Genomic DNA, 121,791 nt, shown 5'->3' with positions numbered 1-121,791 from the left:
AGATAATGGCCAGTCTCCTAGGTAAGGGCTCATTATAATAATCAAGTTAGAATTTCAGGGGAGAAGAAAAGAGCTCTAGTTTTACTTGTTAAAATTGCATTTATGAAAAACAAATGCAGAATTTTAACATGTCAGGGTGACTTTGGATTTTACACCAACAATAATTGTTTCTGCGTTGTTCTTACTGTGTTCACATTAGTCACCACTAGAGGGACTTCTAGGAATGGAAAAAATGCAGAAAAATGTCATGAGTCCAGACAAAAAAATAACTGCCCCAAACATTGTTCCTCAGCTCACTACAAATAATCAAGCATCAGAGTCTGAGTGGGAAATGCTTTAAAAATCTAACGCTGTGTTCAGGCAATGCATGCTTTTCTTTTCTTCATCTCTAGGCTATGTATAACGTGTGACCAAAAGATGACATTTTCAATGCTTGTTTCAAGAGTAAGCACAATTACTTTTTTAATATGGCTTTTGTATCTCAAAACTCAAATGTTTATTTATAGTCCTTGAAAATGTTGATTTGATCAAGGAGTATTCAAGAAAGACAATGCACTAGTTCTATAAATTCTTTTGGCAAGGTTGCAGAACTATTTCCCCATTTTATGCTTCAGATGTAGTTAATAATACAAAATGGAAGAAAAACAATCTATTCCAGCTGCAAACTCTACCCACGATGCTACATCATACATTTGGGGTACTTTTAGCTTTTTTATTTTACAATTCCTTCTGTACAATCCTATTGTGAATCGGATTATAACCGCAAAATTTAATTTAGCTAGAAATGATTAAAATTTTAAAAAATGTGTGTGTTATTGTTTGTTTAGAGCTAGACGATGTAGAGCTTTTGGCTAAATATTGCATAAAAATGGTCGACCATCCTAGATTTGAAATTAGGGCAAACTTCAAAGAAATAAGATTGAGGGTTTAAGTAAAATAGAAATCCAAATTTTTACTTTGCTTATTTGATACTTTCTTCAGAGCCACTACTATTATAGCATTTAAAAATAAGTAGGGGGATGATAAAATTTTTGCAGAAATAATATTATATTAATATTTACCTGGAATGTGAATTCCTGACTCACAGTCATTATAGAGGTTTTGGATTTCACACTTGTGGCATGATTTAATTGGTGTGATTTAACCTATATTCTAATGTAAGACTTACATCATTCATTCAATAAATGAATGCATATTAAGCATCTACCATATGCCTGAAATTATGTAAGGCATTGGCTATCAAGAGGAATACTTTAGTACTTATAATACAGTACCTGTGAAAAAAGTAAAATAAGTAGTCACCAATTTTTTATGCATAAAATATGTATATGAAATATTTTCTACTACCTTTTTCTGTCATATTTTAATAATGTAATCTATAATGTTCTCTACTGACTTTTATCTGCATTCACTGAATAGAAAGAATATTAAAAAGCTTGAAACTAAAAAAAAAAACCTTGAAACTAAAGCTCACATTTAGGAATTCCCTGGCAGTTCAGCGATTAGGACTCTTGTGTGTCTGCTGCAGAGGGCACAGTTCAATCCCTGGTCAGGGAACTAAGATCCTGTATGCCACACAGTGTGGCCCAAAACAAAAAACCCTCATATTTAATGATCATTTAACAATATCTTTTTAGTTATTGCAGAAAGAAGACTAGCATTAAAGAGCATGAAAGATGCAATCTTTTCATTCAAAATAAAAATCTCTAAATAACTGCAAAATACTTCTTCCATACTATTCATAATTGCCACAAGAACCTCATAAGAGGGCATTTCCAACACAAACAACACACCACATTTAGACCACGATATGACTGATTAATGCAAGGAGCCACGGCACTGAAGTCAAGCCTTCAACAATGGCCAACTGCATATCTGCCACTGTCGAGGGGCTGTGCTTTCTGGTCTCGAAGGAGAGAAAATAAAAACTGAGGGAGGATCTTACACTAAACTATAAAAGCATTTGGGAGAAATTATGAAACAATCCGTATAACATTTTTTTTAAAGGGGAGGGTGATGGGGGAAGAATTGTCAGCTGTAAAAGAGGAAGGCTGGCACGTATGTAATTGAACACTCATGGTGTTGTTTGTTATGGGGTCCTCTTCTGACACATGAGCAGACATCAGAGAAAATAAAACTGGGCTGAGCTCTGCTTGAACACAATATGTTTTCTAATTACAGAAATCTCAACTGTATGATAGTCACCGAGTAAACCAGAGTTGTTACTCAGGGTAGAAAGAATAGTCTGAGATTTGCACCGAAATGGAAAGTTTTCTTTACTTACTGGAAGACCAAGGGGTCCTCTGTCACCCTTTTGACCTGGTTCACCCTTCAATCCTTTAACACCATTTAACCCTGGTTCACCCTAAATGCAAAAGCAAATGCCAATTTTGGTTGCTATCATGGGTGTTTCAACTGTGAGAGAAGAGAGCCAGTCTCTGACACGGTTGCAGATTCCAGTTTTAGGTAACAGCAGAGTCAGGCTAGATTTGTCTTGCACCAGTTCGAAACTAATTTTTAAAATGCAAAAAATGGACAAGCTGGAATTAAATAATTTTCTAGGAAGCAAAACTCCTTAGAAAATGTGCTCCTTATGACCAATAAAGTATATGGCTGAGCTCCAATATTTTCAGTTTTAGTTCAAGGAAATTAGTGTTATGCTACATTGTTCTGACCAAGCAAATCAAAACAGTCAGAGTAGAGGATGTGCAAGGATGTTCAGCAGGAAAGAGCCACTCTGCTGGAATAGAAAACGGGAATATGCAGGACAGTGTTACAAACGAATATTTTAAGCCTTTAAGCATTTTGTCCAGGGGAATGTGATAAATGTAGCGGCTGATGTTTGAAGTAATGCCATTTGGTGACTCCTCATTCATGGATATTGCCAAGTCAGGTCCCTATGTGGATTAATCGATAGGACAGACAACAAATAGCCAACCCTGGAAGAGAATGTGAAGGTCACAGAACTTTGATGGGTTTTACTAACCATGCATCTGCCCAATGTTAGAATAAAGGAGGTTTGAAGTTAATGTAATGTGACATTATAAAAGTCATGAAAAGTGATACATTCTCAACTCTGTTTTTAAAAATCTAAAAATGCAATACACTATTTTCCATCAGCAGCAGCATGTGACCTGTTCACTTTTCACCTTCTAAGTATAGATACTAATTTCATCATAAGATCTTGAAAGACTTGAGGAAGAAAGATAGTTTCGTTTTCAAATGCCTTATACAATCTTGAGTGGTGGGGGTGGGAGAGGGGAGAGATTATGCCTGCGTGGCAAGATTATTAACCTGGGCAGTATTTCTCCCCATTTGCCTAAAAATAAAAGTCAATGGAGTGCTTGGTAAAGAGTCGAGGACCCCACCTAGGCCACAGTAGCACAGGACGATATTGTTAATGTCCCCCAGGTGACTCTCCTCATCAGGAAATTCTAGGGAACAGTGAGCCAGACTCATCCATGGAACTGTGCTCTATATTTGAACTTTCAAAGGGGTCACAAAATAATATACACATTGGCATGACCTAGTGGACTTAGGCAGTTCTGAGGTAGGAAGTCTGCAATACTGCCAGTATAGGAAATCCAAACGTGCTATGGCCAGTGAAGTATGATCCTGTGACTGGCACAGAGCTAGAGTCAATGTGAGATTAAAGCCAAGGCTCAGCAATCAACGTCAGTTAACTGATTTAAACTCGAGATTCATGGCTTTGCATGTGTGTGGACTTTGATTTAGCAAGTGATCTTGAGATGATGAATAGACAGGGCAGCCTTGGTAAGCTATGAATTTCTTTGGTGAGGAATCACGCATTGTTAGCAGTGAGCATTAATTGAGAAGGTAGCTTATTGTACAGTTGCTCAGTCATGTTTGACTCTATGCGACCCCACGGACTGCAGCATGCCAGGCTTCCCTGTCCTTCACTATCCTCCAGAGTTTGCTCAGATTCATGTCTGTTGAGTTGGTGATGCCATCCAACCATCTCATCCTCTGTCAACCCCTTCTTCCTTTTGCCTTCAATCTTTCCCAGCATCAGGGTCTTTTCCAGCGAGTCAACTCTTTGCATCAGGTGGCCAAACTATTGGTGCTTCAGCTTCAGCATCAGTCCTTTCAATGAATATTCAGGGATGATTTCCTTTTAGATTGACTGGTTTGATCTCCTTGCAGTACAAGGGACACTCAAGAGTCTTCTCCAGCACCACAATTTGAAAGCATCAATTCTTTGGTGTTCAGCCTTCTTTATGGTCCAACACTCACATCTGTATATGACTACTGGAAAAAACCATAGCTTTGACTATTTGGACCTTTGTCAGCAAAGTGATGTCTCTCCTTTTTAATACACTGTCTAGGTTTGTCATAGTTTTCCTTTCAAGGAGCAAAAGTCTTTGAATGTCATGGCTGTAGTCACTGTCTGCGGTGATTTTGGAGCCCAAGAAAATAAAATCTGTCACTGCTTCCACTTTCTCCACTTCTTTTTGCCATGAAGTGATGAGACCGGATGCCATGATTTTAGTTTTCTGAATGTTGAGTTTCAAGTCAGCTTTTTCACTCTCCTCTAAACCTCATCAAGAGGCTCTTTAGTTCCTCTTCACTTTCTGCCATTAGAATTGTATCATCTGCATATCTGAGGTTCTTGATATTTCTCCTGGCAATCTTGATTCCAGCTTGTGATTCATCTAGCCTGGCATTTTGCATAATATACTCTGCAAATAAGTTAAGTATTATATAGCTTTGTCATACTCCTTTCCCAATTTGGGGGCAAAAATTTCAAATTTCAACTCTGAACCTAAATTTTAGTCCCAGATCTTTCATTTACTTAGCAGTGTAATTTAGGGAAAACAACCTAAATCTCCTGAGCCTATAGTTTAATATTTATAAAATCAAGAGGCTAGCACAGGTAATCTATGTGGGGCTTTCAACTTTTTAATTCTCTGAAATCTATGATTTAAGTAACAATTGAAGTTAAGTGTAAGCAAAGTAAATCACTACATTGTAGATATCAAAAGGATCTTGGGCATCTATTAATTTAATGGTGATGGGGTAACTGAATCACTCACAGAATTAAAAATGATCTTGGTGGCTTTGGCCTGAGTCATTACAATTGATCTGGTCCTTAGCAGTACCTTAAAATCCAAAGAGAGGCCAAGAGAAGGAAATAGTATTTAGTCCAATGTGGGAAGGGAGATCCAAGGAGGTTAGATAAGTACTAAGACCACAAAGCTGATAGATAAGCTCTCTCTTTGACCCCTACAACAGTGCCCTTATCTTAAACTATAATCCATGCCACTGAGACACTGTCACTCATTGGCCTTACCAGAAGGTAAAGTATTCTAAGAAGAATAAAGAGGCATGGACTTTTCTTTCTTGGCTGAGTCATCTGCTTTACCTCAAAGAGGAAACTCAGGTTTCTGGAGTCAGAGCAATCCCTGTACTACCCCTAAAGCTGGATGGGCCAGAGGAAGTCTTCAGAAGACAGAGTGGGCTGCCTGTGGGCTTTTCGACTCTTAGTGCCAACGTTGCATTTATGTGTCCCCCCAACCCATCTCCACTAAATGCATCAACTCACTACTGAGGAGCTGTCAAGAGTCGTGACTCTTCTCTCAAGCAGCCTCGCATGCATGCATGCATGCTAAATCGCTTCAGTCATGTCCAACTCTTTGTGGCCCTATGGACTACAGCCTGCCAGGCTCCTCTGTCCACAGGATTCTCCAGGCAAGAATACTGGAGTGGGTTGCCATTCTCTTCTCCAGGGGATCTTCTCGACCCAGGGATTGAACCCAGGTCTCCTGCATCACAGGCAGATTCTTTACTGTTGGAGCCATGAGCAAAGCCCCCAAGCAGCCTTGAGGACTAGCTAAATTTTTCTGTTCAGAACAAAGCATCAAAACAGAAGAGTGCTACAACAGCTGACATTTAGTGGGTGTTTATCAACAGCTGCACAGACCTTCTGCTAAGTGTTCTACAATCACACCTCATCCAGTCATCACAACACTCTGAGGCAAGTTAACTCCTCGAGTAAAGGAAGGATTAGAGAGGGCAAATAATCTGCCCAAGGTGACACACGGCCTGTCAGTGACAAAGCTGAGATCAGAAGATGGGTCCTTATCACAGACCCTCGCTGGAAGAAGTCTGTCTCATATTAATCCTCCAAGGTGTCTTCTGGGTCTACACGGAGGCAAAGAACACATCTTTATCCATCTTCACAATCTGAACTGCACAAATTCTGACAAGGAAGGGCTATCCTCCGTTGTTCTCTTGTTAGTTCAAACAATGTATTCTCTTGTTAGTAGAATACATGTATGTGACGTAATCTTCTTCTCAGTATAGCACACGTGATATGCCCTACCTCATTCTACACTAATGACTTACAGGGAAATGCAAAATTAAGAGGCTGGACAATCAAAGCATTTAGATGCAGTACTGCTATATGACAAATAAGAAGTATCAACCAATAACATCTGAATATATAACTAGAGACACCATACTAAGAAAGAGCATCTGGACTAGTCTCAGAACCTCATCAGATTCACTTTTTTTTTTTTCCTTTTGGAATGTTGATTTTGAGGATAATATTGTGATTAGTAACTTAGGAAACTGACACAGTGACAAGGAAAAAGGCAAAATGAGGACTAACTAATCACTTAAATTTGTGGTAAGTCATTCCTTGTGAAATTTAAACATCTGGATACTTAAAGGCTTAAAGATTATCAACATTACTTGACAAATAAATAAGACAGGACAGGCATGCGTCTGTCATGCTTCTCCATGATTAACAATGAAATAGAAATCAAACAAACAAAGGGATTTGTTGGATTACCTTTGGTCCAGGAAGTCCATGGGGTCCCTGAAAATGGAAAACACAGCTTTTAATTGAGAATTGAATCACTGTTTCTCAGCAGAAGTGTCTATTATATGAAGTAACAAAAGAGATGTAAAACAAGAATCTTGTTTGATCTACAGCTAGAGGCAGGCCAGTGGGTATTAACACTCAGTGAAAGTTCCTTCCAGCTCGTGGACGGCTCTGTAATAGGAAATTCATTAATAGCAATTCTTTCTGCTGAGTATCTCTGACAGGGAGAGGGGACTCTGCCAGGGTTACCAGGGAGGGAAAAAAACACACAGAAAAAAAGTGTTTGTGAACCCATACTACTTCTATTTCTCATATTCCTATTTTAAAAAAAATCTAGGTGGACTATGTGAGATACATTATGAATTTATATGAAATAGAGGTCAGCCTTAAAAGACAGAAATTTGCTAAAAATACATTTAGAACTCTTAAGTACCAGTAGAGGAGATCTTTTCAATTATTAACTCCTCAAACCCCAAGGTTTTGAAAAATCTAGAGGAGGAAGAAAGTGAGGAGACTGACAGTCAAGTTTGGAACTCTGTTGGATCATTTCTTTAATGTAAGGCTAAGAAAAAGATTCGAGGAGAGGAATGCTAAACATTGTTATCTAGAATGTATTTATTTTTACAAAGATGAATTATTCAAGGCTCAAATGTAATAACTCTTTACCAGTGGAAGGAGGTCATAACACATCCATGAGTCAGGGCTTTTCCCATGTATTTTGTGGAAAATCTAAATATAGAGACTAATTAGCTAAGCTAAATTAACTAAATAAAGGTTACTGTGGATTGCTTTAAATTTCAAGTCATTTAAATAAACTATTTGGAGACAGGAGTATTTAAATACTTGTCAGCAAAATCATACAAGAGGAAAAAGTTTTTGTTTTTAATCAAGCAATAGACAGATTTGTTATACATGTCTACTTTGGAATAACATTTTCCCTTTGAGTAAGTTGAGGATAAACATTTTCAGGAAGTGGTCATCTTATCAAGTATTATTTCATTTCAGAAGTGGTTTTAAATTTCTTTAAACAATTAATTTTGTAATATGAACGGATATAGCATTTTAAATTTAATTTTCTAACAAAGTGGTAGGAGTACAGAAAAGCCGAAGGTATGCCATTTTCTTGATTCTTAAGGATCTGTTTCGTTTTATAAAAATATGGTTAATTATAACTGTTTTGTGGTATGAAATGGAAACCCAGTAGATGATTGGGATCTGGTGCTACGCTCTGTGGTTTAGACCATTCCAATGATGCTCTTTCTTGGAGCACAACCGGAGGAAAGAGCGACTGACACACTGTTTGATCTCTGGGATTGAAGACATATGGTTTATCGAGACACCTTCGAGATGAATGTGACCTAAGAAGCTGCCTGACTTGTTCCCAACCTGTCCCAGTCAAAAGCATTTGGAGCATTCTGCCTTCAAGTTCCAGCCTTAATACAACAGTCATTAGGTAGGTATTTGGAGAATTATGCTGCTTTAATGGCTACCTTCTTCACCGAACATGAATTCTATGAGGACATAGTCATTTCTCCACTGGTCACTGAAAGATATCTGCAGTGAACATTGTATTTGCCAAAGCACGGAAAAAGGGAAAAGAAAAGCTCCAACAATATGTTAACATATCATGTGTAGAAGTGAGCGTCTGTTATCATATTGTTTTATAAATGTTCCTATTGAATATTTCATTAAAGGGTCACAACCCTCAAAGTTGGCTAGAAACGTGGAATTCCCTGGTGGTCCAGTGGTCGGGACTCTGAGCTCTCACTACCAAGGACCCAGGTTCAGTCCTTGGTCAGGGAATGAAAATCGTGAAAGTCACGCAGGGCTCAGATCCCTCTCTCCCACCAAAGTTTGTTAAAAACATTCATTAATAGCTATAATTATTAAACTTGTTATGGTATTAATGGCCTAGAACAGTGACTGGTTAAAATGATTTTTCTGTGTTCATACGAGGTGAAAGTGAAGTGTTAGTTGGTCTGTTGTGTCCAACTCTTTGCGACCCTATAGACTATAGCTGCCAGGATCTTCTGTCCATGTAATTCTCTAGGCAAGAATACTGGAGTGGGTTGCCATTCCCTTCTCCAGGGGATCTTCCTGATCCAGGGATCGAATGGGGGTCTCCCACATTGCAGATTCTTTATGGTGTCAGTCACCACAGAGGGTACAGTAAAACTTGCCGAACCTGTTTCTTCAAATTTCCTATCACAAAACTACCCTATTGCTTTGTGACAGATATGTGTGGGAGAGTGAAAGACAACACTGTAAAATCAGAACAGCACCTCCTATTTTCTGCATGGGAAGTAGCAGATACAAGCTGGCTGTTTTGAGGAATGAATTCATGCTTTCTCTGGAGGTATGCTCTTAAACAAATGATTCCATTTTGGAGAGAAGGGAAACTTACCATGGGGCCTGGTGGGCCGTGGGGACCTGGTGGGCCTGGTGGGCCTATGACCTGTATGTCAGGAAAATAAACATGGATTTGGTCACTTCATTTAGATAAGGCAGTTAGGCTTGAGTCTCAAGCTAGGGTTCTGCTAAGGCCATTAATGGTTGCAAAGGAAGGATACTGGAAGAAGTAATGTGCTTGATTCTGTACATTTGGAAATTCCTTTGTGAGGAAAAAAAAAACAAACTTAAAAAAAAAATACAGTTGTTCTACAAAAGCCAGAATAAATCAAAAGCACATTAAAAGAAAAGGAAGCAACTGATTACCAAGAAATGCTATAATGCTACAACCACAATCAAACTCTCAAATATTTCACTAAGCTCTGGAGAAAAAAAACAAGAAAAAACGTAGGTTCTACATGCACAGAACTCGACCCACAAACATCGTGGGAAAACTACTGATTTTCTCCTCAGGTTAGATAGTCCTCTGAAAAATTGCTTCAGACTCAGACCCCTGAGACACTTTTGTCTCTCCCTGTACAAGGCTGACAGATATTTCTTGTATGGCTTGACAGACGAAGAGGATCATGGTCTTTCTACTGTTGATAAGCCATCTGCAATGGGCTGAAGTTGGTGAATAACTGGCCCATTTCAGGGTTTTCGGGAACCGTGAATGCTGAGCCACCACGGACTTACGGAAGGGCCCTGTGGGCCTGGCAATCCCGAGTCTCCTTTTTCTCCCTTCATTCCATTGGCGCCCTACAAATAAACATTAAGAGCAGAGCCGGTTAAGTTACTTGCAAAGTACAAGGAACAGCTGAATTTTCTCCCCAAATCCACCATCCTCTTGAAATTTTTATAATATCAAGCACATGATATATGACAAGGATTTATCTGCTTGCATTTTAGTTTCAAGCTCAACAGCAAGCTTCTTCAAATCCCTAGGATTGTGGATGATTTGTGAAATAAACTATAAGGTAAATAAAAACTAAGTTATGCCTGATGGGTTAAATTATACATTGCTAAATATGTCCTATTATAACTATTATATTTTAATGGTGGTGCTGACTTTAAATAGCAGCCTTTTAGTTTTCACTGACATTTATGCATTTCCTTGTTTTAAAAAATGACCTAGGGCCAGTGAGGTTTTCTACATTTTTTCCCTATATTTTTCTACATTTACCTCTCCAAATTCTCAGCAAAAATTATGGGGAAAACCATAAAAACATCACCCCATAATACTGCACACCTAAAGAGAACACTTTCTATTGTAATTTGTTCTTAATTATTCTGTATTTTTTGGTTTTTAAATTATGATTTATTTTAAAATGATTGGTTATACCTTATGTTAATGACCAACTCTATTTATTTTACTATCTTCTAGTGAAATAATTCAAGAAAACATAAAGGTTTATTTTGTAATTCATTTGGTTAGATGCTTTAAAACTTCGTCCAGTGCCTTAGTTGTAGTTATTAACCGAAAATACATCAAATATTTAAAAATAAAAACATTATATAAATCATTGGATGAGACCGCAGCTAATAATACAACTATTTTCTGATTAATTTATCTCAATATGAACACATCTTTAAAAGTATAAACATACCGGTAGTCCAGGAAGTCCAATTCCTCCTTTTTCACCTGGCATACCTGGGTCCCCCATGTCTCCCTTTGAGCCTTTGAGTCCCTACAAATGACATGATTTGCACTTAAGAATCATACTGACCATTGATGGTTACATACTAGGGAAAATGGAATTCCAGATCAATTTTGTCAACAAATGGATCCTATGCTGAGATGATTCTGATTTTCATTTTCAGGTAGTTATCTCTTACAGCAACCTTCTACATTAATCACTATAATTTCCCCTTATAATGGAAGAGATTAAATTCTACTATTTAGGCCATTTAAGTATGAAAAGCATAAGCAGAAGTGTTGACGTCATTTCTTCTGATTCCACATTTTTACCTGGTAGCTACTTCTATGTCATCAGTCCTGAAAACAACTTAATGGACTTAACGTATAACAGAACAGTACACATTTTGAACCAGGACTAGTGTTATAGTAACAAAGGTACAAATAAGTTTCTCCCATCTCCATTCATTATACACCCTCTATCGTTCCTTAATTGTAGGTAGAAATTCTGGTCACCAGCTTTCAAGGGTTCAATCTACAGACTGGGAGATCACTCATTACACACTCATGTTCAATTAATGCTTAGAAATACTTCCACTTTGTATTCTTATTTTGTTCTCATGACATCTCTCTCAGGTGATCCAGGATGTGATTTTTATTCTTGTTTTACAGTGAGGAAATAGATATATGTGGATTCTGAAGGCAAACATAGGAATTTTGCAATACTAATACTGAAATTAATGTACATCATTAAGCATTTTCATCCAAGGAGGCTTACTGCACTATGACCAGATGGCCCACTCTTCAGCAGAGATGATCATAGCTATTTTAGTTATGATTATAGGGCTTCCTGGTTGCAATAACCTGTCCAACTTTTCTGTACTAAAAACTACTTAAGGATAGGAAGGTTATTGTTACTTAAAATCTATTTCATAGCACCTACTTCAGAGTCATCTATTCGGAGGATGGGTGGGTACCTAAAAAGATAGATGGATCTTAAAGCTAATCAGATCCCGGTTGGTTTTAGGAATCTAGTAATAGCAGCAGGATAGCCAACCCAATGGACCCAGTATAGAAGATTTTGTAAAGCCTATAGAAAAAAATTCAGCTATTGTATGTGTAGGGATGTCTGTGTAGTATATCATGATATATATCAAATTATTTATAATGATTAACTGGGGAAATACCACGGCGTTTTTAAATGCTAATGTGATCTCTGATGGATACATTGGATCATCTAAAGTCTTTTTTTAGCTACTATATGTTAACTTAGTGTGACATTATATGACTTCAATATACAACTCTGATATTAAAATAGCCCTTCCCTTAATTTACTTATCTAATACAATCTTCTGAGGAGTTTATTCCACAAGGTGTATAAATAATGTCCTTGATTTCTTATGATTTTCTTGATTTTAGTCATTTCTTGGGTAAATTATAGGCTTCCTTGGTAGTTCAGAAGGTAAAGTATCTGCCTACAACGCGGGAGACCTGGGTTTGATCCCTGGGTCGGGAAGATCCTCTGGAGAAGGGAATGGCACCCCACTCCAGTACTCTTGCCTGGAAAATCCAATGGACGGAGGAGCGTGGTAGGCTACAGTCCATGGGGTCACAAAGAGTTGGACACGACTGAGCTATCTGGGTAAATTATGGAAGCCCAGAAAACAGATATCTTATCTTGAAACTAATTCTTGTGATTAGACTCTCTGAATATTGAATATTGTCCACATTTGCCTGGTCAGATTCATTTCTTTCAGGGGTGAGCAAACCATGCCATAGGGCCAACTTCAGCTCAGGAATTTTGTACAGGCTGAATGTTTAAAATAAATTTTAAAAATCTGATAGAGAATGTATATGGTCTGTAAAGCCTAAAACATTTACTCCCTGGTCCTTCATAGAAAATATTTGCCAGTCTCTGTATTAGGGGGAAACCCACAAAGATATCATATTCTACAAAACTACAAGTGTCCTGCTTGTTTCTGTCTTTTCTAATGATCCAGAAAATGAGGGTGTAATCTTTATTTGGGAAAATAAAACAATATCAAAATAACACGTGTAAGCAATATCTAATTTTGTAGAAACTATGGGCACAGATTTAAATCTTAAATTAATTGGTATTCACTAATAAGAATTAGATAAGTCTTACTAAACTGGTAATGATCTTACAAGTCTAATAAAAATTCATGGATATGTCATTGGTAGATTGATCAGAGTTATTAAAACAAATCTAAGGTATCATATAACTTGTATGTTTCTACAAAGAAAAGCAATGTCCAGTTAAAACTAATTGCTTTTTAAAGTTAATGTAGTCTCTAGAACAGAAGGTAAAAAAAGAGAATATTATATATCAACAATGTCTTCAAACCTATAATAAAAGGTGATTAATAATGATGCTTTAAATGACAGTGTATAGCTTTGAAAATTACCTGCTCTCCGTCAGCTCCTGGGACTCCTGGAGATCCTGGCTCTCCCTGTCAAGATAAAAATTAATGGCTAGCTTATTTATTATTGGTAGCATACGACACTAAAAATGATGCAAAAAATGATGCTAGCTGGTAACAGTACAATTCAACTTTTCAGCAAATGCATCCTAACTTGAACATGTTATTACATCATACCACATCATTACACAAAGTGAAATAACACTTTTGAATATTATATACAATAATATTTATCCATAGCTAACTAAGATCCAGCATTTTTTAAAATTTTATCCCCTCATATGAGATTCAGGCTGAAAAAATTGCTACCATTTAATGGCAGAGCATATCCTATAGCGACAACTTATATGCCTCAATTAATCTTTTTCTCCTTAAAAAATCTGTATGATGTCTCTTATTTTCAAATTTGAGAAAAGAGCAAAAACATAGCAGTTAACTTAAGAAAAAATAACATGCAAAGCCACATACATTTATAATATTTTACCTGGCATTATTTGAACAGTGGATACAAATTCATAATGATTGTGAATGTGCTATTTCCAGATAAGCCTCATTGAAGGATATAATAAATCAGATAATATCTTAATCCACAGAAAATTATTTTGGGATCAATTCAATTTCCTATACTATGCTAGGAATGAACTAAAGTTACTATTCATATTATGATTTATTAGAACCTTTGATAAACCTCAAATATATGGGTTTATTTTTCTTAACTGAAGATGTTTCATTAAAAACAAATTTAAACAACATACTGGAGATTTATTCAAACAACAAATGTCCAGTCACCCTTCAGTCAGAAACATACTGAACAAGCAAATTCTTTGAAAGATAGGATATTATATCAATGGGTCATTTAGGTAGATCCCATTATAAATATCTCTGATTTCCACATCACGGAAACTTTGTAAAACCAGTTCTTTGGAGTGAGTGAATGGTTTGCCTTACAGACAGATTTCCAAGGGAGCTGACTTGAGGCTGTTTTTCTAGAAAGCCTTGTTTGGTGATGTTATAAACCACAATATTGAAATGGTTGGAGCTTCTTTCCCTGTTAAAAACTTTAAGAGCTGTTTGGTCGTAGTGTGAAATTTGATCCTTCCAAATGTTAAAGGAAGGCATGACAAACAAATGAAAAAAAGAAAAAAACTTTTTTCCTTTAAATTCTAGATTTCCTGCTCTTTGTGGTAGTGGCAATGTTTATTTTGCCACAAACAAGTCTGCTGAGGTTGGATGCAATTGGTTAAGCCCTAGTTTCATGCAATCTGAATATCTGTCAGCACTCTGGGTTGGATAATGGTTGCTATGTTTTTCCTTCCAAACTGTGACTCACAAATGTTTAAAACAAAAATACAATTCATGAATTATTTATCCTTCACCCACCAAATGTAGTCTGTATAGCGTTATTTGATGTATAGGGCTTCCTAGGTGGCGCTAGTGGCAAAGAACCCACCTGCCGATGCAGGAAACAGACGACATGGGGGTTCAACCCCTGGGTTGGGAAGATCCCCTGGAGGAGAGTTTTTTCTTTTTTTTTTTTTATTTCTTCTTTTTCTTTTTCTTATTTTATTTTTATTTATTTATTTATTTTGTATTATTTTCTTCAACTCCAGTACTCTTGCCTGGAGAATCCCATGAACAGAGGAACCTGGTGGGCCACAGTCCACAGGGTTGCAAAGAGTCAGACACTACTGAAGCAACTTAGCTTGCACATTTGATATACAAGAAGTCAAACAGTCCTTGTTTGATAAAGAAAGGAGAAATACTAATTGACTTGGTTCACATTCAGTCTGAGGCTCTGAGTCCTGAGCCGAAATGAGTTTTATATTTGACTCACAACTCACACTGCACAGGGCTTCCCTGGTGGTGCAGAGGTTAAAGCGTCTGTCTGCAATGTAGGAGACCTGGGTTTGATCCCTTGGAGAAGGAAATGGCAACCCACTCCAGTATTCTTGCCTGGAGAATCCCATGGACAGAGGAGCTTGGTGGGCTACAGTCCATGGGTTGCAAAGAGTCGGATACGACTGAGCAACATCACCTTCACACTGCATTTGCTGACTCCAGTTCATAGGCACATCTCACTCCAATTATCCCAACTTTCTCAAGGGGCGCTCATGGAAAGCATCAAAGACTGTATCAGCTAACCCAGGATCTCAATTACAAGATCACTGTCAGGGTTATGAGGTGGGCCAGTGTGCCAGCAAGGTGGGAAGGGTAGCAGGGAAGAGGTAAAGGAGGATGACTAACCCCGTCCCCACCCTACTTATCTAGACATTCATTTGGCCAATTTCTGTTGCCTTTCACTTTCAGTTCAAAGTCATTCTTGACCCCAAGGCAGAGAGCACACTTCCTATATGTTTCTTACCCAATGCACTTACTCTATTTACTACTAACTGTGCCTTTGCTTTCCTTTCTCCTTCCTTGAACTGAAAGCTCCTTGTTGAAACCCTTTACTATATCCTATCTTTACTAGGTAGTAGTACTTATCATATTGATTGATATGATTACTAAATGAATAGCAGTTGAATTATAAAGCACAGGGGTTGTAGGTTTTAACAACATAGATTTCTTGGCTAGGTAGTCCTTCTTGCCTCTTTTGGGTCAAGTCCTTTTGGGCTTCTGCAGGCCTCTGAGCTACAAAGAAGAGTCAAGTCTCAAGTTTTTTGAAGTTTGTACAGAATAAGGCACACATTTAGCATTGAGGACAATTTTGCTTCTGGAGACTTAGTCAAGTGAGGGGATAAAGCAAGGAACTCAGACCTTGGTTGACTCTACACAGAGAAAAAAAGAAATCTGCAGATTTTCATTTTCTAGTCTAGCTCACCAAGATTTTAAGCAACAGGGATCCAATGACTTTTGCATACCATATCAAATACTGCAATGGGATTGCAGATCATGAATTTATTTTATCAAAGAAGAGATAGACTATTTTAATTTAATGACATAAACCACTCTGTATGTCAAGATTATCACCATCTCTTTAAGGAACCTCTAGATGCACATACTATTTAAGTTCTATTTCTTTAAAAAATGTTTCTTGTCTCTAAAATAACTGAAATAACCTATATTACAAAAATCATAAACTATCTATACTATCAATATTTTAAATAAATTATGTAATTAAATCTGAATTAAATCTGAAATTTTATTTTTATAAATTTAGTGAATTATATTAAATGTTCAAATCTAGGAAAAAAAAAAAAAAAGAATAGGGATCCAGGCCAACTTGTTTACCAGGAATATAGGCTGTATATTATTGGAGCATTTTTTGTGTGTTATATCTCTTATGGACCAGAATGTTGTGGAGAAATAAAAAGTAAAAAAATCCCCAAACTTACAATAATGTTATACATGAAATCTGTTTGAAATTAGAGTCTATGTTTTAAATATATCTCACATAGCCAAGGATCTTTGTAATATTTTACTCTGTATTCCTTTTTCTAATAGAAAAATAATTGTTTCTATGTGCTAGCTTTCTGTTTTTAAGTATCTTGAAAGAGAAAAGTACAAAAACTGATGTGTGCATTTGCATGTGTGTGTGATAGATTTTGCAAATAAACTGCCTTAAGAGGCATAAATAAAAGATGTATTTTGACACCACTTGAATCACCTACAAAGAACCCAATGACAAAAGTCATATTTCAACATATGTAGTTCAGTCCTGAAAAGACAGAATTGCTGGCCATGTGTTAACTGATTGAGCATGGTTGAATAAGTTTTAGTTTGGAGAGGAAAAGTTAATGCTACCAACAATTTTTGATATAATCAAGTAATTTTGTTCCTTCTGTTTATAGTTGGTATGTTTTATTAGATGAAGTTTAAATGGCAGAACAATTGAATATATATACAGTATATGTTGTAAACATGACTGCAAATTGTTTCTAAAGTTATCATTTGTGAATGTGTCATGCTGAAGCTTTTCTTGTTCTTTTTATTACAAAAGAATTGAAGATAAGGATCTTTTTTAATGTTGGAGCAAATCTTCCTTTAACCCTTCTCTATTTAAACATTTGCCTTTTTTCCATATACCACATTAGGTGTTTCTTTACCCTTACCATTTCTGTAAAACTTATTTCTCCTTTGCTTAATACTCTGTTTTTCTGAGTGTTTTCTCTCTAAATTTAATGCCATTTCTATTTCTTTCACTTCTTTCCTAATTTTTATTTTTTTCTGATTCCTCTTCCTTCAGTCTAGAACTGTTTCTATTTTCAGCTCTCTTAAGCAATATTGCTGATCTCAGCTCTTCCAGTATTTCGTAAGACTGATTTTTAAAGACACATGCATTTAACATGGATTCTCTGCACCATATGTAGTAAATGGAAACAAATAAAACACAGAATAACCTTTGGCCCTTGTAGTCCTTGAGGTCCAGGTGGTCCAGGGGGACCCTAAATCCAGAAAAGACAAAAGTTTTAAAAGATAGCAACTATCCGTATTAAAATGTTAGCTTTAAATAATAAGCACACTATACACTTCCCTAATTTCTATCATAATCAGATATCCTCCAGTATTGATTTGCAAAGAGGAAACATTTCACTGGTTACAGAATTATATGCAAAAAAAAAAAAAAACCCACCATATTTGGGTTAAAATAATGCTCTCAAGTTGATTTGTAAGACAATGTAAAATCATTGCTGCCCTGTTCCACATTCATCTTTCAGGGTTGAATTGTCTTCCTAATATTTCCACTTCTCCCACCCGCCACAAACACTTTAATTTCCCAAACACTAAAGAACAAAGCTGTATTATTGAGATAAGGCCAAAGACTTTTAAGAAAAATAGCAATAAATTTTTTCTTGACTTTTTTTTTTAACTAAGCAGACAATGTGATTCAACTGGGGCAAATGTTGTAAAAGGTTATTGACATAAGAAAATATATTAACTATCAGATAAAAACAATGGCTACATTAGTACCATTATGACCAGCATGCATTAACACTGAATACAAAGTCACAGACCACAGAAATCATGCAATAGGAGTTACCGTGACTGTTAAGGTGGTAATCCTCTGTTGAGAAAATGTATTGATAAAGACAGTTACCTAGTTGTGTGCCAAAGTACAGTAACACATTTCTGAAATAATCAACTTCTGGATTATGTTTTGGTAAGAACGGACAAGAAACTGAGAACATATCATCCTATTTTTGAACAAATACCAGAGATTGTAAAGATTCTCTTTACAAATTATTTTTAGAATTTTATTTAAAACCCTATGGATAAAGGAGAAAGAAAATGTCAAAATTTGAATTAACTTGACTTAAATTATGAAGTAAAATAGTATGCACCTGTGGTTTGTCCGCATAACTAAGAAACTAAGAAACTCTGCTACTCATAAGAGCTCTATTTCTAGAGTACCTTGATTAGAGAAAATGAAATATCTAACTGTATAAGTTATGCTTTTGTCTTTTAGTTTGTATCTTGTTTGTTGTATTATAATTAGCTTAAGTGTGTGTGTGTGTGTGTGTGTTTGTGACATGACTAAGATAGGAACTGACATGGGATTCACCCTGTTTCTTAAAGTAAAGGGCTTGAATACTGTATCAAAATATATTCTCTCAAAGTGTGAATCTCTAAAACAGCCAATCCCTAATCCATGAAACGTTTTTGAATTAAGATTTTCTAGTCCAAGTGTTATACAAAAACTTCTGTAAGGCACTTTTTTCTTTTCTTTTCTGCACCACTTTTCTTTTTTGCTGATTTAAAAAAGCTTTTTTCCTTAAAAATTATTTATTTTTGACTGAGCTTGGTCTTCATTGCGGTGCACAGGCTGTCTCTAGTTGCAGCAATCAGGGGCTACTCGCAAGTTGTGGCTTCTTGTTGCGGTGGCTTCTCTTGTTGTGGAGCACGGACAGTGCTCGGGCTTATTGCCCCATGAAGGTCTGTGCCACTTTACGGGATTTTAGAGGGGAGAACATTTTCTATTAGGAGTTCCGGTCCTAGAAAAAAACACTGTCCAGTTACATGTGAACTTGCGAATATCAGTTTAACCCCATCCCTTTGTCTCCCACTAATCCATCAGTTCATTCAGTTCAGTCGCTCAGTCGCTCAGTCGTGTCTGACTCTTTGCGACCCCATGGACTGCAGCATGCCAGGCCTCCCTGTCCATCACCAAGTACTACTGCATTCCATTATCTAATTCAAGATGCTGTTTTTATTGTGTTGTAAAAAATAATTTTAACATTATCCATCTATCTCAGTTCAGACACTTGAGTTTTTAGTGATATAGTGTCATCAATTCTTAGAAACAATGTACTTATGCACACGTAGAGATGGTGCAAGTTTGCATTCTATGGTAAAATCAGTCATAGTCATTACAGCTTCAGAGAGAACAGGGTAGGAAAAAACAACCCAGCGCTTCTAAGGTAAAAGGCAAAATGGCCACCAACTGGGGGCAAGGTTATAAAAAAATCAAGGTCCAGATTTTTATACCATCATATATATATATGGAACATAAGATACCACTTATTTTATACTTAAAGGATTCACCTAGACCAAGAGTTGAATTTATGGTTATGAGAAAGCTACTTCTCAGCTCCTGTATATAGATGAGTCATTTTTAAAAGGCTATTAGAAAATTACTGAGCAGAAATAATTTCCTTGCCATAGCCTTCCAACTAAAAATTCTTTTTATAACTAGAAAGCAAATCCAGAAAAACTGAGAAAGGAGAGTAGTTTAAAATGTGAACTCTCAGAAGTTTTCCAATGTGTGCCATACATGCTTCATTTTCCACCTAAACGCAAAACTTTTTTAGTTTGTCTTTTTTTAAAATTTAAGGATAACAACATAGTTTATAATGAATTGCATAAATAAAAGAATATTATTATTGGAAACTGAACTATTGAACAGATGGGGCTTAAATGACTTTGTTAAATAACTATATTTGTGAGACCTAAAAATTATACAGGGTAGTTTCCAGCCAGTTAACAGAAGAACAAATGACAGAAAACTAAGGTAACTTCTCAAAAACATAATGTTTACTGCCATCCCGAAGAACCAGTGTGTAGACACTCAGGGACTTCGTAAATATGTTGGCTCACTTTGGATTTCTTGTATGTGGTTCCTCTAAGCTAACACGACATAAACTCAGCAGGGTTCTCTGCTGAACTTCAGTAATGATTTGAAAACCAGAATTTTGGATAGTGATGAAGAAAGCCATGTCATTCTCTACTGAGCTGCGATGTGAAATGGAAGGCATGAGATAGAAAAGCTGTAAATTGGTTGAAGGCTAGCAAGATGCGAGGTGATTTATTCTCTGAGATGCTAATGTGAATCTCTTTAGGATTAAAGGTTATTTTCTTTCATGTCTTATAATGAAGCAAGCTTAAAATCACCTCTGATTTACCCTAGAGAACAGGTTTAGTTTATATGGTGTTGAGAAATTTTAAAAGCTTGAGTCAGAGCTTTTAAGAGCTTTTAAATGAAAAGGTTTTGCTGCTAATTGTGGAAACATAATCACCTTAAAAAAAATAAATGACTTATGACAAATGTCCGTGTAAATACAGGCATACCTTGGAGATGTTGTGGGTTAGGGTTTCACACCACTGAAATAAAGTGAGTATTGCAATAAAGCAAGTCATACAAATTTTCGACTTTCCCAGTGTAAGTAAAGTTACGTTTAAACTATAATGTGGCCTATTAAGTGTGCAATAGCATTATGTCTAAAGAACAATGTACATACCCTGATTGAAAAATACCTTATAGCTCAAGGATATATTGTACAACAGCCAATATTTTATAATGACCATAACCTTTAAAAATGACAAATCAGTGTATTGTTCACCTGTCACATATGTAATATTGTACATTAATTATAATTCAATAAAAATACTTTACCACTAAAAAATGCTAACTATCATCTGAACTTTCAGAGAGTCGTAATCTTTTTGCAACCGTAACATCAAAGATCACGGATCACAGGAATTCCCTGGTGGTCCAGTGGGCTAGGGTTTGATCCTTGGTCAGGGAACTAAGATCCTGCAAGCCATGTGGCAGGGCCAGGAAAAAAAAAAAAAATCACAGATCACCATAACAAATATAATCAAAATCAACAAATTTGCAATATTGTGAGAATTAGCTAAATGTGGCAGAAAAACATGTAGTGAGTAAATGCCGTTGGAAAAATTGAGCCAATAGACTTGCTGGGCACAGGGTTGCCATAAACTTTCAATTTGTAAAAAAAAAAAAAAAAAGCAGTATCTTCATAGTGCAATAAAGTGAAGCACAATAAAAGGAGGTATGCCTGTAACAATTTTCAATAGAGGCAACAGTAAAATTTTATATTTCTAGGGTGATATTTTATAACTATAATATGCTCTTATTTATCTAATTACTCTAGTTTTTTTTTTTGTTTGTTTTGCTGGCCTTTCTTTTAGAGGAGGCAATAGTGACATAGAATTTGCAAAACTGTGACTATCCATCACTGGTTAGAGAACTAGAAGAACAAGTGTCTATTACTTCCTCTCAATCTAATGGCTATTTAGTTTATTTATAAGTACTCAATCTGCTAGAGTACTATATTGGGAAAACAAAGAAATATTTTTGAAGTAAAAAAATAACCATAAGCTTACAAGCACAATGCTTACTTGCCTAAACAACTCCATAAGAATAATAAATCTTAAGGTTGAGACCAACCTAGACAGCATATTAAAAAGCAGAGACATTAATTTGCCAACAAAGGTCCATATAGTCAAAGCTACGGTTTTTCCAGTAGTTATGTATGGATGAGAAAGTTGGACCATAAAGAAGGCTGAGTGATGAAGAATTGATGCTTTTGAACTGTGGTGTTGGAGAAGACTCTTGAGAGTCCCTTGCACTGCAAGGATATCGAACTAGTTAAAATTAAATGAAATCAGTCCTGAAAATTCATTAGAAAGACTGATGCTGAAGCTGAAGCTCCAATACTTTGCCACCTGATGTGAAGAACTGACTCATTGGAAAAGACCCTGATGCTGGGAAAGATTGAAGGCAAGAGGAGAATGGGGCAACAGAGGATGAGAGGGTTGGATGGCATCACCGACTTGAGGATCATGAGTTTGAGAAAGCTCCAGGAATTGGTGATGGACAGGAAAGCCTGGTGTGCTGCAGTCCATGGGGTCACAAAGAGTCGGACACGACTGAGAGACTGAACTGACTGACTGAAGATTGAGATATAAACAGGAACTAGTTGGTTGTGATGGATAGTGACTGGTTTACAGTCATATAGAACTGAAGGTGAAAAAAGAAAGTGAGTGCACATCTCTTCTTTCATATCAAGATGTAGGTGTTAGATTTTTTTTTTAAAGTACAGTGTATTCAGGAACATCAACAAAGAATATTTGGCTCCTTAAAAAAAAAAAACTCTAAGCATAATATTAGATTTTACAGATCTTAGAAAAGATCCATTTAGAAACATTCTCATTTTACAGATCAGATCAATGAAATATAGACATTTTGTGATTTCCCCAAAGGGACACACCTAGTTAATAATAGAGGGGAAATCAAAGCAGATTTTGGTTTTAGACTAAGGGTAGTTTGCTTCATGCCAAGCTCTGTTCATGTAAAGGTTTTAAAACTCTTCCACAATTTTTCCATAAAATGGCCATGGCCAAAAATATTGGAGCATATCTTGGAAGATAAGAGAATGTATACCTCTTAAAGGTAGTTAAAAGAATCACGGTGCCACTGGAAGCAGTTCAAGGGAAATTGACAATATTGTTCAGAAAGTTGAAAATGTGTCCCTACATTTTATAAGTAAGAACTCTGACAACATAGTAGGTAACCAAAACTTCCTGTTCTTTTCTTTCTTTATACATGCAGACAGCAACTTCTGGGGAACAGGGGGCCATTTAGAAAGCATGTTCTAGAATTTGACAGGAGCCCAGAATCTACTGCTTGAGTCTAATCCACTTGTGCTGAGGAAAACTCATGCAAGCTGTTGACTGAACACACTGCCCAAGGGATGCTTCTCCAAGCAGTAAGCACGCTTTTCTTTGTGCTTTACCAGAAGAAGAAAAAGAATGAAAAACAGGCTAAGCTGAAGATAGATTCTGTAAAAACTATGTAATAAATGCTTTATTAGTTAAAAATGACAGTTGTAACAAAGGACCCATAGAAGTGTGGTAGATCTACCATAATTTGGTAATGCTAGTGAAATCATATAGATGGAAAAAAATTCAAGCAAGTACAAAACGGAAAAATATTTAAAACAACTAATTTGACTTTTGAGCAGAGAAATGGATTGTACGTATGAACTAAGTATAATCACTAATTCAACCAATAACTTTATTTAATATCTACATTCCCAGACCTGGGTTGAACACATTGTGGGAGTCAAAATAATCATACAACAAGTTTTCTGTCAACAAGTAATTTACAATTTGGTAAGAGGCAAGACTAAAGTAAATCAGGGGATTTGGAAGAATAATTAAATGTTAAACTACTGGGTCCTGACTGCTAATATTTAAAAGGATTCAGAGGAGGAACTCGTCTGGGTGGCAGCAGTGAACTATTGAAGAGGATTTAGAGATGAATGAAAGGAAAAAGATGAACCAGGAAAAAAAGGAGTGATTTTTATAGATATGATAACTATGTTGTGGAGAAATAAAAAATTCCATATAGGAAAGACATGGTTATAGGGTCTTAAACATCAGATGGAGATGCTTAGACTTAATAGAGTAGGCAAGGGGGTCACTGAGGGTTCTGAACAGATTGGGATCATCAAAACAGTCATAATTTAGGAAAATCAGAAGAGTAATCCTCTTGACTATCCTCTATGTGTTTTTACTTGATGAAAGAAAAAGAACTGAACAGTAGCAATATTAAGAAGCAACTATAGAGGACTCGTGTGCCAGGCACGTTTCCAAGTATTTAGCCATGTACTTCTCACAACAACACTATTTATGTTTTGAGGCAGATGCTATTATTGTCCTCATTTCACGGAGAACTAAATAGCTTGCTCTAGTTCATGCACTTGGTAAGCAAGAGATCTGAACCCAGGCAGCTCCAACTCCAGAGCCACAGGGCACTTAATGGTTTTGCTAAGTTCACTTTTCAAGAAAGGAGACAAAGATTGGCAAAACCAATATAAGTTAAACCAGATAAAGCTAAATATATCTGGAGGCAGAAGGAAAATAAAAGGAAGGATTGAAAAACACTAGGAAATAAAGAGGGTAAACTGGGCCAGGGAGAAGAAGCTGGGTTCAAGAGATGAGGGAGAAGGTGTGCTTTGAGAGGTAGAGCCCTCTGAGAGCTGAGGCGGGTGGAAGGTGCTATTTCCACACATTCCAGGTCTCAGCGGTGTCCCTCTCTGTGTCAGGATGGGGAGCAGTCACTTGCCTGCAAGGCTTCGTGGAGGTTGCCATTGTAGTCTATGATTTCGGTGGCTCCTGGATCTCCCTTTTGACCAGGTGGACCCTATGAGGAAAGAAACCAAGAGAACATTAGGCTAGGATGGAGAAGGGACTATGGCAGAAACAGAAATAGCAACACGCACGCTCTCTGTGACCATCAATTCTCGATTGAGGCCCAAATACATGTTAAAATAAATAAACCATGTTCAAAGTTTGTCCTTATTTCAAAGCAGGCAAACTGCTTCCAACTTCCTGCCTGTGGAATGTTAAAGATATTAAGTCAGATAAAAAAGAAAAAAGATTCAATATCAAAAACTGCTCCCTGAAAATTATTATATGTAGGCTAATCTGATTTGACTGACAAAATCTTGCTGGCTTTATTTATATTTATTAAAGCAACCCCTGACATCTTTCTCCTCATCCACACCACAAAGACTGCTTCCTCATTCTTTAAGAAGATAGGACATTATACTATAGGAAATGCTTGCTTTTCCAACAGGAATAGAACTCCATTAAAACTGAATCAAACAGGATAAATATTTATGCATATATATATTTGACTATATATATATATGGAGGGAATGAATATTTTTAAGATGTCTACCCTATTCAGTAGCTCTGCCACTGAATTTCCATTAGGTATGTCCTAATTCTCTGTATTTTAAAAAGGTTCTGAAAATTTGGACTATTTGGACTGTTTCTTTATAACTGAGTTAATTGAAAAGTGGAAAGTTCTACTGTTAGATGGCTGTGGGTTTGTGACTGCTCATTTAGCAGAGGGAAAGCAGACAGAGTTCTTCACTTCTTCTTGTGGAGCTTAATGTGTCCAAATTTACAGACTCTGTGCTCCCAGTGATTACACTAAAAAATACGAAGAAAGGGAGCGGTAGCAGGAATAATCACAGTAGTCTATCTCCTGTGCTATTATTGGGTATGATTAATCCAAGTGCCTCGTGAAAAGCCACATAGACACATACTTCAAGTCTAGGCTTGTTGGAGGCCAAAGCTGTAGACGAGACACACTCACCCTTGGTCCCAGGGCTCCAGAGTCCCCCTTGTCTCCACGATCGCCCTTTCCCCGGTGAAAAGAGAAAAAGAACCTAGTTAGTTAGTAGTGAGGCCAACAGTCCCCAAATATCTCAAATCCAAGGATTTGATATCCAAGTATTTAATCCAAGGATTTAAATCCAAGTATTTACTATCATTCAGTGGCACCTTTAATAGGAACTTTTGAAATGTAAAATAGCAACTTGAAATACAATAACCCCTGACATGGCAAACGCTTCTTTAAGATGCCCCTTGAAGTGAGTTAAATTTCCCCCGTCACATGACGGAGTATCTTGAAACGACAATACATACAGTAACTTGTTTACTAGGGATCTTAAAAGGCAAAGCAAGTGGCTTCTCTGACACCCAAAGTTAAGCTTCTATCTCTCAGATTGAGCCATGTTCTTGCCTTTATATGAAGAGATTTGGTGCAAGGGAGGAAAAAGCCATCCAATTAATAGGTTGTCTGTTCTCTAAGAAGAAAAGTGTAGATAATCAGGACAAGGAAGGAAGAGAGATCAACGGGGAGCTCAGTGTTGGGAGACAGGAGGGAAAGGTCCCCAGCTGGGTCTCCTTCTGATGATAAGGATCTAAGGAAAACTTTTCTACTCAGGAAGTGCTGAAGAGGACAGCAGCCTGTTAGACCAGGGTGGCCAGGGTGAAGGTCAAGAGCTGGGCAAACCTGGCTCTCTCTCTTTTTTCCAGGGTAATAAGAAAAGTCTTTAAATGTCCATTTATAGTGTTATTGCCACCTCACTCCCCCTCCCTGGACAGACACTAGGAATCACCTAAGCCTCAAACTCCAAAATATATCACTAAGAATACTTCAGAAAGTCTCGGAAATCTCAACAGAAAATTTGGAGGAGAGATTTGAACCTGTGTAGAACTGAGAGTTCTTTCAAATAGCCTAAAATTTATAGAGCCCTTTTCCTAAACAGAATTCAAAGCATTTTTCTGTATCTTTCTACATATCTTTATAAACTGGATAAGGACCAGTGAAGATAAGCAGTAAAAAGGATTATGATTATTTATATCCACAATATGCTAGTAACATAGACCATAATAATTAAATTTGCTTGAATGGAGAATTACTAATATCTGTTTTCTGTTTTCCCCATTTCCCATGCTATTCATTAATAGAATCTCAAATAACATGATTCGGCTAATAGTATACAGATTATTGCAGGTTCTATAAGAACATGATAAAGGAGAGAATTTCCATTGATGGTGAAATTTTAATGCAATGGAGGGAGTCAACTGACTTAAAAGCAAACTATAGTTGAACATTTATCACAAAGACAGCCAGGAAATAAAAAATAATATTATGTTGCACATAATATAAACTAAGTAAAGTACTTAATTTTTTCCAAATAAGCTATATTTATGAAACAGGAAGTACATTTCCTCTTAAAGAATGGTCTGAAACACAAGAACACAAAAACAAGATGAAACAAACCAAGATATCATAAGGGTGAAATTACTGCAATACCAGTATGTGAAAGAGTCTAATCTGAAACATGACTTTCCTGTGGAAAAGGCAAGAAGCACAGCTCTTGATGGCCTCATGTTATGTTAAAACGGTTACCCGGGTACTGACCTTTGACCCTTTTGGGCCTCTAGTTCCTGATTCACCTTGTTTCCCCTATTATAGAAGAATATAAAGATGGAAAAGAGAAAATAATAGAGGGAGATAACAATAGAAAAAAGAAATTAGCAGTGACTCGGAATAATGGAGAAAAGTGGAAACACTTTATTTTACCTGCTTTGATATATGGCTCTGTATAATGTGAACTGTTACCACACTGGACATAAGCATTACCGCCACATCATTGGTTCACTCCCTGGTCTCTCCACCAACCTTCACGCCATAATAATTCTAAAGACTGACCGCCCATTGGCGGATGGGAAGAGTGCTGTAGATAATTCTCAGTAGTCTCAAAAGTGTTTGCTTATAAATTTCCTTTTCATCAAAGAGGAAGTCATTTCCCATGTCTCTAGGATGGGTTATTAAAATAAAGTGTTACCATATCACTTGTAGGAAGTTTAGAGGAATAGAGGGAACAGTCAAATAAATCCTTAGTTCTCATATTTTCAAGGTGTTACATACCATCAAGTTACCATGGAAACTAACGGTCTGGATCCACATATTCCTCAGTAGGTTTTTGCTTGCTTGTTTGTTTTTGTTTTATATATATTTTTTTAAATGCAGGGATTTTTTTGTTTTTGGCTATGCTGCTCAGCTTGTGGGATCTTAGTTCCCTGACTAGGGGTTGAACCTGTGCCCTCTGCAGTGAATGTGCAGAGTACTAATCTGGACTCAGTAGGTTTTAATATGCCTTGAGTGGTAATGTGTTAATGTGACAGTCCCTCCCCACTGACATTTGGATGTGTTATTAAATTTGTTGACTGAATAGAATGCAGTAAACTGGAAAAGTTGAATTGTAAAACCCTTTTTAGAAAATAACAAATTGGTATGCACTTCAATGAATTATTTGTGATTTGGGGTTGTTTTTATACCCCTTGAATAATTTTATTTTAGTTGCATGTTCTAAAAGTAAGTGGTATACATTTCCAAACTGAGAATGTTGTTTTCCAGTGTGAAAATAACTGACCTTTGGTCCCGGGGCTCCGGGCTCCCCTCGATCCCCTCGTCCAGGAGGCCCTGCCTCCCCACGTTCGCCCTGTCACAAATAACAAAATAAGTAAATGGTGACCCATCTTCCCCCTAACTGGTCCCTGTAGATTAATGAGTGAAGTGAATAAAATCAAAGAAAGTAGAAGTTCAGTTCAGTTCAGTTCCGTTCAGTCGCTCAGTCGCGTCCGACTTTTCGTAACCCCATGAACACAGCACGCTTCCCCCTAACCAGTCCCTGTAGATTAATGAGTGAAGTGAATAAAATCAAAGAAAGTAGAAAATGACTATTTATTTACTGCATACTCAGCATTGTATTAACCTCAACATGGATTATCTCATTTAATAATCAACTATACAGTGTTTGCATTTTCATCCCCATTTTTATAGACGAGGAAATGGTTTGGTAAATGCCTGTCAGACTCCTAAGTTGGTAAATAGAAAGACCTTTAAAGTGAATTGATAAGGGCCATCATTAAGCCTCACCACAGGCACTAACATAGTCTTCACTCCGCAGTGACTTTTTAAGATCTACTAGGAAGAAGCATGGCAAAATGACTAAGCATCAGGTTCTGTAATTTGACATTCTCTACTTTAATCCTGGCCCTGTTACTTACCAGGTCTGTGTTTTGGGGAAAATTAGTTAAGTTCTAAAAGCCTCAGTTTCCTCTATAAAATGGAGAAAATTATAGTACTGGTTTCATAACTTAAAAAGTCCTCGTCACAGTACAAGACATGTAGGTATTACAGTTTTTGCTATATTTATAGATCTGGGAACGAGGATCGTGGCCACTGCCCTCAGGGGGCCAGTGCTCTAGTAAGATAAGATCCACATGAACAAAATAGCTTAGAGTTAAGGAATAATGTAAAGTCTAATGTGAGAGAAGAAGAAACTCCACAGGGTTTTCAACAGTCTGGACTGACTTCTTTTTGCTGAGACCTGGGTCAAGTCCTGAAGGATGGGTGGGGTGTATTTTACAATTATTATTGCTTATGATTGTGCTTTTGATGAGTGCACACAACACTTTACATGCATTATCCTATTGAGTTCTCAAGACAAATGAGAAAGGTGTCAGTATCCATAGTCTACAGATGAGGAAACTGAAGCTCAGAAAGGCTAAGTAATTTTCCCAAAGCCTTTAACATGGGAGAGCTGTAATTTAGAATGGATTGTACTCAGTCTTCAATTTTTGCATAGATGTTTTGGTATGTAAATATTTTGCACGTCTCTGGTCATTTTCTCAGAGTAAATTCCTAGTGGGGAAATGTCTGTGTCAAAAATAAAAACATTTTAAAATCTTGCCAAATCACCCTCTAGGAAGATGGTTCTGTTTTTCCCTGAACACAGAAGTGAGAGTGTTCAGCTTCCTGTGTGATGGATAGAATTTCAATAATCAAACAAGTTTTGACTTCTGGTGATGGCATGTTTATGGATGAAGGAGGCATTTTCCTCCATAAAGGATGGATTCATCTTGGAAAGGAAAAGAAAGTAGGGTTGGATTAGTTATGGGTGATGGAGAGCTTTGAATCCCAAGATTTTTATCTGTATCATGCCCACTTTGGAAGGACTCTGTGGTTTTGCAGGGGAGGTGGGATAGATTAGGGCCAGGATTATGGAAGACTCAGTAAATTTCTCAGTATGAATCGAAAGGGAGTAGGAGAATGGAGAGGCTGAACTTGACTGGAGGCAGGAGATGGAAAAGATGCTCTAGAAGGGATTTTTCAGGGATTAGAGCCTGAAGTGCTTCTACTGGTATATGGAATTTACATATATATATGTTTGGTTATTTGCTTAATGTTTTACAGATGAATTCTAAAATGGTAACTATAATCTTATTTTAGGGAAAAGCAAAAATCTTAGGAAATCATTTCTCTATAGTGTATCTCTCATAGGTGTGAAGTCTATATATGTTTACCTAGAATCACTTATTAACATCATGCCCCTAATTAACTGCTTATTATTCTCTGAAATTACATTTTTTTTCTTTCCTTCCATCCTTTTCTCACACATATTGCAGTGTAAGCTTCAGTAGAAACTATTTTTGTTGCATTTAATCTCCATTCTAAATAGTAGGAAAATGTCTGGCAAAAAATGTGTTGAATTAATGAATAAACAATATTATTCAAAGTTTTCTAAATTATTCATGATAAAGTCCTATTTCTTTAGACTGATGCAGATTTCTTGCAGGCACTGATACAGATGCTGAGAATACAGCAGCACATAAAACCGGTTTTTAGATACCATTATATATCTTCTTCATTATGCTCTCTCTTCATTGTGTTGGGGATAAAATATGCAGTGTTAGTTTTTTTAAAATATGAATTTATTGGTACAAATCCAGACTGTCTACACAAGTGGAAAAAGACTAGTATGTGGCTGAAAGAGATTTTTAAATAACCATGATTTTTCCATTATGATACCAATTTCATGTTAGGCAATTTAGCCAAAAATTAACTTCAAAATATTCTTAAATGAATTTCTTATTCACATCCTTTCTTGTGGAACTACAAAGCAGTTACAGTACAGTCTTTACTTTTATTGGGAGTGCAAAGTAATATTTGTTTAAAAGTATGGAATCTGTAAAATCAGCCCAGGTTCTTCATGAACAGTAATTAATGTTGATTTTATAGCTCTACCTCTGGAATTTTTTGACTATGGAACAGTTTAAAATTAATGAACAAAAGAAAAGATATTTAGGGATGAACTCTACTCTCCAGGGGTCTGTCTGTGTTTCTTCTATTTTTCCTTGTTTCGCAAACAAAATGCCAAAAACACTTAGAAATCACATTCATGCCTGGTCCTCTCTGGCACTGAGCAGGCTTCCCGCTTCTTTGCACTCATCCACAAAGCCACCTCTTTCTCTGCCTGACTCTGAGGCTGCAAGCCGTACAACAGTTCTGACGTGGACACAGGATACCTATTATCCTCTTGATCTAGCTCTCTAGATTCTAGAAAGTGCATTTTGTGTGTAAATCTGTTCAGGCTAAAGCAGGCATTCCTCATATTTTGTTAATAAGCTTGTCAGCTCATTATGTGAAAAAGAACTTGCTGAGAAAAGAGCAACTTTGTGTAAATTTGACCGAGCTTCAGTCCCCCCTTAGGCCACACGTAGTTTCCCATTTACTAGGATTAGAGTTATTTTCTCTTGACCAGCGGAAAGGAGGACTCCTCTGTCAGAACAGACCAGGAACATATTTCTCGAGCTCTTGGAAATCATCCTGGCTTATTTCTGGTGAGTGCAATACACATTGAGGCAAAGACTGCTATGGTTTAAAAATAAAAGAATGCAGTTTGATCTAATTTTGCTCTTTGATTCATGAATCTGTCATGAATAAAGTTCCATCCTCGGAACGGTACCTTTTTATGTCTTTCCGGGTAGATAAAAAGGGAACCATGGCTCTGACTGTATCCACAGAAACATAATTTTTTATATGGCGGCATATAGATTTTGCTTTCAGGGCCCTCTCTCGGGTTGCCAAGTGGAAGATCACGAGATGGTTTTCATTACAGCATTTTTCTGCAGACGTTTTTCAGGATGGATCCTTTCAGGATGAGGCACTGGGAATCTATATGACATGAGTACTTGCCTTTGAAATCTATGGAGTGATGGGGGAATAGTAATCATGTTTGATTTACAAGTATGTCTTAAAATGGGTAAGGAGGAGCTGGAGTTAATGAGTTCTACCTCTCCTTCTCAGAATTGCCTCACTTTTCCATATGGCCAGAAGACTAAGAGCATCACATCAGTTTAGGTGCAACTGGGGGTCAACTGGAACAACGAATGTATTCCACCATCCTGTTGCCTTGCCTAAGGCTTTTTGGAATTAACTTCCTATTACTGTAATCATAATAATATGCTATTCCTACTAGAAGGGTTGGGAATGGGTGCTAAGCTGTTTAGTTCTCTATTAGGCAAAACTATCTGGTCACCTGAGGAACAAAATGGACTAAAAATATGTCACAAAAATTTTTCAGAAAGAAAGGAAGGGGAAAACACTCTACTTACCTTTGTTCCTGGTAACCCTGGTAAGCCTGGTTCTCCCTGAGGACCAATGAAACCTGGTTCTCCCTTAAAAAAAAATGGACAGAGGAGATCACCACATGTTTGACAGTAAATATGTGAACTACTGTTTGTCCCCAGTGGCTCAGCTGATAAAGAATCCATCCGCAATGTGGGAGACCTGGGTTCGATCCCTGGGTTGGGAAGATCCCCTGGAGAAAGGAATGGCTACCCACTTCACTATTCTGGTCTGGAAAATTTCATGCACTACATAGTCCATGGGGTCGCAAAAAGTTGGACAAGACTGAGTGACTTTCACTTCACTGGGATTTTACTTCTTTGATTGTATACAGCTTTTGCTGAGATTCAGATACTAACTATAAAATTAATTAGAATTGGTAGAATTGGTTTTGATCAGTGACAACACTTTGAGCAAAACTTTGGAGAAGCTCTGAAAAGTACAAGTGACAAAGAAACCAGATAAATGTCTTTATAATTTTCTTTCTCATCTATTGTCTCATGCTTCTTATCATTTACCAAATCAGGTCCATGATGTTGGGGTGGGTGTGGTAGGCAGCCTCTAAGATGGGCCTCGATGATACCACTTGCTGGTATTCAATTCCCTTGCAAAACCCCTCTGCTTGAGTGGGCATGAGATTTCCTGACTCATCTCTAATGAGCAGAATATGAAAGAAGTAACAGGATATCATTTCTGAGACTAAGTTATTAAAAGACTGTAGCTTCCATCTTGAGGGCTCTTTCTTGTCCTCTCTCACTTGAGTCAATTTACTTTGGAGAAAACAAGCTGCCATGCTGTGAGTAGCCCTATGGACAGGTCCTCAAGGTGAGGAACAAGGTCGGCCAATAGCCATATGGGTCAACTTGGGAGCAGGTGCTCCATCCCATTAGAGTCTTCAGATGAGATCACAGCCCTGGCTGACAGCTGGATCGCATCCTCCTGGGAGACAGTGAGCTAGAGGCACCCAGTTGAGCTACACTCAGATGCTCATTCCTCCCAAAATGTGAGCTGACTGTAGTTTTAAGTCACTGTAGTTTGGGATGCTTATATGGTAGGCAGCAGTGCATGACTGATTCAGTGGGTGTGGCTAGGGAAGAGATTCAAGAATGTTCAGCATAAAAAGCAAAAAAAACCTCTCCTTGCCACCCCTCCAAAATCTCTTCTCTATTACCTGGAGGAAACCCAATTGTGGTATAATAGAAAAATATATTTGCTCTTGTTCCTAGTTTCTAAAATCTATGGAATTTCCTGAGTAGTAAGAGTAATAGTCCCTTGGACTGCAGGTAGATCAAATCAATCAATCCTAAAGGAAATCAGTCCTGAATATTTATTGGAAGAATTGATGCTGAAGCTGAAGTTCCAATACTTTGGCCACCTGATGCGAAGAACTGACTCATTGGAAAAGACCCTGATGCTGGGAAAGATTGAGGGCAGGAGGAGAAGGCAGACAGAGGATGAGATGGTTGGATGGCATCACCAACTTGATGGACTGAGTCTGAGCAAGCTCCGGGAGATGGTGATGGACAGGGAAGCCTGGCATGCAGCAGTCCATGGGGTCGAAAAGAGTCAGACACAACTGAGTGACTGAACTGAACTGAAGAGTAAATAGGAGCATCTTTTGTTACTCACAACAAGCTCCTTTTAAAAATACCTGTTGCTAATGGGGTGACTGTGGTAGGCCCCTAGAGAGCTTCAGGATCCAGCTGTGATAAGAGGGTTGGAACTCTCAACTTTTCCCCTCCTCTTACCATCTCCAGAGAGGGGAGAGGGCTGGCGACTGAGTTAACTCAGCAGTGGGCAAGGTTTTAAGCAATCATGCCAGCATAACACAGCCTCCATAAGATGACCTAGGCAATGCGGACTGGAGAGCCTCTGAGCTGATGAACATCTCCATGTGCTAGCAGGATGGCACCCCAACTCCACAGGGACACAGGCTCCTGCACTCAGGATGCTTCTGACTTCACCCTCTGTATCTCTTCACGTGGCTGTTCACTTTCCCCTTTTGCACTACACTGTAATGGTAAGTATGCATTTTCCTGAGTTCTGTAAGTCATTGTAGTGGATTATTGAGCTTGGATAGGGGTAGGAGTGGCTGGCTGTGAGTACCCTGGAATTTGTACCCAAGTCAGATGGGAGTGCAGGTAAGGAGGGGTCGGAGCTTGGACTGGGGTCTGAAGTGAGGGCTGTCTTGTGGGACAGAACCCTTAAACCTGTGGAATCTGATGCTAACTCTGAGCAGTGAGTGTCACAGGAGGACATGAGTTGGTGTCAGAGAATCAGAGTTGGAGAACCAGTGTTGGAAAAACACCATATATTTGGCACCAGTGAACACCCAAGACCAGTGTTCACATATAAACTGAAAGTTTTATTTTCTTCTTAACAACATGAGCTCAAATGTAAAATTCTAACTTCTTGAAATCTGTAATGATGTTTTGAAGCAAAACAAAACAAAAAGATAAAGACTCTGATCCCATCTTTCCTGGGATTTGTTTGCTTGTTTGTTTTTCCCCATTGGATTATTTCTGCTAATGTTGTTTGATAAATTTGATTTTCTTTTAAAGTGGCTATATTTTAACATTTGTTTTTTTAGCACTGAGAAGAAAGATGCAGAGAGGATGTTTTATATGAAGTGTTAGAATGCCATCAAATCTTTTTGAAATACTGAGTTTTTAAAAAATATATGCCATATAAAACCTTGGTATTGGGTAGGGAACAAAAGGATGTCAGTACTACAAAATGTATCACATTGATGAATAACTCAAATGGATTTATTTCTAGCTCTGATGCTCATGGTCCTGGTTTAAGAAAAAAACAGGTAGGGGAACTAATGCTGTAGGTTTATTGTTTGTGAAATTTCTATAGCTCTATTCTACCTGTCTCCATACCCTTACACATAGTGGAGAGGAAAAGCTGAACAAATAATCTTGGATAGATCTCGTAATAGCCTAAAATGAAAATCAACTATATTCAGAAAAATCAATGATGACCATTCTACTTCTTGTAAACAAAAGTTTAACTTATTTGAAACAACAGCAAAAAAAAAGTTAAGAAACATTTATTTACATGTAAGATATTTCTCTCAATAAAATGATATATACAAGCACAAAAATTTTCCCTTTCCACCCTCAAGAAAAAAGGCTGTATTGTATTAAAGTCAATGTATATTATTAGTAACCACTTTCTGTCATGAAAATATAATGCAAGTTAACAGGTGGAAAGTTTAAAGGTAAACAAGATTCATATATCTTCAGGTGGAAATAAAGATTTCACTGCTAGCAAAGCAAATGGAAGCACCATTAAAGCATACTAAGAAACGAGAAGAAAAAAGAGTAAATGCTGCAAAAATGTTTTTCTTATTCAGGCAAGTGTTTAGTTTATAAAAAGACAAAGCATGCAATTTCATAATTCACAAATAAATAAGGCTTTGTGATCTCAGTGGCTGAAGTGTTTTTTCTTCCTTTTTAAAAACAGAATCTATTTAAGTTCTCCTGAGTAAAATGGATAGAAATTTCCTTCAAGCAGAATGTTCAGGGTAAAAATTTTTATTTCAAGATATAAAATTAGCAAAGGACTGGACTCTCAACAACTTTAGCACTATTAATACTGGCTAGTATTAAAGACTTTGAATATGATTAGTTATACTTTTTCATGCCACTCTAAGAAAGCATCCGCCATCTCAATACATTCATTTCTTCCTTCAATTTACTCAAGGGAAACAATAGCATACTTAACATTAGGACCACAGTTTTATGATTATTTAACTCCAGAGCTCTCAATCACTTTAGAGACATTGTGTCCATCTAGTCTATGTCTTGGCAGGATGGGGAGGAAATAATCATAGGTCCCTTTCCTGTCTTAGGCTTGAAAGAATTATTGAAGTAAATAAGGCATAAATATGTCTACTCATGGTCTTAAGCAGGTTGGGCTGCTTCTTACTTTCCTAGACTTATACCAGAGGTCTCAGAGTGCCTATTCACTTACCCTTATTATTGTACAGAGTAGGAAAGTTTCATTGGCATGGTTTCAGATTTCACATTGTACCTAACCTTTAAGTTGAAACTACCACTTGTAGAGTTTGGGGTAGTCTTAAAAAAGAACATCCACACTTTTATAGAAAGGCTATTAAAATAATCTTCCTTTGTCCAATTACATATCTATATGAGGCTGGTTTTCTTTCATGTGCTTCAACCAAGACAAATTGCAACAGAATGAAAGCCGAAGCAGGTAAGAGAATCAAGCTGCCTTTGATTAAGCCAGATGTTGAAGAGATTTGAAAAAAAAAAACAACATAAAAAGATAATAATGTCACTATTCCTGCTAATTTTTTGTTTGTTTTATAAAACTCAGCTATATTTCATAAAATATTATTTAATTAACATATAATGACCTGTTTAAATTTCTCTATTTTAATTTCTAACACAGATATATCAATAGGTATAAACAAATAAAAACTCTTTAAATCTTAATTTTTGGGTGTATAAAAGCGTTTTGAAATTAAATCTTTGAGAACTGTTGGTACAAATGTACAGAATTGAGTCAAAGCCTGACTTTGCGAGCTGGAATCCTGAGGTGCCAAATAATGTAAGATTCTGGTGTTATTTGGGGGTGGCTTAGTCAAGACTCATTAGATAATGCGAGCAAAGCAATCAGCACCAACTCTAGAACAAAGTAAGTGAATGATAAATGTTATTGTTGCTCTTATCTTACAGGCTCAAAAATGCCAGCTACCACTATTATTATTAGTAGTAGTATTATTAACATTAGTAGTATTATTACAACATCTCAATAGCTAGTTAGTAATATACATGGTGACTTCTTGACTCTTTTTGTTTTGACTTCTTGATGCTTGACTTCTTGATGCTTTACAACCTGTATGGGGTTATGTTCAGTACTTCTTCAACTCCTTTCAAGAAGTAACCCTAAATTTTCTCATGTGACTATGTAATCATTTTATGAGTCAATATCCATCTGCCAGAACATTTAGGATTGAAAAGCCACAGACATGTAAGGTAGACAAATGACAGGTTTACTAAGAATGAATTTTCTTCCTGTAAGAAAAGAAAAGGAGAAAATGGTCATACCTGTTAAATTTCCCTAAATAATGTAATCCTTAAAAAAAAATCTTGCCTCTTTGCAAGGATTGATAGAGAGTTTAAAGGTCCTAGAATCTCCTAAAATGTCCACTAGAAAGGTTATGACAACCTATGGTTCTATAAATATTTAGATGTGATTAAAAAAATAAGCAACTGGTTATTCTACTCTAGCCATAATTCTAGTTATCCAGGATAAAGGAAGGAGACTGAGTCAAAGGAAGGTAGGGGAAAGCAGCTACAATATGACTCAAACACAAAATGCTCTTGGAAAATCATCTTTGAAGTAAAGCAGACTACACAAAAATGAGTTTTCATAACTTCTCAGGACAATATGCAGGAGAAATAACTATTTCTATTGAACTGTATGATGATTCACAGAGCTGTTTTTACATATCTAATCTCATATAATCAACAGGAAATAGAATCTTGCTAAATTAGAAGTGATCCACACAGATTGCCTGAATAGACAAAGTGTGGGAGAGATGCAATAGAGGAAATTGGCACCATAATGGAATTAAGCTCCTATCATACTTTTAATTAAGAAACAATTAAATCCAGAGTTTTTTTCCTTTACTTTTCTACAAGGCAATTACCTGAACTAGAAAACCCAATTATAATTTCAGTGGGCCACTGTTGGAATAACATGAGAACATGAGGCAGTGATCCTTTGAAAAGGGCAGACTTTGGCTGTTATTATCAGAGAAATGTAGATTTATACAGGGAAACAGGCAGTAAAATAGCTCTACCATTCAAGCGAAAATAATAAAATATGACCTTTTCTGAAACAATATTAATTTTTTCAGTTTATGATGTGTCAGTGCTTTTTTAAAAAAATGACAACCAAAAAATATCTAAGAAAATGAGGGAAAGTCAGAGGCATCAAACGTTGGTTTGTTATGAACACCAGGACATCAATGAATAGTATAGGAATAAGTTAAGAGCATAATTACTTCAGAGCCACTTTAATCTGCTTTACTCATATATATATATATATATATATATATATATATATATATATACATATATATTTTATTTATATATATATATATATATATATATTAAATTTTCCTTCATCTCTCTACCTATTCACTCATTGTCTCAAGTGTGATAACATTTTAGGTTTTTACTTTTGTTATTATTGAGAATAAGATTACAAAGTAAAACAGAGTTCCATTCATACTGGAGTTGTTGATCTCATTGGAAATGAATCAAAAGAGTGAAGGCAACCAACTAGTGGGGAGAAAGATGGAGGAAGAGAAGAGGGGAACAATGGAGAGGAACAAGCAGCCTAAAATGTTCTATTCCTCTACCATGATCATAACGATTAAACCCAGGATAATCCACTGTTTTTCTTATTCTTTTGTCTTCATTGGTCCTGGCAATGTCCAATAAGATCTACCCTCTTGGCAAACGAAAATATAAACAATGGCTAACTCTTAAAATAAATACAGAGCTGTGATTTAACCAAAGCCAGGAAATTTATATTAAAAAAAAAATACAACACTATTTATCAGAACCCTTAATACAATCCAATCTTTTAATTGCTAAAACACAAGTAATGGCTGGCCATCAAATTCTGCTACCCAAACCACATGCCTGTCAGTGATCAAATGGTTGTCAGAGAAACAGAAATCGCAGCTCTGTACATGCTATTGGAAATGGCATTAATGCAGGATCAAGTTTCAGATTAAAAAAAAATGGTTTAACGTTCCTGTCTTATCTTAGATATTGATCTTTAGTTGTTTCATGAGTTTTGTCCTTTGTTTCCCCTTAACATCAATTAATTAGCTCACCACCAATGAGTTTGAAAACCAGGTCTCAATACCCAGATGGTAACACATCTTCCTGTGTTGAGCTGGTAGAAAAGGTGAATAATGGGGTAGATATGGTTTTGGCAAGTAAACTGGGATTTGGGCTGGGCAGAATAAATGCTATTAATTTAGGATAAAGCACAATTGGTAGATCTAGAAATAAACTGGGAGCAGCAGTAGCAGCAAACAGATCTGTCTGAAAATCTGACAAAGGGTTGCTAATTTGAATGGGAACTTTAAACAGTGGGGGGTACTTAAAGATGCAGAATCAAATCTATAAAGGATAGCTATAGCTGAAATCAAAGGTGTATTTATACATGACCACATTTGGAGGGCCTAAGGATCTCACACTGAGCTTTCTAATTGTAGCTAAACCTTTCAGCAGCCACAGCACTGATCTTGTAATATAAAGCTTAATGAGCATAAGTCATAGTAACTAATATGGGCTATATGCGAAAAATTATCTTCTATTCATACCCAACAAAACTTTCCCCTGTTGATCAGTGGCAATATTAGAGTTCCTCTCCCTGTTTTCTTCTATAAATTGGCAGTATGTACACAGAGAAATAAAGTAAACCAAAAGATAATTAAGTTATGGGAAGGTGGGATCTATTCACTCTGCAAGATAAAAGAAGATGTTGCAAAGATAAGATTTTTGACTGAAGCCACTTTTCATTCACCATCACTTTAAAAAAATTTAAACAGTCTATTGAGATACCTTAAGTTCCATGTATTCTGGCCAAAAAGCCCTGAAAAACAAAACAAAAACCCCCCAAACAAAGCAAACAAAGATCGTTACCAACTAATAAGGCAACAAAATCTGGCTTTATTACAAAAAGGTAAAAAAAAAAGCTAGGAAGTCCCTTAAAAACATGATCTTTCTGAAATCTAACAATTTACCATTAAGTCATTAAGTCCTGGAATTCCATAATAAAATCCTGACTTATTTTTCTTCAAACTCACATTTAATACAGGGCAAGAAAGTAGGGTCAGTGGGTAAAGAATCTGCCTTCAGTGTAGGAGACACAGGAGACACGAGTTTTATTCTGGGTCGGGAAGATGCCCTAGAGGAGGGCATGGCAACCTACTACAGTATTCTTGCCTGGAAAATCCCATGGACAGAGAAGACTTGTGGGCTGCAGTCCAAAGGGTCGTAAAGAGTCAGACACGACTGATGATTAAGCACAGCATGTGTACATACATACATGTACAAGAAAGTATTTTTACCCTTCAAATGGCTATTGGGACAGTTCATTTAATATCTCTTTTAGGTCATATACAAAAAGGGTGTCCTTCATATAGGTGAGAAGAGTCAAAAAATACGTTGATGGAATTACTGCTGTGGCTAAGTCACTTCAGTCGTGTCTGACTCTGTGCGACCCCATAGACTGCAGCCCACCAGCTCCTCTGTCCCTGGGATTCTCCAGGCAAGAATACTGGAGTGGGTTGCCATTTCCTGCTCCAATGCATGAAAGTGAAAAGTGAAAGCGAAGTGACACAGTTGTGTCTGACTCTTAACGACCCGGTGGACTGTAACCCACCAAGCTCCTCCGTCCATGCGATTTTCTAGGCAAGAGTACTGGAGTGGGTTGCTGTGTCCTTCTCCAGATGGAATTACTAGTCAAGGTAAGAATGTAGAGACAGCTTCATTCATACAGAAATGGTTCAGCGGTTGTTTGCCTATAAACTCCTAGAACCTATCATCTGTTAAATGGAATGGTGGCCAGAAAGTCCTGACTGATTAGTTCTTGCCCATAGAAAATTCTCTGGTTTTTCATTTATTACTATTTGTTTTATTTTTATGTCATTATCAATTAAGGAATAAAAGACATTATTATTTTAACCTGTCTAATATACCAGCTTAAACCAAGTCATGCTTTCCATGATATTTATTACCCTGAACACATCCAATTTTCATTGCCCCAAAAATAGTACAACAGGGTTTGGAAAATATGTGCTGATTTGCCTGGGTGCTAAAGACATCACCAATAATTTTGATTAATTTGTCTTGACACTGAATGCATTAACCATACAATATTCTTCTAGCTTAAGGGCTAATTAGAATTCAAGTCAGCATGATACCCACTTTTGAGGATAACAGCAAGAACATTTGTTGTAATAAGAACCTCCAGGCAGTCAGTTTTGGTAATGATTGATTTGTAAAACTATTGAGGGGGGAAAAAAGAATGAGAAAGTAGAATCTGTCCCCAAAATACTTACTTCCCTGAAGGATCACATTTGAGTACAAATTAAACATTTTGGTGGCTATGATGAAAATGAAATACAACAGCAAGTTTATTTAAAACTCAGAAAACATAACTTTCTCTTTTTTTTTGAAAACATAACTTTCTGATTTTTTTTTCTTAATGGGATTGCATCATGAAAGCATACTTGTATCTATTTGAGGTTTCATTATGGCTGTGAAAAACTCTCTGATTTCTGGTTGTATGCCTTTTCTAATTGAATTCTTAAACTACTTAACTGCTCAGACACACTTTGTGCAAGCAGGAAATAATTATAAGTAACAATAACACAATGTTATCCTTTCAATCAGTATTTCTTCCTTTTCTTTTAGGAATTCACTACATATCCCATGTTACTTCCAAGAACTTTGTTCTTTTATTTTTAAAATGTGATTTGGTATTTCTGAGGAAGGAACCTCATCTCCAGTGGATTTAGAAGATAAGTTTCCATAGGTTAGTGAGCACTGCTTAAATCCTAAGAATGACAAAGCAACATTTCTGCACCTGTAAAAGTTAGCCCTTATATGATTTAGTGTCAAGGATGATTTTATATAATGAGTTAGTTATTGTCTCCTAATCCTCAAGTTCTTGATCTGAATGTCAAATTTTCACTAATGTGGAAGCCAGAACAAAAATATCAAGCTTTGAGGGAAAACCCTGTAAAAATTTCTTTGCCACCTAAATGATTTGTTTTTCTGATTTGTTGTAATTTTTACTGTATTATGTCTCCCTACTGCATTCATTTTATTGTACCAGCTACATTTTTTTCCTGAATTTACTTCCTGAATATGATGAGATAAACTGGTAGTCAGTGTTGAAAGGAGAAAAGCCAGCATTGAAAATCCATATCTGTAAAAAATGTCTGGGGTTAGGCAACGCTATGAATGGGGCCTAGAGTATTTCATTATTAGATGTCAGGTTTTGCTTTTGCTTTTCCTGTGAACAGTGTCGGGAAGGAGAACTTAGCACCATGTCTTATGCCCAGAATGCTGTGCTCCTTTATCCTTTGTTCTTGGAATGTACTGGGTTAGAGGAAAAGATGAATGGTGTGATGTAAGAAAGTAGGTTATTTTACTGCTCTTAAAGGTAACATTCAACCATCACTACAGAGTTTTCAGTTACATCTATGAAGCTGCAGGGTATAAATGGCCTTATGATCTCTAGGTTGAAATGACTCACAGGAGGTAAGACTCTATAGAATAGGTGCATAATCAATGCTTCCAATATTCTGAGCTGCTCCAAGAGAAAGAATTAACAATGGCTAAAATTTATATCTCATTTACTATATGTTTGGCACTATTTTAGGAGCTGTGCATATATTAATTCATTTAATCCTCACAACAACCCCTTGAGTTCTGTACAATAATAATTTCCATTTTATAAGGAAACCCAGCACACAGAGATTAGGTAACTTGCCCAGTATCATGCCACAGCTTCACAACTGGTGAGGGGTAGAACCAGGATCTACACACTGGCAGTCTGGTTTTAAAGTCAAGGCTCTTGATCACTGTCCATCGTGACTTAATGACTAGGGTAACATAACCATGAAAAGGGCAAATAATGTTTCAAAATGTATGGAAAGGAAAAAAAATGTTTAAAAACAGGAACTTTGAAATCTTCCCCTTTTAAGTGATATTGGAAAAGCTAGTCACAATAAGCTTTACCCATGAAAAATGTATTTAAAGGCTTATTTATAAAAATAATTTTCTAAGCTCAATTCTTATTCCAGAAGACCGATGTTTGCATGGTACATTGTGCATAATTTAATTTTCCCAGTTGAACATCTTAACACTATATGAACCATGAATGCATGAAATAGGAATTCCAAATGTCTTCCACATGGTGAGCGCACTTTCCAATACTTATGCCGGAAGCTTGAGAGTAGTTTGAAATTAAGCGATGCCTGTTCTTAGTGACTTTTATGTATGCCAAAGGTATTAGCACTTTTCTCTGAGTGGGACTCTGAGGCGATAGATAGATGAGTCTGCTGTCTGTACTTAGGCACTTTGCTCATTTCCTGAGAGCCGTGTGCAAGGGCATGTGCATGCTCATTAAGTTTCCAACCATTCCCGGAGAGCAACAGGTGGCAATCAAAGCTTCCCTGGTATGTCATGGCTGGTTTCCTCAATGTCTTGGAAATAATGGATGGCATTTGCATGCTCTCTGGAGTACCAGCAGATAAGGAGATGAATAGCAACAGGAAGTATTTCCAAAGGGTAAACAAAAACATGGGTCTAGGAAGGTTATGACTAATGCTCTTGCTACCACGCATTCTAAATCCATACATGATGGTTTCATCTTCTAAATATTATTACTCATTCAAACTGTGAAATCAAGGTTAACTGTCCTATGGTTAGCTACCTAGTAGAAGCAAGACACATGAAAGGAATAAAGAATATCCCAAGTTAATGAAGCTATATCCTAAATTTATAAACTTTTAACTCTACATTTAAAAATATCCGATGACTACTACTATGATGTGTTTTTAAATTGTCTCCTTTACAGAATTACTCATTTATATTGAGCATGTACTACATTCTAAGGCAAGCATATCGCGTACATTCTGAACTAGAGAAGACAGAGCTATTAATCCAAAATCGAACTGGTGATTTAAATTGAATACGGACAAGTTACCCAACAGCACTTGATGATTACCTAGAAAAGTATCTCTAGTGAATGATAGAAAGGCTTTTGTCAATCAATAGCTTCTTTTCACCATAGTCACCAGTCAGCTTAGAAAAACAATGGAAAATGTCAGCTATAATATTTCAACAAAATTTGTCTGGCAACTTCCCATGACCCTAGGAATAAAAACATTAGCTAGAGGTGGCAAATCACCATCTTTCCCAATTTGAAAACGCTCAAAACCTTTGGACTGGTCCACTGATGACCAGAGAAATGCACTGGTATATTTTTCATGGCGGAGGACAGAAATCAAAGGTAATGAGAAAAAACAGTAGCTTTGTTTGTTTGTTTTGGAGGGAAAAACCCAATACCTTAACCCTTATGTACTCTCTCTCAACAAGAAAGCTCATGCTCAGGAGAAAGGACAACCGGATTTCCACACAGCACTGAGATTCCTGGCATGTGACTGATGTTGGTGGCAGAGCCCAGCTGACCTACAAGCAAGTACTGCAGGAAATCCTGCCCTAGACTTTCCAAAACACTCTCCCCTTTAAATGCACCGCTCCCCCTCTTATTTAAAATGCTATCAGGTTCTTTTAAATTAGTGCTGAATATAATTTTCTTAAATTTCTTTAAAAAAATCTATGATTTTCCAAATATTAGTAAAAAGTTTTGTTTTTTTTTTAATGTGTGGGACTCCTAAAGATGTGTAATGTGGGATTACTAATCCCATATTTACAGTATGAGATCACATACAATTTATTAAGTTATTTTTGCTAAATATCAAAAGATAAGGAAATTATATCAATTCTTTAGTAAACTGTTGTCATAGAGTGTACTTTTCAATGGAGAAGACAAAAGATTATATATTAAAAGGACCTATCCAAACATCTATAATACTAACCTGAAACATCAAACAAAAAGCAGAACCAACATTTCTGAGTGCCAACCTGGAATTCATAGCTTTCATATCTGTTAATTATAACAAATATCCTCATAAAATACTATATATTATACCATATGATGTCTGGGAACTCAGTAATTTAATATATTTATTCTAAAATAATATTATGCATGTAAGACATTTCAAATACAATCTTCATAAAGCAGTATGTACAACTCTCTTACACAAACTAGGAATGCTAATTTTAGAATCATCTAAAGCACTCTTGAGATTAATTTAAAATCCTATAAGATAAGAATGATATAAAGAAAAATCTACTTGTATTCTGTTATCATATCAAACAGTTCTAGAATTAAAAAAGAACCTTAAAATAAGAAGCTGGTTTTAAGGGAGTGACTACAGCCAAGCAACAGAACTTTTAAGCCTTGTCAGTTGCCACATGAAAAATTTTAAACAAAAAACCCATTTCTTAACATCTTTAGATGATTTAAAAATGTGTAAAACAATGTTTTCAAACTAAGCTTTAAGCAGTTATTTAAAAAGACACATACAAATTTTATGGGAATAGTACGTGGGTCAATAAAGCTTAGTAATATGATTTGTAGATTGCAGTGAGAATTATTGACAGGAAGTGGAAGCACAAAACACTTTGGAGGGATTATTATAATGGGTGAATCACAAAAACAGCTGCCTGGATGTTAGATTTATGGGGATGTTAAGACTCTAATTCTGGTCAAAATCTGATAGGATTTTAAGAGTAAAATTTAAATGTGAAGGGAGACATTCTAGACTTGAAAGAATTCCTATGACTTCAAGTGAAATGATTTTTACGGGGCATAGTAGGTTATATAGTGGAATATATATACAAATAGCCATGACAAACTCAGAAATACCTGTGCTTCATTTTCTTTTTTAATTGAAATATAGTTGATTTACAATGTTGTGTTAGTTTCAGGTATACAGCAAAGTGATTCAGTTAACATATATATATGATAAAATATTGAGTATAGTTTCCTGTGTTATATAGTAGGATTTGTTGGTTATCTATTTTACATGTAGTAGTGTGTGTCTAGTAATCCCACACTCCTAATCTATCCCCCTCCTCGTGTTCCCTTTTGGTAACTATAAGTTCGTTTTCTGTTTGTAATTCTATTTCTGCTACCTGTGCTTTGTTTTTAATTTTAAAATCTAATTGGTTGAAATGGCTGGTGAGTATTTAAAGAACAGCTGTATATTTTTAGCTTTCACTTTTTTTTTTTTTCATTTTTGTGACTCCCGCAATTACATTTCTACGAAGCCAAGACTGTCAGTGCGTATTTACCTTTATCCCCGGAAGTCCAGGAAGCCCAGGAAGCCCTGGTTCACCCTACATAGATAGGAAAATCACACAGCATTATAGAACAGTATTCACTCAGGCACAGTATCTGAAACAAACACGGCAAATGCTCCCAGCTGAAGTCTTGCTGTAGGTACACACACACATATATATATAATATACTGTCTAGTTTCAAGACATCTGGTGAGATTACACAGTTCAGTCAACTCTTGATTCAGGGATGGCTTGACCCTTATGCAGGTTTTTCAGGAGGTTCCCTTTCCCTGTCAGTTCCTTGCTCATTTTCATTACTACCAGAAGGTGAGAGAGAGAAAAGGAGAAGGAACCCGTACGTCTTATCACTGTCTGGTAAATGATTTGCTGCGGAAGCTGAAGCTATCAGCTGAAACGAGGATTACTTGCATTTGAACAATGCACCCTACTCCAGAGTCTCTTACCTCAGATAATCAAGAGTTGGCTGTATGAACAGATGGTCACATCAAAACAATACACATGAAAAGTCTTCCTCACTTAAAAGTATAACAGTATTTCTTTTCCATTCCTGAATGATGAGAAGATAAATGCATGGTTAAGATTATACTGAACTCCAGCTCATGTAGCTGACAATTGTTGAGTCGGGGCAGCCCTGCTTAGCCACTGAGAGCTAAGCATGCAGCTGTTTCTGAATACAGGTTTGAGATTAAGTGGTACATTTTAGGTGAGCACACTGGAGTCAGGCTAAATCTTCTCATTTTCACAGGATTGTCTACATTATTTTAAGCACAAAGTATACTGACAGGAAGTTCTGTTGCTTAGAAAATCTCCTGAATTCCACTAAAAAAAGCATAAAAAAATTGCTAGAGAAAATGAAAGCCCATCCTGTGTTGGGTTGAGGTGACCAAATATTGTGGAAATAACATTTGACGGTAAAAGGGTTGCACCGTTTCAGGATTGCAAGCCAGTGCCCTGACAACCATACCTAAAGAGACAGAAGCATCAGACTCCTTCTACTCTAAACGCTTGAACAATCCTTATTTCAAGGAAAGTCTGCTAACAGCAATCAGACATTTAATCTTTAATATTATTACTTTCAAACAACGGAGAACTATTATTTGCTCTGGTATGATCACAAAATGACTTCAGATGCTGTTTATATGAAGCTGTATGATTAGACATAGAAAGAACAATGACTATCCTAATGGTTGAGGTCAAAGGTGCTTCAGGAATGCAAAAGAAAAGCTATTCTTTTTGAAACTGCATGAATAAAAGTTTGCCTTGTGAACAAGACTAAGATGAGATTAAGCCAGAGAAGAAAGAATAATTATTAAGAATTTGATATTCCATTCAAAGAATACTTATCCAAGTAGATTAAACTTTACACAGATACAACATTATACCTTTGATTTTCTTTTTTCTTTCCCTCTTCCCCTTCATAAATAACTTAAGCAAGATCTAGTAAAATGATCTTATCCATATTTCACTGAAGATTCTCTTTTACAAAGGAAAAAGTATAAGACCCTTGAAAATACAGTAAGCTGCAGTATAATAAGCAAATAATAAAAGTAAGCATATTGCTGACAAGTTCATAGTTTTGTTTTGTCTTAGAAAAGCCCCGCCCCCAAACTCAAGACATCCTATTTAAGACATGTGGAAACATATGGGTTGTAACACTGTTTTTCCAAAAGCTTTCTCACTAAACTCTTCCCTCCCCCCAAAATAAAAAGATCAATGACTAAAGTAAGATATTTACATACACATGCATACATAGACACACACCCATGTTTCTCACAATGAGAAAGACTTATAAGACATTATGGAATATTTTATAATATAGATTGAATACTTACAGAGTTTGAGCATTTAGCTGATCCCTATATCATATGCATATATATGTAGGTAATAAGGTAATAAATGTACTATTTGATGAACAAATATTTCAGTAATTAATATTTCATAATCTTGGATTTTTATAAATTTGACCTTTCCAAATTTATGTTTACTTAAAAGTTCACATAATAAAAGACCCTTTGAGAAACATCTCAACACTTTTAGGAAGATGTTTCTTCTTATATAAATTCTCTATCTTTACACCATCAAGGCTTATCTTTTAATTAAGAGACAGTTTTTCAGTTAATGTCTCCATTCTTGCCTATTTCTTAACTCAGAGCTTCTCTGAGCTGAGTTCTTGGGCATGTACAGCCCAAGGTCAGGTCTGGGTCATAACTAAGAAGTGCTTTGTTATTCCACTCAAAGACTACTTATCCAAGTAGATTATACTTTATACTGGTACATTATACTTCTGGTTTTCTTTTTTTCTCTCCCTTTCATTCTTTATTCTCCATTATTGGAGACCTAGTCTACTGTTAAAGTCAATTCTCTGCTTTCACCCCATGTCCCCGTGACAATGCCTGGTGTTTCTAGATATACTTCTACTGTGCTGGTCCCTTTCAATGGAGAAACAAGCATTTTCACTCCTTTAAAACTAAAAAATATATATATTTCAAAAAGATGTGGAGGAGTTAGGTAGGCAGTAGGCTCACCATGTTACCACCAATGCCACTGGACGTGGAAAAGTTAGGAAGGAAAAATTCATGTGATGAAACACAATGCCTATTTCATAAATCTATACACTCACCTTATAATACATATACCCTAACTCACATATCAATCACAGACTCTCCTGTTGAGTTTATAAAAGAAAAAAAAAACTGAAATGAAATCATTCCTACATTATGAACGTTACTAAAAAACAAATTTCATACTGCAAAATACCAGAAAGGGGAGAACTAATCGATGCACTTCAATTCTGTCAGGATATCCTCTACTTTCTGAGAACATCCCCAGTGCAGGAGCTTAAATATCAAAGAACCCACAACACAGTTCTACAGTGGTGAGACAAATGTTGTTGAAGAGTCCTTGAATGGCTTTTGTACTCAGTTCTGTTTGTCATTTTCCAATCTAAGCAACCAGCAAGCATGGGAACACTCTACTTTTAAATCAGTGTTGGAGTAAGTATTGCCAAATCCAGATATTAAACAAAGGAAGTCATAAATATTTGTGGGAAACTGATATTGCATCAAAGCGTAGAATCTGGCCTAAATATTGATGAAAAAGATATTGCTCATTTCAGGGCACATTTTCATTCAGATGAGTTGTAATATTCATACACATACTCATTCACACACACATTCATTCAGATATAATCTAATTCTCTCAATATAATTTAAAACAGGTTTTAAATAAAATGCAAAGAAAAGCCAATGTTTCCATAAGTAAACCTACAAAGTGGATCTAAAATATATTTTTAAGTAATCATGATAAGGCACTGTTTTATTAACCAATTGAAAATCAATTTGGATCTTCCACCCTGAAAATAGTGAAACCTATATGAAATTATAGCAAGTTTGTTTTGTGTTTCAAAAAGACATACCAGTTTTGCAGACATTTCTTTTACTTTATCATAGATTTGGAGAGCAGTTTAAATTTAGCCTTCAATTTTTAAAGACTAAGGAACTTAAAATTAGTTCATTAGAGAAAGTCAGATGCTCTTTCACACCAAAACAGATCATGGATCTCTGTGACATCACTACTTTCAAATTTATTACATAAAGAATCAGTAGGAAATTTTAGGCATTGGACAGAAAAATTTGCAGTGTTCTGCTGGGCTCTTCAGAAAAGTCTCATCTTTATCTAAAACGAGGCTTAATGAATCATTTCTCTCAGATTCTTAATTTCAAGAAAAAAACCTATCTTAAATTAGGGACATATTAAAAGATGGGAAAGACCTTCTCAAAAAATACTTTAATCCTAAGTGTTTAAACAAAGCAATGATCCTCTCAATAACTTCAAGAATGTGGGAATAGTTTTGAATATTATGTTTTAAGATTCCAAACTACTACAATGGGATTTATTCTCTCTTTCTCTTTATACTAATGAGGTATATTCTATGTCTCTATTCATGTTTTTTCTCTATAACATCAGTTACTGCTAGACAAAGGCAGAGTCATGATCTTAGGAGATTTAACCTAGTGTGGAATTCACATTTACTTGTTAGCTACATCTGTTATCTAAAATCTGCATTGGGCATTGATATCCAGATGCTTAGATGATAAACTACTAACAGTTGTTTCCAGCTTCAGACTCAAATGAGAATAAACATATTCACTGCATGTCCCCTAATTTATCACTAAAGTGAGGCACAAACGATTAAAAAAAAAAATAATGTGTGTGACTACAGATTGGTTAAAGTGGTTTGGCTAGTGTCTATAACTAAAATTTAGTTCATGAACAAATCTCTTTGTACAACATAACATTCATTGCTTAGGTAGATATTATTCACATAAAAAACTATCAGCTGGGAAGTATTTGAAATGAGAGGAAAGGAATATAATCTTAAAAGAACTGTCCATCATCCCCTACTGACACAGTTTAGTAAATATTCATTTCTTCTCGTGAAAGATAGAAACATGCAGAGTATCTTTAAACATGCAAGATAAGTTGTTGGCATTCCAACCCAGATGATCCTTGTTAGTATTAAACAGCTCAGTACATGCAGACTTTAGTTCATAAAGCTTCCTTTCACATATACAGAATGTGTTTGTACTTTTGCTATGGTCAGCATCAACCCTTTTAAAATGAAAAATAATAACATTGCATACAAAGCATGAAAACAGCATCATTTTCAATACTTGTTCTCATATTACACAGTGGATAGCAGACATGGTAAAGTGGTGAATATAAAATAGTACTAAAACCACACTAGAATAGGGATATTACCTTTTGCCCTGGACGACCAGATTCTCCGGGTTCTCCCTGGGCAAAGAAAACCAAAGATGGAAAAGGCAGTCTTAAAAGAACTCTCCAGAACCCTTAGACCCCTGGACACTTTCAGCCTCCCTGACGACACATGCATTTCATTCACTCTGTTACTCTCTATATCACTAGACATAGGAACCTTTTTTTTTTTCCTGCTTTGACTATGTCTAAAGCTTACATACAAATCCACATTTCCATTAAAACCAATCAGGACGGGATTGTTTAAGCCTTTATTAGACTTCCAGCAGATACTCCCTGTTGTGTTTGGAAGCCAATTATTGCAGGATAATAGAAACAGTTAGAACTATCCAAATTGGTAAAAGAGAAGAGAAACAAGAGACATACAAAAGTCAAAACTGTAACTCTCGGGGTACCAACGCTTGCAAGCATATAGTTACCTTAATTCCTGCAGCAGACGATCCCGGGTCACCCTAAAATGAAACCCAGGAGAGATTATTCTACAAGTTAAGAGAAGAGGAAAGACACAAACACACAGAGAGCCATTATTGACAGGAGCGCCCAAGGGAAATGCCATGACTAATGGGTCAAACTATGCTTCCTAAGAATTTGTATCCATATGGCTGTGAAGATGTCAATAATTTCCAAGATCAACAATATACCTTCTAAAACTACTTTGAATGCAAAATACATGAGGACTACATTCCTTGAAATAAATAGAAATATATGAATATGAATCTCTTCCCCTCATAGAGTGCTACAGTTGTATTCTAAAGCAATACATTAACAGATCTGGAATTTTAGTTTTCTCCATTTCTGGAATTTATTAATGTCACTGGCTATCATTTGCTAGAAGATTCCTAACTCTTTTGGTCTTTAGAAAGTCAGAGTTCAGTAGATGAAGTCAAAGGGTTAATGATGTTGAGCTGGAAAAAGCCACGGAGCTGGTCAGTTTGCTTTCCTAGTGAAGCACAGCAGTTATGACTGGCACATTTTTTCTAGCCCTACACTTATTTCACTGTGACACGGTCACCAGAAAGTTACAGGATGATGGATGACTTGTGGGTGGACACACAGAAGATCTGAGAGGAAATCTTGAGATAGAATCTGGTTTTCTAAAAGGCATTGTATTCCATCTGGATGGAGGGTGACTACATTCCTAAGGCAAATCTGCTCTCCATGGGCAGATAGACGCTGCTGGGAGAGAATTCAGGAGTGCTTGGGATGTTGCTTATTTCTGAGGTGATGCCAGACAAAGGCTTAAGATTTCCAAGCTCCTTCTGGTCCTCTCTTTCATGAACACGCTACAAGGAAAACAAAAGGGAGCGAATGTAGACAGTGACTGTTAAGAAAACAGAAACAGCCACAAGGAGAGAGACACCTCCTGGGGTCTCCTCGGCTGTTCTCTCTGCGCAAGTGCTCACAGAGTCCCAGGGCCTACGTCCTCGTTCTAGAGCTGCGCATCAGTCTCTTCTAGAGAAGAGGCAAACCCCAGGCCTCTGCACATGGGGTACTTGCTCCCTCCCTCAGTTGCTGTCTTCTTTTCCCATGGCTGGCAGCTTGTCTGTTCAAGTCCTGAGTGGCTTCACCTCAACTCCTCACCGACCAACCTTGACACTCGCCCCTCATATCCACATCTCTCGCCACAGCATCTCTGCGTGTCCTGCACGCTCACTGCCTATGGATTATGTGCGTGTTTTCTGCCGAGTCTTTCTTTGTCCCTCCATTAGAAGATCAGCCACATGTGGGCAGGCTCAGTACCTATTTTTATGCAGTGTCTAAATAAAATATGCTGGATACATATGTAGGGAATGAATGAACATATCTCAGAAAGAATGTTTTCCAGCAGGTCAATAGTCAAGAATCAAAATGAAAAACACAAAAACCTTGAGGAAGAAAAAGAAGAGCTTAGGAAGGGGAAGGAAATAATACATTAGCTTATTTGTGGAAACATATGAGTTTCTTTGACATTTGTAGTTCCTATTACTCAAGGAAAAATTAAAACATGACGAAACATATAGAAGAGGACCCCAAATACTGTCTTATTGTAAAATGATGCTGGTTTCTTTCCCCCAACATTAACACTGAATTGAGCTCTGAATGGGAAGTGAAATACATGTGGTTAATAAAATAGCACTTATTTCTATTTCTACTAAATCAAATCTGAGAGCCATCAACACCAGTGAGTCAGGGCTGCAATAGTTTGCACAATAAGACCTTTGTATTCATAAAAGCAAGTTTGACTTTGCTAAGTCCCTTTTTTTCTCATTTTTACCTCACAACACTCCTAAGAAATAGGACAGGTATTACTGCTCTCAATAGATGAGGATATTGAAGCAACTTGAGGCTAAGTGAATTTTGGACTCCTTAAATGCTATTGCCATGTGCCTTTTTTTTTAAATTAAAATAAGAGAAGAATTACTGGTATATCTCATTTTGACAACAAGGCATAATGGTTGTAGTAAACTTGTAAATAAAAGGAAGTTGCTTGTATTAACTGTAGATAAAAACTTTTTCATTCCAGTGTTTTAACAGAAAGTGAAAGTGAAAGTCGCTCAGCTGTGTCGGACTCTTTGCGACTCCATGGACTAAACAGTCCATAGAATTCTCCAGGCCAGAATACTGGTGTGGGTAGCGCTTCCCTTCTCCAGGGGATCTTCCCAACCCAGGGATCGAACCCAGGTCTCCAGCATTGAAGGCAGAAAGTGACTGGATAATCCATTAATGAGAATAAGGGCTAGATTTAATTCTCAGAGGAAGGGAATATGAAGAAAAGGTTAGTTTCCTGAAAGGCTGATTTATTTGTGGACATTGGAGTAGTTTCATTTTACGGACAACTATAAGTGATATTTCAATTTTCTTTTCAAAAATTAGAACTGTGAAATCTCAAGGAATTTTTATAACTTTTAGAAAGTGGCAAGGCAACTGCTGGAAGACATTTCTAAGTTAAACATTTTAAAGGATGCTGCTGCTGCTGCTGCTGCTAAGTCGCTTCAGTCGTGTCCGACTCTGCGCGACCCCACAGATGGCAGCCCACCAGGCTCCCTCATCCCTGGGATTCTCCAGGCAAGAACATTGGAGTGGGCTGCCATTTGTAGTGAAAATAAAACAGTGTTTATAATCCTCTTTCCTCTAAAAGTAAAAATGAATATGGGATTAAAGTAGGAAAAACACCCAACTGTGTCTCTCTAAGTATACTCTTAGCTTCATAAATCCGTTGGTTTTGAAATGAAAGGGTAAATCATAAAATGAAAAATACTTTTAGAAGATAAACTTGAGGTAAATGAATTTGATTTTGCTATTGATCATTACAAGGTCCTGATGGAAAAGAACTTGACGCTGGGAAAGATTGAAGGCAAAAGGAGAAGGGGGTGGCAGAGGATGAGATGGTTAGACAGTATCACTGACTCAATGGACATGAATCTGAGCAAACTCGGGGAGACAGGGAAACCTGGCGTGTTGCAGTCCATGGAGTCACAGTCGGACACGACTTAGGGACTGAACAACAACAACAAATCAATCATTCAAGTACAGAAAGTTTCTGTTTTGGGCTGTGATTGTTTTTAAACACACCATTGATATGTAGATAAATGAAGTGAATGTGGGGATATTTCTATCACTCATTAATTCATTCAATAAGTATTTATTGAGCATCGGTTTTTATGCCAGCCATGTTCTGGATGCAGGGATACTAGGAGAGAGGGAGACAAAGTTTCAAACCCTGTCCTTGTTCTGTGCTTACAATACAGTCACCCCTCCATATCCCTGGGTTCTGCATATGTGGATTCATCCAACTTCAGATCAAAAATATTAGGGGGAAAAAAATTACAGGAAATTCCAAAAAGCAAAACTTAAATTCCTGGATCCCTGGCAACTGTTTACATAGTATTAGGTATAATAATGGAGCAGGAAATGGCAACCCACTCCAGGATTCTTGCCTGGAGAATCCCATGGACCGAGGAGCCTGGTGGGCTACTGTCCACGGGGTCGCAAAGAGTCGGACAAGACTGAGCGACTTCACTTTCTTCCTTTCTTTTCTTATAGACAATGGTGTGGAGAAGGGAATGGCAATCCACTCCAGTATTCTTGCCTGGAGAATTCCATGGACAGAGCCTGGCAGGCTGTAGTCCATGGGGTTGCAAAAGAGTTGGACATGACTGAGCAACTAACACACAGGTATAATAAGTGATCTAGAGATGCTTTTTAAAGTACAGTTGACTTTTGAACAGCATGAGTTTAAACTGCAAAAGTCCATTTGTATGCGGATTTTTTTTTCAAAAACATCTACAGTAAATATTGTAGTACCACATGATCTGCAGTTATGGAGGAAATGGGGATATGGAGGAAGCATGTAGAAGTTGGGCCTTTTGTAAATTATATCCTAATTTTCAAACGTGGCAGAGTCTCAGTACCCCTAAGGCCCACATTGTTAAAGGGTCAACTGAATATGGGAGAAAGTTCATGGGTTATAGGAAAATTCTGCTGCTGCTGCTGCTGCTAAGTCACTTCAGTCATGTCCGACTCTGTGAGACCCCATAGACGGCAGCCCATGAGGCTCCCCCGTCCCTGGGATTCTCCAGGCAAGAACACTGGAGTGGGTTGCCATTTCCTTCTCCAATGCATGAAGGTGAAAAGTGAAAGTGAAGTCGCTCAGTCGTGTCCAACTCTTATCGACCCCATGGCCTGCAGCCTACCAGGCTCCTCCGTCCATGGGATTTTCCAGGCAAGAGTACTGGAGTGGGGTGCCATTGCCTTCCCCAGGAAAATTCTACTCCACTTTAAATAAAGGACATCCTAGGATTTTGATATCCTCGAGGATCCTGGAATCAATCCCCTAAGGATACTGATGGACTACGGTAATCAATGGTATATACGTATAGAACCTGCCTACCAATGCAGGAGACCTAAGAGATGCAGGTTTGATCCCTGTTGGGAAGATCCCCTGGCAGAGGGCATGCCAACCCACTCTAGTATTCTTGCCTGGAGAATCCCATGGACAGAAGAATCTGGTGGGCTACAGTCCACAGGGTTGCAAAGAGTCAGAGATGACTGAAGTGACTTAAATGCACCAACATTTACTTTCAAGTGTGGGAATAAAAGGTAAGAAATCCATTTCTACGTTAGTTGGTGAGGTTAACACTCCAAGAGCAGAACCTAACCTTCCCTTAGTAACTCCATGTATGATTAAAATCAGTCTTCAGCAGGTCACTCTTAAGTCCAGAGTGCATTGTAGCTGCTGGCCACAGAGAAAACCCAGTCCAGAGGTTTTTAACAGTCCCACAGCATTTCCAGATGACCAGTCTGGAAAGGTTTAGATTGCTTTACCATCCAAAGGCAGAGTTGGATCAAAGGGAAAAAAATTCTATTAAAGTGAATCAGCCGATGATGTAATTTACTACATCAATGGCAGAAAAGAAGCATTTTTTGATTTTACATCTCAAACTTGGTAAATCATGAATGAGTTTCACATACTGAACCCAAAGGCCATGAGAAGAGTGTTTCTAACATGCTGGAAACAAATTATATGACAGAAGCAGGAAATGTTTAAAAAACACATCAAAAATTATATTCCAATTACAGCATTCTTGGGAATGAATGCTACAGCTCAGATTACATATTATATGTTACATATTCTTATTTACAACCCTCTGTTTAGACTCATTGAAAGTTTATAGAAATGATTTCCGTTTTAACTGAAGCCTTTCTTGTACCTAATTTCAGTTGACTAATAAAACTTTTTGATAAAAAAGAAAAATAACCAATCTAGTTGATTTCCATTTCCATGTGGTAAGAAAGCTAACATTTACTGAGAGTTTACTATGTGTGAGTCGGTATGGTAAATGATTTGCATTAATATAAAAAATAAAAACAGTATTCCTTTGAGATGAATTTAGCCTTTACAAATAAAAAAGTTGCTTTAGTATTACAATGTTAAATTTTAAAAATGTGTGATTAAAGAAATAATTATTGGCCTACATTCAAAATATGAAGCTCTAAAAATACATCTTCTAAAGCTTAAACCTCTCTACATAAATCCACATAGGCATAGCTCAGACTTGGCATAGATTGTTTTCACTTGAAGAAACTGCTCTCCATTTAGAAGATTTCCTTTCTTTAAGCAGAGGTTGGCAACTATGGCCTGGGAGGGCCAAATGCAGCTAGCCACCTGTTTTTGTGTAGCCCAAGAGCTAAGAATGGTTTTTGTATTTTAAATGGTTAAAAAAAGTCAAAAGAATAATATTTCGTGACATGTGAAAAGCACATGAAATTAAAATTTCAGTGTCCAGAAATAAAGTTTTATTGGAATAGAGCCACTCTCATCAGTATACATATTGTCTACGGTTGCTCTCATGCTCTGATGACAGAGCTGAGTAGTTGTGACAGACACCACATGGCCCACAAAAACTAAAGGATTCGTCTTCTGGTCCTTTACGGGGAAAGTTTGCTGACCTCTGCTTTTAAGCAAAACAAGAAAGTTAAACCTAATATCCATGTTTATATATCTGCGGTTTGAAATTTTTACTTCAAAAAGTCATAGAGGTATATCATTGATCTCATTAATATTAAAACATACTCAGGTTGTGGTGGATTGCAGTGATACTTGAATCTAACAGATAATAAAATGGGTTGCAGCACTGGTTCTCAGCGCAGGATAATTTTGTTCTGCAGGGGACAACTGGCAAGCTCTGGAGACAAGGTTGGTTGTCGCAACTTGGGAATGCTATCGGCATCTAGCGGGAGAGGCCAGGAACGATGCTAGACATCCGACATTTACCCCATGGAGGATTATCCAGCCCTGAATGTCAGGGGTGCTGAGGTTAAGAAACCCTGGTCTGCAAGAAACTGACAGTCTAGCCTAACATCTAGACTGTGTGTGTGCTCAGTTGTGTCTGACTCTTTGCAACCCCATGGACTGTAGCCCACCAGATTCTTCTGCCCATGGAATTTCCCAGGCAAGAATGCTGGAGCAGGTTGCCATTTCCTACTCAAGAGGATCTTCCCAACCCAGGGATCGAACCCCTGTCTCCTGTGTCTCCTGCCTTGGCGGGCGGGTTCTTCACCACTGAGGCATCTGGTGCCAGGGAACTTCTAGACGACCCCTTGAATACAAACACAATTGCTACTCAGGGACACTGTCATTAACCTATCCCTACCACCACGCCATATTTATATTAATATTTATAAGAATAAGAAAGACAAATTTCTCTTTATTTTATGGGTACAGTTTTATGACTAACAATTATCCATCTGTACAGTAATAATTTTCAAATTAGACCATTCCTATTCTCAACTACAAGCCTAAATGAATCGTTCTTTGTCTCATCAATTAGCCTGATTTAAATTAAATCTGACTATTCCATTTTCATCTGGGCTTTCCAGGTGGTGTCAGTGGTAAAGAACCTGCCTGCCAATGCAGGAGATGGAAGAGATTTGCGTTTGATCCCTGGGTTGGGAAGATGCCTGGAGCAGGAAATGGCAACCCGCTCTAGTATTTTTGCCTGGGAAATCCCATGGAGAGAGAAGCCTGGTCAGCCACAGTTCTTGAGGTCAGAGTCAGACACAACTGCAGGACTGAGTACATACGTTCCACAATTCTAAACATATACCACAAATGAAGTAAAAATTTCCTTTCTACGTCAGAGACGCCCATGAAGTAAGAAACCAAGCAAAGGCTGTGATAGCCTGGGGAAAAAAAACATGAGGTAGGAAGATGAAACACAGATCACTGCAATGTAAATGCTAGTAATGGTTTAAAATTTTTTAAAAAGTACAGTGTGAAAGCTGACAAAATATTCGGGTTTGGTACATTTTAAGTCGAGGCAAATTTTCAAGACTGCATTAGAGGTTCTAACCAAGGGACACTAACTTTTATCAAACTCTTACATCTCATCCCAGTCCTGCAACCTGTCCTAAAACTGGGACAAATGGAATCACTTTAGGAACTCTACTTATACATCCCTGTATATAAAGGGAGTGCTCCATTTACACATAAAGAGTGGGGTGTTTTTGTCTTGAGTCATATTACTAGAAACCAAGCTACGCCTTTTCTAGAATTTTTGAAGTACCATTTTACTTTTAAAATATTTAAATTTGTAGCTAGGAACTTGTAGAATAATCACTTCTTATCAATTAAATATTTAAATGCTTTCTAATCTTGTAAAATTATCTCTGATCTTGTCATATTAAGCTATGATTTCTCAACTTTCTCAAAATCTCCCATTTCATGTAAATGAAATAATATTCTTGCTCATAAGCATGCTCTCCTATTTTTGAAAAACACTGTACCTTTTCGCCTGTGTCACCTTTGGGACCATTCTCTCCAGCATCTCCCTAAGGGGGGAGAAAAGAAATATATGAAAACATAGTGGTGATGCTCAGCAATGAGTATCCTTATTTTGAGTTTTCCTTATTTTAAGTTTCCTTTCAGAGGCACTATATATTAATAGCTGTTGTGAACGTTCAACAGAGTTAATGTACCTTACTTGACCAACTGCCTGATATCAACCCATCCAAATAAACTTTATTACAATGAAGATGACTGCATAGTTTTAAACTACTCCATGATATTAACAGAAAGTAATTTCTCTGACTTTTAATAGCTTATTCTGGCACTAAGAGCTGCTTTAACTCTTTCTGTTTTCTCTGCTTAAAGAGTCACTCTAACAAAGACTTTCTCTTGATTCCCTCCATATGCTTTCTGCTTTATCCCTTCTGTCTCCTTCTTTGTCCCATTCCTGATTCCTGGACTCCTGCCCTCTCCTTTCCCTTCCATCTGTGTAAATTCTACTCTGTCTTCGAGCCCATCTCAAATCTCTAGGCTCTCAAAGTGCATGACACAGCCCTCAAAACTGTGCAGTGAATATTGATTTATCTAGGCATACAGGTTTTGCATTGAGAAATAAATGTTTTAATAAAGTCAATAAATAAAAATTTTACCTTATTAGAAAATCTTCAAAAATCACAGCAAAATAATCTGAGGAGTTTATGCTTCCTTTGTTAGTTTTGAGAGCTCCTATGCCTATTTTGTCACTGATATCTCCTTTCTAACCACAAAGCAATGTAGTAGAAAACAAGTCATTTGTGTATTATCCATGTTTTGTGTCCTATTCTGAATTCTTTAAGTCATACAGCATGTTCTAGTGGAAACATCATAGACTTTGGAGCCAGAGACCTAGCCCAGCTCTAGTACCTACTGAGCAAGTGAAAATCTATTTGCATCAAATTTCTCATGTGCAACATAAGGACAAGAATACTTTACAGGGTTATAAGAAATAATTCCTGTGTCTAAAGCAATGAGGACCATATCTGACACAACATAAGCTGTTAATGGTGGCCATTAGCAATAACAATGCATTATTGTTCTTGTATTCCATGAGAATACCCTTCTGTCTCCCATAGGAGGTCCCCTTTCTATCATTTAACATTTTCCATAAAATAAGAGAGAAGCTATTGATAATGATTTCCCTGAGAGAAGGAGGGGTGTTGAGAGAGGGAGATTTTAACTTTTTTTCTTCGGTTTCTTTTCTTGTTTCAAATAAGCATGAGGCTAACCTGCTCGGGAATTCTTTTATGGAGACGGGTACACCAGAGCACCCGGGAGTCTGAGTCACTTTATCCCATGAGACCCTGGAACCATGCTGGCACTGCTGCTTTCCCCTCCTTACTTTCTACACAAAAGAGTCATCTGATGACTAATTAATTTCACATTAATTACCATGAACTGGTTGGATGCCAAATAAATATACCGATCATCAGTTAGGAGGGACTTTTGATAGGCAGCCCATTAGCATGCTTTAAAAAATTGCTTGGAAATCCCTTTGTTAAAAAACAAAACAAATAAAACAAACTTTCTTATTAGGAAAACTGGTTCAGAGTGGTCAGGAGGCAAAGGGTTTGACAGAAAAGTGACCCTTCTGCTTTGCTCACCTTCTGTTTAAATCAATCTCTTTTACTCTTGTTTTACAATGGTCAAAAATACAGTTAAATTCACAAAGCTTGCTGGACCTGTAGATGTATTTCTTTTGGGATTAGTGGTGATGATACTGATTTGTCAGAGAGATCGTATCACTTACGAAGAGCATTATGTGGTATCTTGGTGATTGCCAACACAGACAACACACGTTTAAACACTGGTCAAGTACATAGCAAGAGAACATTCCCCAAAGCAGGAAGAAGGGTGTCTGTCTGAGAGAATTTTAACATACGCACTCTGCTTCTCCTTTTGTTTCTCTTTTTAGGTTTTTATGGGAATTCTTTGTGGGATAACGTTCAGTATGTTTGCTGCAGGTAAACATCTGTATCCCTTTGACCTAGTGACCTAAGAAGCAATAGAGGTATGGATGCTTAGAACAGTGCTGGAAAGGCTTCGGCAAGCAGGCAGAACAGAAATTTTGCAGGCCTAGAGGTTTTTGAAAGCAATTTTAAAGCCTGACACAGAATGTTTAAATTTGCTTTCTCCTTTCGTTAAATCTTCTTACCCAAACTTCTGAACATATATAAGAATTACCCTACTTTCTCCTTCCATTAATTAGCAGTTTGAAAGAAACAGTGGCCAGTATATCTATCTACATCTATATCTAGGATAGCTTGTTTATTGTGCTTTGCTTTATTGCCCCTCAAAGACACCGCATTTTTTTACAAATTGAAGATTTGTGGCAACCATGTGTCAAGCAAGACAAAAGGCACCATTTTTCTAACAGCATCATTTTTCAATTAAGATATACATACTGTCTTTGAGTTATAATGCTATTGAACTCTTAGAGGATTATAGTATAGCATAACTTTTACATGCTCCGAGAAACCAAAAATTCATATGATTCATTTTATTGCAATATACACTTTATCGCAGTGATGTGGAATGGAACCTGAAATATCTACAAGATATACTTGTATACCTGTACCTATCTATCCATCCACATATAAACTCAGTTTAGTTTGGTGCCTCTTGGGGGGAGGAGATTAAAGACAGGCAGAATCATCTCACCTTTACTCCTTGTTCTCCAGGTTCTCCCTGCACAAAAGAACAAAGTGAGTGACAGTATAAAACACCTAATTAAGCAACATTAAACAAAATCAAATATTGAGCATACTAGTTAAATGATATGTGATATTTTCTATTTTGCCAATACCAATACATAGTTGCTTTCTAAAAGCAAATGATGAATTTCATCTTTTTATCAGCAAATGATGAAAATTGAATATGGATATCAACAGCAAATGTCACTTTAATTCTTTTCTTTTGAGGACTAAAGATGATCAGCAAAGCCTGGCTTTTAGGGCACTAAGGAGAGCAATGTTGAGGCAATTCTGAGATTATGACATCTTATTCTGATCAGACTCTGACTCAGTAAGGTGAGCTAGCACATCCCTCTGTGAAATCTTTCATTCCAAGTACTCCCTGGGGCATGGATTATTTCTGGGGTCTGGAGTACCAGTGTAGTTCACCAGAATCCCTGACATGACTAAGGCCTGAACTTGGACCCTTTCACAATGTCATGAATGTTCTTCAATCTGTTGTTAACCACTGTGTTCTAAATCAGGTGTACTTTAGGAGTCATTAGTTTTTTCAGAAAAGATACTAGATTGAGGCAGCATCTAAGTGAGTTTAGGAGAGATGTCTTTATGCAAAAATGATGATCATGACAGTCTAAAGACTAAAACGCAAAATTGTGTTCTGAAGAGTCTCATTTTCATTTTACCCAGGAAGAGACAGGGAACAGAATCAGAGAGTAAATCTACAGCAAATCACACACATTACGATAATATCCTTCTTAAGAAAAGCTTGAGGAAGTATTGCAATAAGGTCACACTGCTTCAAAAATTATTTTTAAGGCAGTGATTGCATTTTTAAAAAATCCTAATGCACTCTTAAAGTCAATTTGAAGGCAACACTCTGTTCACTCCCTGAAACTTGGCTGGACCCTTTGGCTTTTTGAATTTCTGGTTACCTTTCACTGCTTAACAGCCATCCTGATGGTTGCTAGGCAACAGAGGAACAGTACTCAGAACAAGCATTAAGCATTAACTCCTATCATTTGACTTTTTAGCATGGAGGTAGAGAGGGAAGAAGATAGGAAAATGGCTGTAGTCCCAGAAGGAATATTTTCTTTCCTCTCCTGAAGGACAAAGGACAGGTCTATACATTTTAGGTCTGTTCTAGGCGCCTGTCAATAGCAATGTGATCTGTAAAATCAGCTGACAGGCATCTGTGGCTATGGATACACAGCAGCACAGCTGATGGGATTAGCCATTAGTTCTGTCCTTCAAGGGATGGTCACTCATCAGAGGATTTGGGGTTTGTCTGCCTATCTGGTTTAAACTAAACTGTCACCAATCTTTTTATGTTTACCAGATTCATTTGTTCTTCAGAAACAAAGGAAATTTGGAATCTCCCCCCAAATCTCCATTACATTTTTTCCCTATTTAGTAATGCAGACTACATCCATTTTTAAATTTCAAACATGCTACATTTTTATTACGCTTTCCATTTGATTTAAATGAATTAATTCATTTTAATTGATCAATAAATTGATTAATATTATGCTTTTCATTTGATTAACTTGTTGGGTTTTAGAGGTGGCCAGATCTTGAGGAAAAGTCACAGTGGCACGGTCAACATTTTCTTTAGTATGTCTTGTAAAAATTATATGAGCCTTGGTAGTGTGGATGTGACCTGTGTTTTAATACGTTCATCAAGTGGTAAAATGACGAAAGTCATATTTGAAATACAGGCTTTCTCATGTTAAGTATCCCAGAAGTCAAAGTTTAGACAATCATGTCCTACACTCTCTCTGTGTTTAAAATGAAAATCATGAACATCATTTATTCTTTAGTCACAAAGTTTTATACTATAACATATTTTACTATTGACAAAAGATTCCATCCAAGAAAAACCAGTGGGATATAAAAAATTGTAACAGCTTAAAATTTCATGAAAAATCGTGCCTCAAATGATTCTGCTTGGTTTTCTTTGTACCAACCTTTAGCCCTGGTATGCCATTCTGTCCCACTGCTCCAGGCAACCCAGGTTCACCCTCAAAATAAAAAAAAAAAGATACTACTAAGTAAAACACAGAAAATCAACACGTTATACAGATTGTTAGAGGATATAACCAACCATCCAATAATACTCAAGAAGTACATAGTATGTTAAACTAGTTATACAAGTTAGCTTGTTTGGGCCAAAATTCTATGTGCTATGGACCAGGGATACAAGAGGGCTAATTTTCTTGTGTTCAGTCTTTTCTTCACTAAGAAAGCAAAAACAAATTATCAGTGGAAAATGAATATCTAGCATGGTGCTAGGTACACCAAGTAAATATTTGATGAATGAGTAAAAGACATCTGAAAATTTAAGACTTGATGGAGAATTTTCAAGCGATTCCTCAGCTCAGGAAAACAGAGACTAAGTCATTGTATTTATTAGAATTAAGGAAAATGAGCATCTCCAAACCTAAATCCTGAAGCATACACACAACTTCTTAATTCCTTTAGACACATCTGACACAAAAATAAAGATGGCTTTGACTTCTCTTCCCAGTTTCACTGTAAAGATGATTAAAATAAACATTCAGGGTTGCGGTTTTCATTGTCATATTGAGTGACAGGTATTTGAGAAAATGATGATGACTATTAGCTAGAAAGATTACACATTTCAGAAAGATAATGAGGTATATCAGTCTTTCTAGACTCTGAACCAACAATTGTTTTCCAAAGAGGAAGAGGAAAAATATTTTCAAGTGCTCAGAAGCAAAGGAAAAATATTCTGCATGATGACTGCAGTTAACAATACTCAATGGTATATTTCAAAGCTGTTAAGAGAGTAGGTCTTGAAAGTTCTCATCACAAGGAAAAAGAATGTAACTATGTGAGAAGATGGATGCTAACCAAAGTTATTGTAATCATTTCACAACATATACACGTATCAAATCATTATGGTATACACTTAAAACTAACTCAACGTCATATGTCAATTGTAACAATAAAACTGGGAGAAGACAGAAAGCAGTGTGGCTTTTGTTATTTCCATGAACTTAAACTTACAGCAACTAGAATTTCATTTAAAAACATTCCCAAGTCATTTATTACGTGCTTCAACTACTGGGCAGGTTTCTTTCCAATGAGGGTTAAAAAGCTGCTCCTTAGTTGATTTTTTAAGTTGACTATTTTTTAGAGCAGTTTTAGGTTCATAGCAAATTTAGTTGATTTTTTAAGAATGTTCTCTAAGCTGCCTGACTTAGGACTTCCCTGATAGCTCAGTTGGTAAAGAATCCACCTGCAATGCAGGAGACCCTGGCTCAATACCTGGGTCAGGAAGATCCACTGGAGAAGGAATAGGCTACCCACTCCAGTATTCTGGCCTGGAGAATTCCATGGACTGTATAGTCCATGGGGTAGTAAGACATGACTGAATGACTTTCACTTTCACTTCTAAGCTGCCTGAAGGGCAGAAATTGTGACATTTTCATATCTGTGCTGTTACCTTCAAAAACATAACCCCTAGTAAAATGGTAACATTTTTTAAGTGCCAAGAATTTTACATTCATTAACTCACTTAATTCTCACAAATTTCTATGAGATAAGTACTATCTTTATTCCTCTTTAATAGATGAAGAAACTAAGGCACAGAAAGATAAAGTAATTTTTCCAGATTTACACAACTCTGCCTTAAGAGGTTGTGCTCTTAATATAATTATGCATTGGTGAATGAATGCATCTAGAAATCGGGAGGGCTGGTGATGAATATTTCTATCCTCATTATCATTTGGCTTATACTCCTCATTAATAAATGACCTCCAGAATGTATACAAACCTGGACTAAATGTAACTTATTTAAAGATGATTTTGTACACCTACCAGATAAACTAGGCAATGTGAAGTATAGTGTCTTTCTAAAAGGGCAAAAAATGTTTTACGATTATACTGGGTTATTGTACCATAATTGCTAAAGTCTTAACTCATGGAAGAAATTCTTCTTCCTCTATAAAGTTACACTGCAATCATTTGCATTTTCCTTGAGAAAATGGCAAAAATGTTGACTTAGAATAACGATGGCCATTATAAGAAAATTTTGATATGTCCTTTGTACATAACCAAGGGTAAGAATGTCAATAACCTCAGATAGGCAGATGATACCAGCCTTATGGGAGAAAGTGAAGAGGAACTAAAAAGCCTCTTGATGAAAGTGAAAGAGGAGTGAAAAAGTTGGCTTAAAGCTCAACATTCAGAAAACGAACATCATGGCATCTGCTCCCATCACTTCATGGGAAATAGATGGGGAAACAGTGGAAACAGTGTCAGAATTTATTTTGGGGGGCTCCAAAATCACTGCAGATGGTGACTGCAGCCATGAAATTAAAAGATGCTTACTCCTTGGAAGAAAAGTTATGACCAACCTAGATAGCATATTCAAAAGCAGAGACATTACTTTGCCGACTAAGGTCCATCTAGTCAAGGCTATGGTTTTTCCTGTGGTCATGTATGGATGTGAGAGTTGGGCTGTGAAGAAGGCTGAGCACCAAAGAATTGATGCTTTTGAACTGTGGTGTTGGAGAAGACTCTTGAGAGTCCCTTGGACTGCAAGGAGATCCAACCAGTCCATTCTGAAAGAGATCAGCCCTGGGATTTCTTTGGAAGGAATGATGCTAAAGCTGAAACTCCAGTACTTTGGCCACCTCATGCGAAGAGTTGATTCATTGGAAAAGACTCTGACGCTGGGAGGGATTGGGGGCAGGAGGAGAAGGGGACGACCGAGGATGAGATGGCTGGATGGCATCACGGACTCGATGGACGTGAGTCTGAGTGAACTCTGAGAGTTGGTGATGAACAGGGAAGCCTGGCGTGCTGCGATTCATGGGGTTGCAAAGAGTCGGACACGACTGAGCGACTGAACTGAAGTGAACTGAACTGAAGGGTAAGAGAGGATCCAGGAGGAGGAGATGGCAACTTGCTTCAGTATTCTTGCCTGGAAAATTCCATGGACAGAGGAGTCTGGTGGATCACACAGTCCATGGGGTCGCAAAGCGTCAGACACAACTGAGCGACTGAGCACACACAAGGGTAAGCGCTCCACAGGAAATCGAATACACCCCTAAAGAGGACGCTCATTTACCACGTGACCATGAAAAGAGCTACGGAGTCTGCTTCTTCAAAGAACCTGCAGCAGGATGCACTAATATCATAACTCATGGTTTAATGCAAACAAGAAATGCTGCCAGGGAACAATACAAACTTTGTTTAGACTTTCAAAGAATAACTATGGTAGCCAGAATTATTTTTTTTTTTAATGGTTAAGCCCCTGGAACCAGACAAAATACATGCTGAGATTTTGAAGCAAGGGAGACAAATGCTGCTTAGGTATCTGCATAACATCCTTCTTAAAATATGAACATCAAGGGACTAAAACTTGATCCTTTTTTCCCTTTGATTTTATGTTTTGTTAAAATAATCTTTTAAAGTAAAAGGAAATAAAACATTGCATCCATAATCCCATCATTCTATAACTGTTTTCATTTTGTCCTGTTTCCTTCTAGTCTCTTAAATTTATGCTTACATATTTCAAGCAATTGTAAACTTATTACATAGTTTGACATACTGATTTTTTATTATTTTATACTGCATGTTTGGTTTTACACAGTATTTGTGTCTTATAAATAGTTTATCATCTATCAAAGTCACATCTGATCATTTGTTTAATCTGCCCCAAACTGTTGAATACTTAGATTGTTTCCAATTTTTGCTATTAAAGATAAATTAAACATCTATGTAAATATTTCAAAGTTGCTTTCCAAACAGGATCTGAGCTTTATCTGCTTTTCCAGGCACCCACTCTGTTACTTTTTCCCAACTTCATCAGCATTGTATATCATAATTTTAATTACTTTTGTGGCTATTTTAATGAGTACAAATAAGAACTTCCTGAAGTTCAGGTCTACATTTATCCTTTGTAAGGTTAAATAGGTATCCAGCAAGATTTTAAAGCTAAAAAGTGAATAAGGCTGTTTCCTGAATGAAGCAAGGCAAGATAAAAAAGAAGGCAAAGTGACTCATAGCATTTCACCTTTCTAAAAAGTTATAATAAGAAAAATACACTCAAATTCAGATTAGGAGATTAAGAAACACTCTATTATTGTTCAAATTTAGTTTCCCAGGTTGTGGTAAAGTAATGTTACAGATGAAACATTGTACAACTTTGAGTACCAAGGCCAAGCGGTGGGATTCTGGAAGTCATTAATTCTTTCAATTAACATTTAGTGAAGATTTACTACATGTTTTACTCTGAGCAGAGTGTTTCCTGGGATATAAGGATGAAATAGACATGACAGGTGCCTGTGCCCAGAGAGCTTATTTTTGAGTGAGAAAAGAGATATCTAGGTAAATAACTTAAAAGGATATCTAATTAAGATGGAACTTTTTTCTTTGAGCAAAATTTTCTTCATAAAGAGGCATAATAAATAGAAATCAAAGGAAAGTCTTAATGAAGAATAAAGCATACATCATATAGTATATTAGTATTTTCTAGCATATGAGGACAGAATATTATTAATCTCATGAGGTATCCTCAAATAATTACAGTTATGTTACTTTATTGTTGTACATAATACAGTATAAAAAGTACATACACAGAGAAATATATCAGAAAAGTATAGACCAAAAAAAGAGGAATTAGGTTTTATGTGTATGTGTGTGTGTGCATGTGGAGAAATAGTCTTGTGTTTATTGGATAATCTATTCATCTGTTTCTGAATGCATCTCATATTCACAAGTACTAAGGACATTACAAAGATAGTAATAAACAAAAATAGCAGCTAACATCTTAACTACAGGTAGATTGATGGATTTTTCTTTATTATACTTTAAATTCCCAGTGCATTACTCCCAAATGACAATTTGTGCATTTAAGCTAAAAATAAGTTGAACTGACTTTTGAGAAGGATGACACTACTTTCTTTTAAAACCAGATGCTCTAACATCACTCAAGGCTTTTACAATTATTTCAGGTACAGCTATTCAGGGGCAATTTGAAAGAATACTTGAAGATAGAAAGGAATATAGTTTCCTTACAAAACTGAGTGCTAAAGAGAAACAGGTCATTTAGTAGTAATACTGCTCCCTGTCACTTCAATCACAGTGGGAATTTAAAATGAGTTATTGCTTAAAATTTTTAGCATAGTATAATTTTACATCCACCTTGTCAATATATATTTGTTTCCTTTAAGTACTACATTTTCAGAAAGAACTCATCTAAACAGAAGATGAAAATAATTGCAATCGCCCCGCTTATCCTTAGGTTCATTTTCTTTAGTTTCAATTGTTTAGTCACTAAGTCGTGTCCAACTCTTTGTGACCCCATGGACCGCAGCCTTCCAGGCTCCTCTGCCCATGGGATTTTCCAGGCAGGAATACTGGAGTGGATCGTCATTTCCTTCTTCAGGGGATCTTCCTGACCCAGAGATTGAACCAACGTTTCTTATGTCTCCTGCATTGGCAGGCAGGTTCTTTACCACTGAGCTACCCAAGGTTTCAGTTATCCACGGTCAACTAAGGTCTGAAAATATCAAAAGGAAAATTCTAGAAACAAACAGTTCTAAACTGGGTGCTGTTTTGAGTAGCATGCTAAAATCTGATGTCATCCTGCTCCATCCCACCCAGGACATCAATTATCCCTTTGTCCAGCATATCCTGCTGGGTAGTCACTTCGTAGCCAGGCTAGGTTATCAGATCGACTGTCAGAGCGTCACAGTGCTTGTGCTCGAGTAATCCTTACTTTACTTAATATTCACTCAGTCATGCCCAACTCTTTGCAACCCCATGGACTGTAGCCTGCCAGGCTCCTCTGTCCATAGAATTTTCTAGGCAAGAATTCTGGAGTGGGTAGCCATCCCCTTCTCCAGGGGATCTTCCCAACCCAGGGATTGATTCTCAGTTTCCCACATTGCAGGCAGATTCTTACCATCTGAGCCACCAGGGAAGCCCATTCTACTTAATAATGGCCACAAATGTGAGCAGTTCGGTCTCTTATTGTACCTAATTTCTACATTAAACTTAATCATAGGCATGCACATATAGGAAAAACAACTACTATACATAGCGTTTAGTACTCTCCTCCGTTTCAGGCATCCACTATGGGTCTTGAAACATACTCCTTGCAGATAGGGAGGCGGGGCTGCTGCACAGAACGTGCACCAGCAGCAAATAAAATGAGTGATATTGAGCAAAACACGGTGTCAGTCTTAAAGCTGTTCTCCTGCCTCTGGAGTTGGTGTGGTTGGTGCATATGTGTAATAAAGACTAAAAATGGGCTGCATGGGTCACTGATACCTCTTTAAAACACTGGCTGGATTTCCTCCTGACAGTGACAGTTCACAGAAGGATCTCAGTGGCCACTGGTGTTTCCTGTCCTGCAGGCAGTCATGGTGGGCAGGGGGCAACCTTTTGTGAGGTTTCAGGGCTTGAGAAGCTTTGGCAGCTATTGGGTAGATAACCCTTGGTAGAGGAGGATTCTCTGAAGGCAGTGAAGTGCCCACGGGGACTTCCAGCTAGAACTATCCAAGAAAGAGTCAGGAAAACGGGGTTTATATTCTCCATTCCTCTTTATTCTCTTTCTCTAGAGGCTTCCCTGATGGTTCAGTGGTAAAGAATCCGCCTCCAATGCAAAAGATGCAGGAGATGTGGGTTGGTCCTTGGGTTGGAAAGAGTCCCTGGGGGAGGAAATGGCAACCCACTTCAGTATTCTTGCCTGGAAAAAATCCCATGGATAGGGGAGCTGGGCAGGCATGGAGTTGCAAAGAGTTGGGCATGACTAAGCAGGCAAGCAATTCAGTGTAGTTTAGTCTTCTACACTAGTCCCTAACGCAAGTGAGGATGAACACAAACGGGTGAACACAGGAGGCAGAAAATGACCAACATATTTGACCTTGAAATTTCTAGAATGTATCATTTTACCACACAAAAATAAAAAATAAGACTCCTACCCCTAACTTTAAAGTGTCATTCATGCTCTAAATAAATTCTTTTCAGACACTTTAAAAATGTGGCTACTAGAAAATTCATATTTACATTTATGGCTTGTTTTTGGAGCTCATTTTATGATTCTATCAAACAGCATTGGTTTAAACTATAAAATTCTGTAATTATTATAAGGCGTGATAAACAAAATGCCTTTAAAAGCAGAGAATGAGCACACCAGTATTCAAGCAAGTCAATGTACAGTGAGACTTCAGAATGGAGATGTCCACCGTGGTGTTAAAATCGATCACTGGACTCTGCCAAGGTCTGCCAAGACTCTGCCAAGGTGGAAAGCAGAGGGCAGATGAAGCAGAGGCTGCCGAAGGGCTGGGGGAGCCACAGCCAGGGTGGGGCTAGAGGCTGACTCTAGCAATCTCCTAACCCATTTCCTTGTCACTCACCCACCTCCAACAGTCTCCGAAAAACAAGGCAAGCTTATAAATTCCTTCCCTTCGTTCTCACCAAGGCTGTCCCATCGCATTCAGAGTAAGGGTCCCAGCCAAGGTCTGGCTCTGCTGTTTCTCTGACCTCCCCTTCTACCACTCCAGCCACACTGAACTCTTTGTTCCAAGATACTAAGCAGGAGCTGCCCAGGGTCTTTGCATTTGGGCTTCTCTCCTGTGGACCATCTTCCCTCTGATATCCAGGGATTGAGTCTCACCTTCTTATCCTTGGCACAACTGCCCCTTATTACAGAGGCTGTCCAGAATTCCACCCTCCCTGCTACCACTCCCGATGTCCACCTATATCTGACTTTGCTTCCTCTACTGCACTAATTACCACCCAAGATAAATTTTTTTCTTTTCTGTTTCCCCCACTAGGATTGCCAGATTTGGGAAATAAAAATATAAGACTCAGTTAAATGTTAATTCTGGATAAACAATAAAGAGAAGAGTTTTTAATTAAATGTATCCTAAATATCAAATAGACATAGCACATGAAAAATGATGGGCTGTTTATCTGAAATTCAAATTTTATCGGGCATTTTATATTTTATCTGGTGCCCCGATTTCCCACCCCATCTCCACCACCAGAATATAAACTTAGTTTCTCTTGTTTGCTCCTCTTTCCACATTGCCCAGGAACTATACCTTACGCAATTGTTCAGTACATCTACACCGGAGTAATGAATGAATACAGGAGACGCAAATAATATATATTAGTTGATATGGAAATGTGAAGCCCATACAGGCCTGGTGAGAGCTAGACAGCAAGTCTTCTCTGCTGGGAAACTGGGAAAGACCAACAACTCTGGTGCAAGAGACAGCTCTTTGTCTCAGCTTTGGCAAAAGGCAGTGGTGGGAAAAGAAACGGGGACCCAGGAAGAAGATGGGAGAGACACTGACCCAGCAGTTACACATCCACATTCTGCTGCTGCTGCTGCTGCTGCTAAGTCGCTTCAGTCGTGTCCAACTCTGTGCGACCCCATAGATGGCAGCCCACCAGGCTCCCTGATCCCTGGGATTCTCTCGGCAAGAATCCTGGAGTGGGTTGCCATTTCCTTCTCCAATGCATGAAAGTGAAAAGTGAAAGTGAAGTCGCTCAGTCCTGTCCTACTCTTAGCGACCCCCTGGACTGCAGCCTACCAGGCTCCTCCGTCCATGGGATTTTCCAGGCAAGAGCACTGGAGTGGGGTGCCATTGCCTTCTCCACAGGCCAGCCTAAAATAAAATTGAAAAATAGAGGGACAGCCTGGGGTCAGTGAAGGGTGGGAGGAGTCCCCTGAGAGGCAGGATGCTGAGAATGAGCAGAACGTCCACGGCTGCCAAGGAGAAGCACTGAGCCAGGACTCTGTCGGGGGAGAGTGGTTGCCTGGGGGACGGGAGGCTCCAACAGTTGTGCCTGTGAGTACGGGGACCCAGTCATTATAAACGTTTGCACCTATTTCGTTATCACCTCTCTTCCGTCTGCTCCTCCCCTCACCCTGTGTGCCTCAGTGAAGGGTGAGTAGCAGCTGGGACAATGCCAGTTGTATAATTTATCATGTCATCTCAAGTTCCTCCAAGACCCTTTCAGAACCTACATGTGTCATCATTTCCCTTACAGACTCACTCTAACATCTGCTTTTCCCTAAGCAGAAGCACTCACAGAATAGGCAACATATACATATATGGTGGTGGTTTAGTTGCTCAGTCATGTCTGACTCTCTGCAACCCCATGGACTTATAGCCCACCAGGCTCCTCTGTCCGTGGGATTCTCCAGGCAAGAATACTGGAGCGGGTTGCCATTTCCTTCTCCAGGGGATCTGCCTGATCCAGGAATTGAACCTGGTCTCCTGGATTGCAGGCTGCTTCTTTACCAACTGAGCCACCAGGGAAGCACATTCTGTCAAATGTTTTTTATGCATAAATTGATATGATCATATGGTTTTTCTTTTTTAATCTGCTGATGTGGAAAATTGCATTGATTGATTCTCAAATACTAAACCAACCCTGAATTCCTAGTATAAATGCCATGTAGTCATGATAAGCTACTGTTTTTACATAAAACTGTTGCTAGATATCCACAGGGGATTGATTCCAGGACTCCCAGGGATACAAAAATCCAGAGTTGCTCAAGTTCCATGTAGTCAGTCCTCTGTATTTGAGGGTTCCACACTGGCAGAGTTAACCAACTGCATATAAAAAACTATTATTAGATTTGATTTGCTAGCATTTTGCTTAGAAATTTTGCATCCATGATCATGAAAGATATAGATTCATAGCATTTTTGGGCGGAGGGGCGGGTAATGTCTTGTCTACTTTTGAAATAATAACAATGCTGACCTCACATAGAAATGCTGACAAAAAACATTTTGCCTGTAAGATGATTATCACTAGTTGAGTTTATGCTAAATTGTTTTATTCTTGTCTGACTCTTTGCAACCCTATGAACTGTAGCCCTCCAGGCTCCTCTGTCCATAGGATTCTCCAGGCACAAATGCTGGATTGGGTTGCCATGTCTTCCTCCAAGGGATCTTCCTGACCTGGGGATTGAACCCACATCTCTTATGTGTCCTGCATTGGCAGCTGGGTTCTTTTTCAGTAGCACCACCTATTAATTTCAGACAAAGTAGATTTCAAAGCAAAGATCATTACCAGGAATATGGAACTTCACTGCATAATGATAATGGGGTCAATTTATCAAGAGGACATAGAAATCCTAAATTTTGATGTACCTAATAATACAGCTTCAAAATATGTAAACAAAAACTGATAAAGCTGCAAACAGAAACAGACAAATCCACGATTATGGTTGGAGATTTCAATACCCCTCACTCAGTAATTAATAGAGCGACTTAAATATAAAATCAATAGGACTTAGTCAACTTGAACAATATTATCATTGATAATATGGGGGGTCTTATTTCTTATTATCTTATATGGGGGATCTTATTTCTCTGACCATGGGTCAAACCCGTGCCTCCTGCAGAGGAAGCACAGAGTCTTAACCACTGGACTGCCGCGGAAGTCCCAAGGGCAATGTTTTAGTGGAAAGCAGCTGAGCGAGCCATTCCTGATAGATGGAGAAACACACTCAGAGAGGGAAAGTACCTTTTTCAGAAACAAAATGCTGCAAAGAGGCAGATGTGAGATTAGAACCCAGGTCTTCCAATTCCCTATCTTGTGTTCCTTCTATTTGAATAACTTGTGTCTAAAGAATTTATTCGTATTTATTGAGTTTCTTTTGTCTTTCATTTTTGCATAAAATAAGAAAGCGGCTTATTAGGAAGCCTCCAATCTAATCTTAAGTTTTCTACTTCTGGTCCTGGAACACAGAGCAAATTGCTTGAGCTTCCATGGGGTTTAGCTTTTATTCTATGCAGTGTTTAGGGGCAGATTAAATGCTTACCCTCTCTCAGGTTTAAAGGATTAAGATTTAGTTGTTCTTTTATTAGTAGTAGTTGTTATTTTGTTGGACTAAAGATGTCAGTGGTGGCTCCGTGTTCCTCCGACATCTGATTAAACTTGCTTCAAGTACCAGTTTTACCCACTATGGAAGCCTCGGGCCCCATGCTCAAGTTCTCCCATCTGAATGTCTTCTCTGGTTTGCTTACCATCTGCCTCAGGAAATTCACTCTTCTCAGGCCTTCTGTGGAGAAGGAGATGGCACCCCACTCCAGTACACTTGTCTGGAAAATCCCATGGACGAAGGAGCCTGGTAGGCTGCAGTCCATGGGGTCGCTAAGAGTCGGACACGACTGAGCGACTTCACTTTCACTTTTCACTTTCCTGCACTGGAGAAGGAAATGGCAACCCACTCCAGTGTTCTTGCCTGGAGAATTCCAGGGACGGGGGAGCCTGGTGGGCTGCCATCTATGGGGTCGCACAGAGTCGGACATGACTGAAGCAACTCAGTAGCAGCAGCAGCAGCAGGCCTTCTGTAAGCGCAGGGTTGAACACCTGGTGTTCCTGAAAGGTGTGTCATTGCAGAGCACTCAGACTTTGCTCGTCTTGCTGCCTTCCCCTCTCTTCCGCTTCCACCTCTCCTTCCTCCTTCCTTCCTTCCCACCTTCCTCAGCCACCCTGGGAATTCAGCTTCACGCCCTCTAATGTGGAGCAGTTCAGTAGTTTGTAGCTCCTGCTGGCATGCTCAGCGCTTAATGCTTCTTTTGTTTGTTTCCTGGAGGCAGAGGCTTTGCTACTCATGGAAGAGAAACAGAAAACTCTGACCAGTTGGGTTTGGTCATACATCAGAGAACTGACATCCCTGTAGGGGAGTGCTGTCTCATTTATCCAATCAGCAAACTCCCTCCCTAAAATGAAAATCTCTTTGTCCTCCTTGGTAACATGAATAACAGTAGAAAAGTAGATGGTTCTATCAGTCAGAAACAATGAAAATATCTTATTTCAGATAATCTACTGAAATGGGTTTAACTGCTTAACCTAATACTTAAGCTAAACCTAATAACCAAACATTCATTAGACTTTTAAAAAAGTACAAATATCTAAAAATATAAATAAGAAAACTTGCTAGTTGTCTTATTGTCAATAATACTACAGTATGGACTATTTCAGAAGTAAGTTTGTGGTTAACACTTTTTATTTGAGTTTTTGTACTGCTAATGCAGACAGAAATGTACAAAATATAATTTGAACAAAGAAATTCAAATGCAAAGATATAGCTAAGAATTTAGGGGTCACAGAAAACAGTTAAATTGAGTTTATTTGGGTGAAATTTACACAAACGAGAAGAATGATCTGCCCTGAGCACACCCTTATAAGGTCTAGGGAGAAGTACACATGGATGACACCCCCCCCCCATCCCAGTCCTGCCTGCTAATATCTCCCTCCCGTCTCTTCCAGTTCTCTTATTCTTCAGGAAGGGCCTTGGGAGTCGCGTGTGGACACTACAGCCTGCAAGCTCTGCCCACAGCTCCCCACCCTTAGCTGCTCCAGGCCACTCACAAGTATATGGGTGCACACGCCAGCTGGTGGTTCACCCTTGGAAAAGTGGACCCGAGGAAGAGACCACTACAGACAATGGAAGCAGACTCAGCACAGCGAAGGCAGGAATTCTTGGGTCCTGGGTCCCTGGGCCGTGATCTACAAGTGGGGAGCTGAGCTCTGAGATGGCTTGTCTCCTAGGCCCTGTGGACTCCCCACCCTGTGGTGGGGGACACACCATTAGAGGGACAAAGAGGAGCAAAGAGGAACACTGCCTGGGTCTAAGGAAAACACTGTCCAGTATTCCCTCTTAAACAACTTATGAAAGGTGTGAAAGTTGCCAAAACCCAGCCAGGGAGCATGATGTCACAGTGTGGGGTGGGGTTCTCTTTCCTGTGTATCAGAGAAATTGTTCTCTGTGAGCACTCTTATGGAGAAAAACAGATTAAGAACAAAGGCTTATGTTTCAGGAAGACAAAATATCAAAATGGATGAAGGGGTACGTGAGACAGAGAAGTTTGTTAGGACTGGGATAAGTCAGAAACAACACACTTGCTCAGCTCCGGTGTCTGACACGAATCTCTCCTAAATTAGATAATTAGTATTTACTGCAACTTTCCACATGACTGGGGTTGCTAGAAAAGGAACCACAGTGGTAATAGCTAATTAGCATCTGGCATTCCCCTAGCTGGGCAATGAGGAGGAGGAGGGGACCTATGTGTATTCAATAACAAGGAAACTCAAAAGCGATGTTGGATGTTTGGGGAAAGGCACTCACTCTGGATGTAGATAGGAAAGAATGAAGCCCCAGGCATGATTAGCAGCTACCTTAGAACCAGGAGGAGAGAGGGAATTAGGGGGACCTCAGCAACATGAAAGGCAGACTGATGAAATGGAAGAAATGGGTTCTTAGTGATGAAGCTTAGGTGTCAAGGCTTCAGGCTGCACTAGTGCTGGACTTCCACGTTGTGAATTGAACGTCGCTCAGTCGTGTCCGACTCTTTGCGACCCCATGGACTATACAATCCATAGAATTCTCCAGGCCAGAATACTGGAGTGGGTAGCCTTTCCCTTCTGCAGGGGATCTTCCCAACCCAGGGATCGAATCCAGGTCTCCCTCGTTGCAGGCGGATTCTATACCAGCTGAGCCACAGGGAAGCCCAAGAAAACTGGAGTGGGCAGCCTGTCCCTCCTCCAGGGGATCTTCCTGACACAGGAATTGAACCGGGGTCTCCTGCATTGCAGGCAGATTCGTTACCAATTGAGCTATAAGGGAAGCCCTGGAATTTCACGTTACAGACCAATAAATACCTTTATTTTAAAAATTGGCTCTGTTAAGTATTCTATGACTTGCAGTATAACATGCCTTTGATAATATACCCACTTTTAAAGTTCCTGGAGAAGGAAATGGCAACCCACTCCAGTACTCTTGCCTGGAGAATCCCATGGAGGGAGGAGCCTGGTAGGCTACAGTCCACGGGGTTGCAAAGAGTCGGACACAACTGAGCGACTTCACTTCACTTCACTTTACTTTAAAGATCAAAATCCCAGCTAATTTCTTCTTTCCTAAGTATAATTCCTAGTAGTAAGTTGATGTATTATTCTTTTCACTTGGGAAAAGATGTGCCTAATTATTCACTTTATGGGAAATAGATGGGGAAACAGTGGAAACAGTGTCAGACATTATTTTTGGGGGCTCCCAAATCACTGCAGATGGTGACTGCAGCCATGAAATTAAAAGACGTTTACTGCTTGGAAGAAAAGTTATGACCAACCTAGATAGCATATTGAAAAGCAGAGACATTACTTTGCCAACAAAGGTCCGTCTAGTCAAGGCTATGGTTTTTCCTGTGGTCATGTATGGATGTGAGAGTTGGACTGTGAAGAAAGCTGAGTGCCAAAGAATTGATGCTTTTGAACTGTGTTGTTGGAGAAGACTCTTGAGAGTCCCTTGGACTGCAAGGAGATCCAACCAGTCCGTTCTGAAGGAAATTAGCCCTGGGATTTCTTTGGAGGGAATGATGCTGAAGCTGAAACTCCAGTATTTTGGCCACCTCATATGAAGAGTTGACTCCTTGGAAAGACTCTGATGCTGGGAGGGATTGGGGGCAGGAGGAGAAGGGGACGACAGAGGATGAGATGGCTGGATGGCATCACTGACTCAATGGACGTGAGTCTGAGTGAACTCCGGGAGTTGGTGTTGGACAGGGAGGCCTGGCGTGCTGCAGTTCATGGGGTCGCAAAGAGTCGGACACGACTGAACTGAACTGAACTGAACTGAATTATTCATGGAAATGGTAAATGCTTATGTCTAATGGGAAAATTAGACATAATTTTCAAAATGATCAGTGAAGTATAGTAGAAAGAGACAATACCTCTTACAAACATTCACTTACGTACTCAGGAGGTTTCTGAGTCGTGGAGTTCCTAATGCTCCCAATTCAAAGTGGAAAATAGTCTTTTCTTATTTAATAGTGTTTTAAATTAAACAGTTACATTCATTACTTCCTTTATTTTGTCCAATTAAGCTTTGCAATAAACATGACAATCCTCATTTGACAAATGAGGAAACTAAATTCAGAGAAGGAAAGTAACTTGTCTAAGACCATACAAATACTGAACCACAGACGCGGGATTCCCTGAATTTAAAATCCATATTCTTGACAGTTGTAGCAGACTGACTGACTTTGAAGTTGGAATCTACTACAAACACCTTGGTGACCATAGGCAAAATATCCTTTCTGTGCCTTGGTTTCCTCATTAATGCACTGGAGTTAATAATAGTTTCCATGTCACAGCACTGCTGTGAGGAATACGTGGGGTAAACTTAGGAAGAGCTTGACAGTCAGTGCTGAATACATGTTAGTAAATATTACACACTGCCCTCTCCTATTGTCTGTGTTAGGCAGAGAAGACACAGAAGGTCTAGAAGGAAATTTGATCTCTCCTAAATTAACCCCACTGATGCTGTTTCATGGTTCCTCTGTGGCTCAGATGGCAAAGAATCTGCCTGCAACGTGGGAGACCCAGATTCGAACCCTAGATCAGAAGACTGCCTGGATAAGGGATAAGCAACCCACTCCAGTATTCTTGTCTGGAGAATCCCATGGACAAAGAAGCCTGGTGGGCTACACTCCACAGGGTTGCAAAGAGTCAGACACAGCTGAGCTACTAACACACACATATACACATGCCGTTTCACAGCTGGATAATGGTTCCTATCCCCTTGGCAATGTCACCTGGTATGGAACAGCTGTGCTCTGTGTGTGTGTGTGTGTGTTTGTGTGTGTGTGTGTATGTGCACATGCACGTGTGCGCTTGTTTGTGCTCAGTCATGTCTGACTCTTTGCAACCCTATGGACTGTACCCCACCAGGCTCTGTCCATGGGATTCTCCAGGCAAGAATACTGGAGTGGGTTGCCACTTCCTCCTCCAGGGATCCTCCCCACCCAGGGAACAAACTCACATCTCAGTGTCTCCTGCACTAGCAGGCAGATTTTTTTTTACCACTGAGCCACCTGGGAGCTGGGTAAAAATTAAGCTTATAATTGTCAAAATAAGTTACTTCATTGAAGCCTTATTTTTAATGCAAATCTCAAAATCAAGAGTGTCATTCAGAGATCAGATCTAATGATAAAAGAACAGGCTTTGTGATTTATATCAACTAACTATTTTAGCGGTAAGAAATCTGCAAAAAAAAAAAAAAAGTAGTCTAGGTCCTATAGTGGTTAATAATATGGTGTTTTAGAAACAAAATTCTAAGACCAAGGTTGTCTAACTTGATCTGGAAGTACTACAATGTGGTGATATTTTCCCTTCTCTTTGCCAACTGCTGTTCACTATTTAAGCTGCACCTGAAGTTGCCTATTCAGGGAAGCATTCCTTGCCTTTTTGCACCAGGACAGGCTGCCCTGTGCTTCTCTGCAGTAGTACTTAACATACTGTCATTTAACAGATTTTTAGTGTACCTATTTATATCATGTCCTTATCTCCCTATTGGCTGAAATTCCATGAGGGCAGAGACCGCTTTAATGTCAGTGCTCAGATGTGCCTTGCACCTACTAGTAAGGACTGAAAAAAGATCTGTTGGATGAAAGATTGAAGAAACCGGCAAATAATCAACGAATACATTTAATGTAAGTATTTTCCCCCTCAAATCATCAGGTTATATATGTAGTTTAATTTGATTTAGTAAATAATATTTTGCTGATCCTATCTATAAAATATAGTGCCTTTTCAATTAAAATGGAATATAAGTGGACTTGAAGTCATAATTCAGTTAAAGATATTTGGCTTCTTGTTTTGTTTTGCAACATCCTGTGATCAACTTTCTTTCCTCTCATATCCAATCCTATTTGATTTCCGCACTTATCCCATTTCCTCAACTATTTACTCTTACCTCTCCCAGTATCTTCATTTAGTAGGATCGTAACGAGTATTAAAATTTATAGCAACATGCCTAAATGAGGTCAAAGGAAAGTGTATATGCTTTTTTAATTACCATCATTTTTTAAATTTCAAGTCAGGAAGCATTACATTACTTCCTTCAACCAACTTTTTATTCCCTTCTAAAGGAATTTAAATTTAATTATATAAAGGATAGAAATATCTTTTGTTTCACTCAATCGGTAAAATTAAGTGAAAAGTTTCTTTAAGAGTAAACATATATAAAATTGTCTCTGAGTATATGCATAGAACTCAGAGATGATGTGATTTTACTATATGAAATATTCTGTAGATGAATGGCCAATAGGCAGATGAAAAAATGCTCAACATCACTAATCATCAGGAAAATACAAATCAAAACCACAAGGAGATATCTCATGGTGCCTGTCAGAAGACCTATCATCAAAAAGACACAAAATAACAAACGCTGGTGAGGATGTGGAGAAAAGGGAATCTTGTACTCTGCTGGGGAGATTGTAAATTGGTATAGCCACTATGGAAAACAGGATGGAGGATCCTCAGAAATTTAAAAATAGAACTACCACAGGATCTAGGAAGTCCACTTCAGGGACTATATCCAAAGGAAATGAACACGCTAACTTAAAAAGACACCTACATCCCATTTTCACAGCAAGATTATTTACAACAGCCAAAACATGGAGACAGCCTAGGGTCCATCAGCAATGAGTGGATAAAGAAGTGATACTGTTTAGCCATAATCAGCGAGGAAATCCTGCCATCTGTGACAACACGGGTGAGCCTTGAGGGCATTCTGCTAAGTAAAATAAGCCAGACAGAGAAAGATAAATACTTTATGGTCCACCTTTATGTGGAATCTAAACAAAAACAAAAACAACAAAAAAACCAAACTCATAGAAAGAAATAAGATTCGTAGTTCTCAAAGGTTGGGGTTGGAGGTTTTTCGGAAGGAGGAATTGAAGGAAGGTGGGGAAGGTGACCTTCACCAAAGGCACAAACTTCCAGTTTATAAGACAATGGAGATGTAAGGCACAAGACAATGAGTATAGTTACCACTGTTGTATGATGTGTATGAAAGTTCTTAAGAGAGTAATCCTCAGTTCTCGTTATAAGGAGAAACATTTTTTTCCATTTCTTTTTATTGTATCTACATGAGATGATGAATGTTAACTAAATTTATTGTGGTAATCATTTCATTATATGTGGAAGTCCAACCTTTATGCTGTATACCTTATCTCAATAAAACTAGAAAAAAGAGAAATATCCTGTAATAGGAAAGCAATGATGCTGCTTCAAGAAGAAAGAAAGCATCCTATTTTCATATTTATCAGAGAAAACACAATCATGTATTACTAGAACTATAATATACACAGTCACCAACTTCCAAAGATAGAAAAATTAATAAAAATAATTTAACCAGCAAAGTATTAAATTGCTATAACACACTTTCCCCAAGCTATTAATTAATCTGGAATAAAAAACCAGTCACTTTATTTACACTATATATCTTTTCTTAAAGTGTAAAATTGGAAAGTTATAAATACATTTGGTAATAGATCACTTGGTAAATTTAAGCTAACTAGACAGGAAATAAACAGAACTACAATATATTCAAATCCTTCAGGAATTTAACTCAGACATTTTAATGATAAAGTCAAGGTTGCAAAAGAGAAGAGTTTTATTTAGTGGTTCCAGAAAATGAATCAGGAATAAAAAAGTATTGAGTTCATTGTATACAGCTCACTGTATAGACTTGAATAAACAGCTTGACCTTTGAAAGTCTGAGGGCTTCCATTTATCTGCTCTCTAAATATACTTACAATAAAAATGCCATTAGAAGTATGCTGTGAGGATTAATGTCAGTGAAAAACTGTGAGACTCATGGATAAGAGATGAAAAGGAACTCTAAATACCACAGCCATAAACTAATTAAATTTTAATGTTACTTAAAAAAATCACATAGTTATCTGGGATAGATTCATGGATGATACATTAATATCAACATTTTATTTATACTGTATTTCAAGTTTTAGATATAATAAACCCTAGCAAGCATTTGAAAAATACATGAAACAAGATCATCCGATACTTATCTTCTGCTTTGGAAACAATCCCTATGATTCTGGGTCCTCAGAAAAATTCTAGCCTGCTTAGACAAAACTCTATGGGGAGAGAGCCTGGTTGGGTTACAGTCTGTGGGGTCACACAGAGCTGAGCACGACTGATCATGTACACATGCAGATATGTATCTCTTCATGTATGTATTGCATGCCTGAGTGTGTGTGAGAGAGAGAGGAGGGATGAATCAAATAGCATGAATAAAATGTTTATAATATCTCTGAACCAACAAGATCTATTTGTGAGAATTACAAAAGTTTCTGTGCTGAATAAATTAGCCAGAGGCAAAGAAGGCAACATTTATTTCTTTTTAGCTAAGACCTAGCATTAAATTTCGGAGAAGGCAATGGCACCCCACTCCAGTACTCTTGCCTGGAAAATCCCATGGACGGAGGAGCCTGGTGGGCTGCAGTCCATGGGGTCGCTAGAGTCGGACACGACTGAGTGACTTCACTTTCAATTTTCACTTTCATGCATTGGAGAAGGAAATGCAACCCACTCCTGTGTTCTTGCCTGGAGAATCTCAGGGACGGGGGAGCCTGGTGGGCTGCCGTCTGTGGGGTCGCACAGAGTCGGACACGACTGAAGCGACTTAGCAGCAGCAGTAAATTTTCCCTAACTGCTTTGGCTATTGGAAACAAGTTCAAATTATGGAAACAACTGCTTTTAGATTTGGGAACAGAGAGGGGAAAAGAGACACCTGTGACTTTTTGTGGATGCACACTATCTCTTAAAGACTTAGATATAAATTAGAACAGCCCCTTCTCTCACTCTACAATGAAGCCACCTTGAGCCCATACAGGAAGAAGTTTCAAAGGCTACACATGAGCTCTAAGAGCACAGAGAGTCTGACTCCAGACAGCACTCCTCCAAGACCCCACACCGGTGAGTGAGCTTTCAAAGTAGTGTGAGAAATGTCTTTCTCTTTTCTGTGGTACTTGTATTCCTACTATTGGGAATGGGGTGCATTGCGACTGGAGACAGCAGGTAGCACAGAAATATTTTACCTTCTTGTGTGAGTTTACACCTTCATTTTCTTCCTGGCTTCTTGTCCTGTTAGAGGGTAAGCCTAGGGCTCCTTTGTTGCAATTCTTGAAGTGCTATACTATTAATACTACAGATAGTTGATAATATTTATTGAGCACCTATTATATTATGTTCACTTTAGACATATTATCTCGTTAATATTGCAAAGTCTATATTAATATTTTATACAGGAGCCTTAGAAACATTAAGTAACTCACACAAAGGAGGACAAAGACTTGAGGCTTCCTTTCTCAGACTGCAGAGACCACATATCACACTGTCTCCCACTTTTCACAGAAGGGTGTTTAGTAGCCCTTGATAGATTATAAAGCTGCTGCTGCTAGAAGGGGCTAGATTGGAGTTTAATGCCATGTTACTGCTTCTGTAAGTCTGTTTTCCTAATACAATCTGAAGAATTGGAGGACCATTATAAAAATAAGAAGTATTCAGATTAACAATCAAGTTGACCAAAACTGAAAGGAAAATAATGTTAAAAAAAAAAAATCACCATCAAGTTATTGGCCAAAGTCAGTCACCTCATCTGAATGGATAGAAAATATTTTAGTGGAAGACAAGTTAAATATTTGCTTAATACAGTCATTTTCTTTCTCTCTTATAGTAGAGAAGTTTCTAAAAATGTTCTAGTTATTTGCCATGTTTCTGATAGCTTAGAAATAATATCCTTCCTTAACCAATACTTGAAAATGATCTAAGCATCAAAAGTTCTCTGGAAAAAAATGAAATTGTATCATGCAAAGAAGATATTTTCTCTAGACAGTTTAAGAACATCAAGGTGCTTAAAAATTTATTAATGTGATTCTAGCCTCTCTTTCTAGAGAAATAAATTTTAGAGAACCAAGGCAAAGTTCATTGCTCTAAGTGTAAATTATCAATATTACTCTATTTCCAGCTTTGTTTTTACTGTCTAAATGACCTGCTACTTAAGTGACTAGCTACTTAGATTTTTTTGTCCTTTATTGTCCTAAAGATGATATAGCAAATATTACAGATGTTAGATAATGGCTATCATTAAAAGAAATTCTATAAACAAAGTTTTAGTTAAGTTATATGAATGAAAAACAAATCTTGAACTACATTTTGCTGATACCTTCATAAAAGTATGAAATCATTTAGCGTCCCTAGATTTTACAGAAAACCCTTAAAAATGCCACAAAGATGTATAACAAGACATAAAGCTGCAAATATTAACTATTTCCTTTAAATATAATTTAAACTTGGTGACTAGGACAAGAAAATGTCACATTCCTTTCTCTTGCTAAGGAAATTGCATACTTCCTTTGGAAAAGGAAAGAATACGCAGTCTTCACAAGCATATATGTGACAGTTTTAAACTTGTGGACCTGTTTTGTTTCAGGGTAAAGTTTTCAATGAATTTCCATGATTATTTCAAAGTTGAAAAAGAAACAAAGTAAAAGCAAAACATTAACTTTACGTGTACAAATATTAAAATAACATTTACGTTTTATCTATATTTTGTCCTTTCCAAATATTATCCTGTTGTATAATTTTCAAATTCATCATAGAATGAATATGCTCTCAAATTTTTACTTATGTTTCCCTCCATGATCTACAATATTCTAAATGGAGTATTGATCCTCTGTCTTTATCAGGATCTGTGAAGCAAACAGGTATGCATTTTACTAAGTGGGAAACAGCAGTGACAGGGGCCCTGAACTACTGATGAGCGCCCAGTGTTTGCTTTATGGACCACAGGCTGCCGTAAGATTCGGTTAAGAACACTAATTTTACTTGGGAATCAAGGAATTCTGGAAATAGAGAGTCTCTTACAACAGAGGTCAATCAAATATCCAGGATTTCACTAAAATGAGCTGAAGAAAAAGTTTAATAGCAATATCAGACATGGATGTAAGGGCTTTATGCCTATTTCCTCATTTAATCCTCATAGTAACCTTATGAGGTAGGAATTGCTTGTCTCCTTTTTAAAGATGAAGAAATTGAGGCCAGAGAATTCAAGGACTTTGTCAAGATTTACATTCTCTGAGCTGCAGATCCATGCTCTTGGTCACTTCGTAGGTTTTAAATTGTCATTGTCTATGTCTCATGGAGAAAAAAGAGGGATGAGCCAGAAGAGGTCAAAAGGAGGTCTATTCTGTCCATAAGGGCTGGGCCCTTTTTGATTTCGATTCAGAATGCCTGGATTTCAAGTCCTCTGGGAACACAAGCTGGGTCACAGGATCTCAAAGGGCCAGCCCAGAAGCTCTGAGGGAGACAGGAAAGTCCCTGGCTCAGCTCCCCGGCCCCTGGCAGACTGGCCTGCAGTGACTTTGGTAATTGCTTTGTCCCACTGGCAAGTATGTTGCAGGAAAAAATGCACACAGGCACACAGATATATCTATGTAGAGCTGTGGGTTGTTTTTTTTTTTCAAGTTTTTTTTCCCCTTCATTATTAATAGTACAATAAAAGCATGCTATCAGAGTTTAGCAAATCTATTTAATTCTTAATATTGCTTAGCTGTAAAAAAAAGCTTGCATCTGAATTCACGATCCCAACAGCATCTGTCTGTAGGGATAACTTTCGTTAATGCAAGAAATAATACATATTAGTCTGCTATAACAAGAATAAACCAGAGTATACTTTATCACAATCAATGTTAAATACTATATTTCTCCTACTCCAAATATATTTATGAGAAAGATACCAATGTATCTCATATATATCAAATAAAATGAAAAATTGTCTAAGAGTTTTTGGCTATTTAATGCATTCATTTAAAAATTAAACTAATTTGATCATTTGCAACATAGTTTTCCTATATTTCAAAAGTATATATAATATTTTAATAAGGATATAAACTTATTACCAACATTACTGATTAGAACAACTTTGTGATTTTAATCCTCCTCAAATGATCAAAAGTAGTATATTCTATGGAACTCACCTTTTGTCCATTCATCCCTGGAATTCCAGGTACTCCAACAGAACCCTAAGGAGACATATGATTAAAATAAATTGATATCATAAGCACAAAATAGTTCAATTCTAAATTTATGTCATATTAATTATGTCAGCTATCACTTTATCTTACTAAAACATACTTGAGAGGCTATGTTTTTCAGATCTTATCTACTGTGTTCTAACACACAATAATGTAAACAGAATCATCAAGCTTTTCCAAAAGCCATGAAGTTAAATCTCATCATGTTTGTAAATATCTACTTAACCCTAATATGACTTTAAAGAATTTCACATCATAAATTGAGATCCAAAGCTATCAGAAGGCCTCATGGCTCCAAATTTGGGTGGTTTTGAGAATTAAATAGGCTTAGTTTCATCTCAAAAAAGCTTAGCTGTACCAGTAACTCTTGAATTTCATGAAATTAAATACCATAAAATAAAAGGTAATGAAAACAACAACCACTATAAGGGACCCGTGTTGTAAAAAGTGAAATTTGTTGTATTTGAAGCATTTCCCCCAGACTCAGGGAGTATGTTTAAACCATGTGAGGGTGACTATATCTTCCAAAGTAGACTAAGCAGGATGCCGCAAATGGTGAGCATAGACTCGGAACAATACTAGTCCTATACATCGAATATTATAATATTATGTTGTCCGCGTGTATGCACACACACTTGCATGTGTGCACACATGAGCACTGGGGTGATTAGGATAGAAAAGAAAAGTAGTTACTACCTGAGAAAATCTTACATTTAACTAGATACAGAAACATTAACAAAATTTTTCAAATAGTGATGTCATTTTCCTCCACACATCTTCCTTTGAGGCTCTGGAGAAATCATTTTTTAAATAGAATGTGCTTATTTTTTGTTTAGCACTATAAAACAGATTTTTCTTAGTAGGTGTGTGATATTAAATTTTTTTAAGAATAATGGAAAAGATTAAAATAGTAATTAGAAGTCCAAAACTTCTCTAAAACATAGTCTATTAAAAATATAGTCATTTCATGCAAAAAAAAAAAAATTGAAATGGCAAGCTCCTTAGTGCTTTCTTGGTGATTATATTGAGTGGGTCATTAAAGGACTTCCCAAAGCCTGAGGAAGTAATTTTATCCTGGTAGCATGTGGATTAGGGTAGCTTTACAATTTCACACCATACTTAATAGAGACATTATTGCGAAGGACAAAGTGTTCCTATACACAAGTTGTCTCACTACACACTGGCTTGTACTTGGTTTGCGGGATCATGTTTCAACAGATGCCACATGCCCAAGCTTGGGGGATAAACGTCTCTATCTTTGACGGATTCCAAAGATAAAGAATAATCACTTTTCCACCTGTTGTAATATAATAATAATAATTATTATTATTTTGGTTATCTGCAGGTTAAATATCCTTTTATGTCCTCCTTGTAGGGTGGGAGGTGGATGGGGAGTGGGGGTTTAGTGATGTTTTGTTCGCAAAGGGCCATCTACCTGCTACTGATGCATTAACCACTGCAGAATTGATGTAATTTTAGAAGTGTTAGACTCTCTTCTCCAGAATGAAAAGGGTCAAGTCTGATGGCTCTGGATAATGTTGAAATAACAATTGGGAAGCCATTTTTTTGGGTTGCTTCAGCAAAGGGAGATACTAGTGGGCCACTTGAATATAGCCAGCAAGCAACAAATACATTCTTTGTTCTAGTCTGTTTAATGGTCCTTTGACAATCATATATTTGTGCAAGACCATGCATTTAATTTGCTATGTCTAATGACCCTTCAGATTTCTAAGTTTTGTCACAATGTTTTACTAGTATTGGAATTAAAAACTCAATAACCTACACATTTGGCAGACAGCTTAAAAAGAGTCTGCTCTGGATTTATTGGACTTTCTATAATGGAGTCAATTAGAAATCTAATGGCTCACATTATATGACTGTATTTTTAGAAAGCAGAACAAACCAGACTGCTTTGGTATGGCTCACAGTAGCTAATTCCGTTCCCTTCTCAGGCCAGTCATTAGGCGATGGGGATATAATTACTTTCACAGTATTGTTTATACTCTACCTTTTGTCCTGGAGGTCCTAGAGGACCCTAAAAAAGAAAAACAATTCAATTAACATAATATTGTAACCATTTTAAACTTAAATGACAGATTAAAGTTGTCCTATTCTGTAAGGTTCTCTTTGCTGAAATATGCTGATGTTGTGTACATCAAGGAAAATGAGAATTTTCGCTTGGAAGTACACAATGGGTCTTTTCTTCTCTCTTGTTCTCTTTTGAAGAACGTTATGCAGTAGGATCCCGATTTTTGCTTTTAAAAAAAGAATCACAACATTGTAAATCAACTATAAATTAATTTTAAAAATCACCTTTGCCCTATCTATCACTTCAGTCTCATTTAAAAGGCTGGAGATTTGCTTCTAGAAGCACTTAAAACGCAATGCAGTTCCCAGCCCACTGACTTGTTCTATGACTTCTGCATCTGCAAAACTTCAGGAAGCAGATCTGCAAAGGAAATCATTGAATGGCATTATGAAGAAACATGTTTTGTTCTATTCTTCCTCTTATGAAATGTGGCCAATCGACCTGCACAAAAACTTGTTTCCAAACTAGGGGATGCCAAAGTCAATTGTGGCAACTAGTGTGCACCAAAAAAGGGAACAAAAGATGCTGTCAGCTGTTGCATAAACTATGACACTGGGGTGGGAGGAAGGGGGGAGAAGAAATATAATATTTAGCAAGATGAATGGGAATATTTACATTTAAAATGGAAATGCGGCAGTTCTGAGATTTAGAGTTCTTTGAGCGCCAAGTCAATGTTGGGGATCTGTGGGCTTTATTTAGAGCAAAGCAGTCTTTGAGATGGTAGAAAAGAGCACAATGAGAGCTATAATTCTGACTACTGAGGTCTATTTTAAAATAAAAATATCAAGCACTTTTCTTCCAATTCTTTCAAAAATGCTTCTAACTTCAGTGTATTTTAACAAAGTTATAGATCCTCCATCACTCCATGTGTTAATAAAAAGCTCTTAAATTCCATTACACTTAATGGTTAACTTATTTTCAGTGTGTGACATTTCAGTTAATCAGCATCTTACATTGGACTCTAACATAAAATAAAGCAAGAGAATGGTAATTAGAGGAAGAATTGGTCATGTATAATTTTTTAATTAAAAATACACAATGTTTAAGAACATTCAGAGAATCTGTTCCTCATAAATTATTTTGCAATCCTCAGGAAAACTAACAATTTCCTCATATAATCAGCATTAGGGTTTTGAAAGTGCACTGTGCAATATCACCTTTATATATTCCTTTTTAAAAAAAAAAATGTAGCATGTAGCTTTATTGACTCGTGACAATAGAGGTAAGGAGATGTAATGTTCAGACATATGAAAAAATACTGGCCTATAAGCCTAGGAACTGAAAGAAAGTGAAAATTTTTTCTTTTTCCTTTTTATTACAATAAGTTAAAAGCACGATAAAAGGTAGGAAGAGTAATATAATCTACACCTATGTATCTATCATTTATATGTTACACTTATATGTAACAATTAAAGTTTTGCCATATATATTCCTTTTTTATTTACTCAACCAACCATTTTCTTAATGAACTTGTTATCTCATATATCTGCATGGTCTGTCTGTCTCTTCGCTTATCTTACTCCTTCAACTTAAAATTCTCTGTTTTAGATTTTGCAGAGAAAGCAGAGTCTCTAGGAATAAATTTCCCAACATCATGTCTCTCGTCAACTCAAACCCACGTGGCTCTCCTTCCTATATCAGAGGGGGAAGATGTCCTCCTCCCACAGGACAGAGGCATCCATAGACTCTGGGATCCATCCTTGCCTCCATCCTCAGGGATCTTTCTCAATCAATTATCTCTCTAACCATATCAGAGCCTCCTGCTCTGCACGGGTTCCTTCCGCTTAGCACATAAACATGTGTAATCATTTCCTCACTTGGGTAAATTGTTTGGGAAGTGAATGTTAATGCTAAGTAAAGGCAGAATCTCGAAGCTGCAGTGATAGGAGATCTGAGAGTGAAGAAAAGACGTGGGTTTCATCATTGTCTAGGATTCCATTTTTCCAAGTGTCTCCAGAGTATTTAACTTTTTAAAATGTTGATGTTGAAAAGGAAATCATATAACAAAAAGTACATTAATTCAATGTTTAGATGAAGAATGTATATGTTCTATTCAAAAAAGGTTTGTTTCCCATTTTAAACCTAACTGCCACTTGAAAGAATACTGTTCATTAAACTGGACATTTTGTACATTGACATATAACCGTGGAAGGGAAATTTTCAGATGAAAATAAGAGCAAATTTTAAATCAGATGTTTTAACTAGAGATGAACATATCTGGTATTTTCTAATTTTGTCTTTGTTGCATGATCACAGTAAGTCAGATTTAGAAAAACTGCTCACAGCTCTGAAATCTGTGAAATCTTATTAGTTGCATATTTTAATACAATACTTAATAAAAGTCAAAGGAGGTTATAAAAATCATATTTTCTCACTGTTAGAAAACTACTGCCATTTTTGCTAAACTCCAAAAGTAAAAGCAGTTTTAAGACATAGCATTAATTTTGAATTGTGAATACATATCTTGTGTTTTCATGACTATGTTGCCAAGGATATATCCTCAGCTACCAAAAGTATGCATATACTCCTGTGATCGTGCTGGCAGGAAAAATGATTGCAAGCCAAAGATAGTATCATTTATTATTAGAAGGGAACTAGGAAAAAGCAGTGTTGAATATAAGATGCAGACATGTGTTCAAGTGAGTACAGACACACACACACAGATAGCTATTTTGATGAGTATTTTTCTTATGTATATATTTTTTGACTATGCACTGATTAATAATCCCATTACATATCTGTGGCATTGTGGTTATTAAATTTAAGCTTCAGTTCAGTTCAGTTCAGTCGCTCAGTCGTGTCCGACTCTTTGCGACCCCATGAACTGCAGCACGCCAGGCCTCCCTGTCCATCACCAACTCCCGGAGTTCACTCAGACTCGGTTCCATCGAGTCGGTGATGTCATCCAGCCATCTCATCCTCTGTTGTCCCCTTCTCCTCCTGCCCCCAATCCCTCCCAGCATCAGAGTCTTTTCCAATGAGTCAACTCTTCACATGAGGTGGCCAAAGTACTGGAGTTTCAGCTTTAGCATCAGTCCTTCCAAAGAACACCCAGGACTGATCTCCTTTAGGATGGACTGAGTGGATCTCCTTGCAGTCCAAGGGACTCTCAAGAATATTCTCCAACACCACAGTTCAAAAGCATCAATTCTTCGGCGCTCAGCTGTCTTCACAGTCCAACTCTCACATCCATACATGACCACTGGAAAAACCATAGCCTTGACTAGACAGACCTTTGTTGGCAAAGTAATGTCTCTGCTTTTTAATATGCTATCTAGGTTGGTCATAACTTTCCTTCCAAGGACCAATCAATGAAAGCTTCACTGATCAAAAATTGATTTTGAAGTTAGGGTATGTTGCTACCAGTTGGTTAAGATGTCCACATCTGAGTAGTTTTGTGGCCTCTAGTATAAATACAAATTTATAAAACAGTGAGCAAATGCCATAGAACCACTGACTGACTTATCTAATCTTTGGTAAACTTACTTATATTCTCAGCCTGAATAATGACTTGTATGAAGACTCATAAATTCATTATTCACCAGTCAAGCTAGTATTTCCTATTATTCCTAATTAAAATTAAAACTGTTCTCATGTTCTAAGGTTTCTAAAACCATTATTGTTATCCCATGTCTTAAAAGTTTGAATCAAATAGTTTTCAAAACTGAGTCAATCTTTTTAGTTCATTCTTATCAATCAATGACTTGGTCCTTTCGTAAGTATTTTCTTGGCAGGCACTTTAATGTTTGTATTTACTCTGTAGACTTTTTTTTCTGTTATCTAGTCTCTTTTATTTTCTGTTATCATTTCTTCATCCTTATCTACAGACTGAAAATTGTGTAACATTCAGAATCTCAATATGATAAATTATATTTAAGTTCAATTCTAGAAGTGTTAAACTATATCTTAAAATATACTCACTTTGACATAAGCTCTTGGTCCGAATGTATGAGCTTTTTTCATTAAAGGATCTTGCATAGTGAACATAACTGTTCATAACATAGGAATCAAACGAGCCACTGAAAACTTCTAAGTGTGGAGTAATAGCATCACTCATCTGCATATAAATGTTGGCACCTGAGTTTTCATGTTCTTTCAGAAAAGACTATAGAGAGTGATGACAAGTTAAGTGAGAAGTTATAAACAAGCAAGAAATTGTATAGTGCACTGATTCTCGTTCCTGTTCCTGCCCCATTAGATTCCATTTTTAAAGATTTTATAAAATATTATGTATAAAAGTGGCAGCCAAGTAAGTTAAAGGAATACCGTAGTTCCCATTTAGTGATTGCCTTTACCAAATGGTGGATTAGTCGGGCTTGAGGGTGATCTTTTACTCCTCCAGATACTTCACTCGAGAACAATCTCCAGTTCACCCTCTTCTTCAGCAGCACTGCTCTGTTCTCCTTCAAGCCTCATCTCTCCCACCTAAGCGAATGTCACACCCCGTTAAAAGCCACCGTGTTTTCAGTCTTCTTCAACCCTTTCTGCATAGTGATGCCTGAGGGAACTTTCTTAAAAGGCTTTCAGGTTCATACCTTTCCTCAGTTGAAAAAGCCATGCTTTCTCATCTCTACACCTCTGCATCTCTGGCTGTCTGCTCTCTTAATGGCCTGTTTCTCTCTGGTCTTCCCTCCTCCACCCATTATATAATTCAGAGCTCAGGGCCGCTCCTCTCAGGGCTAGGTCCCCTTCTTTTGTTTTCCAAAATACCCTTATGACTGCACTTCTTCCCAGAATTTACCAACAGAGCTGTGATTGTTGGGTTACTTCTTTCTTCACTCCAAACGTCTCTTATGCACAACAGTTGGCATGGTAAATGCTCAGTTCTTTGGGGTTCATTCATGAATTCATCCACTTAGCAGTTTTTAAAATACCCATTAAGTGTCAGGCAATGTTCTAGGCACTGGGGATACAGTAGTGAACAAAATAAATGAAAATGCAAGCCTTCCTGGACTTCATAGTCTAGTTAATGGAGAAAGATAGCAAAATAATAATAATAAAATAAACAAGTAAAATATAAAGTTGGGAAAGGTGGTAAGTGTTAAAGCAAATAGGGGGTTTGGAACTGGGAGAAGTGTATGTGGTGGCATTTTAAATTGGGGATTTGGTGAGGGCCTAGGGATAAAGCGACACTTGGATAGAACTCTAGAAGAGGCCAGCAAGACAGTCATGCATGTAGAAAGAGCAAGAATATTCCAGGCAAGGGAAGAGGAAGTACAAAGGTCAAGAGGTGGGTACATGCTCAGAGTGTTCAAAGAACACCAAGGAGGCATTAGGTGGGCGGTAGAAGGCAGGGCTGTGGAGAGGGAAGGGAGCTCACATGTGTACGGCCTACAGATGGTCAGCAAAATGGTGCTTACTCATCACTTCTTGGCAAATAGATGGAGAAATAATGGAAACAGTGAAGACTTTATTTTCTTGGGCTCCTAAATATCTGCAAATGGTGACTGCAGCCATGAAATTAAAAAATGCTTGCTCCTTGGAAGAAAAGTTATGATCAACCTAGACAGCATATTAGAAAGCAGAGACATTATTTGCCAACAAAGGTCCATCTGGTCAATGCTATGTTTTTTTCAGTAGTCATGTATGTGTGAGAGTTGGACCATAAAGAAAGCTGAGTGCCAAAGAATTGATACTTTTGAACTGTGGTGTTGGAGAAGACTTGAGAGTCCCTTGGACTGCAAGGAGATCCAACCAGTCAACCCTAAAGGAAATTAGTCCTGAATATTCATTGGAAGGATGGATGCTGAAGCTGAAGCTCCACTACTTTGGCCACCTGATGCAAAGAATTGACTCATTGGAAAAGACCCTGATGCTGGAAAAGATTGAAGGCAAGAGGAGAAGCGGGTAACAGAGGATGAGATGGTTTGATGGCATCACCAACTCGATGGACACGAGTTTGAGCAAGCTCTGGGAGTTGGTGATGGACAGGGAAGCCTGGAGTGCTGCAGTCCATGGGGTTGCAAAGAATCAGACACAACTGAGCAGCAGAAGTGAACTGAGTTTCATAAAAATTATAGGAATGAATAATGAATACATGGAGTAAACCAAGTTTCCCCTTATATCTTAGACAATAGTGTCTCAAGAATGACAACACAACTTAGAGAATGAATTTATGGTTGCCAGGGTAAAGGGACAGTTAGAGAGTTTGGGATGGACTTGTACACACTGCTATGTCTAACATGACAACTAACAAGGGTTTACTGTATAGTATATGGAACTGTGCTCAGTGTTATGTGGCAGCCTGGATAGGAGGGGTGTTTGGAGGAGAATGGATACATTGTATATGTATGGCTGAGTCTCCTCACTATTCACCTGAAACTATCACAACATTGTTAATTGGCTATACTCCAATACAAAATCAAAAGTTTAAAGTAAAAAGAATATAAAAACAACAGAAAAAAATTACAATGACAAGATTTTTCATTCCTGTTCACCCAAGTCATTCTAATGCTACAAGCCTAATTTCATAGCCTCTAGATTACCTCTAAGTGCAACAGTGAGTAGAGTAATTCAATTCATAGTTTCTACATTAAAACTGCAAAGCAAAGATCATTTTGGCTACGTGGTCTCATTCGTTCAGAGGCTGTCATGGATGTGAAGGTAGGTCTAAGGTCTCCAATGCACTTTAGAAAGCCATCACGCAAAGAGTAGGTAGAATTATCAACCCATGGTAATCTTCAAAGCAGGCAGTTAAGAAACGGATATTTCTATAGCTATTATGCATTGGCTTCACTTTCCAGCTTATAAAAATATCATTTTTTTAAATTAAAAAGTCTTTTCTTTGAAAGATCATGGAATAGAAAAAAATTAATGAATTTTTCTGACACTACCGATGCTAGCACAAATTTGTTTGAGGTATTAATTACTTAAACAGGATGCAGAGTTTCTAAATGATGTGCTTTAGGACGCCTTTTGGGAGGTGTTTTAAGGCAACTTCTGGTTGCCTGCTATTAGGAAATGATGTTCCCTGTGAGCAGGGGGCGGACATAGTTCCTGCTCTGTCCCTGATGGCTAACAGTAAAACTGAAGCTCTGAAAGCTGCTGGTCATTCCTGGATGCAAGAATATACAACCAGCTTCTGTAATAAAAAACAAAGGGAACGAAAGGAGAGAATAAAAGCCCCAATCTATTAAGCCACTTAAAATTATTTCCTTTTTGAGTTAAGAATTGTTCCATGATTTAATAAAAGTTAGGCAAAATGAAGAAAATGCTTTTAAAAGTCTGTTTCTACGGGAAAAATGATAACATATAATCTAACTTATTGGAGTCATAAAATGTTAATATCAGACTTTCTCAAGAGTTTGCTGCAACAGACTTTAATTATAACTTTGTGAAAGCTATTAACCTGGTCACAAGATCAGAAGATACAAAAAACTGGTTATAAAGAGTAAGGGGAAATGTGAAGTAAATAATAGAAGCTTGTCTTACTTAAGAGGGATTCATGTAAGATGTACTTTTATAACATTCCGTGTTCCGCTTGGATGTCTGATGAGAGAGGGTCAAGAAACATAAACTCTAGCCACTATTATATGGGAGTCTGGAGTATAATTCAAGTGATGTTTTACAAGATTCAGATTTCATGGCTTAAGTGTGTGGAAATGCCAAACTAGAAACTTTGGGGAAATGTTTAGAATATAACGTGTGCTGATATGTTTTCAGTACAAAAGCCAATGATTCAGACGAACTGGGTAAGAAGGAACACAGAATAAACAAAAAAAGAGTGGGACAGAGCTGAGCTGAGAAAGCCTCATTTTTGTTTTGAGTCCTCCATGGATTCTCTCTTCAGTCACACCAAGCCATCCATACATGAAGCCTTCATGTAAAGGTCTTCATCATTCTTTGAGGCTCAGCAACCTACACTCACTTCCTCTGTGAACCTTCTCCAGTTCACCCAGATAGAGCCTGTTTTTGTCCTCCATGTTTCTCAAGCACATTTTAACTGGCTGAATTTTAATATATTTACATATTTATAGAATCTACTTGAATGGGAAGCAAATTCTTCAGGTCATATATTGTACATGCTCAGCACCGAGGTCAGTTCCTAGCAAATAAATTATTGACTGCATTGAAGCAATGAATTAGTAAATATGAAAATTACTAAGGTCCATTTACCAAACTTCCACCATTGTTTTACAAGTCTAACTATCTTCCTTCTTATCACTGGAAAGAGCTTGGTGTTGTTGTTGTTGTTTTAATAGATGGCTGTCTAAAACTTTTAATCAAACTAAAAAAGCAAAAATCTCCCAGTATATATAAACAATATTTTGAAATAAAAATGGTTGCCTCACAGTAGTACTTAATAGAATCAAAACACTATGGTGATTCATCCATCATTATCTATTTAGAAAATACATGGACAAGCTCTAATACTTTGGCCAGCTGATGTGAAGAACTGACTCATTAGAAGAGAAAAGACCCTGATGCTAGGAAAGATTAAAGGCAGGAATGGAAGGGGATGACAGAGGATGAGATGGCTGGATGGCATCACCGACTCAATGGACATGAGTTTGAGCCAGCTCTGGGAGTTGGTGATGGACAGGGAAGCCTGGTGTGCTGCAGTCCATGGGGTCAAAAAGAGTTGGACACGACTGAGCAACTGAACTGAACTGAAGCTCTTCTTATGGGAAGTTAGACATCATTCTATTTCTCTCCTTAAAGTCCTCAGTTTTGAGGCAGTTGTTTTTGTTCAAGTATCTGGGATTTTTTCATTTCAATAATATCACTCCATAATTTCTATTGTTTGAAGACGTTTCTCTAAAACAGGTCTCCTTTAGAGCCTATCTATAAGATGACATGTTACTATATTTTAATTTATGAATATTTGATGAAAAAAGTTTTAAATGCAGTAATTAATCTTTTAAAAGAATAAATTCTTTTTGACTTCTCTATCTCATGTGCTGACTTTTGGGGAAAAATATTAAACCCAGATGATTCATTTGTTGGTTTTTCTCAAAATCTTGAAGTTCCAACCTCTTTAAGAGAGGTCTCTTAACACTCAGGAAATTAAAGAAGCTATACATTTTTCTTACCACTTGACGAAACAAGGACCCAAGACTGAACGTTAACTACTGCCAACAGATTTAAGACAGATCTAGGTATTTGAGAATCTATGCTCTGATTAGATCCCCAAACAGAGACTCTATCACCTCCTACCAGATATCCAGGGCCGAAATTAGCTCATTTTATCCTTTCTAAATATTTAATAAATTGTTTCTCGGTGCTACATCCAAAATGGAAATGATCCGGAAAGAAAGAAAAATTAACAGGCTTCCTCTGCCCTCTGTGATTAAGCATACTTCCCCAGTGTACCATAAAGGCAGCAAATTTATGGTTTATGAAGGCCTATCACCCGATACTGTGCTCAGGAAAAAATATTTCTAAGAAGTAACATGTAAGTGCTTTTCCCATGTTAAATCAACAATGCTAAAAAGCACTAACTGCTAAAATTTAAATATGCTACAACCAGCAGAAGGAAGACTTAAATTTAGGACTCTAATATATACTCATCTACAGTTCAGATCTGTTTTCTGTCTAGACCAGTCCTGTCCAACAGAACTTTCTGGAATAATGGAAATAGTCTCTATTGCTCAACCCAGTAACCACATGAAACTCCAGTACTTTGGCCACCTCATGCGAAGAGTTGACCCACTGGAAAAGACTCTGATGCTGGGAGGGATCGGGAGCAGGAGGAGAAGGGGACGACAGAGGATGAGATGGCTGGATGGCATCGCCGACTCGATGGATGTGAGTCTGAGTGAACTCTGGGAGTTGGTGATGGACAGGGAGGCCTGGCGTGCTGCGATTCACGGGGTCGCAAAGAGTCGGACACGACTGAGCGACTGAACTGAACTGAACTGAACCACATGTGGTGACTGAGCACTTAACATGCGGCTAGCACAATTATTAGGAACTGAACTTTAAATTTAATTTTGTTTAATTGCAGTTTAAATGGCTACACGTGGCTAGTGGCAACTATATTAGAAAGTGTAGACCTAGCAGATCTAGGGTGTAAAATGCATAAGACTGCAATCAAGTGAACTGGATTCGACCCTGCTTCTGCCATGGACTGCTTTGTGAGCTTGATCATGTCATTATTCTTTCTGATGCTGTTTCTTTATCTTTAAAGTGATTAACTAGATGATTCCTAAGATTTCTTCTAAATCATTTATGCTCTATTTAAAACATACTCATTGAATGTGACTAAAAAATTGTGTTATTATTTCACTCTCCTCATGAAAATCAGTCCTTTAGTTACACCATGCCTATTTGTGAACACTCATATTTCAAATTATCTATAATACATGAATGAATACACAATGATGCAGAAGAAAAAGTAGTTTTGTAGTTGTATTTATCCTGCCTAATCCTACTCCTGGTGTGCTATGACACTGGATAAAAGAAAAATCTAAATAGGATTTCCTTGCATTGGTACTTGATTTACTGAATCATCAATTCATATTATTCAGTCACTCAGTTTATTGAATACACTGAGCTCCAAACACAGTTAATATTATATGTGATGTGATAAATGTGGAGGAGGGGATAAGACAGTTTCTAACTTAGAGAAACGTGAATATCTATGAGTGTGTGTGAAGTTTTCTCAAAGGAAGTGACGGGCCAAAGCAGAAGTCTTATTTTTTTAAGAGTCCATTGAAACACATGGCCTTGGTATTGCCCTTACCCTGGGCAAGGGGGTTCTTGCACTGGGGCCCATGCTTTAGAGATCTCTTTCCTGGTTGCACACCTCCTCCTTTGGTAGCCCACTCCTTGACCTTTGACTGTGCTCTGGGTACCTGTGGCCCTGGAATTCTCCACCCCAATAACTGGAGCTCACTTCAGGGACTGTGAGTTGCCTTCTTCTCCAGTCTGTTCTTCTGAGGGTGAGCCATACCACTGCTGTGCACTATAATAATGGGGCAAAGAGGTGGGTATTTTGAAGCATGTGGGTGGAGTTTGATCCTGTGAGCATTCCAAATATCTACATGTGAGAGCTGGAGTCTAGTAGAGATTTGGATATTAGGTACATGTGAGAGAGCAAGGCAGCAGGCCTTGGCCCATTTGAAAAACCAAGTATTACAGGCTCTAGAAAAAAGCACCGTAGGTCAGAAGAGCTCTGTTGGTGTGGCATTTACATGTATTTCATGGGCAGTTAAATTAATTGAAGATAATAAAGCATTAGAATGGTTACTAAGGCATCGCAGCAGGCAGTGTGCATAAATGAAGTAACGCAGTTTTATCAAAACAAATTTCACTGTTAAATCTAGTCTAATAACTAAATACCCTAAGATGATTTAGGTCATTTTGGTTATTTGTGATTTGAAGGCTTGTTTGCTCCACCAGGGGCTTCCCTGGTGGCTCAGATGGTACAGAATCTGCCTACAATGTGGGAGACCCTGGTTTGATCCCTGGGTTGGGAAGATCTCCTGGAGAAGGGAAAGACTACCCACTCTAGTATTCTTGCCTGGGGAATTCCATAGACAGAGGAGCTTGGTGGGCTACAGTCCACAGGGTCGCAAAGAGTTGGACATGACTGGGTGCCTATCACTTTCACACTTGCACTTGTTCCACCAGATTAAAATCATGAGGGGAATCCTGCTGCTGTGTCTGATGTCTATCATCCTGCAGATTAGTAAGGCTGAGAGAGCAAAGTACAATTAAGTAATATAATAAGTTTTTATCAAATCCGTGGCATAGCAGTACATTATAACTAAATATGTTTAAAGTAAATCTTCACATATGTGTTGATTCCATTTTATCTTAAGAAGAAGCAATGATTTATGCTTATGTTATCAGCTACTATGAAATACATTGTATTCACTTGACCCAAATATATTAAACGTGTTTGCAGAAAAAACAAAAATAAACTAAAATAAACTAAAAAATATCTAGAAATTTTTGGATATCATATAAATTCCACTTTAAGGAACAATAACAAAAAAAAAATTTCTGAGTTTTAAACTCTCAGACACCACCAGGGCCCAATGAATGACACTGTAAGTACTCTTATAATTCATAAAGAGATGAATGGATACATTATGGAGTTTGTATAGGGAGAGGGAGAGGAAGTAAGAGTTCAGTGTGGGGAAAGGGATGTGGTCTAGGAAACCTTGGTTATAGACACTTTGGACGAAAACGTAATTTCCAAGGACTTCCCTGGTGGCCCACCGGCTAAGACTCTGACCTCCCAATGCAGGCGTCTCGGGTTTGATTCCTGGTCAGGGAACTAGGTCCCACATGTTGCAACTAAGAGTTTACAAGCTGAAACTAAGACCCAGTGCAGCCAAACAAACAAATAAATATTTAAAAAACCCCAAACTGGGACAAGTTGGTATATCGAATATACATCATTTATCTTTTATGTTTTTGAGAACTTCTACTTTTGTCAAAGAAAGAAACTGTAAGAATATCAAAAGGAAAGACATCTTCAAAAATACTATTTCAATACTATTCAAAGTTCTAAAGAACTGAAAAATAAAGGTAACTTGTGCTGGGGTTCAGAAATTTAGCATTTCCTGCTGTGGTCAGTTCTTGGTTTGATTCTTGAGTCTAGTTTTACAAGCCAGAGTGATTTTTCTCCTTATTTAAATAGGGTCCAGTTTATTTTAGCTCAAGATTCTGCCCCTTAAAATCTCCAGAACTTCTCGGAAAACCCGAAGGCCTTATTTATGGAATAGATGCACAGCAGGGCTAAATAAATGTGGAACTGCTTGACAGGCAGGACTTCTCTTTTATTCTATCAGAGATGCTGTTAATCTTCAGATGATTATTTTTGCAATATAAAATATATAGCCTGGATTACAAAAACTAATTCCCCACCTGACACACTCATAAACAGTTTTATAAGAGCTAATTTTAGATCATTCCTAGTATTTTTCCATTTCATCATCAGAGATACTTAAACTTTTAAAAAAATTCTATAGTGCCTCTCAAGGTCCTCATGTAAGCAAACACTCTCCCATGATAGAACCCAACAGATGTAGTGGGTTTAGCATACTATGGAAAAGATGAGAGCAGTGGCATTTATTGTCTTCCCTTGGTTGAAGTGGTGGTGTGTTATGAAAAGCTGATGATGTAAGAAGATGTGACACGTAAGAGAAGGCCAAAAGCAATGACCGCAACAAATAAGACAAAAGGAATGAGGTGCATTATCAGCCACAGTATCTGACACTCTAATTGGTCGCTATAATCACACTGTTGTTAGCCCTGAGGGCTCACCGAGTGGGCTTTCTGCAAGCGAAGTTATGGCATCTGACATTTTTGTCAACAGCAATACTTCTCACTTATGGCAAGTTTTTGTTCCATAAAGCATTTTCATATTTTTTATTATTTCACTTGCTTCTTACCATATCCCAGTGAGAGGGGTAGAATAGAAATCATTGCCTACATTTTATAGATCAGTAAAAAGGGTCACAGACTACAGTCATACACTCTTTAAGTTGTTCTGAGGTCAGAATTACTGGCATGATGTACTTTTCTTTCTACCAGACTTTGAGTCAAAACACACTTACTGCTCCCCATACCCTACGTGTAATATCTGAAAGACAAAGAAAATTTCTAAGGAAAATTTTCTCCTCGTGAAAGCTGCTATTATATTTTTAGTATCTCTTCTTTGAGATAGGTTAAAATGCCCAGGTGCTATTTAAGTTAACAAACATAAATAGTGATTTCTTTAAAAATAGAAATATTTCTCTTTAAGCAAATAATATATAAAAATTTGGTTTTCTGGGAAGAAGAATTAGGGGATTACGTTCCTTTACAAAAAGACTCTGAATAGGATTGCCTTAAATAGCAAAATTTCCCAGTATATTTAAGCTATGTTGATTTATGAAAATCTGATTCATATAGAACTTTACAGGAATACATCTGTTATATAAATCCATGCTCACCTGTAATTTACTCTAGAGGGAACAATTGAGTGATAATAATAATAACATACTCATACAATTCTTCATTATATATTTTAAAGTGCTTTCTCCTAATTTACTGCATTTGTCTTTGGCAACCTCATAAGGGAGGTAGAGAGGGTATTATTATCCTTTCTTTACAGATGAAAAATTGAGAGGTTAAGTGACTTGCCCAAGGTCAGACAGACTATTCATTCATTTACTGCTATTTGAGTGATGTAGTTGTAACAGGGAAGTCAAGGAAGTAAGGTTCTTCCTCTTAATTTTTTTTTTTTGTAACCAGCTGTGAAGGCTATTAAAATAGAGGTGGATGATCTCACAAATATAACGCCGGATGAAAGAATCCAGACACAAAAGTTACATATTGTAGGATTCTATTACTATAAAATTCAAATGCAGGCAAAATTAATCTATGTCGGCAGAAGGCAGAAGAGGGGGATCGTGAGGGAAGCTCGGCAGGTTTTCTAGGATATGAGACATTCTATTTCTTGATCTGGTTTGTGGTTACACAGTTATGTACATTGTGAAGATTCATTGAGATGTATATTTATCTACTTTAAAAAATATATATTATACAAGTTTTCTTTAAAAGAAGAATTTTACATTGTTAAGAACTGCACAATGCACTTTATAAGATCACTATATTATACACATCCTTCAAACATTTGTGATTTCAACTGAATTTCTTAGCTGCATTTTAAAAAATGAGAGTATGAACTAAATCTGAAGAGTTTAAAGAGAAAAAAAAGTTGAGAAAAAATATCCAAGGATCATCTTTATCTGAAAAGTAGCTATATGAAATGGGAAATTGGAGCAAATTAAGACAATGATATAATTCGTTTGGGACTAGATGGGACATTTATACTTAATGACATTAAGCTAGGAAGAGTAGGGAATTGGGATTAAGTTGTTGTTCCCAAAGTGTATCATAGAGCACATATATGAATTTAGAGAAATAAGATTATAATTTTAAAAACAGCCACTTTTATTTTAGAACTTTATATATTACGGTGCTGCTTTGGACATTGGGGTAGAAAACCATTTATCACTGGCAATGATAAAAATCTGAGTTGACTCTGCATACCTGGGCTCCTGAGAATCCCAAGTAACCTTTGATATAAGAGTGTATGGGAGTAAAATGTTTTGAGCATTATCCATGATAAAAATTACAGGTGCATTCAAATGCTTAAAGATTTCCGAAGATCCTTCACCTTCTGTGATCCTATAATCCCGAAAGCTAATGCTGCACTTGTATGCAAAGTTACCACAGATGACAGATGTTTTGTTTAATTTTCACATACGCTGTTGCTTTTCTTTCATTTTACTTGTTTTTAAAAAAGAATCCGCAATGGCACCCTCTGCCTGATCATCCATATCAAATATCTATCTCGATACTATAGGTCAGGAACAGAGAATTTCCAGAAAGTGGGTCAGGTGTGGTCCCAGGATGCTTCCACTTCATCAGTGACGTTCTGAAGACAGCTCCACGACAGCTAGGACTACAGCTTGCTGAGTGTCTTCCCAGGAGGGCTGCTAAAGGCATCCTGTGCAGGGAGAAGCCTTTGACCTTTAGCCTATGCACACATTTGTTTTAATTACTGGCCAACTAGTGTTTTTCTGCGCATTCACTACGACTCAGCTAACTTTTTTTTTTTAATACATTTTATATCCTGAACATCTGCAGGCTGCATGCCACACGTCGCGTGGAATGGACGTGATCGAGTTGATTGTCATCACTGTATCCAGGGCGAGTGTGACACATTACCGTCCTCTGGAATTTGTGTTATTAGACCATAACCCTGTGTTCCCCAATATTGCTTATGTCACAAAGTAGGTCAGAGAGGCGACTCCAGAGAGAGACAGGTAGGAAGAGACAGGAAGAGGCAGGTTGAAGGAATTCTACTCTTTGGGGCTCAGCAAGCTGCCCCCAAATTCTTTATCTCTGGCAAAGGATGGATAAACAAACCTGAGGAGCTGGGACCCACGTGTCTACGGGCAAGAGGAATCATTTCATGATCTTTTTTAATGTCAGAAATCAGGAAGGCACAACTGTTTCTGGCTGGAAGCACAAATGATATTCACAACATAGCTGCTGATGTTTTAACCATTAACTTTACTGTTTTATTATCAATTTGGGGGGTCAAAAAGGCACAACTGCTCTCTCTCTTCAACAAAAGGAAACCCCCTTGAAACTCCGTGGAAGGTTTGCTCTACTAACTCATGGGAAGTCACACCTGGTTCTTTTGACGTCTCATTTCTGTTTAACAGGCATATCCCTGAATTTCATCTCTCTCATAGAAGTCTTCCTCAGTGTTCTCTGTCACTTGCTTCACCTGGAATCTCCCTCTTTTTTTTCCCCCGTATCAGTTCTGCAGTTCCCATGTGATGAACAGAGCCTATCACTTTCTTTGCTTGTTTATTTTAAAGGAGTCCAGGGCTTACCCAGTGACTCAGTGGGGAAAGATTCCACCTGCAATGCCGGAGACACAGGAGCTGCAAGTTCAGTTCCTGGGTCGGGAAGATCTCCTGGAGGAGGAAATGGCAACCCACTCCAGCATTCCTGCCTGAGAAATCCCATGGACAGAGGAGCCTGGTGGGTTACAGTCCATGGGGTTGCAAAGAGTTGGACATAACTAAGCGAGCGCATGCGCGCACGCGTGCACACATACACACACATTTACCATTAAAAAAAAATTGAACTATAGTTATCTTAAAATGTTGTGTTAGCTTCAGGTGTACTGCAAAGTGATTCAGTTATCACTATCAGTTTTTTAGCTTTTACTAATTCTTACTCTTTTTTTGTTATAGGTTATACAATAGATACATTTGTTACACACAGTATTGACCACAGCTTTGAGTAACTTGTCTTTCCATTCTTCTCAACACAGGAAAAGATAAATTCAGATACTTGCCATCAAGCCTTGTTCTCCTGGTTTCCCTGGTTCACCCTTAAAAAAGAATAATGATAATTTTATTAATGCCATAAACAGTACAAACCAATTTCAATCTTTTTTTTTTTCTTTTGCACAATATCCACTGGGGATTGAGAATGTAAATACATACTTCTCAGGCTAAAGAGAGGAATGCAAACATAATGAAATTTAAAGAGTACTGATGTTGTTTCTTCAAATGGATTTTATAAACATTTTAAGATTTAATATGATGACTCTATGTTACTTACTGCAGAAATTTAAGAACTATGCCAAGAAGGTCTTCTAAATAAAACTAGTAGGAGTGATTATATTGTAAAGCAGCTATGGCTTTCTCTATCTTTTGAGGTTTCATCCTGAGAAAAAGTGAGACCTTAAAAGACAGTTTTAAGATGAAACTTCTACCTCTGATGGTCCAGTGAAAGCAGTCCTAACAACCAGAAAATTATGCTGAAAGTCAACTTCATTCATAAGACAAATTTACCACAGGTTTTGGAGAGGGGGTTGTCTCAGAAAAGGTTTAAGGTACCCTATATTCTAAAAATTAAATACACTAAACATGAATGACTGGCAGATTTTTTTCTTTTTTGGTTACCTTTATTTTCAATTTTTTCTATTTTGTGGATGAATATTTTATTATTGCCTTTGTACTGTGAAAACACTAATGAAAATAAGTTAAAGCAATATATTAAATAAATAGTTTAATTCAGCAATAAACCTGAACTTCTGGTCCAAAAGTCATAAGTGGACAAACTTTTGACCTTTTCCATGTATTTCTTTAAATCGCTGACTCGCCTCTACAAAACTCAATCATTTATCTGATGTCTTGTATTACTCTATTACTGACACTTCACCAATCTAAGTAAGTACTTAGTAAATTAGTACTTAGATCAAAATGTTGAGATGGCTAAGTCCTTTCTATCCATAAGCTTCACATACAAAGGACGAAGGGCACTCAAATCGTAAGTGCTGTTGTTTTAACCATTAAATTCACTGTTTTATTAGCAATTACCTGCAAGGGATTAAACGTTAGGATGATTTACCTCTTTTACGTTCTCTAAATTGCACAGGACTTTATTGTCTCTGTGTTGGTCCTTTGGGATGTTACCAATCTCCCATCTAATTTTTCAGGCCAGTCTTCCATTTAAACCAAAGGTTTTAAGGTCCTCTATGTCAGTCAGGATGCACGTGATCAGGCATCTCTACCTGCAGGCTTCTTGAGGCTTACCTGAACACCAGGTCAGTTGCTGTTCCAGGCCTCTCCTGTGATTTGCATGGGTGCCCAGTGGGTTGAGTGTGGAGCAGAATCCTGTTGGCAGTGCCCTCTCTGATCGATGACTTTCCTATCATCCCAGTTCCCTCAACCCACTCCACTCACCTGACCTCCACCACCCCTCGTTCCCAACTCCATCCCAATTCTCAGCACTTCAAAGGAAACAAAACCAGTGAGAACAACTGATCCAAAAAAGCAACTCACGGGCACGCCTGGCATTCCGCGGGGGCCATCCTTCCCTGTGTCCCCAGGTGGCCCTCTTGGGCCCGGTGGGCCTGGAGGGCCTGGCGGCCCAGCCTGACCTTGGTCACCCTGCCGTAGAGAAGGGGACAGACCAACAATAACTGTGAGAGATAAAGACCCAGGTCTTCTTTTCAACACTTTAAATTTGTATTATCTAATCCACGTTTATACTATAAAAAGAACCCGAACAACCAGAAACGTAAAGCCTGTAGGCAATTTGCCTGGCAGCAGGAAGCAAATAAATATTCATGCTGGGTGAGCTGAGTAGACACTGTTGAAATCAAAGCTCAGGAACCAGCACTCTCAGCTCTTGGAAGTAGTGTGCATGTTATCATTATATCAGAGCTGGCAGAAAGCTTCTGCATAAGTTTATCCATGACAATGCTGCATTGGTTATATTCACCTTGCTTAATAAAATGGCTGCATTTATAACTGGGCAAATATCTACTTTTTCATAACTTATAAAATTAGACACACAAGGCTCTAGTCATGCTGAGAAATAATTTATAAACTACCAAAGCTAGAGAGCTTAGAAATTGGGTCTATCACTGGATATAATTTTTAATGTTTTCCTTTTTCTTCATTTAAGAAAAAATTAGATAGGCTTTCTATACCTTTTGCTTTGGGTATTTTCATATATATTTCAAACAAATGCAGCTCATGAAACATAATTTCACTTTAGTATATTTTAAAATAAATACCCACCACCCACACCCCACCCATGAAAGATAAATAGTTAAGCAACAGTATACAGAGTAAAAATTGAATGTAAAGGAGAAATCCAACTTGAGCAAGAATAAGCACTACCTTAATCAAGCGGCGTTTAATGAGCTGCTGATCAGCAGAGAGAAACCCATGATTGATTTTAGGAAACACCATCTGATCAGTCAGGTGAGGTCAAAGGTTGGAGTTCAGAGGTGAGAGAATTGAAGAATAGGCATCAGAAGACCCCAAGAAAGAAATAAAGATACACGCATTAGACTTATAATAACCATCCAGAAAAACAGAACTGGTACTTGTGTCTGACATCGGACCCTCTGGCTCTTCTTGAAAGAACCATAACCCTGAAATGGGGTGGTGAAACCAGATTTTTAGTTAGAAATGAATCTTTTTTTGTTTGCGGTGGGTGTTGGGTCTTTTTAAACATTGTATATAGAGAAGCAGGTAAGCTCGAGTCACCTGTACTCTGAGCAGAAAGTCCAGAGACAAAGTGCCAGTTCAATTTCTGTCAGATTCATCAACCAGCATAATGTGGCATGAACGCGACTGTCATGCTATTGATGCCCGAAGTCCAGAGTATTCAGGGTTATCTGATGTACTGAAAGCCTTCACAGAGCATGGTGACGCACGCCAATCAGACTACTAAGGCATGGCACACCCTACGAGAGCTTGCCTGCCTTTCTTCGACTTCAATATCTTCCCCTCTTTTGGGCTCAAGAGTCTCCTTTTTAATATACATTTGATCTCACTGATGGAGGTGAGGTCCTGGATGCCCGATAGCCTGCTGTGAGGGATGAAAGGGAGTGACTGGACTCGGCAAGCCAGTTGAGCTGTTCTTGCTCACTCTTATGCTGATTGCGGGCTCTGACTGAGCAGGCATGGGTGTCAACCACAAACCTTGACGGTGAGGATCTGATTACTGTGCAGAGCAGCAACTGTGGGGAAGCCTGGCAGACCCTATGGATAGGGAACAGCACCCAAACAACACAACACAAAACGTCACACAGACATCCCACCGGTGGACACACAAAACAAGCATGTGCCTAAAGCCACCCCGTCCCGGCTCTAAGTCTTGCCTTGTTTGACACACCCTAAACAAAATCAGACACATGAGGTCCCCAAACCAAGCATTCCTTCAAGGGAATGGTCAACTAGAGAACTCAGGTCCACTGGGATTCCACGTATACACTCAAGATTTGTAGACTCTTACATATAAAATGTTAGTACAGAATGGAGGTAACTACAGACTCTGTTACGAACACAACACTGTAATTTCCTTCTACTGGAATTCTGTTTGCAACTCAGGATATACATGTATTAAATCTTTTTCTGGACAACAGTGAACAGAATTTTGCAGTCAGATCAGACGTATTCCTCTGAATAACTGCAGTATGCCTCACAAAATATAGTCTTACCACCCACATACGAAAATTTCTCTCTCCGATCTTATGATGACTCTCACTCAGGTCTTTCCTGTCTCAGGAATTCCTGCAGAGGTGGTGGATGGAAATCTGTCTCTTATAACATGCGGATTTCGTGTCAGGGGGATTTATGGTCACACTCTGCAGTAATCGCTTCTGTCACGTAACTTTTCCAAGAGAGCTTGACAGTTCACACACCCCCTTGAAGCAGAAAAGTGGTTTCGAATTCCGTAACAGAGGAGAACGAGGGAGGGATGCTGTGAAGGGCCTGAACCTTACTAGCTTGTACTAATTTGTCTTCACAGGCTTTATCAATTGGGTAGGTCTGAGAGAGAAATTTTGCCTGTGCTCTACTTCTTTTTCAATGCCATGGCTTGTATTCCCATTTTTTTTCCCACGCAGAATCCGTTCACCATACAAAAAGGAAACAACAACCACGACAATATTCGGCCTTGAGCGTCTGCAAGATGCCTTCCTACGTTTACTGCTCACCCTCCCCACTTCCCACTCAAATCTATTTTAGGGATATTTTTGGAAAAAGCCAGAAATTTTCTAGTTTTTAAATTTTATTAGTTTGGGTATATTTTCTCCCCTATTTCCCCTTATTAGGAATCTTTTTTTTCTTAAGAGAGCCAATAAAATTATGTTTGCAGTCTGAGACAGCTCTTCAGCCCTAATGCCTTTCGTTCTCTTCCTTTAAGAGCTGGGACTTCTGAGGAGGCAAAGTCGAGGACATTGCATGGCTTTTGCTAAATCCTCTCCGATAAGGCTATTAGGTGGCTGGGTAGTTTCAGGGTGACCCATAGCCTCTTTTTGTTCTCTTCAAGTAAAAGTTCTTTAAACATAGACTCCACAAATTCAGCAATGCTACGAGTTGGAAAACAGATGTGTACAATTTGCTTTTGTTTTACTGTGGAATATGAGTTTAAAATGTTATTAGATGGTTATGTGCCAGCATCTTTCCATCTGTGACTCATTAGCCCTATATTACACAGTCAGAATTTTATATATAAACCTCATATTTATGTAACAAAGAACAAAAACAGATACAAACAAGAAGTCTATGAGGGATCGGAATCTTGATTAGTGGCGATAAATCATAGTGTCACTTGAAACGGGATTATCTAACAAAAATAATTTAAAATTAAAAAACCTTTTTAACAGCACACATGGTAGATCTTACAAATGTTTTGAAATTTGCATGTATAAATAAGTCACTTTTTTTTACTCATATCTGAGCATGACCAGCTTGCTGTTTGATTATATTTTCTAAATGCTTACCAAAAAAGCATTAAGTTTTAGAACTTAGTTTGGTTTCCAGTTGCCAGTAAGATCTAAAGAGAGAAGTGGATAGGTGATTCCCGTCGCAGCAGACTCTTTTTCTCAAGCAGAAAATCTCTGAGGAAGCTGAGTTTAAATACAAACTCAGTCATCTTAGCGGTGGACATGCTGCCAATTAGGTGCTTAGAACAACATTTAAAAGATTTTATTAGCAAGCTAGCCAAAAGGACTTCAGGAGCTTACATGCAGTGAAGTAGAAAGGAGACAGGTGGACAATTCTCATGAATTCTAACAAAAAACTCACAGCCTGGGCTACAATATCCTAGGACCGTGTGCTTTTCAAACTGAGATAATGCTTAACCAAGAGCACGATGAGAGTGTCCTGTGGAGAGCTTAAAGACGATAGTAAACGTGGTGCCTCTTCCTTAAGAGTCAACTTTAATGAATGGTAATTTTTTTCTTTTGCAGGATCTTAGTTCCCTGACCAGGGATTGAACCCATGCCTCCTGCAGAATTGTGGAGTCCCAACCACTGGATTGCCAGGGAATTCCCAGTGGTAAGTAATTTGAAACATTTTTAAATAAAGCAAATGTTGACATAATATGGGGTAGAACGTAAACCTGGCACAAAACGTTAAAAAATGTTACCACTGGATAGTGGTAAGGAGCATGACCTCACAGGGGAGACCCCCAGGTCACACACCCACCCTGGGCTGACCCTACTTCCTGCAGGAGGTCCTTGGAGGGCGAGTCTGAAAGCACTGGTGCCGAGTGCGTGTCTGCGCACCCAGGCTTTGTGTGACCGTAACTGCTAGGCCGCCCTAGCTGTTCACACAGAGAGGGCCCTTTAGCATTACACACGCCGTTCTTCCGCAGTATCATTACTTATAGTCCTTTCTAAATAAATGGAATGGACATATTTCACTTGGTTTTATATCTCAGAAAATTTGCCTGGTACACAGATGGTTTGAGTGGGTGTGGAAAAAAAAAAATCTGTCTCCAGAAAAACATGGAGAAAGAGCCCAGGAATCAGCTGAAATACTGAAATAATTTGTACTCATTTTCACCCCCAAAGATTTTGAGTGCTTAAGAAATTGGATATACAAGAGTATAAAACTACTTTTTATAACCCATTTTCCTGGGCATAAAGACTTAGACAACTTCATGAATCTTCCCCACATTCTGTGAAGAAGGTAACCAACCAGGACTAGGGTTCAGATTCCATTACAGGAGGAACTCTCTCCCCCTTCACTGCCTTCTAGAAGGAAAGATGCTGGCCTGCCCCAGAGGGATGGAGGGCAAATACATAATTCATAAGAAATGCTGCTAACTACTTGTAAGCCATTAAATACATGATGCTATTGTCATTTTTATTGTGTACTCAGCAATGATGAGTGTTATGTGATTACATTAGACTGAGAAAATTTTGTGTTTTGTCAAAAGTATGCAATAAGGCAATGATAGAGCCAGAAACTTCATCTAGGAATTCTGATTCAGACTTTGTCATCATGAAATTTACATGTTTATAATTTCTCTCTACTGGTTTTATAGTTTAAATATCAGAAAGCTGAAAAACTGACTAACATACAGCAATATTTAGGAAGCATTTACTGAGTGCCTTCTGTGTAGTCTTCACTGTGCTAGGCCCTGGGGATTGCATGGTGAGTAAGACCCCAAGCTCACTAGGTTTAATGTGTAGTGGGGAAATAGGGAAAAATAAGTGGGCAGTAAAGATAGGAAGTGGTAACCATTATGATGGAGAAATGGAGAGACTGCAAAAGAAATAAAATGTGCACCTAACACTCAGTTGGCAGAGTCATAGAAGACTCCCCAGTCTGGTGAATAAGGGGTCAGGGGTTGGCAGAGCCATAATAAAATCAAAGATAGGATGATCATTTAGGAAAATGTTACAGGCTTCCCTGATGGCCCAGATGGTAAAGAATCCACCTGCAATGCAGGAAACCTGGATTTGATCTCTGGGTTAGGAAGATCCTCTAGAGAAGAGAACAGCAACCCACTCCAGAATTCTTCCCTGGAGAATTGTACGGACAGAGGAGCCTGGCAGGCTACAGTCCACAGGGTCGCAAAGAGTCGGACACAACTGAGTGACTAAGAATGTACAGTAGTCTAGTTGAGGGACTATGTTCTAGAACTAGAGGAGGACAAATTCATAGTTTCATGTGATTTAAGGAGGTAAGATTCATAAGACTTGTAGCTTCACTGAGAACATGCAGAAGATAGAGGAGTCCTATGTCGCTACCTTGAGCAACAGGAGGATGGTAGAGGGAATACTAGAAGGAAGCAGGTAGTTGGTTTTGAATGATGAATTCACTTAGACGGCTGAATTTGAGGTGTTTATGGACAGCCAAGCGGCAGCAGTTGGATATGCATATAAAATAGTCAGGAGAGAGGTAGGAATCTCAAATCACGGGGCTATGTGAAGTCGCTTAGAGAGGCGGTAAAGAGACTAGACCTAGGGAGGAAACCTTGGAAAGACTTCAGTTTAAGGGATGAACAGAGGAAGAGGCAACTACAAATAGAATTAATAAAAAATGGTCGTAGAAACAGGAAGAATAGGAACTTTTCTAACAAAAATTCTAAACAGGCAGATGACTCAAAATGGCATACACATATACTTGACTCCACTGTTTACTGCATTAAATAAATGGCCCATAGTAAGAACAGGCTAACAATGGCCATTATCACTAACAATAAATGCACACTAATAAGCACGAGGGAGTATCTGTGAGGTTGTAGATGTCTGGAGGAAAATATTAACAACTATGTTAATTATAAAGGTGGTCAAGGGGGCCTCATAGCAAATTTTTAGGAACAAATGATAAATATGCTGAAAAATGAAAAACCCTGAGTATCTCCATAATGTAAATAGTATCATAATTGTTTACCTAAAGCATATCATGCATTGCAGCATAACCATTATAGTGGGTATGTGTGCAGCATAAATAAAGACAAATATTCCTAGAAGTTGATAAAATGATTTCTAGCTAAAAGAGACCAGATGGGGAAATATAATAGAATGCAAAAATATTTAGGTAAAAGAATTACTTTAGTTTAACAGCAGGAACTCTTAGAAGGCTAAATAAGGGAAAATTAAAAGAAAAAAATTTGCTGGTAAATCATTCCATATTGTAGTAGATGGTATAATCTGTCTGAATAGAAAAATCAGCTGTATGAAGCTAAATAGCTAAAGAATTCTTTGAACAACCAAATAAAATGAGCATCAGATCCTGTGAAAAATCAGTATTTATAGCTGGCTGAAAAAGACTGTCTTATGATAATTATGGAAAGAACTAGCTTTCCACAGTTAAATAAAATATTTGGCTCAGAATATTAATATTTGTTTTTTATAGGTACTCTAAGTTCTATGCTATTGTGTTCTACCATAAATGTTAACCTTAGTTACTCTAGGAATTATCTTTTCATATGTAAATAATAAATGTGAGTTTACAAATTATTTAGAAGAGAATAATGCAATCTCTACATTGACAAAGTCATGTCATTAAATACTATAGCTACTGAAATGCCAAGTAGGCAAAGACAAACTGCAAAGGATCTTGTAACTAAGCAGAAAGATGGTGGATAAATTTCAGCACGGGAGGGTGTAAAGGATAAGAAAAATTACCTGAACTATACATACTGAGACAGGATTTCCTTGGTACATATGATCCTGAGAAGGGGTTTCAGGAGGTGTTGTGTTTACTAAGGACATACAACTAAGAAATATCAACAAAAGACGAGACCCCCATGAAAACAGGTAGGATTCCTGAAGAATCACTGCCTGAGCTTGAGGAAGTTAGAGTTGCATAGATGTGGGATACAGGGGAAAAAACAAAATAGCCTCACAATATGGGAAATAGTGCAAAATTAAAATTATGTTAATTTTTAAATAAATATTTTGCTGTCATTGGATCATAGCATCACCACCTCAATGAACATGAATTTGAGCAAACTCCAGGAGATACTGAAGGACAGGAGAGTCTGGCATACAAAGAGTCGGGCACGCTTTGGATCACAGCATCACCACCTCAATGAACATGAATTTGAGCAAACTCCAGGAGATATTGAAGGACAGGAGAGTCTGGCATACAAAGAGTCGGGCACACCTTAGTGACTGAACAACAACAAAGTCATTGGCTCCATCCTGTACTGGGGTTTCTTAATAATAATGAGACAATAAATAATGATAATGATGGTAATGATAGTAGTCAACACTCACATGATACTATGTGCCAGGCATTAGTTCTAAGAGCTTTATCAATTCGGGATTTTAGTTCCCCAATCTAACTTGTGCTCCCTGCAATGGAAGCAAAGAGTCTTAACCAACGGACCCCCAGGGAATTTCAACGATAGCTTTTTAATCCTCAGAACAACCATCTGAATGATGAGGAATTGGAGGTACAGAGAGGTTATGTGTGTTGCCCAACTAGCAATAAGTAGCAGAGCCAAGACACACTGGCCATCTGCCCCAGAATCTACCCTCTAAGCCACCATACTTTCCATAAATTCTTCAGAGTCTCTGAGTTTCATTCCCATCTATTCATTCATTTATTCAAGAAGAATTGATACTACTATAAGAATTTATGCTTGCTATAAAAAGGCAATATTTGGATATTGAGATTAGAAAGCCTTGTCCCAGGCTTCATGGAGCCTAGAGTATAATGAAGAAAGGTAGACATTAAATAGGCAATTATAAATGTGGTTGGGATCTCTTTTCACATACACATTCATGCTTTTTCTCTTATATTCCTCCATTTCTTTTAATCTCTCAATAAGCTTTTGGCTGGCCATCTGCTACTGCATCAGGAGAGGTACGAGGAGACAGTGGAAAACAAAACCTGTTTGCCAACATTGCTAGAAACCAAAAATATCCAGGAAGATACTCCCCAAACTGGAAGAGAGGAAGGAGAAGTGTGGTCCCCAAGAGTAGAGGGGGCCCAAGTTTGGCTTCACCACAGCACTTCCAGCAAGGCAGTAATACTGCAAAGAAGAAATGGCTATGTGACATGCCTAGATGCACAGGCCTAGGGGAAGCCCTGCAAAAGATTTCTGTGTCTGAAGTGTGAAAGAAACAGCAGAGTCCCCCGTGATGCCCTCCCCAGGTCTCCAAAGGCCATGGAGTTTAGCTGGGTCATTCTGCCTTCTCAGCAGCAGACTGTGGACTGAGGTGGAAGACCAGGTGCCTCTCAGTTCCCATGCCTAGGCTTTTTGCTGCTATAAGACCCTAGAACTGTGAATTGGTCCAAAAGGAGAAACAAAAGTGTAGAAATCCCAAGAAGACTGATCTTGATTGTTTTATTGGCACAGGCAAACGGAGGTTTAGATTCAAAAATCAAGTTGTCATAGAAAATTGAATCATATTTCTTACTCACCGAGAGTTTGGATTGAGAAACACCTCCGAAGTGAATATGATGACTGTTGGCAAAACAAAAGCCACAAGAATCCACAGAAAGGGGACCAAAACTGAGATGAGATGGTCAGGGAGGACTTCCGAGGGAAGTGATGTTTAAGGTAAGACCTGGAGAACCAAGTCCCCTGTGGTGGCTCTCCAAGGGCTCTGACACTTTCCTTCCAGACAGTATCATCAAGATGACTATTAGAGCCAAAGAGAAAGCATATTTTTCTTTTCCAAAGAAATGCTGAATCTACACTTGGATTACAAAGATTAGGTAATGTTCTAGGTATTTCCTTGAGACCTAGACCTTGCTCTCCACTTGGGGAAGGTTAGGATAAGGGCAATAGCAATGACCATGGGGTGTGGGATTGCTGTGGGAAGTCAGATTGATGAGCTGAAAGAGATTAACTGAAACATCCATTCCTTCATCTAACAAACAATATGCAAAATATAGTGACAGAAGCTGTAGAGGTTTAAATCTAGTGGGGAGGAGAGGTTATCACAAGATTATCAATTCAAATAGAAAATGTACTGAATTATTGCTGATTGCTTTGGCCACCTGATACAAAGAGCCGACTCACTGGAAAAGACCCTGATGCTGTGAAAGATTGAGGGCAGGAGGAGAAGGGGGTAACAAAGGATGAGATGATTGGATGCAGTCACTAACAAAATGGACATGAGTTTGAGCTCTGGGAGATAGTGAAGGGCAGGGAAGCCTGGAATACTGCAGTCCATGGGGCTGCAAAGAGTCGGACTTAACATGACTGAGTGATTGAACAACAACAAAAATGCTGATTAGAGGACCAAGCAGTATGCTTTCTAAGCACATTCTGACTTGGGGATGGAGTGGTGCTTCTGTAAAGTTGGGATTTGAGATGGGCAAAGAAGAATGAAAAGGAAAAGGTATTCGAGGAGGGTTGGGGTGTGGACTTGGGCCCTCTGGAAGAAGGCATTCCAGTCTGAAGTATAGTGAGCAAAAAGGTAGAAGGTATACTTGGAAATTGCTGGTAAGTTGAGTTTAGATGGGGTGAAGCATACAGTTTTTAGGAAAAAATAAAATAAAAAAGCTGATATAGTATAGAAGTGAGAGGTCTTCAAAGAAGCATTAAAGGGGGACCTGATGGGAAACCATGAAGGTGTTTATCCAATGAAGATGCCATGCCATACATGCATTTGAGGAGGACATGCTAAGTCACTTCAGTCATGTCTGACTCTGTGACCCCATGGACTGTAGCGTTCCAGACTTTGTCAATGGGATTCTCCAGGCAAGAATACTGGAGTGGGTTGCCATTTCCTTCTCCAGGGGATCTTCCTGACCCGGGGATTGAACCCATGTCTCTTATGTCTCCTGCATTGGCAGGTGAGTTCTTTACCACTAGCGCCACCTAGGAAGCCAACCCTGGCCAAATTACAAAAAAAAAAAAAAAGATTAAGAATTAAGATGTAGTTCAGGATCCTTTCTCTATAATTCCAAAATCCAAGGTCCCTGAAAACAAAACATTTCTTAAGTTTAACTAAAGATTTTCATAACTTTGTAGCAAACTCATTTGGTGACAAAAACTTATTTGAGCAGATGTGAGGCTATTTATGGTCCCTAATAATCCATCTTAGCAGGAACATGCATGTGCTCCACTGCAGAAGCTGATGGCTTGACTAGATGGTGCCTCAGGCCTCGCTAGCGGTGTCAGACAATATGTAGTGGATGGAAAATAATAACTTTCTAGTGCCTAAAAACTCTAAATTCTGAAACATGTTTGACTCTGAGGGTTTCAAGAAGGGACTGTGAGCTTGTTCCCAAGTTGATGACAAAGATCCTTTGAACAGAATTAAAGATTGCAGGAAGAGTAGTAAGTTGTGAAGTTAAGGCAATGCATGTAGTTTTGAACAGTACAACTTGTTAATATAGGCTAGATTGGCAAATGTCCTCTTTAAATACATGGTAATCTGAATTACATATTATAATTAAAACAAGTTTACAGTAATTAGAAATAAATTTCCCTTTATGACTGCAATTTTATATATTAATCAGGACTAGCCTGATCATTTGTTACCTAGTGTCTTTTAATGAATTGCTTTAATGAATAAATAACCACATGGTTAGCATACATGTTTTGCAAGTAAATGCAAAAATGGACCTGAAAAAAATTTTGATCTTTTAGGAAATTTTTAAAAAATCCAGAGATTTTGTTTAGAGCGTTAATCAGATTACAAAGCAGTACATAATAATTTGCTTAACAACCTCCCCCCTTTAAGAAAGGAAATCATGCTAATGCAAGCTTTAATTCAACCCATCTGATTTGCATGAAATTTGCATTTGAAATACAAATTAAGGATTATTTAATAAAAGACTAATAATATTTTAATTATCCAGGAATCTTCCCTCAAAGATAATACAGTATCACAATAATGTACAATACAATAATATGTTGCATGATGGACAGGGAGGCCTGGCGTGCTGTGGTTCATGGGGTCACAAGGAGTCAGACACAACTGAGCAACTGGACTGACTGATACTTCTACAGGGCTTCCTTTGTGGCTCGGATGGTAAAGCGTCTGCCTACAATGCAGGAGACCCAGGTTCGATCCCTGGGTCGGGAAGATTCTCTGGAGAAGGAAATGGCAATCCACTCCAGTACCCTTGCCTGGAAAATCCCATGGACGGAGGAGCCTGGTAGGCTACAGTCCATGGGGTTGCAAAGAGTTGGACACAACTGAGTGACTTCACTCTCTATACTTCTATAAAACCAAGTGTGCTTTTCACTTGAGATTGCCAGGTCAAGAGCTTACCTCATATTGAATATACCCTATCCACTTTCTGGAAGGAAACAGTCTATATTTGGGAGAGGAGGCACAGTAGGATTAGGAAAGAGCAGTGCCAGACAAATAGGAGGTTCATTTGCTGATGGTATACTGAAAGGAAAATCAGCATTTGTCCTGTAAGAAAAACTCAACTTTTTTGCATTTTTCATTCTGGGAGAAAAGCAGAGAGAAGTGTCCTGTTATTCCCTAGAGACTCTATTTAGTGTCTTGCTTAGTGGGTATTTGCTAAACTTCCTTTGTATGATATTATATTGGCTTGACTCTAAAATTCCTTGGGCATGCTTCCTGGATGGCAGCGTCTTTTCTTCTTTCTGCAGAAGGGGCAGATGGCTGGAAGCCCGCCTATAAAAGAGCTGGCAAGCGTCCCATGGGGCTCAGTTATAATGAATGGACAGTCCTCGTATTTCCCAATCCAGCTCTGAAGTTCACCCTCCTGCATAAGTAAATTTGAGCCCACAACCAACACCTGATAGCCCCCTGGGATAATGGAACTCTTCAAAACTGACCTTAGCAACAAAAGATCATGGAGTACTTGGAAGAGTTCACCAGGGAGAACTGTTATTTGGAGTAACACCACCCTAGGTACATTCCTCTACTATTTAACTAGTCCTGTTCTCTAATATCCCCCTTTAGTCCATATCCTAAATTTTAGTGTGTTCCCAGTCTGTTCAACTACTTAAAACTAAAATAGTCTGTGTCTTGAAGCATCCTTTAAATTTGCAAGTTTCCATATGGACCTCAAGTACTGGATGCAACTTAGGACATTTGAATGCCCTACACAAAATATTAATCAAGGAATTGAGAAAGGAATATGTCAAGGCCGTATATTGTCACCCTGCTTATTTAACTTATATCCAATGGCTACAATGGGAGAAGCAATATTTATATTTGATGCTATTTGTTGCACATGGGGTAAATGCAAATGGCTATAAGTACCAGGCAGATAACACAAATAAGCGAGCAGGTTTAAGGCAAGAGGAAATGGGGAGACTTGGCTGAATAGGAGTCAAGCTGGGACTAAAAGGAAATGAGAAGGACTCGATTGGTTTTGCCTCAGGGGAAGGTCTACATAGTTCTGCTATATCTTTACATGCTTCAGGAGAAGCGAGAAATCTCAGGTGCTGTTTGTGTGTTTTTTTTGTGTGTGTGTAATGAATGCTTCATATTTTAAACATTTGCTACGAATTCAAAGGCCATGCCAAAGTGCCAGGGGCCAGAGTGAGGAACTCCGCCCATGGCAAAGGTCATGAGGAAGGAGGCTTGGCATACGCAAAGGTGTGATCAAGCCTTAGGAAACTCCCTGTTCCTGAGCATCTACCCCAAAACCAGAGTCTGTTTTATGCTCTCCCCCATAACCATTTCTCTCGGAGAAGGAGTAAACGTGCAGCTCCAAGGCAATAAAAATTCCTGGGCATGACAAGAGTGTTTCAGCTTAGGACTCCTCTGAAGGTTTTCTAGCCCGCCTGTATAGGTTCGTCTGGCCACGTGTGATTGTTTACAGCCTCCCAACCTGAGAGGCATGAGATGTTTTAGACTTACTAAAGGCAAATTCTTTTGGGGAGTTGGAAATTATCAGTATAGTGGGTTGGTTAGGAATTATATTGGTGAAGGGTTTTTCATTTGTTGTGTCAGTAATTGCTGCTAATTCCCTGCCCTGGGTGGGACAAGGGTGTCTTAGGTCAAACCTCTCTGCTGACAGACTAGCTTATGTGACAGGATTATCCATACTCCTGCCACTAAGCACATGATTGTTTACTACCTCTCAACCATAAACAGCACAGAGAGTTCTGGAGTATTTTGAGAGTCTTAATTAGCATAGGGCTTTTTCTTCTTGTTGAGGCAATGATTGCCGCCAGGCCTCCATATCCTTAGGCACCTGGGAATATATTAATCAATGTATTTGGAATATAGAAAAGGAAATATAGTAATTTTTAAGGTTAGCAATACTAGACTTTTTGAGTTAATGGATTTTCTCTTTTGTAATCACTGTACTTTGTTACAAATCACTGTGTCCTTGCTATGTAAAAATGTAACTTTATCACTATCTTAAGACTAAATAGATCTTAAGGGGAGCATTGGTGAAAGGATTTTCATTTGTTGGGCTGATGTTTGCTGCTAAATCTCCATGTTCCCTGCCCTTATAATGAATATAACTAGCATATAGGAGAAATAAGTATTAACCTTTAAGATTAATCATGTTAACCTTGGGTTAAATAAATTCCTTTCTTGATTGTAACTCACTACATCCTCATCCTATAGGAATGCAACTTTATTTGAAGGGTGGTGCCTGGTTTAAGAAAAAACACCCTTGGAAAAAATAAGTTTTTTGATTATCAGAAAGAAAGGATCATAAAATCCCTAAGACCTTTTTATGTGAAGCACCCGATTTTGATAAAGGTCAGGACTGCTGACCCCCGCGTGACTCTCTATTCATCCCTATGTGTAACAAAAGGTATATAAGCAAACCCCAAAATAAAGAAATCGGATCAGTTTCCGGAAAGACTGATTCCCCCATGTCGCTTCTTTCTTGCTCCCATTTCTCTGGCTGAATTCCCATCTGGATTCAGCCTCCTTTTCTCCACTAATTTTCCTACTACACTATCTGTTTCTAATCTCTCTCTTTATCTGTAATTAAATATGTATTTTTCCAAGGACACCGATGCCGTCCCCACCT

General features: G+C 37.9%; 1 protein-coding gene and 1 long non-coding RNA gene across 2 annotated transcripts; both read right to left on the bottom strand.

The window, feature by feature from the left end:
• Window positions 1-9,250: 9,250 nt before the first annotated feature.
• LOC120861735 lies at window positions 9,251-19,021 on the bottom strand. The gene is made up of 6 exons (XR_005720596.1): window positions 18,294-19,021; window positions 17,653-17,697; window positions 13,298-13,342; window positions 10,843-10,923; window positions 9,932-9,994; window positions 9,251-9,302 (listed from the first exon to the last, which is right to left on the bottom strand). It is a non-coding gene; the product is annotated as an uncharacterized LOC120861735 (long non-coding RNA).
• Window positions 19,022-24,599: 5,578 nt separating this feature from the next.
• On the bottom strand, window positions 24,600-111,766 carry COL25A1 (collagen type XXV alpha 1 chain). Its single transcript, XM_040238378.1, has 16 exons — window positions 111,603-111,766; window positions 108,933-109,140; window positions 107,326-107,532; window positions 89,030-89,056; window positions 86,965-87,009; window positions 64,081-64,134; window positions 62,085-62,111; window positions 59,387-59,431; window positions 51,541-51,573; window positions 51,104-51,139; window positions 46,334-46,378; window positions 32,324-32,386; window positions 28,297-28,365; window positions 27,282-27,326; window positions 25,665-25,709; window positions 24,600-24,701 (listed from the first exon to the last, which is right to left on the bottom strand). The coding sequence occupies exons 1-16, from the start codon at window positions 111,764-111,766 to the stop codon at window positions 24,600-24,602; spliced, it is 1,215 nt and encodes a 404-aa protein (XP_040094312.1).
• Between the last annotated feature and the right edge of the window lie 10,025 nt (window positions 111,767-121,791).

The sequence above is a fragment of the Oryx dammah genome, unplaced genomic scaffold (genome assembly GCF_014754425.2).
Source record: "Oryx dammah isolate SB20612 unplaced genomic scaffold, SCBI_Odam_1.1 HiC_scaffold_3, whole genome shotgun sequence".
NCBI classification, from domain to species: Eukaryota; Metazoa; Chordata; class Mammalia; order Artiodactyla; family Bovidae; genus Oryx; species Oryx dammah.
Note: the sequence above shows the minus strand (reverse complement) of the source record. Positions and strands in the feature narration are given on the sequence as shown.

Excerpts from the sequence above, each read along its gene's own strand:
- COL25A1 (XM_040238378.1), bottom strand. The coding sequence starts at position 111,766 with ATGATACTGCGGAAGAACGGCGTGTGTAATGCTAAAGGGCCCTCTCTG. Across the intron at positions 64,135-86,964 it reads CAGGGATGAATGGACAAAAG|GGTGAACCTGGGTTGCCTGG; the intron begins GTGAGTTCCATA and ends TTTTATTTTGAG. Across the intron at positions 62,112-64,080 it reads ATGGCATACCAGGGCTAAAG|GGAGAACCTGGAGAACAAGG; the intron begins GTTGGTACAAAG and ends TCTTTTGTGCAG.